The 144,179-nt window shown below is 42.9% G+C and overlaps 2 protein-coding genes across 11 annotated transcripts; one reads left to right on the top strand and one right to left on the bottom strand.

The window, feature by feature from the left end:
• Nucleotides 1–10,668: 10,668 nt before the first annotated feature.
• GID8 (GID complex subunit 8 homolog) lies at nt 10,669–30,723 on the bottom strand. 6 transcript variants are annotated; one of them, XM_088442821.1, is made up of 6 exons: nt 30,623–30,695; nt 26,992–27,037; nt 25,781–25,903; nt 14,934–15,130; nt 13,213–13,410; nt 10,669–12,597 (listed from the first exon to the last, which is right to left on the bottom strand). In XM_088442821.1, the coding sequence occupies exons 3-6, from the start codon at nt 25,896–25,898 to the stop codon at nt 12,424–12,426; spliced, it is 687 nt and encodes a 228-aa protein (XP_088298947.1). In that variant the 5' UTR covers nt 25,899–25,903; nt 26,992–27,037; nt 30,623–30,695; the 3' UTR covers nt 10,669–12,423. The 6 variants fall into 6 exon arrangements, with proteins under 6 accessions (XP_088298947.1, XP_088298944.1, XP_088298946.1 ...); XM_088442818.1 differs by having other exon boundaries at nt 26,996–27,037; XM_088442820.1 differs by lacking the exon at nt 30,623–30,695 and adding an exon at nt 30,525–30,616.
• Nucleotides 30,724–48,899: 18,176 nt separating this feature from the next.
• On the top strand, nt 48,900–122,797 carry DIDO1 (death inducer-obliterator 1). Of its 5 annotated transcripts, none has more exons than XM_088442811.1 (17): nt 48,900–49,000; nt 76,214–76,247; nt 76,678–76,792; nt 84,243–85,005; nt 85,299–85,614; nt 88,597–88,881; nt 89,517–89,739; nt 110,644–111,124; nt 111,481–111,640; nt 112,109–112,225; nt 112,795–112,896; nt 113,189–113,327; nt 113,467–113,953; nt 115,376–115,529; nt 115,826–115,915; nt 116,576–116,771; nt 118,473–122,797. In XM_088442811.1, exons 3-17 carry the CDS (start codon nt 76,711–76,713, stop codon nt 121,724–121,726), a joined length of 6,849 nt encoding a protein of 2,282 aa, XP_088298937.1. In that variant the 5' UTR covers nt 48,900–49,000; nt 76,214–76,247; nt 76,678–76,710; the 3' UTR covers nt 121,727–122,797. The 5 variants fall into 5 exon arrangements, with proteins under 5 accessions (XP_088298937.1, XP_088298936.1, XP_088298941.1 ...); XM_088442810.1 differs by having other exon boundaries at nt 76,069–76,247; XM_088442815.1 differs by lacking the exon at nt 76,678–76,792.
• The last annotated feature ends 21,382 nt before the right edge of the window (nt 122,798–144,179 follow it).

The raw sequence follows: 144,179 nt of genomic DNA, 5'->3' as shown, positions 1-144,179 counted from the left end.
GTTGGTAGGAAAAGAAAACAAAAGAAAAAGGTACACATTAAAACACATTTGCAAAAAGTGTTTTGTTAAAAAAAAAAGTAAATATTCCTACCTAAAAAAACGTGAAACAACATAATCGCGTCTGCCCCCCCCCCGACAGCATCACAACACCTTCCTCCAGGGGGCCATCCTCTGGCAAGGCCTTCTCTGGCTGCATGGGTACTCGACTCCTTATTGCAATGTTGTGTACAATCCCACACAGGACCACAATGCGAGAAACCATATCCGGCGAGTACATGAGTGCACCACCAGAGTGATGGAGACACCGGAACTGGCCCTTTAAAAGTCCGATACAGTGCTCCACCACCTGCCTGGTGGCAGTAAACGCGGCATTATAGTGAGTTTGGAGCCCTGGTGTGGGAGTCAAATAAGGAGTCAGCAGCCAGGGCGTGCAAGGTTATCCACTGTCACCTGATGGGCACAATTAATATTTTATTTGTGCTGAAAGGCAAATTACAAATAAAAAAAGAAATATTTACAACAAAAATGTCTATCTTTAACTATATCAATGTATACAAGGTTTAAAAAGTGTGGTATCTGAAAAGGCTGCTACGCAAAATACAATGCTAGATGTTTTCAAAACTGTTTTCCCAAAAATATGTTTAAAAAGCACAAATCAACATTTGTGTGACGAATTCCCTAATGCACACGCAAGTGAAATCAGTTACAAGGTAATTAGCAGTGTTAATAGTTACAATGCAGCAATCTTAGCTGCTTGGTTTGTGTGGTTCAAAATAGAAACATCGCAGGTAACATCAGATTAACGATTGTACTGTTGTGGCTTACGGACGCTTCTTGCCTACCTTAGCCTGGACGATCATCCTGTTCGTAGAGGGAATTTGTCATGCATCCGCAATTCTTGGTCGTACGAAGCAGGTAATTTATGCACTCCCCTAAAACGCCTGGAAACGCTGAAGAACGCCTCCGTTTGCAGACCACCACCCCCGTATACTCCCACAAACGGTCTTACCTGTCAATCAACTTTAGCAATCCACTTCCGTGTCGGTAGAGCTCGTACGCACACTGCTAGCCGTGTGCAGGCGCAGAAAGAAAAACATCGTATGCGTAGGACCGTGCGGCCGCAACGACCGACTCTGAATGAGGTCCCAAATGCTTTCCTCTCTTACCCCCTGTGCCTGTTCCATGTCCGCAGTCAGCGCTGACAGTCTGGCTTCTCCTCCCGTCCCCCGGCTGGCAGTGGAGCTCTGCGGCAGATCAGCATCCTCCTTCCAGGTTTTAAACTTTGTGCCGGCTGTAAACCAATCACGGCAAGGACCAGCAGCCAATCAGATGCAGCCGTGTGGCTGCTTCCGATTGTCTAGCAGCCAGCACCAAGTTAAAATGACCACCGCGATGATTCTCGAGTCCTTAATTGATTGGTTCACGACCAGCGACGTATTTGTAGTACTGTGGCCGCATCTTTCATGGTGCTGGGATCCTCATTTCATAACTCATATGCATATCAATGCCTCGCCAGGGTCAATAAAAAAATTCATAGGCTCAGTGATGTTGGTGTACTTACTGCTACATCATTGCTGGGGAGGCCAGAGCAGCAGGAAGAAATCTGTTCTGCCCATGTGGATTTCCACAATCAACAAAAACCCATGTGGCTGCAGTCCATACTTGCCTACCTTTTGCTTCTCCTCCCCGGGAGAAGCAGGTGGGCTGTGATGGGGGCGGGGCATGATTAGTCACGTCACTAAGCCCCGCCCAATTCATGGCAAATTGCCGCATTTGGCTTAAATTTAAATAGTGGCGGGACTAAATGACAATTCATGGAGAATCACGTCATTAAGCCCCTCCCCCTCTACGGGGACCCGCGATCGCCACAGAAATTCTCCCCGTTCCGCCCAATTCACTAGGAAGTGGGCAGAATGCAGGAGAAATGCCTACCCTTCCGGGGGTGCGGTGGGTTACCCAAAAACCGGGAGGGTAGGCATGTATGCAGTGCAGTTGCATTCCATGGAAACGTGCCAGGTAAGTGGTTAAACGCATGGGAGTCATGACTAACCCAATCAAAGCAGTTCTAACTGATCGAATAGCAATTGCTGTAATAGTTGCTGAAAATAGAAAAGTCCTCTTGTAGTCTTATTAAAAAATAATTGAATGTAACCCTGGCACAGTATTATACATGCAATTACCATTCGAGTAATGCATTGCATCCAACTACGGGCCTGCGTCCCATAGTAACAGAATGCTGGGGCTAGCTGACCATTCCATTAGCCATGAGGAGAAGAGACCACTGACATGGCGGTACAGGATACTCCAGGACTATTATAAAAGACTTCAAAAAGATTATTGAGCGTTAGAGCAATGGAGCAGCAACACTTATGGGCCCCATCCATCCGCGATGGATTGCCACGATACCGCAATGCTACAACCCAGCATCGCAGAAATCCAACATGTTGGATTTTGCCGATTTGACGATCGCAATCAAAAAATTATCGCGATCGTCAAATCGCCGACATTTAACATGACAAGTGTCTGCGATCCAGCGACTGATCGCAGAATATCGATGGTGGGAGGTCGACTTTTCCACCCGGAAACGCCAGCATTTCCCATCACATCGCATCAAACAGTCGCAGATGTATGGCCACCTTAAAGGCCAAATTCAATTGGGGTGAAAACAACTTTACACCCGTGTAAGTGCTTTTAATGGGTGTATTTTGACCCCCGTTATTTTTTCGGGCACTTCCTTTTTCACTGTTAAAATGTGATTCAACTTTTCATGGGTTTCATTTTCAGGTGTTAAATTTTCTCTATAAGGAAAATATGACTTTTTGCAATAAAGCTAATCAAATAGATACGTCCATTAAGTTAACGTGGATATGGGTTGGTTTTAATGCATTTTTTTTTTCCGTGTCCTGAGTGAACCGAAATCAAAATAGAAGATGTAGAATCTGGTATATGAATGGTTTTTTTGGATTCTACATGTAATTTATTTATTTTATTTTTTTTAATTGTATTGCTTTTTTTTTTTTAAGCTGAATTGGTTTATGCTAATGACGCACTTCCTGCTGCTTGCAAGATATTGTCATTCCTGTCTGGGGACTTCAAGGACCATCAGGTTTTGTAGAGTCAGCTGCTATATAACGTGATTTTCATCACTATTTATGTTTTCATGTTTTCATAAACAAAGTGTTTACATTGATTTGAAAAAAAAATGCAATTAAAAAATTAAAACTGTATAAAGGAAATGCATCTTACAGAGCCTGTTAGTGATTTACTGAACTGTAACTGAACCTTAAATATGCAGACCGCTCTAGATTTGTGAATATATAACAGGGCAGGCAGGCTATATGTGGTAAACTAGAATCAGGAGCAATAATACTGTGGTAAGTAGAGCACTACCCTGCTTAACTGCATACACCTCTGTGAAACATCCAGGTAGTTTGTTTTGTTAGGTTTTATGTAAAAGGCTCAGGAGCATATTACATGGATACTTTTCATATATATTCATGTGACTAGAAATGTAATTTATTAAAAAATAATGTAAATTTAAATTGTTTTCGATCTGGCAGATTGAGCATTTTCACAAAGGGAATAATTACTAGAGAGCCTCAGGCAAGGTGACCGAAGAGAAAGAATTCAGAATCTGTGTCCCTGTTATCCACTGACACACTCAACTAATGCTGTGTACTTGTTATAGCAATCTATTCTAGCTTAGGTTTATTGTATAAATATGCAAAAATAAACTTACAGAATGTTAATGACCTTGGATTGGGCAGTATTTATTTTGAAACCACAGGGTTTTAAGGCATTAAAGAATGAATGTTATAATACAAGTCATAGCAACATTTGTACAACTAATTATAGCCTTATGTTTAGGGAGTACTGAATAATAATAAAAACATAATACAGGTAGTTCAGAAAGTCTCTCCGCAGTGACAGTGTGCTAAGTGTGACAGTCCAAAATTCAAACAGGTGAGCCACACCAACTGCCAGTGATGTTTGGCAGCGTTTGGGGTGGCAGTTGGTGTGGCTCCTCTATTAATTTTGGACTGTGCTGCAGCCCCAACAATGGAGCCACCACTGTCTGTCACACACTTAGCACACAATCACTGCAGAGGGACCTTCCAAACTCCCTGTATATTCACAGTTGTTCATACAGTGCCTGATTTAGAGTTGCAAGCAAGTTAGTTTTGTCAGTGGATCTTGCAACTTTCAAGCTGCGCATACATTCGTGCCAAGCATACGCAACTATAAGTGAGGTAGACAAGTTGCCCATAGCAACCAATCAGCTATAAGGTAGCATTTAACAAGCACATAAAATAGGTAGAAGCTGATTACTATGGACAACTTCTGTACCTATCGACTCTTTATAAGGATTGACACATCTCCCCCCTTAGAGCCGTATTCATTTTGAGCAGACCCGCAATATTTTTTCGCCTCCCGGACTGTGCCTACATCGCGTGTTTTGCAGGCGGAAAGTATCACGCACGTGCCAGCGTATCGCCGTATTCAATTTGAAAGTAGGCGAAAACGGGACCCAGCGAAACTTAAACAAGCGGAAAGTACTGTCAGATTTGGGGAAATCAGCCTGACACCCCCCAAAAGATGCTCTGATATGGGGGTTCTCTATGATACCCCCCGATTTGGCTTGCTGAAGGTATTTGGTGTTTTTAAATGGGCTTAATAGCTGCTAAATAGCGTTTTTGTATAAGTGGTGCAGAATAGTATTCTGGAGGGTTTTTTTGCAGAAAATAACTTATCCCAGCAAAATTGGGGTACTTGAAAATGGGGGCCAGCATATTTTAGTTGCTAAAGTTAAGTTTAAAAAAAGTGTGAAAAATCCACCTGCCGTAAGCCCCTGCAATGAAAAAAAAAAAAGGGCGGAATACTTGGGGACACCCCCCAGAGTCAAGTTCGCTAGTTTTCAACTTTGTCCCGCAACATTTTTTTTCACCCCCAAATTCAAAGTGATTTTTTGGGGTGTCCTTAAGTGTTTACATTTTTTTGACAGTTTACCTTTGGGGGACTGTCTGCAGGCTGCACGGGGGGTTCCCGCAACATTGCACCGCAATTCTGCACTTTTTTCCGCCTGCTATTCATAGGCGAAACTTTTTCACCTATTACATTGCATTGACTTTCCGCCTAAGCGGAAAGTCTTTCAAATTGAATACGGCGATACTTACCCGCCTGGCGAAATGACGTAATCGGCGAAAAGTTTCCGTCAAAATCACGTGAAAATGGCTTTTCGCCTCAAATTGAATACGGGCCTAAGTCTCATCTGCATCCCCACTTGCATCTGAATGGATGTAACTGGATATTCTGAAGACATTTTATGGGTGTGTAGATGGAACTGCGAGCTATGCAGCACGTACGCAGCGATCTGTCTGATCTCTTTCATCAGGAGTAGAGCTGATCGTTATTATGGTTACTTTCCCGAGTGGATGGATGGGGACGATGCCACCAACTGTGAATATGGGAGAAAATACACATTTATTTCCACGTACACAATGCGACCACAATTGTTGTAGCCAAGAGCGTAACTCTGCATTAGGCATTTTGACAATTCACTCATTACTCCTTCCTCTTACTTAGTACAGTACAGCCAGGGCTTACTCCTTCCACATTGCACACAGGGAGCTTCTAACAAGTATAATCACCATCGCTACCTCCAGCCCAGTCCCCCAAGCAATGGATGTCACAAGCAACTATAGCTCCTGCACACTATAGATTTATGACAGCTTTTCGCTTATAATGAATAAACTTTACAATGAAAAATGTGAAATTATACCAAAACATAATTTAATGAAATGGAAAAAACAAAAAAAACTTATATTATACAGGATAATGCAATCCAGTTTTACAAAAGTATAGTAAAATTCACTAAGGAACCTGTTCCACATGCTATTTTGTGTGGTCACATAACTCTGCAGTAACCTCCAATATCTTTGAACATGGGAGAGATCCCCATTTACTATGCTACACAAAGGATTATCCTCTTACTTCATATGGCCTGCATAGCGAAAATTAGACAATTATGCTACATCAGTGGTGTCAAACTCGGGCCCTTCAGCTTTTGTGGGACTACATATCCCAGAATGCGCTGCCACACTTTTAGCATGTCCTAATAGCAAAACTGTGGCACTGCATGCTGGGATGTGTAGTTCCACTGCAGCAGGAGGGCCAGAGTTTGACACCACTATGCTACATTATCATTACCTGGAGTTATATCGCGATGCACAGCCAGCTATTTTATGCTGAAGTGATGCAGTATAATGTCCCCAGTACTATGAGCTGCAGTGAGAGCTGGCTTCCAGCTTTGGGTAAGAAGGTTCCTGGGCTCTACTTACTATACTGAAGGTGATATGATAAATTATACCTTACATCCAAGACCATCAATTCATTCAAAGCATAGATCAACAGGCAAGAGTGCCAGTCCCTATAATGAGAAGCAATAACACAATCAAATTGTTGGCCTAGTATATACCAAAAGCCTGCTGCATCCCTGGAATACATTATAAAAAAACATCTACATAAACAGTCTACCACAACAGGGCTGATAATGCATCATGACCTTAAATAACAATACTTTATACACTAGATCCTGGTCTTGTTTATGTTTTACTGATTTTAGTAAGTAGACTATCTGGACCCAGGCAGTTGGGAGATACTCATGGCTGTATGTACAGGAAGAGCCTATAAGCTTTGGTAGTGAAAATGGTCCAAAATAATCACTGTGTACCAGACATACCGATGTCCCATTACCCAACACTCACAGCTCCATTATTTTTATCTCTGGAAAAATGATTGGCTGGTAAAGAGAAAGTCGCAATAAAGAATTGTATAAATAAAATTAAGTCCATTTCTGTGCTGTCTCCTAAATTGTTGAATTTGTTATATGGTATGTACAGTGCTGGAGATACTCATCACTATTCTTCAGGCTTCAGGAGATGTTAGAATCTGAGCGTGGACAGACTGCTGGAGAAAAACGGATTTAATGGTCCACTCTGGCGAGATGAGTATTCAACAAAGTGGCAGTGACTCAAGAAGATGGAACTCCATTGCCATTTAATCTGTGACCGACTCACTCATTCTAAATGTCGCCTGTGATAATGGAGCAAATGTATTGAGCAGTGATAACCACTTTTTCTACCCAAAAAAGGGGTTTTAGCATTTCTCCAAAATGTATTAAAAGGCAGTCTGGAAAATTTTTATTTCTCCAGTGGCAACGCAGCAGCCATAGCTGGCTATGGCAGTGAAGCATGATGTCACTAAGGCCAAAAAGCTGAGCATTTAATTGTTTGGCCAATTACTCATAGTGCTATGAATGGCGCTATGGTTACTTACATGTGCTGTTGTTGCATGCGGATGTCTTTGCACATGCGCTGTTTGCTCAGATTAAGAACTTGTGGTTTATCAAGATCTCTCAAATGTGTAATGTTGGCAGCCCAAATCGCATCAGCCAAGGTGCTGATACAGATGGGACAGAGGGCCTGATGCTGAGCGCTCGCAAGCGGGTCGATGTTGGCCCAGTGCGCATGAGGGAGCCCGCTCCATTGCGCACATGCGCGAGACCCGGATAGCGACGGCCAAGCCGTCGCTCCGGGTCTCGCTACAAAGGGGGCGAGCTGTCGATGGTGAGTGACAGCACGCCCCCTTTGGTGGGCGTGGCTGCCCAGACGGAGGCGTTCCCATGGGAACGCCTACCTTCTGGCGCCGGCCCCACTGACATCGCACGTGATGTCAGTGGGAGTGCTCTCGGCTCTGATAGAGCCAAAAGCACTCCAGGGCTTGAGGCAGAAGAGACCCTACCACATGGGTCTTGTCGCAAGCCCGATGGTCGCGATGGTCTTGACCATCGCGACCATCTTTTTGGCCGCTCGCTATAGCTGTGGGTGGTCACCCACAGCTATGCGAGCGGCCAGGAGGCCGCTCTAAAATTCAGAGGGACGGCCCTGATTCAGAGCGAGCGCTCTGTCAGAGCGTCCGGCTATGAATCAGGGCCAGAGACCGGAGGAGTTACTAGAACATCTCTCCAGTGACTTGCTTTTTAATACATTGGTGCGCTATGACATCTTGCATTGCTGTGATAAATGGCGATGCAGGAGGTCTCTTAGTGCAGAGTTCCCTCATGTGCTTCTCTTTACATTTTCTTCGACTCTTTACTCCCCATAAGGGCACCTAACACGTGACTGCCAACATCCTGCTGCTTATTGTGAGTGTTTAATCGCTATTGCAGCAATGTATATAAATCGTGTCCTTGTCCTGCACTGTAATGTACTGTAAGTTACTTGTTTCTTGTTCACTTATTAGTTCTATGTACTATGTAAGGCGCTGCGGAACACTTGTGGCGCCATATAAATAAAGGATAATAATAATAATAATAATAATAAAGTAACATTAAAACATCTCTCCTATGTAATCTAGAAAGCAGATGCATGGTGGCAAGCCTGGGAGTAACGAGAAGAAATACTCCCCAACAATGGAGCTCATCTTTGGAATACAGGGCATGATGTGCTTTTATTTTTTCCAATTTAGGACACAGCCCAATACACAAACTCACATTTCCATGGAAGTATTTTGAGTAGATAGGATGGGAATAAATATGACAGCTCTGGTTTTATGCCTTGAGAAATTTTAATTGCAAAACATTTGACTAACCTCTCCCAAGTATAATGCACAGTACACACACATATCAATGTATTCAACCTGCAAGAATGTAAAACTATATACAAAGGCATACTGCTATGTACAATGTAATTCACATATCCAGCACAAAGGCACGCCACCCTACATTCTCTAACTGATCAATGCAAGACACTGGATGTGGTAATGAGGGACCAGACTGGCATAACCTGTCCCATAAAAGCCATGTATGGAGAGATTTATTGACCTGTGCAAGTAGATGTCTAACTAACTAACCCTAATCAAACAGAATGCAAAGGTTTAGGAGGCGATTTTCACACAGGATTTGGAAATTAGACCACAAATTTATTTGATAACCAACAGTCATGAGTATATCAAGAGAGCAAAAATGTGATCCTGTAATGAATATTTGTGTTGGTGGTGCACCCCAGAGTTACAAGATTAGTTTGATGTAGAGTAAAAAAAAAAAAGAATGCTTTATAGGGGCACTCATTACATTTGAAAATGTATATTTAAAACACAACTTTCAATTATATAAGTTTAGAATAAAATACATTAATAAACATATTGAGTTAAAAAAAATATATAATTCACATTAAATTATCTTCCACTTTAGAGATTGATAGGAGCGACAATAAGCATCAACAAGTGATTTATAAGGTAAGTTCCTATTCAGGAATAGTTGTGAATAGGAACTTACCTTATAAATCGCTAGTTGATGCGGATTGTCGCTGCTATAAATCTCTTAACTGTCTGAAGTGGAAGATAAAAAAAAAATATAAATCACATTAAATTATCTTCCACTTTAGACAGTTTAGAGATTGATAGGAGCAACAATCCGCATCAACTAGCAATTAGGTAATTAGTTCCTATTCACAACTATTCCTGAATAGGAACTTACCTTATAAATCACTGGTTGATGCTTATTGTCGCTCCTATCAATCTCTAAACCAGGGATGGAGAACCTCAGGCCCTGGAGCTGTAATAAGGCCCCCGGAATAGTTTGGTTAGTTTGGTCTGGCCCTCTGAGCTTTTTTTCTGCTAGCCTCATCTGGCTATCAGGGTGCCTAGAATGGCACTCGGCAGCCAGAATCTATGCAGCAGTGCCACCTGGGGTGTCCTTAGGACGCTTCAGACGGTCACACCGCTGCCCTTACAGCTCCCCGAAGCATCCTCAGGATGCTCCAGGCATTGCTGTTATCACTGGCGATTGTGGCCCCACCCCTATGTGACATCACACGGACGGGGCGTGGCCTGCATCCGGCCCGCAAATAATGTTCTATAGATCAAATTGGCCCTCAGCAGAAAAAAGGTTCCCCAGCCCTGCTCTAAACGGTCTAAAGTGGAAGATAAATATATAATTCACATTAAATTAACTCAAGAATATATCTATTAATTGTTTTGTTTTACCTATGCTGCTATTTATTCTAAAACGATATTAAAAGTTATGTTTTAAATATAAGTTTGTAATAAGAGTGGCCCCATAAAGGAGTCTTCTTTTATCTCTGTAGCGAACCTTTTATTTCATGTCAAACAGAATGCAATAACTAATTTTTTTATTTATTTTTTTAAATAGTGTGTACCTCAAAACAAGCTATATAGGAAACAGTTGTTATTGAGAGTAATCACATAACCGGTGCCGCCTGGCCAAACTACACCTGTCCCCTACATATAGTGTAGGCCATTTTAAGGGCTAATCTAATATATTCACAAGACTGACTTTCACTGGGAATCAATGACTTCACCAATGTACTTCATGTGCACACAGTGGAAAAAACTATTTTGTAAACTGCTTCAATATCCAATATTATCAATTCACTAGGAATTAGTGACATCACTGAGGCACTGTGTCTTAGAGGCACCACTACTCAAATAAATAGGCTGCAAACTAATAAATATTGGCTCAACCCACAGAGTGGCAGTCTTGTAATTACATCACTGATGACAGGACAGTAAAAAGACCCAACACTCGTTAGTAACCTGAACATGTGATAGGAGGAGGCAAACTGAGTAACACAGAAAAAATTAGCCACATAATTTAATCAAAATTTTATATCCAACTAATTATATATTCTATTAATTGCCTTACTCACTACACCCTGAATATCAGTGTTCATCAAACAGGTTGGCAAGTCCAAGGTGTGGAAGGCTGCAATTCATTATGAAGGATTGGCACCCCCTCCCCCCTAAATAATAATAAAACAAAACATGAAAATGACAATCCCAAGTATATCATTTTGAATACGTAGACTAGTATGTTCTAGAGCTGGTATCACTAGTAAACAAATTCCCATGTCTACCTAGCATTTATCACAATCATTTCTACCACTAAAGTAAGGCTTTACCTAAATCAGTTTCTATGCTGAGAACCTGTCACTTCCTGTTGGTAATACAACTACATCCAGCACAATAGGTCCAATCACTTAATTGGGTGTGCCTATGTGCCATATGTGATGCAATACTTAACACCTTCAGGGATAAACTGCCAGGCCATGATGATAGATGCATGGTATACTATGTAATGTTTTATTACAGTCTTCTTATAGAAAGCTGAACTTTGCTTCATGTCTAGATTGAATATAGGGGCTTCAGTTAAAAAAAAAAAAAAAAAAACATTGATGTTTATAAGTCTTATACAGCCAGAGAAGGTGGTTTTGTTTGTGGCATATTCAATAACAGTTACATGACACTGTTGTGTATACATACAGCAAGTTTGCAGAATATTAGCCATCTATGGAACAGGAAAAAAACAAAAAAACAGATAATCTGAAGAGGTTTCATACGAGCTAAAAAGGAGCATGCCTAGAAAGATGGGGAGGGTTAGTTCTAAAAGTAGAATCAACAAATGAGATTTCTATATGCTCTTCCATCGGTACACACCTGCACTGACATTTCATAGCAAACAAATATTCACGGAAGTGCAGCCTTTCACTTGGAACTAGTGACACAGAAGAGGCAGCCCTTTTGTGAGGTGTAACAATAATTGATTGCAGCCTATTGATTCAATGGAAACCACAGCAGCTGAACGAATAATCGACTGCAGGAGATCAATTGGCTAAAACCTAGTGACATTACAGAAGCACACAATTTTGTGAGCTAAACAAATATCCAAATACAGCTCAATCAATTCCCTTCACCCACAAAATGGCTGACTAACCTGTGTTTAGAACGAACATTAACTTGCGTTGTCACTAGAACAAAGAAATGACATGGGAGATATTTCTGTATAACATTAGATAGCTCAACCATAAATATAATTTTGGGACTTATGAAATAAATTATAGTCAATAACTGTGGTGCACAGAAAATATTACCAATAATTATTGTTTGTATGACAATTATAACTACTAATAATAATTATGCATCATCCTATTCAAAAGACACCGGTGGTAAAAATGGGGATTAATAAATATATATTTAGCAGATTACTATAATAGCTATTCTGTGGATTTTTTACTTTAGTGTAGTCATTTTTGGTGAATTCCCCTACTTCTGTGGTATAATGCAGAGACTACTTTATCCCTATTTCCCCTCTGTGATTGGTGGGACCTGCATCCAAAGTATTGACTGTGGTCCAGGTCAGAGAACGGTCCATGAGGATACCAGACCTAAAATACTTTAATTTATCCTTTCAGCTTTGCTTCTTTGTTGGGCTATTGTTCCTGTAAACGGAGAGCCCTAAAAGGGAATTGTCTAAAGGAAGTGTCCAAGATGCGTGCTGGTAGAAAATGCTGCAGTCACAGACTGATAATGGAGGAGGTCGCGCGCATTCTGAGACCCATCTTTCTGTTACTTGGGCTCCTCTACTGTCCCTTTGCTGAGGTCAGCCATCTTGGGGTATTTGACCTTTTTCTGATCTAGCTCATTCTGAGCCCACAGGAGCAGTTTCAGGAGCTTTGCCAGTTTGGGTGTGGACTCGCGGTTCTCATAGTCTAAGACGGCTTGGTTGACTTCACTCCAAACCTGTAAACACATAAATCAATTAAAGCATTTGTATAGCGACTGTGGAACCAACCTTTGTTACATACAATCAGTGATCAGATGATATTGGATGTATGCCCAATTGTTAACAGAAATACAAGACACAGCTATAGTCTGTACATCAAACAGGTGTCATCACACATTAATAGATAAGGAAAAAAAAAAGGAGGCTAGCAAGCACTCGTAAGTATATGATCAACACAAGTATGTCTTTAGAATGTGCTGCCCTCTGCTGTATTTTATTTCTCTTTCCAAAGGTGACGGTCATGTAGACTTGATTTCCCAGACTATTATTTCCCCTCTCCTTTGTGTAGCATCACCAGAGGGATTCACAAGTGCAGTGTCTTGTAGTGATTGGGCTGCATTCTCAGTAATAGTAATTCAATAAGAACATGTCTGCCTGCACTGCATGTCTGCGAGGTACACTTATAGTAAAAAACCCCGCTACCTTGATGTAAGGATGTTTCTTATGTTCCACGTGATTACTTTTCGCTAGAGAAAACCATCTACCACTAATCACACTTTATGGTTAACATTCACCATGTAATGTCTACTCCAAATCTCTTGCACTACCTGGGGTTGGTTGCGGAAACATACCTTCTGCCGTTGCATCATGTTAAGCAAGTCACCAAACGGAGATTCCTCTGGGTTGTCAAAGGCCAGTAGTGCCAGTGTCCGCTCCATCTCTGTTAGGCACTCCCTGCTCTCCTCCCCCTGCTCAGCCAGCTGGGTCTGAGCAAACTCCAGGGCAGCTTCAGTCTCCCGCTGTCTGATCAGCTCTATGAGATGTTGTTGCTGAATATACATAAAAGATAATGTGTCACTACATACAACTCCTTTCCTAATACCTAGGATACTTTGTGACAATCACTTTACAAACAAATCAATGGAAAGCTTTTAGCCACTTTAACATTATCTTGTTACAACCCAGCCCATCTACATACACTACCTGTCAAATGTTTTAAAACAGGCCCATTTTTCAGTTTTTTTTAATCAAAATTTATGCTGTTTCATATCTCAATGTACTTTAAAATTAAAGTATAGAACAAATAAACAAAGGGAGATTAAAATAAATCAAACAAATAATTCTACCAACATTTTACCTAATTTATTGACTCCTTAAAGCAGCCACCTTTTGCAGATATAACCACCGAACACACTTGTGGCATTATTTGTACAATGGAAATCAAATATTGTTTGGGATGTTCTACCCAGCACCTTTGCAAAAAGTTCCCACAAAAGTATTGCACTTGTAAGTTGCTTTATTTTCACCCTTCTACCTAGTTCATGTCAAACCAGCTAGAAGAGTTTTAAGTCTGGAGACTGTGCTGATCATTCCATGATTTCAGGCCTACAGTCTTGTTTTTTTCATCGAATGTAGCTTTGGAGGTATGTTTTGGGTCATTATGTTGCTGTAAAATGAACCAATGACCAACTAGAGGGTATTGCATGGTGCTGGAAAATGATAGCCCTTTTGGTTCTGGATGCCAGTCATTCTGTGCAAGTCGTAAACTTGGGATTCAGCAAAAGAGCACCAGACCAACACGCTTCCTCCTTCAAGTTTGAAAGATGGTGTCACATGGGTTTACTTATTTCCTGGCATGTTTAAGACTGAAATGTAAAAGGACAATGCTTTTAAAAGCAAAATATGGCATATTTTTTGCTATTAAAAGTACAGGTATTGCCCTTTTAAATTTTAGGATTAAACAGGCCGGGAAGTGTAGTTTAAAAACAAAACCCCACACTAATGCTGGGCATACACTATACAATTATCTGTCAGAAATCTGTCCAATCTGGATGGTTGCAATGAAAACCTAGTAATGTATGGGAGCAAATGACAATCATCCATTTGCTCACAAACACTGGAAAACATTCAAAAATTGTCAAATTGGTTAAATCAAAATAATTTAACCAATTTTAACAATCATTTTTCTCCATTTTCTAGTGTTTAAGACCACATGGTCGATTGTTGTTGGCTCCCATACATTACCAGATTTTCATTCCAACCAGCCAGATTGGACAGATTTCTGACAGATAATTGTAGAGTGTATGCCCAGCATAAGGAACATCCTTTCTCCAACTCAGAGTATATAACACCTGGGTGATGAACTAAAGATTTAAAAATTTGATTCATCAGTCCTGTCCTCAGTAGTCCACTGGCGGTGTTTCATGGCCCAGGGAAGCCTTTTATAATGCTTTTTACATTATTTATCAGTTTTAGCTAACAACCTTTTTTGTTTTAACCTCTAGCAATTTATAGTAACCTCCAGGTGTGACATAAAATCAAATAAATATCAAAGTCCAGCCACAAGCCCGACCTGCAGGTGGAAATAAAGGTAGCGGTGAGTATCCAGCAACTCTGGGTGGAGGGAGTTTATCAGGGCAATGGCCTCCTGGATCTGTCCTTTAAGGATCATCTCCCGAATTTTTATCCTTTCATCTAGGCTTTCCAAGTCTACGCTGGGCTCGATACCAGATTCCATCCGAAACTTCTCAGCAGCCTCCTTGAATCCCTCTAAGGCGATAGGGGAGAAATTTAAGCAAACCCTATATTTCAAAAACTAAAATGATAATCTAAAATCACATAGAACACTATGGGCTTTCTTTACACTTGTGATATGAGAATAACTTGGCAAGTCATAAAAAAAAAAAATAAATAAAGGACGACTTGACCAACATAAAGCTCATGTCACATAGCATTCCCTCCACACCAAAAATTAGGAAGTTGGGTTCCATTCCATGAACCCCTCCCACATCATCTCTGCTGCAGGGGATAAAATCAACAACATTTCCACAAGAGTTTAGTGGCAGTGGATTTTCCCAACAAATGCATTCACAGCAGTTCCCATTGTGGAGTAGAAGGAGGACATGCTCCAGTTAGCAGGCAATAAGGATTTTTCCAGCCTTGCCAGAGGACAAATGAATAGAAAATACAAAGCACTATTTAAGAGTTGTCAAATTAATATTTAAAGTACCACCTTAGTGGAATTCAACAGGTTATGATAAAACACTAAGGGGGGCATTCAATTTGGAGCGAAAAGTCCACATCAGAGGTTTGGACGGGGATAAAGTATCGGGCACGTGCCTGCTTATCCCCGTATTCAATTTAAAACGTGCGGAATCGGGACCCGGCAAAAAAGTCTCTGGCGAAAAGTCCTGTCTATTTTCGGGATTTAATCCTGGCACACCCCAAAATATGTCCTGACATGGGGGAATCACTATGGGTACCCCCGTTTTGACCTTCTGCATATTGCCGGGGGTTTTAAATAGCCGCGGAAGGTGCATAAATGCGTCTATGAAGAAGTGGTGAAGAATAGCACTTTGCTTTTTTGGGGGGGAAAAAATAACTATTCCCACCAAATTTGGGGTACATGAAAATGGGTGCAAGCATGTTTTTAAGTCCCTAAAGTAATTTTTAAGAATTCCGCAAAAATGTACCTGCCGCTACCAGCCGCAATGAAGAAAACACTTATTTGGAAAACCCTCGGGAACAAACTTCTAAAGTAGCTAAATTGATTCCAAATTTTTTTTTTTTACCCCCAAAATGAAAGTACATTTTTTGGGGTGTCCCGATTTTTTTTTTTTTTTTTTAAACTTTTTTTTAAAACAGTTTATTTTTAGATGACACTTCCAGGGGTGCAGGTTATTTTTGTTTTAAGTCAGCACCACTAAACCCCAATTCTGTAAATTTTTTCGCCATGTAAAACATGGTGAAAACTTATCCCTGTTTTTTTACAAAGACTTTTCGCACTGGCAAAAAGTCTTTGTAATTGAATACGGGGATAATTGACACATGCGAAAATGACGTCATCACCGAGTTTCGCAGTAATATTGAATACTACCCCAAGTTACCTGGGATGAGACATACCCATGATCTGAAGGTGCCCCTCTTAAGTCTACAGTAGAACAGCACTGACCTCATGTGCGCTACGATGGGGGCTGGCTTTAAATGTACAGTAGCACCCTTTTACACCTAATGCCGGATGTACACTAAACAATATGTTGTCCGATCTGGTCGGCAGGTCAGACAGGCAACATCGTTAGCAAGGCCATGCTGCTGAATGCAGCATGGACCCTGCTGCCGGCATCGGTAAGTGTGTACACACTTGCCGAAACCTGTCGCTAACTAGGTCGGTACACACTAGACATCGCTTTGTGTGTACCAGCCTTATGTCCCGGGTCTAAACAGGGATTTGGAACACGGCTCCAAACTGGGTCAAACCCGGAAGCAACCCCTTCCACACTGTGGCACCAGCCCAAGTTATTCCTGGGGGGCGCCGTTCACACTGCACCCGTGTGCAGTGGAACTCTTCTGCTGGTGTTTGGAGATGACATATCCAAGGGCCGGGAAGTCCGGATCTCCCCATGTTGTAAACAAGTCCCGGGTTACAAGTTTACACTGCAGGGTTCCACGGGTCATTCTTGTGTTAAACTCTGCAAGCTACCCGGGTTGGATTGCCGGGGTCGATCTTTCCAGTAATCCAACCCAGGCCCCTTTTACACTGGGAAGCAACCCATATTAACCTGGCAAAAAAAAAAGGAGAGTTATGTAAAACTTATATAAAACTTACCCTTGTTAACTATTTCTTTGAAGTCCACAGAGAGACAATGGGGTGTAGGTGGGACTTGGAAGACTGAACACCAACAGCAAAGCTTTTCAATCCCAGGATGCTCCGGTCCTTCCCCATATACCCCGCCCAAATCCTGAGTGAAACTCATTTTGTTAACAAGCCCAAGGCAGGAGCAGGATAGGAGAGAAGGAAGACTGGTACAGTGAAGAATCATACACTCACACAGAGAAGGAAACAATTGTCCAAGGGAATAAACCCATAGAAGCCAGGTGCGTCAGGGTGGGTGCCCTGTGGACCCTATGAACTACGAAGAAAGAGTTAGCAAGGTTAAGTTTTACCATAACTCCTTTTCTTCTTCAGGGTCCATAGGGCTCCACAGGGAGGCAATGGGGATGTCCCAAAGCAGTTGTTCAAGGGTGGGGATGCTCCTGAGCTGACAGGAGAACCTGGCGCTTGAAAGAAGCATTGTGAGGAGCGAATGTATCAAAAGGCATAGAACCTAAGTAAGTTGTGGACAGAGGACCACGTAGCTGCCTTGCATAGTTGTTCAGCAGAGGCACATCGGGCTGCCCACGAGGGACCCACAGAGAGAGTAGAATGAGCAGATACTGAAGCCGGCACAGGAAGGCCAGTCTACGTGTAAGCCTGTGAGATAGTCATGCAAATCCATCTGGCCAGAGTCTGTTTGTTAGCTGCCCATCCCTTCTTATAGAATCCATAAATCTGATACCCTACGGGTAGATGCTATAGCCAGAAGAAAGTCTTTGCAGTGAGCCACTTGACATCTACCAATTCCAGGGGTTTTCGAATGGAGGTTCCTGAAGTGCGTGGAGAACCACTGACAAGTGCCGCGGAGCCACAGGAGGGACAAAGGGGGGGGTTGTATACGGAGAACACCTTGCAGGAAGGTGTGAACATCCGGTAGAGGAGCAATTCTGTGCTGGAACCAGATGGAGAGAGCAGAGACGTGCACTTTCAGAGATGCTTGGCGGAGCTAGAAAATCCCGTAGCCCAATAGGAGGGATGTCTCAAGAGCCAAGACGTTAAAAGACAGACGGGCCAGGTCCGGATGTAGACAGGGACCGAGAAAACAGGTCTAGTCTTAGAGGAAGTTGAAGAGGAACGTCTATGGAGAGACTTTGAAGGTCGGAGTACCAATGGGCCAAGCCGGAGTTAACAACAGGACTGTGCCCCCTTCCTGTTTGACTTCCAAAGAACCTGAAGAAGAAGGGATATTGGACTTTTTCCAGTTGATCAGCCAACCGTGCGTTTGCAGAAAGGCAATGGTTACATGTACATGGCGGTGAAGAATTTCTGGGGAGCTGGCCAACAGCAAGAGATCATCCAAGTGTGAGAGCAGTCTGATCCCTTGATGACGAAGATAAGCCACCATAACTGCCATTATCTTGGTAAAGACCCGAGGAGCCGTTAAAAGGCCAAAAGGCAGAGCCTGAAATTGGTAATGTTGCTGTAGTATAGCAAACCGGAGATATTGTTGACGAGAAGGCGCTATAAGTACATGTAGGTAAGCGTCCTGAATGTTCAGACACACCATAAAGTCCCCAGGCTCCATAGCCAGAATAATAGAGCGGAGGGTTTCCATACAAAACCTGGGCACCCTGATAAACTTGTTCAGAGACTTGAGGTCAAGGATAGGCCGATGAGAACAGTTGGGCTTCTGAACTAAGAAAAGGGTAGAATAATAGCCCGTCCCTCACTGTGAGGAGGGGACCGGAATAATTACTCATGAGAGCAGTAAGGACTGAATAGCCTTTTGGAGCAGCAGTGCCTTGCTTGGGTCTGATGGAGGTCCTGTGCAAAAGAGCTGCTGGGGGGGGGGGGGGTTGCTTCAGGAAGGAGAGGGCATATCCGTGGGAGACCACTTCTCTTACCCAGGTGTCTGATGTGGTCCGACGCCAGAACTGGGCGAATTGAAGAAGTCGGACTCCCACTCTGGAAGCCCCCAGGTAGAGGCTTGTCCTGTCAGGCTGAAGGCTTGTCCTCAGATTTGGTAGGTGGACGTCTAGTCACGCAGGTCTGTTTGGTCCTAGGCTTGGAGGCCTTAGTCGATACCTGATGCCTTGGAAAGGATTGACCTTTAGCTTTTCCTTGAGGACGAAAGGATGACATACGAGGCTTCACATTATATGCAGAGGGAAGGAACACCATCTTGGAAGCTGACAATGTAGTCACAATTTTGTCTAATTCTGGGTCAAACAGGATATCCCCAGAACAAGGCAGAGACTCCAATGCCTTTTTAGAGTCCGAATCTACCTTCCATGAGCGGAGCCAAACAATACAGTGGGCTACCAGAGAAGTGGCAGATGCTTTGGAAGCTAGGAGAGCTGTATCCAGAGCTGCTTCATCCATATAGGAGGCTGTATATCTAATGTGAGATATGTAGGACAGCTGTTCCCTCGAAGCATCAGAGGGAAATGTCTCTTCTAGGGCCTCTGCCCAACTCTCAATGGCTTTTGCCACCCAAGCCGTAGCCCTGGCAGGACGAGTACTAGCTCCTGGAAGAGAGTATATAGATTTCAGACAAGCTTCAATCCTATCTGTAGTCTCCTTTAAAGAGGTTGCAGTATGAACAGGTAGGGTAGCATTCTTAACCAGACGTGTCACGTGGGAATCCACTGCTGGGGGAACTTCCCATTTAGTGCAATCAGTAGCGGGAAGAGGGTAAAAAGAACCTAAAATGTTTAGGCAGCTGAAATCTTTTACTGGGAATATTCCATGCCTCACTCATACAGGGTTCACAAAATATGCACTATAGCGCGTTTTTATGCGCTACAGCTACCTGGGTAACCAGTTTTAAAAACTGATCGGGTCCCGCAGGACACACTGGCACTGTGTGCGTTGCGGTAGCTAATCTATGTGCGGTGCCATCTCGCCTGCCAATCCCTGCATGGCGGCGTCTCCTCAGCCAATCACTGCGCAGAATAATGGTGTCCCACACCAGCACGGAGGACTAAGCTGTTCCTTCCAGGAAGACGGGACTAGTCTGCCGCCAGACACCACGCCATACCGCTGCACCCAGACAGACATTGTGGATACAGAAGGTACTGCCCGAGAGCCGCTATACGGAGCATGGACTTAAGGTACCACCCCTACTAACAAACTATATATAGGATCGGACACTGACCTAGGAGAGATCTGTCCTATCCATAGACCATCAGTATACTTTACGTTTACACCACGGGGCAGTAGGAGGGTGCAGTCGGAGGACTGACAACTACATCAATTATCAATTGTACCCCCTGTGCTGTCAATCCTTACCCCCTCCCTACCCTCAGTACTGCCCCAGCTGCAATGCTAAGCCCCTCCCTAACCCAAGTACTGCCCCCAGTATTGCCTGCTCCTAACCTAACTCCCTCCTTGCCCCCCTAGTATTGCCCTAGTTATCTACCCTTAGCCCACCCTACCCCCAGTATTGCCTGCCCCTAACCTCTTCCTTGCCCCCAGTACTGCCCTAGCTGCTAACAACTTTCCCCCCTCTACCTCCCATTCTGCCCAAGCTGCTATCTACACTTGTCCCCTCTACACCCCCAGTGCTGCCCCAGCTGCTATCCTGACCAAGCACTTACCCTAACCCCCTCCTTGGCACCCCAGTACTGCCCTAGCTGCTATCTACCCTTGCCCCTCCCTACACCCAGCACTGCCTGTCCCTAACCTCCTCCTTGCTTGCAATACTGCCCCAGCTGCTAGCTACCTTTGTCGCCTCCCTATCCCAAGTACTGCTGCCCCAGCCCCACCGTGCCCCCCCTCCCCCAACCAAGTACTGCGCCAGCTGCTATCTACCATTGCCCCTCCCTACCCCAGCACTGCCTGCCTCTAGCCCCCTCCTTGCCCCCCAGCACTGTCAAAACAACTGTCTGCATTTATCCCTCCCTGCCCCCAGCCCTATCTGCCCTTACTCCCCTCTAGTTGCAGGTCTACCCCAACTTCTCCCTGCCTTTACCCCCAACTTTACCCCAACCACCTCTACCCCAACTGCTACATACACCCCAGCACTGTCCCAACTGCTGCCTGCCCTCAACCCCCATAATATGTGATGGGACCCAGAAAAAGTGGTATAGGACCCCAATTTTTTTCCCTGGGACCCACAATTTTTTTGTCTCAGCGCGATCACTGCTCATATGATCAGATAGCTGATCAGAGTGAGGAAACTGGTAAAACAACCTTTTGTCATTTAAAGAGGGGCTCCTTTGTCTTAGGAGCGGGTTCTGTCTCTTCTATTTGGAGAATAGATATTACAGTTCTCACAAGTGCAGGTATATTCAATTTAGAGGGGGGGGGGTTCCTCATCACCCGAGGTGTAGTCAGAGTGAGAGAGGTCTGCGTCTTCTGCCTCCCCAGATGATAACTCAGAATATGATTGCTGGGTGGACTGGGAAGATAACACAGCCCGCTTAGTAGGTTTACTAGGTAAGGGTCTCTCCTTTGCTTAAAGGCTGTAGCGGTAACCAACAAACTCTGCAGAGATAGAAAGTATGTCTACCCATAGGGGAGGCAAAGAATTTGAAGGGAGTACCTGCTGTGGCCATCTCATAGGGGGAGCCAACACAGGGACCGCTAGGTGGTCCGCAATTTTTGCCAGCACCTGTGAAAAAAGTAACCCAGGGTGGGTCCTTAGGAAAGGACACTGGGGCTGATGGGCTGGGGCAGTATAATGTATAAAGATGCACAAAGACCATCCTGAAAAAGGTCCTCTGAAGTTAAGCCTGCTGAGCAGGACTTACAAGACACCAGAATGGGAGGAGCAGACTGCTAGTCAGTCTTACCTCTGCCAGACATAGCTGCAAGAATAACGGAACACACAATCTGACAGTGCAGTGAGCAACCCAGCTGTATGTGTAATATGACACAGTGTAGTGCACAACTGCGATAAAGAGTATGTGATAGCCCTCACAAATATAGGGAGGTGTGAGGTACATTGAAACCCCTATACCTTAGTATGCCAGAGTTATAGTAGAATAAAAGGGAAAGGAATAAGCTGACAGTAATAGAAAAACAGACAGCAGCGCTAGCACAAGACACATACAAATGCAGAATTATACAATATAACTGCAGTGGATACTAAAATAAACTACCCAGACCGCAGTGGCTGGTAGGATATAGCACTGTATAAACCTGGCCCTTGGGAGAGGTATACAAGGAGACTGGACCCAGCGTTCCCGGAGACCTGAATGCAGAAAATGGCTGCCCGAGAGTCTGAGGGGGTGGAGGGTGAGGGAGGAACAGCAAGACCGCAGTGGAATGGGGAGGGGCCGCAGGAAGAGCGCCTTCTCCCTTATTCTGACTTTAACCACCGGGTCCCCTGGCTTTAATCGTTGCCCTGCGCCAGTGCTTGTAGTGCCCTGGTGGTCCAGTGGATTCCCGGACGCACCGCTGTCCACATCAGCACCTCCGGTCTGTCTCCTGAAACCAGAGGCAAGACTGCGCATAGACGCGGGGATCCGCCTTACCTGTCCCCCCTTGAGCCCCGGCTGCAGTCTTGGGGCCGAGAAGCCCTGCTAGCTAGGTCCACCTTGGAGCCCCGTCAGGAGTACCTAGCCGAGGCTGGTGTCATGGCGCCGGGGAGGGGTGATGGAGCAGCAGTGCAGACATCCAAAGGACTGTCTCGTGCTACTGCTCAGTTAGAATAAATGAAAATATAAATAAGTAATAAAAAATAAACTTGGGCTGCTTAATATCAGCCCCCTGCTAAAACTGTGACCCAGCTCCTGCTGGACACCAACGAAACTGAGTTGCCCTCAGGCTGTTTGGCGGGGTATAGGGGGGGGGAGAAGTACCGAAGCATCCTAGGATTGAAAAGCTTTGCTGTTGGCGTCCGGTCCTCCAAGTCCCACCTACACCCCCAATGTCTCCCTGTGGAGCCCTACACCCTGAAGAAGAAACCAGTGTTCTATTTGCGGTGTAAAAGTATTAGTGAACTCAACCAACAACCACAGTTTTGAGTTACTCTTTAAGTAAGGACAGCACATGGCCTGCATAGAGCTCAATTTTCAAGGGTGTTCAAGTTGCGAAAGCAAGGAAATATTTAGGATGCCAGCGAATGATACTCTATTATTATAACAGTAATTATGTTTGGTAACATTAGCACACGGGCACTCTGATTGGTTAATAAAGAATATAGAGTTGAAAAGCAAATGAGCTGTAATGGTAAAATGTCACAGCATACTTTTCACTTAAGGTTAGTACATAATGGGTGTTAGCTATCTTAAGCAGGAAAGTATTTGATCAGTCTAGCTGTAACACCCAATCAGACAAACAGCATGTACAGTATGTGCGATCACAGGCCAACCAATCTGCAAAATGACTTTTATAATCCAGTTCGTTGGATTTATCGTTTATTGGGGGAGATGAAAGAAGCTCAGAAGCTGTATCAGCGCACGTTATGTGCACTGATACCGCTTCTACCTGATGTATGATCGGGGGTTTGGCTGTAAATGACAGGGGCATTATGCGCCCCTGTCATTATCGGCGCTGCTATCTACAAGATAGCAGCGCCGATAGCCTGGGCCATTAATGTACGGTCAGATCGCCTGACCGTTCTTGGCCCGCTGTAGCTGTCGCTATCGACAGCTACAGCCTGGCACTGCCCTATCCCGACAGCAGGGACAGCGTTGTCCCTGCTGCAGGGGCTGCCGGCTCCAGTCTACACACGGGGATCTCGCGATACTTGCGAGATCCCGCACATGCAGTGTGGAGGCGGCCGGGACTGAGACACAGCGCATCAGCACTAGGCTGATGCGCTGCGGTCTCTAGCGGGTCGTGCCGGAAGGGGGAGTTTTCGCTCCCCCGCTCCGACTGATGGGAGGTTTATACATCTCATCGGTAGTGCTTCCTGCTTCACCTCGGTAAAGAGGCGAAGCAGGAGGCGATATAGTGGCACGTTAAGTGCCGCTATCATACATCTACCCCAATGAGATCTATGTAACTGGCTCAGCATGTTTGTAACTTACCTAGCCACAGATATGGCACTCAGATTGAACACAATTGTACCCATATTGGTTAATGGGGCTCCCACAGTTTTTTTCTTTCCTTTTTTTTTTGTCTATATATTAAGGGTTGAATGTATAACGATATTCTAATATACTTTACCCAGTTTTATAACAATGCTAATAAGGCTGCTTGCAGAGGTCACCATCTAGTACAGTAATGAGCGAGTCAGTACTTTTTCTTCCCCAGAATCATTTTGACTCATCTCAGAACCTTTCTGGCAATCTAACTGGTGTAATAATCCGGTCATAAATAATACACTGGTTCTGGTGATGGTCCAGTGTCCATTGGCAAAAGAAACAGGACATCATTGGAGTTGTAGTTAATTTGAGAAAGGACTAAATAGATGGGAGGGGAAGCAATCGGGAAGCCGACAGCCTAAATACCGGCAGCCGGCTTCCCGACTGTCTTATCCCAGCAAGGGTGAAATGCCGAGGAATAGATGTAGACGCCCGCATTTCCCCGACGCCGCGAGACCGGCATCACGAGGGGGGGGGAATTAGGGTGAGGTTTAGGGCTCCCGGGGAGGGCTTAGGGTTAGGCACCCCCCCGGGAGGGTTAGGGGGAGGGAGGGCTATAGGGTTAGGCACCAACGGGGGGGACTTAGGGTTAGACAGCGCTGGAAATCCCGATCGTGGATAGGTAAGTATCCACTAACCTAACCTAGCTGGAAATCCCGATATTTCATACCCATTCCGATGACAGAGTAGGTATAGCTAGGAAACATCCCAATTTAGGTCATGCAGCTTGGAATAAAGAACATAACATTATCTCTAACAAATGTACAAGGGTAATTCAGAGAGTGAGAGTGAAGTCCATTTATCTGTAAAAAAATCATTTATAAACAGAGTTAGTGTACCTTTGTCCATTTCTCCACATAATCACCTTTTTCATTTAAGCATTTATCATATCTGTCCACAAGCTTTAGCATCCCTTGTTGTATTTGGCTGCCCCCAATCCATTGAACCATTTCTTGACTGCAAGTTTCAACTCATCATCACCTCCAAAACATTTTCCAAAGGAACTCTTTGAGGTTAGGGGAAAGGTGAAAATCGCTTGGAGCAAGCTCCGGACTAATGGGTGGATGATTAAAAACCTCCCATCCAAATCTGTGACAAGTTATAGGCGTCCCGGTCGATCTTCGTTATGCACATTTGTTCACCCATATTGAACACTTTCTTGAATCACCATACACCTGCTTTAAATGACCATAAAAGTTTGTCAGGTCTCACTTTCTACGCAGGCAAGAATTGAATAACACTCCACACATCATAGTCAGAGGGATATTGTATTGTAGGGTTAATTTTAACAACATCGCCAAAAACAACCATAACAGCATGCCACTCACAGAGCACTTAGAACACAGGTTAGGGAGCAGCTCGACCATGAATTGTGGAGGGTAAATGACCATTGCTGCGCAAAATGCACAAACAATCCTTACTTTCTGGATTTCCCTCGTAAAATTCTTCTATATTACACACAAATAAGCAAATTAAATGAGTGAGGTCCATGTCCCTGAGATGTTGCTATAGCAAGTCTCATGGCACACAGATGACAAGAGGTATGTTACACACACAATTAGCACTGACCTGTTACCAAGTAGTTCATGATAAGACGATTCATGTCCGCCCTCTGGATGTGCAAGTTGTTTAACTTTTCCATCCATTCGTCCTTGGTGATCTCCTCAGGTTTCTCAGCATAACTCATGGTTACTGTGAATAGAAAAATACAAATGATTAACATCACTAAACCATACAACAAAACATTACACTAACTCACAAAAAAGTCGGCAAAGTTTATACTCAATGAAAACTTTTAAAGGATAAGCAGACTTGTTTACACGTAGCAGAAAGACAATTTTGTAAATGACATTCCCTACCTATCCACCAAAGTGTACCTCATTTTACCTCACTCCGGAAAGCAAACTTGAAAACCAATGACATCCACGCATGAAAAGGAAGAGGCGACCTCATACGGAGCACAAATGAGCTTGTCCTCTAAAGAGACATTCTTTACATGGCTGGAAATGTATGGTACACGCTTCAACAAGTGTATAACAAATGAAACAATGTAGGTAGGGGGTATAGTTTATAATAGAGGAAGTATTAAATATTAAAGAAAATTGACTTAATAAAAACAGTGACGAGTGAAACAGTCCTATGAAACATAATGAAACGTATTGGACGTCAGCAAATGGATTGAACAAACAAAACAAGTACCATACACAGACTTTAGCATACATTAAAAGTTCAACAGTGGGTTTACTTGCTATTTAAAGAGCGCCTGCTTCTGGTTCAATATAGGATTCAAAAAGGGGGAGATTCATTTTTTTTTTTTTATTGCTGCACTTTCCTAATGGGCGCCCAACAGGGCAATTCAATTGTTGCTCAATTTGGGTGTGAATTCCCATTTCTGCTTGCACTCTCCTGAGGTGGCAAGCAGAAATGTGAGATAAGCCCTGGTTTTGGGTGTGCTAACCAGTACTTTAGACTGGTTTGGCCGTTTTGCACAGCTAAACCCGGTCTAATTGAGCGATCAAGTGAGATAATTAATGGGCTCCCATAGCAAATTAATTGCTACATTTGGTACTCGTTAATTAGCGTGCCTAAAAAACAAACAAACAATTGAATAACCCCCAAAATGTGAAATCACATTAAATCATATTTAGTGGGGAAACTATTTATCCTGCAGTAATGCCTCAGTGAAAAATAATGCTATCCTAGAAAAAGAATCAAAAAACAACAGCATCCCCTCTCTCCAAGAAATAGATGATTGAAAAGAAATAGCAGAAATGTTATACTTGCTTTAACTGCTTCTCTCTGGATCCACTGGGGAAACACTGGACTCTGGGGATACAGAGCCTCTGTTAGGACTTTGGTGCTTTAAATAAATTCATACTACAGATGTGTTCTCATACATTGTTGCTGCAGTCACGCCAAACAGTCACGCATGCCAGTTTCCATTCGACTGCTTGCACAGAGCGTCTTGCTTGCATCTTTTTCGCCCAAAAATGCATCTTAGTGCAATGCAATGTGACCAGGTCGCACCAGGAGACTGGTCTGATTAATCTAACATGCAACACTTGTATATCTGTTTGCGACTAAGTCTGAATCTGTATGCAAAGTGTTACTATGCAGCGGCCGCAGCTTTTTTCCACGCCAAACTCCATGGGGCTTCATTTACAGACTAAATCACACGCACACAGGTACACAAGTGACATATCACATTATACAGTGCAGTCTCCTGGTGTATCGCACTGCATTTTCCGGAGAAGACGACGCTAGGTGCAAGCAGAGTTGTATGGGACCTGGCAGCTCACTTACACCAGGTGTCTCGTGGGTAGATCTATGGGGACACATCTGTACTTAAACTCCTCCCTCCTCTGTATCCCCATCGTATTAGGCACCTAGTTATTCATCGTACCATGCCCCACAGGTCAGAAACAAAGACAATGACCAAGGGACTAAAAAAACAACACAACCCACGGAACCAGCATTTAACTTTGTTAAAATGATTAACTGAAAGTTTATAGTGCGCAATGGATGTGTGCTTTATGTGAGAAACTCCACATCCACTGTATCAAGTTGTTCAAATTGAGATTGTTGTAACAACAAAAACATCAAATTACAGTCCCTAGGCACTAAAGAGGACTAAAAAGAAGGTTGAAAATGCATCATCCCCTGCCAAAAAAGTCTGTACCTTGGTAGTGCTAGTCTCTTCTGGAAAAATAAAGAGCAAAAATCTGAGTGATCATAAAATTATGATACACCCGGCTATCCAAACTGTAGGAAACTGGAGCCAATGGGCTATCTGAAAGAAGTTGGTAACATTCTCTTTTTGAACAAAGAAATCTACGTCTTCGAGACCTTACGACAATACCTAATTTACCCTGCATTTTAGCTCTGATCTTGGCCTCTGTAACACAATCAGGGAAGCACTTTTCCTTAATAATCATAGTTTCAACTACCATACTGTTAAAGTCAGTCATCCTAAGCCCTGACCGTAAATTGTTCCCTTAAGGGGCCTATCCACTAGGCGACCTGAAAGACTGAACGTCTAGCGTTCAGACCTTCAGGTCGCCGAGGTGCAGTGCCCGCACTGAACGGCGTTCACTGAACGTCATTCAGTGCAGGAGCCCAACCTCCTATCTCTGAACATCTATCTCTGAACACGAGCGCTATCAGGTTGACGGGCATGTTCAGTAGATAGTCACTAGCGCACGCAGGGTGGGGTTTCTGAGTACCCAGAAACCCCCCCGGCCCAAACAAATTGTATTTTTTACAGACGGAGACAGACCCGGCAGCTGCTGCAATGTGTATTTGCCGGGCGCCCGCTATGATGTATATCAGCGGCGCACCCGGCTTAGTCCTGATTGCTGGGAAGGTTGTTTAAAGATCCCCTTTCCGTAGGTACATCTACGGAAGGGGATCTATCCACAACCCTTCTGTGAGCTCCGCCTCCCCCAGCTCTCGCTTGCGCACTGGCTTTAAGTCTCTCCAGTGACTTAACTCCTCTCCCACAGTGCTGACGAGGGATGGAGGAGCAGTTGGGCGCGGCGCGGGAAGGCAGCACGGCACTGAGTGGCTCAAACGCTGAAGAATCAGGTCAGGTCACTCTTGTTAGTGTTGGCCAGGGTAGGTGGTATGTGTGTTGTATTTGTTTGTGTGTGTGATGTATGTATGTGCGATATTGTAGTCCCGGGGAGGAAGGAGGGGAGGGTGTTTGGGATGTATGTGTGTGAGATATAGGAGTCCCAAGGAAAGGGGAGGATCATCACGGCCACCCAAGCAGCAGCAACCTGTATGTATATTTGTGTGTGTATGTTGTGTGTGTGTGTGTGTGTATGTTTTGTGTGCGTATGTATGTTGTGTATGTCTAATATATGAAACGGAAACCGCCCCCCTAAAAATCCTACGTTTGCCACTGATAGTCGGGGTCGGCAAAGATCCAGCGTGCACGCACATCGCTGGTCCTTGCGGCTATCCATTACCCGACTTTGTGAACAATGCAACTTTGTTCACAAAGTCGGGTAATGGACAGGCCCATTAGATAACAGATCTTTAGTGGAATAAGCCACAACAGATCTACCTAGATTTTAAAAAGGTCTATGTACCATAGCTATCTTGGCCATTCTGGTGCGATCAACAGCACCAAGACCCATTTTCTCTTTACAGTTTTTAGAATGCACATAAGAAACACCACTGGTGGAAACTGAAACATCAGATGGAACCAATAAGTCTTCTAGGAGGCCTTTGGAACCCTGACCAGAAATGCTCCACACTTTGGATCAACTGAGATGCCATCATTTGGCTATCCAATGACTCCATGTCTCACAATCTGTTGGAGCATGTCTGGTGGAAGAGACACCCAATGAACTTACTGAGTAGTCAGAGTTTTCCAAAGCTGGAATGAGTGCAGGATCATACAGAGTGCATGTTCATACTGCTTTCTTTTATTGCAAGATAGCTTTTTGTGCCTCCTTAATGGTAGATGCATACCACGTCTTAGTAAGACCGAACCCTTGAAAGGTCTTCACCACAACAAAAGGTGTCCCTGAACATTTAGGTACCACCCTTAATTTCAGGATGTTGAAGTACAACAGCCACCCTGAAGACTGGTGCTGATTGTCCAATTCCATACTGCAAATGGACAGTCCCTGTTGAGATTGCCATCCTTCAACCAAAGTGTTCTTAGGGGGCAATTCAATTGAGCGCAATGTGAAAGGCGCCGGGAAGGAGTTCCCAGAGCTATTCAATTGTTTCCTCCCCATGCAGCACTTAGTTGGGAGATGATGGTTAGCGCACCTTAAGCCAAGTGTTTAGGCATTTTCCGACGCAAGTGCCGCTGCGATGTTGTTAGCGCCATGCTAATCTGAAATACAGCATCGCGGCCGGCCCTTTCGTTGCATTTTTGCTCAAACCCTCAGGAGGGTTTGAGAAGAAGTCCTTTAGTCGAGCTAACAGCGCGGTCAATTGAATAGCTTCAGGAACCCCTTCAGGCAGCTGGGACCACCAGAAGAAAGAGCTTGACAGGTGGCTGGATTAACTGGGACAGAGGGTACGACAGGCTGCTGGGACCACCGGAAGAAAGAGTATGACATGCAGGACAGGTGGCTGGGACCACCGGGACAGAGAGTACCAACAGACAGGGCAGATAGTATGACAGGCGGCTGGGACCACCGGGACAGAGCGTATAACAGGTGGCTGAGACCACCGGAAGAAATAGCATGTATGACAGGCAGGACAGGGTATGAAGGTGGCTGGGACCACAGAACAGTATAGAGAGATGAAAACAAGAGACGCGACAGCTTAATTTATGCCAATGACGATGTACCTGTGCCTCGCTCCCATACAATGGCCGGTGATGGACCCACGGAAGAAGTGGCAGTGTAAGAGAACCGGACCGCAATCACTCCGGTAACAAACACTTACCGAACTTCCGGCGCATACGTCACCGCCGCACCGAGATCTCCGCGCAAGTCACGTGACGGAGGCTCGCGAGCGTTGACCACATGACCAGCTCGGGAGGCCGCGAAGCCGTAATCGTCTTTTTCGCGCATGCGCATTTCGCAGATGTTGTATACGCGCTTTGTTTAGCACTGCAGTTGCTGTCAGTGACGTCACGTGTAGATCATCATAGTAACTAGTACTTCGCATTCCCAGGCCATTGTAACATGTACACATATGGCTAGTTTAGAGCTAGAATTCATACAGATTTGTAATTCACGACCAGCTGGCACATTATTACCCACTTCTACTTTGTAGCATAGCTGGCAACTGTCTTTCTTAATCCACATTGTCCCCCCATGCCGGTGTCTGATTTGTAGCTGCCAACTGTCCCTAGTTTCCAGGAAAATATTTGGTTATGGAAATATATATTCTGTTCACTTTATGGGGTCGATGTAGTTGGGAAATGTAAATACCCATATTTCCAGGCGCATCTTGTGCTCTAAAGCTGGCCACACACTAGAACAACTTACATCCAACCAGCCAACTTGTTGATTGGTTGGATTGAAAATCTGGTAAGGAATGGGAGTAAATGATGATCAGAAATTTACTCCTAAATGCCAGAAAACAGATGAAAATGGTCGTCAGACAAGTTTGTTAAATGTTTGATTTAAACTATTTGTTTATACAACAGTTTTGGTCCATTTTTCAGCGTCTGGGAGCAAGTTGCTGATTGTATTCCTTACCAGATTTTCATTCCAACCAATCTACTAGTTGGCTGGTTGGACAGATAATCTTTAGATGTGTGGCCAGCTTTAGTATATGTTGGCGAAATGCACGCGGTATTCAATTGTTCACACAAATTTACCATTCTGCTCTTACCAGGAGATGGGCACTGTTAAGAGCCTGTGTCGGTGAAGAGCTGGAACCAGTGTGATAGCTTTACGCTATCACACTGATCCTGGTTGGGGTCCTCGGTGCACACCGTGTCACCAGCTACCGTACTAGGCTGCTATAGTCTAATGCCATCTGCAGATTAGCTATCGGGCTAGGTTCCAAACTGGAGGGACCGCGCAAGATATCAGAGATATCCGCTGCGATCCCTCCGTGGTTCATCTGGAGGATGCTTAATATTTGCAGGTACCCCCTGAATCCTGCAAATATTGAATGATAAATAGCCTCCTTATAGAGGTATTGAGTACTCGGTGCATTTGATGGTTTTAAACACCAACATTATATACTGTATTAATAGCTATATGTGCATGTTTTTTTATTTATAATGAAGGTGTATTTAAACAATAACAGATTATTCATTATATTTTATTGATTTATATGCAATTTTTCATTTGAACTTTGGTGCTGTGTTTTCTTGTTTGTTTTTGTGTGCAAAATTCTTATGTTGCAAAGGCCTGGTAATAATTTCATGAAGATGGTTCTTGCCATGCTCTTCCCTGAAGGAAATCCAATAACGAGTAAAGCGTCCATTAAAAATAATTTATTTTCATTTTTTATGGGTGATTACATCTAGGCATTGAGATGTAGTCATAATGTTGACATTTACAATATTGACATTCATAATGTCGACACCACAATTGTTGATATGTTGACATGGAACATATCGGCATCTGCAAAATGTCGACATGTTCTCACTGTCGTTATCATTCTGCACAGACTGACAGTGGAGGGTTAGGGCCAGACCACTGGAAGTCATCATCACCTGACCGCCTGACCTGGATAACACCGCAGGAGCTGTCAGACCTGATGTAACAGGCTAGTCACTACTAGACCACCAGAGACGTTTTGTCAACATTCTAATCATGTCAGCTTTTCATCATGTCAACGTGGTCAATGTCGACATTATGGCCATGTCGGCATTAATATACCACACCCCAGGCATCTAACTCTCCTTTTTTTAAACTACAATCTTCTGCTTGCCCGGAATTCTGTCCTGTGGATCTGTAGATTCATCAGAATCAATGTGTAATAACAGGACACCGTAGCAGTGGATAAACATAACTTTACTGCATGTTTATCATGACTAATATGGGATCTGACCCATTAACCTGAGGTAACCTGCTAACCACAATACATACACATCTACAGCCCCCCTTTTCAACATGGTTACATAACAGGTGTATAACTGCAGAACAGTGTAACAATGGTTAATGTAGGGACAGTGGTGCTGATTCTGAGTTGGCAGCAAAGCAAAATATTTAAAAAAAGCAAGTAACTTTGCACCTGGACATCCCATGTTGCAATACAAGGGGTGTAAATACATATTTTGTATGCAGGGTAAATACTGTGTCATTTTACATGTAGCCCACAAATGCTGGACAGCTTATTTTTACACTGCAATTTAAATTTGAGTTGGGACATATCCCTCTCAAGTCTAACTCTCTGCACATTTTGGAACTGAGGTGAACACAGACACGACCGTGGCTGTATCTATTGGTGGTCGCTCATCTGTGACTTTATGCAAGTGCTGCTACAAAACCCTTCCCTGGTGTACATCCATGCGTCCAAATGTGCAAGGACTGAGACGCCCACTGCCATCACCTGTAGGCATTGAAATACAGATTGGTGCGTGTTTAGGAGCACTATCGGTTGCACCATTGAAACTTGCACAAGACCAAAACAGAGCATCATTGGCCCTACGCTTTGTACTGTAACTTTGCACACTGAGTCATTGATATGCTTGATTGGCATGGAAACCCTGGAAGGCATACAGAATGATGTACTGCTGGCCCCTCATGAGGATACCGTCAGGCAAGGTGAGTTCATCATGCATGGGGAAAAAAGTCATTGCATAACTCCCGGGAGGAGAAAGACCAACAATCAAGGACAACCTGAGAAAACAGGCGCATAGGTAATAATTCAAAGTTGCCTCACAAAGCTTCTCCAAAAATCTGGAGGACAAGACATCCAATCCCATTACATTAGGATCATCGCCATCCAATTAAGGCAATAATGCACGAGAAAGAACATCAGAAACATGGAGTTCACAACTACGTTTGTACACCACATCCAGGTGGTAGCATTGTATTATCCTCGCACAAGCAGTGTGTAAAGGTGCGTATTTACTAGACGATTAAAATGAGCGATTGAACAATTACGACATCGTTATCGTTCAATCGCTCATTAATTGTTCATAGATTGTGCATTAAAATGTTGAAAACGACCAGCGATGTGTGCTCCCGCTGGTCAATCATCGCCTGAACATGCAGACCAACCTGGCGATAACAACAGGCTGCGCATGTTCAGGGATGAGGGAGGGTGCCTGCACTGAACGACATATCCACTGCACAGGATCGAGAACGATTGCACGATTACAATGTTGTAATCGTACAGTTGTTCCACTCGTGTACTGGATATGCACCTTAAGAGCTTGCAAAGTAAGTAATCAGGGGCTGATGATCAGTCTCGAATGACAGGACGAACATATATGAAGATGTGGATTTTCTTGCAGACATACACCAATGCTCACAATTTCAAAAACAAACCACCAATTTATACAGTAGATGTTTATTATGCATGTAATATAAACAAAATACTGCCTTGTATAATATTACAGAGATATTAATCAGGCCAAATAGTTTTCTTCACATAGGCCCTCATTCAGAGCCGCTCATAAGCAGCAGTACGCTCGTAGCGTTCCGATGTTGTGAAACCACGCATGCGCCGGTGTTACACTGCACATGTGCGTACGGCTGATTGCGAGCTTTTTTTAAGTCGTTCGTCGAATAGCGAACAGGAAGTGACATGTCAAATGTGATTGACAGAACAGGCCGTTTTTGGGCGGTGACGAGGGTGGAGATGGGAAAACGCAGGCGTGTCGAGGCATTTTGTGGGCGTCCCTAAATTATCTCATGCGAACGGCAAATGTGATCGGAACGAGTCATACGTCACTGTCTGATCCACTTTCCGTTCAAACTGCTCGCACAGCTTGTGGTCTGGTATACTCTACCACAATGTCGATGGTCTCGTCCTCCTTCCCGTGCCTCTGTGATGTTTCATCGATTTATCATTTCTTGCCCGAAAAGCAATCAACTTAGAATTGAAAACTTGCTTGTAATGTGTTTAGCAACTTTTTTTTTGTTTGTAGCACAAAACCGTACGCAGGTGAAATACTCAGCTGCTAATTTCTGGATTAGACAATTAGCGTACCCTTTTTTTTGGGGGGGGGGGTTAATTTTGGTTTTGTGTTATTGCAACAATATTGTCATCGTGTTTGTGTTTTAGCAGCATTTTTAATGGTCCCGGAAATTTCTTATCCATTTTGTTTGGGCAAAGTGTTCCTTTAAACTCCTAAATGGTTTTTAACCCTTTGGAATCTGAATTAAAATTAATGTGTTTTTTTTTGTTGTTTTTTGGGGCCGGGATTACCTAAAATCCATTTTTAGAATAATGTCACAATACAATGGAGCAGATTTTGATTTGTTTTTATTTTTTACACACATTTTTATATTTTCATGTGCATTTGCCAGTTTGCAGTTCTGGCTAACGTCAAAAATTGAGCCAAAAAAAAAAAAAAAGCAACAATAGTGGCATTTGGCAAAAATAAAATAACACACATTAAAAACAATTCACAAGAAAGGAGAGGGAAGTTTTGGCCCTTAAGGAATATGGGGCAAGCACAGAAGGATTGTGGGAAAATTAGCTGTCATCGCTTTTTGCCCCGTTTGGCTGGGGTAGGGTGGGAGCCTAACCAGGTCCGGGATGTCCTTTGGCTGGCCTCTCCAGAGGCAGATGTTGGGGCCTCTGGACTAGGCAGAGGGCTAGGCACATTTGGAGGGATGGCTGTTGTTGTGCCAGAGGTGGAGGATCCTGATGTTCCGGCAGGAAGGGAGGGCGGCTCCACCATGTGCTGGCGAATGAGCTGCTCCAGGGCATTTGCAATTCGGATGTTGGCCCTGGTATTTTCCGCCAGGGCCTGACCAATGGTCACGTTGGCCGCAGCATTTTGCTCCATGGCCTCCGCCACCCGTAGCAGACTGGCGTCCATCCTCAGCAGAATCTCCGTGTGGTGATCCGATTTAAAATTGAGATCCGTGAGGAGGGCCACTGCCTGCGAGGGGGATTGCCCTGGACTGGCTTCTGCAGGGTCCCCAGCCGGATCTACTGCTTCCTCCCCTGCACAGCCAGCAGAAATTCTGCGGCCAAGGCTCCCCTCTGGAGCAGACTCATCCGCCTGTGTCTCTGTGAGAAAAATGAGAAAAGAGGAACATTAGAATCTACATATTGTCACAAACACATTTCAGAGTTGGCAACATAACAACATTTACCTGGGACAACACGAGGAGCCGCAAAGTCTGGCATGTCCGTATCCATGTTGGACACGCCAAACACCTCCTCATACTGCACACACCCCTGTGCCAGCTGTTCCAAGTCATTCAGCTCCAATGACACAGGGGTGGGACCCCCACCTGTCCCCCTTGCATGCCTAGCCCTCTCTGCCAGTTTTTGTTTCAGACGATATTTATAATCGGTCCATCTGTGGGTGAAAAAGTTTGCATTATTCCGGCAGTATTTGGCCCTGTAACCACTTTTTTTAAAAATGTAGTTTTTACGTACCGGCGTTTGACATCCTGGGGTAGACGTTCAAACTCACCCACCCTATTGACAGCACTGGCTATCTCCGCCCACATTTTCCACTTCTGGCTTGCACCCATATTCCGATCTGCGTGTGGCAGGGTGTCAACACACATTTGTACCAAAACCTCCATCTCCTTTCTTGTGAATTGTGGTGGCCTTTTTTTTTGGATTATTTTGTTGGCCTACTCGGCCCAGCAGCCTCTTCCATGGCATCCTCAACACCTTTTTTCAAAAACATTGTTTAAATTTAGATGTCCAACTTTCTCTAAATTCGGGTTCTAAATAATCCTTTAATCCAAAAGAGTCAAATACTACTTACCGGGCGCCTCTTGCCCATTGTTTTGCTGGTCTGTAGCCATTTTGAGCACAACAACTTGAACTACAGCAGACCGTTTTTGATTTTCCGTGACGTTTTTATACATGCGTCCGTATTATTCGTCCGCATCATTGATTGTGCGCTCCTATGATCCGTCCTTAATTTGAGCGGGAAAATAAAGACTATTTATGGCATTTGGCGACTCGAGTCGAGGTGGCGGGTGATGATTGTTGGAGGTTTCGTGTGTAGTAGTGGATTGTTGGCGGGATTAGTGGATTGAGCCGGATTGTTGGAGTAGAAGTTGGTTCTTGTTTTTTGTTTCTGTTTTTCCGTTCGCTTTTTTTTTTGCGGTTATTTTCTTTGTAGGTTATTTTTTGAGTAAGTATTTTTTACAACTCCTTTAAAAAATAAGGGATCTACAAACCAAATGTTTTTTTATTTTTTTTTACATTTTTTACAGTTATTTTGGCTGGGCCCCATTGAAGTTTTTGGACTGTGACTTATTAGTCGAATTTCGGTAAGTTTTTCTTTTTTTTTTTTCCTGTTTTTCCAAATTTGATGTGTTGATCGCATATATTTTGTCCATTACTGTTTTATTTCTAATTTTATCAATCATGTATTAACACTAAATATAGCGTAATGTTTCGCCAAATATATTTCCTGTTTTTCCCTTAAAAATGCGAACTATTTAGCGCACTAATGTATCCTTATTCCCCATGTAAAAATGCTAACTATTTAGCACACTAATGTTTCCTTATTCCTCATGTAAAAATGCGAACTATTTAGCACACTAATGTATCCTTATTCCCCATGTAAAAATGCGAACTATTTAGCGCACTAATGTATCCTTATTCCCCATGTAAAAATGCAAACTATTTAGCGCACTAATGTATCCTTATTCCCCATGTAAAAATGCGAACTATTTAGCACACTAATGTTTCCTTATTCCCCATGTAAAAATGCGAACTATTTAGCGCACTAATGTATCCTTATTCCCCATGTAAAAATGCGAACTATTTAGCGCACTAATGTTTCCTTATTCCCCATGTAAAAATGCGAACTATTTAGCGCAAGAATGTTTTTTATATTATAAATTTGGGCATTCTTGTTTGTCCACTCAATGTAGGGTGCATTTTCAAAATAATGTGTGCTCCCCCCTATCTTTTAACGCATTTGGCAAAATTTTAACAATTCAAATCTGTCCCCCCAAAATTCTAAACAGAATTTCTCATTTTGAAATGTAGGTTGTTGCACTCATGACAATACCCCGGCATGTAAGCATCTTTGGATTTTGCGGCAAAGATAAGTATATTTTTGAATTTACATTTTCCACAAACATTAACTACCTGGCTTACCATTTCAGGTTGATGTTGGTCGTCTTATTTTGGCCATGCTTCCGGAACCTGACCAACCTCAACCTCGTCCCAGGCGTAGGCATCGTAGGCGTGCAAGGCCCCAGATATATAGAACACGTGTCACCCTTTTTGGAATGCCCGATGATGAGATTTTAAGATGATACAGTCTTCCTCCACAAATCATCATAGACACTCTCTCATTAATAGAGTGATCTGGAGCGGCAAATTGACAGTCCTACAGCAATACCACCACTTACACAATTAATGGCGGTGTTACATTTCTGTGCCTCAGGATCCTTTCAAACCACGGTGGGAATAGTGGCCGGAATCTCCCAATCCTCCTTTTAAAGGATCCTGATGGCAGTGATGGAGGCCCTTTTCAAGCACCTCCATCATTTTATTAAAATGCCATTGGATATGGGTTCCCTTAGTGTGGCGAAGGCCAATTTTTACCAAATAGCTGGCTTCCCACACATCATAGGGGTTGTGGATGGTACTCACATACCACTTCAGCCTCCAGCACGGCTGGAGGCAATTTTTAGGAACCGCAAGCACTATCACTCACTGAATGTAATGGTGGTATGTGATGCCTCCCTCCAGATCCTGTCCCTGAATGCAAAATTACCCGGGAGTGCACATGACTCATTCATCATCCGGCAATTAGGGATTTGGCATAAATTAGACAACCTACAAGCTGGTGATGCGTGGCTTCTGGGTAAGTGGAGACCTTTAGTTGAAACCAATGCAAAGCTTGATACACAGTGATCCTGATTGTTGTATTTGTTTTTTCACAGGAGACAGTGGCTACCCTTGCACGCCCTGGCTGCTCACTCCTTATTTGGCTCCCACACCAGGGCCACAAAGTGTGTATAATTCCGCACTTACAGCCACCAGGCAGGTAGTGGAGCGCTGTATCGGCCTTTTAAAAGGCCGATTCAGATGCCTCCACCGCTCTGGTGGCAAACTCATGTATTTGCCGGCTATGGTTTCGAAAATTGTGGTCCTGTGTGGGATCTTTCACTACATCGCCATAAGGAGTGGTGTCCCAATGCAGCCAGAGGATGCCTTGCCTGACGATGGCCCCCCCGAGGTTGGTCGGAGGTCAGTATGTGGGGGGGCCATACGCGATGATGTGGTGGCCCGATTTTTCAGGTAATTATTGTCAAACATTTACTTAATTGACACAATGTCGACATGTACCATTGTAATGTTCCTTTTTGAAATTATTAATTTATTTTTAACTTTTCTTGTCTTCCTTTACACACCTCGACAAAACGATGCCTACTACCTGCTCCACTAAATTGTGTACATGTGGTCACTTTGGAATCAATTATTTCATCGCCTCATTTGTGGCTTTATGTTGGCCTGCAACTTATTTCATCAGTTCTTGATTTTTTCTTTTGTGGTTTGCTTTTGGTGTTGGTTTTTTTTGGGAGTGTCTTTTCACTGTGTGAATTGCTTGTCACAATTCACTTTCTGTATGTGTTTGGTGTGTATTAAATTTTTGTTTGACGTTAAAAAGACTGTTTTTTACTAAATTCTAATCACGTGTAACCTGGCACAAAAAAGGCCAACTTTCGTAATGCCTAATCCTGTAATGTGTGAAATGTTTACGTCTTTGAACATGCTTTGTGGCTTAACAAAAACATCAAAGGTATTATGTTGAATCAGTAGGTTTCACAAACTAGGCCTAAGCTGTTTTTTTTAAATAATTACATTACCCACCCAAAGAAAAACAAGAAAATGTTTGATTTTGTAATAACCTATTGGTATGGTGAGGTGTTTAATGTGGCAGCTTACATACTTCCTAGCGCTTTGTACAATATAATTTACCTTACTTTAAAGAACATGATCAAATAGTGGACTTATGGAAGGTTAAACAATTTAATTGTTTCAGACAATGAATGAGACTCGTTAAAATACAACGAAATGTTATTTTCAAAACAATAATTTGCCAAAAAAAAACCTGGTAAAAATAAATTCATCGCCGAAGGGCCGCCACCATGTGGTCAAGGACCACTAACATGGCAATCATGTGGCCACGCAAGGCGGCCAAACCTTCCTGCATACAATGCAGATGCCTCTGGTCCTCTGTTGGAACAAACAAAGAGAAAAAAAAAAAACTTTACATTAGAAGTTTAAAAAACAAATTCATCCAAAAAAAATTGTGTAAACAAAGATCCAGTTGTGATGAAAAAAACAAAGTACTGGCAAATGCAAAGATGGCAGAAATACTAAATTAAAAATGAACACACAAAAAGGCAACCACAAAAAATACCCTTGTTAAGGTAAACAATAACTACCCAAGTATGAGTGTTTGGACATGTGTGATATGTATCATTGGTAAAAATCCAATACATTGTCTATCCAAATAAAAATGTCTACAAGACAAATTTTCAAATTTATAACAGGGAAACCTACCGGTCATCGGGAATTGGGGGTTTGTAGGCCCTACATCCTCCTCCTCCTCGGAGGTGGTACAGTGCTGTAGGCTTCACGGAGGCGGGATCTGTGAGCTGCTTGATGGCGATGAAGAGCGCCGGGGGGGGGGGGGGGAGGGTGAAGAAAAGAGAAGGGGGGTGGAGTGGAGGCTGAAATTTGTGGGGGGCTCAAAATTCCAGAGGGAGGGGCCTCAGGTAGTGGCCGGTCAGGGGTGGAGGGGGAATTGGGGGAAAGTTGGGGAGTGGCTGCTGTGCTTGGCGTAGGTCTGAGTGGCCGAGCCCGGCGTCTGTGCCTGCGGCGATGGCGGATTCTGCGTTCAGCCCCTAAATGAGTAGAGAAAAATGTTTTATTTTTTTTGGGGGGTGGGGGGGTTGGGCCACAAATTAACAACTACACAAATGTTCTAACATTTTAAAAATTGAAAACATGCACACGCAGGCCTGTCCAAAAAATAACAACAGGGCTATAGTGAAAACATGCACACGCAGGCCTGTCCAAAAAATAACAACAGGGCTATAGTGAAAACATGCACACGCAGGCCTGTCCAAAAAATAACAACAGGGCTATAGTGAAAACATGCACACGCAGGCCTGTCCAAAAAATAACAACAGGGCTAGACTGAAAACATGCACACGCAGATAAGGCCGCAAAAAAAGAAAGGAAAATAAACAAACAAATACTTACTTTCAGCTATCCGCTGCCGAAAACAGGCCAGCAAGCGTGGCGTGCGGCGGGGGCGCAGATCCGACCACCTGCGCTCGAGCTGCCCGATCTGTCGGCGTGAGCCGAAGGAGCGCAGGCGGCGACGAACCTCCGCATAGGCGGATCGCTTCTGGCGGTTGCTGATGGGGGGAGGCTGGCTGGTGATCCGCCGGTCCATCACCTCCGTTTGGACCAAAAGCTCCCGCCTGTAAACGCGGGGGCTCTCATGATGGCAATGGTTTTTTAGAAAACAAACAGTTTTAATAAAGGCCAGAGAAAAAATTTGATTGGCTAATGTAGTTGGTAAATTAACAGGAACCATTCTATTGGTTATTGTATGAGTCATGTGTCCTCCAGCCTAAAAAATATAATGTGAATTATGATAGGCTTGATGCAGTGACATTCGTAACGTAATTTAAATAAAGAAATTAAAAAACTAAAATATGCCTATCACAAACACATGAAAACAATAGGATCATTGGTTCAAACATGTATTTTTTAAAAAGTTAAACATTGTTGAAACCGTACGTATTCTGTGGGAAAAATGACACACGGACAAGATTAAAGTTTATTGAAAATGAAAACAAAAACGGATTGCAAACATGTGAATAGCAATTAAGCTAATTAATATATTGATTGGCATGAAACGATTAAAGTATGTATGCAGATTGAACGAGCAGGTAATCGAAATCTGACAGGCCCACTTCCGGTTTGGACTTGTGCGAGCGTTCTCTGCAACCAAATTGGGAGATGGACGGTAGCAATTTTGCTCGTTCGTTAGCTAGTGGAGGGGTTGGGAGACTTTGGGGCGGAAGATTAGCTACGAGCGAGTGCTGGAATTTACATTTTCTCGCTCGTTCGTCGAACGAGCGTACTGCCGCTTACGAGCGGCTCTGAATCAGGCCCATAGCCTCCAAACCAGCTCCCACTGAAAACGCCAGTCCGGGTACAGCAAAATCCTCAATCCTGACAAGATGCATATTTACTATCTGAGTATAGTGTTACAAGTCACAGTCACGACTTGTCTCCCTCCGGAAGTTTACCTGTGCATGACGCGGTTGTTCCGGTCTCCTCAGGTGCTAGACGCTCGGCACGCCTCAGGATGTCACGTACTGTTTATAGCACAATCTGATTGGATGATCCTCCTATTTGTACATGCCGGACCTTTGCCGCCTCACCAACTACAGCGTTCCTGTGGGTTCTCTTTGCTCAGTGGCACGAGCAGTATCCTGTCGAATCTGCTGGAAGGATCTCCGTCTCCTCTGTTTGTCTCCCAGCTGCTTCCGACTCTTGTGGCCCCTCCTACGGCTCACTAGCCACACCATCAACTCCCATGCTGTGCTCCAGCTTTCTTATCGCACCTACGGCTTCCTAGCTGCACTGGCAGTGACGACCCTACAACCCGAATCAGCATTCTCGGCAGGCCATTTTCCCGACGCCGGGAGACAGCCGCGAGCGGACAGCCGTTTTAGGTTTAGGGCACCCGGGGGGGAATTAGGGTTAGGCACCCTCGGGGGGACTTAGGGTTAGGCACCCCCCCCGGGGGACTTAGGTTTAGGGGGGGTTAGGCACTTAGAGGGGGGTTAGGGGGGTTGGTTAGGTTAGTTTATACTTACCTTAGGGACGATCGGGATTTCCAGCGCTGTCAGGGCTCTGCTGTTTTGTCGGGCTGCCGCAGCCGGGATCCCATACCAAATGCAACCTGTACACAAACTTGTACTCAAACCTATGTAATGTCTGTCAAGACTGTGGATGCTAATTTATACACAAACTTGTACACTAACTTGTACTCAAACTTACGTACTGTCTATCAGGACTTTGGACGCCAATTTGTACACTTGTACTCTAATCTAGGTACTATTTATCAGGACATTGGCCCTCATTCAGAGGCGGTCGCCCTGAATCAGGGCGGCCGCTTGCATCCTGAACGGCCGTCTCCTTGTCGATCGTTAAGCTGTGGGTTACCACCATTAGTGAGGGTGTATCCTCTAAAAAGCTGCACAAGAGTTTTAACTGCAGATATAAAGGTAGCAATATTGAGAAACAATATTTAGAATATGCTAACTTTCAAATGTCATATAGTAAAGCAATCTCCTTCCCCAAAAAAATATTGATTAGTCAGCAAGCAACCTATGCCAATTGTCACTTTCTTATTCATATACGTATATCCCTAGTAAAGAAAACAATGCTCCAGTTTCTTGAAAAAAAAAAACATTGTGGCAGCTCTCCATCAGTAGACACTGAGGGTCTCATTCAGACCCGCTCGCGAGCGCTGTACGCTCGCAAGCGGGTCGATGGTGCCCAAGTGCGCATGCGCATGACGGAGGGAGCTCCGTCATGCGCATGCGCGAGACCCGGCGAGCGACGGGGAAACCGTCGCTCGGGGTCTCGCACCAAAGGGGTCGTGCTGTCGATGGTGAGTGGCTGCCCAGACGGAGGCGTTCCCATGGGAATGCCTTCCGTCTGGGTCCGGCCCCACTGACATCACTAGTGATGTCAGTGGGAGTGATTTTGGCTCTGATAGAGCCAAAATCACTCCAGGGCTTGCGGCAACGAGACCCTACTGCAAGGGTCTCGTCACAAGCCCGATGGTCGCGATGGTCTTGATCATCGCGACCATCATCATGGACGCTCGCATAAACTGTGGCTGGTAACCCACAGCTATGCGAGCGTCCAAGAGGCTGCTCCAATGTTAGGTAGGAGGGCCCTGATGGGCTCCCTCCATCGTGCGCATGTGCACTAGGGCACCATCGACCCGCTTGCGAGCGCTCAGCGCTCATGAGCGGGTCAGAATCAGGCCCTGTGTACGTCCACACAGTCTCTGGGCTGGCCACTCCCGGAAAAAGGAGCGGACCCGCCCCGTTTCTGGGAACGCCAGCCACCCCTGCCACCGCACTGCCCCTTAAATGCCTCTGCCTGTCAATCAGGCAGAGGCATTCAAGGGCTAGTGTGCGTGTTAGCAGGACCCATTCTGCACACTCGCAGAATGGGTCCTGCGCATTTGCAGATTCCCGATAATCGGGAATCTGCGATCAGCAGTGAGCGCTGAGTTAGCCCCTGAGTTTGTAGCAAAATGCCCTGCGTGATAACATATTCAAGTTTCATTTTAAGATGTATATAAACGATTGCAAATAGTTTTCTTTCAGTTTCCTAAAACAGCAACATGAAACTGGTAATATTGATACATTCAGGCTAAAATGTGACAGTAATTCTGTGTGGGTTTTAAGTAGTAAATACGTTAGTTTTGGACTAGGTGACATTCCCTGTTAATAGTGTATACTTCATGAGTCATCACATCTGACATTCGTGAGAAGCGAGGACAGAGTAATAATAATTCCCCTAAAACGCCAGTATTAAAAGAATGGTGACAGCATTATAAAACCAGGATAATATTTTTGCCTAGGATTGAACTTTGTCAGGGCCACAGGCTCTTTTCACACACAACGGTTTTGTTCGGACAGAAAAAAAAACATCAGTTTTTTCCTGTGGATCAGTCCCTTTCACACACAACGGTTTTGTGCTGTGTGTAATGTTATTGCTGTGTGTTTGAATCTCTTTTCAATCTTTAAAACAGAAACCGTGGACGGCAGCCATCCTAGTCAGTTGTTATCACGGCTGTAACACAGCGAATGTATGTATTTGTAACTTCCACTGAAGCTAAACAACAGTAAAAACCGTCTGGTTTTTTTTGCCGGATGGACAAAACCGTTGTGTGTGAAATAGCCTGCACACTGTCATACAATCGTTAAAAATGGGGACACTCCTAAATTATACAGGTTCCAGGGCTGGCCCCAGTGAAAATTGTCAGTCTGCCAATCACCTGTGAGAAAGCCTCTGTGTTTGCATGCAAGGGTGTAATCAGGGGCATAGAGAGGAAAAGAAAAAACGTTTTGCTGTGTACTGGGGCGCTGTGAGACCCTCAGTCCGGCACAAATCGAGGGGGGGCTCCAACAAGCCTGGACCCAGGTAATTGCTCCCCCCCTCTCGGCGCCCATGGGCGTAACTAGAACTGTGTGGGACACACAGCAAGATCTTAAAAAGGCCCTCTCTCCCCCCCCCCCCGAAGTAAAAAAAATTAGTCTGGCGCCGGCCGCGAGCCAATCACGAGCCACCACTGCTGATTGGCTGCTGGTCCGCAAGCTCTGAATGCCTCGCAACCGCTGGCGCTGTCTCTCCATGACTGCCTGCCAGTGTGTCAGTTGTAATCGGTTGGCGGGCCGGCACCCTACAATGTCCCTGCCTGGACCGTCCCACCTTGTGTGCGTGACTGGGTGCAGGGGGAGTGGGGGGCCACAGAAGCAGCTCGGCCACCATATCAGCTGCATTCCTTGCACCCACGGCAGTTACGCCACTCAAGGGAATCAGTATGATTTACCGCCAGCCACATGGCCGGCGGTTCAAATCCCGACAGCGAGATCCCAACAGGTGAGTATTTTTTCTATTTACTAACCTAATCTCCCCCCCCCCTAACCTACCCTTAGGGGTGCCTAACCCTAATCCCCCTCTAAGTGCCTAAACTTAACCCCCCCCTTCCCCGCAGCCTAATCCTAAATCCCCCGGGGGGGTGCCTAACCTTAACCTCCCCCCCGGGTGTGCCTAACCCTAACCCCCCCTTCCCCTAGCCTCCCGGGTGGGTGCCCAACCCTAAGTCCCCCCCAGAAGCCCCTAACCTAATCCTCTCCCTCCGTGCGGCTGTCCGCCCCGGCGCCCCGCTTACCTTCGGTCGGTAAGCCGGGTGTCATTCTCCCGGCATAGATCTAATGACAGGCATCGGGATTTCAACGCTGGTCATTAGACACTTGCCAGGATTAGACAGTCGGGATGCCGATGGTCGGCATTTAGACCGTCTGCATCCCGACTGCATCCCGTTTGCAAGCATGTTAGTTAACAGTTGGGTCCTTTTCAGGATCAATGGAATGGGGATTTAGGCGAGGACAATGTAAACAATAAAGGCTGCAGCTGTACTTCTGGGTCCAGTCTTCAACCCGGGAAACGCTGGGTATCCCAGTTAGTTTAAAATAATGGAGTAACTGAGGAGTCAGTGTGTGACTGAATGTCCAAGTGGACCTGGGTCTGGAGTCCAGGCTGGTCCACTTGGACAGTCAGTCACACACTCCCCTTTGAGTGAAGAATGCGGCACAACAGACTCGTGACTCATGTCACCTAGCCCAAAACTAACTTTTATCTACTACTTAAAACCCTTGCAGGAATAGGGTCATTGAGACACTGAGTCTGAAAATTGACAACGGCACGAGAGTCTCAACGGTGATGGCTGCGGTGTGCCTCAAGTCAGTGATTTAAGCTGGCTGGTGTGGGCCGTCGGCACTCTCGGCATGGAGGTAAGAGCGGAGTGGAGGGCAGATACTGAGATACTGTAGTAACCTACACCCTGCCCAAAGCCAGTGGGTAAACTGCTAATACCCTCCATATGCTGTCACTATACTATATAATATATCCCATCCACATGCTTACATTATACTATATAGTATACCCTCCACATGCTTGCATATATATATTAATAGCAGAAGGATGACTTTTATGAGTGACATATTTTATGATGCCGTTGTCTGAGCAGGGCACATCATATATCAAATTAAAGATCTTATGCTGGGTACACACAACACGATATCCGGCTGGATCGGACGACATGTCAGCAACATAGGCCCGTATTCAATTTGGAGCGAAAAGACGGAATCGGCTAAAAAGTTTCGCCGATGACGTCATTTCGCCAGGCGGAAAAGTATCGCCGTATTCAATTTGAAAGACTTTCCGCCTAGGCGGAAAGTCAATGCAATGTAATAGGCAAAAAAGTTTTGCCTATGAATAGCAGGCGGAAAAAAGTGCAGAATTGGGGTTTTGGGGTGCAACGTTGCGGGAACCCCCGTGCAGCCTTCAGACAGTCCCCCAAAGGTAAACTGCATCAAAAAAAAAAAAAAACACTTAAGAACACCCCCAAAAAAGTCTCTTCCATTTTGAGGGTGAAAAAAAAATAAGTTGGGGGACAAAGTTAAAAACTAGCGAACTACACTCTAGGGGTGTCCCCAAGTATGCCCCATGTGGTTTTTTTCATTGCAGGTACATGCGGCAGGTGGATTTTTCACGATTTTTTTAACTTTTGCAACTTTAAAATATGCTGGCCCCCATTTTCAAGTACCCCAAATTTACTGGGATAAGTTATTTTCTGCAAAAAAACCACCAGAATACTATTCTTCACCACTTGTACAAAAACGCTATTTAACAGCTATTGAGCCCGTTTAAAAACACCAAATACCTTCAGCAAGCCAAATCGGGGGTAACCATAGCTAACCCCCATGTCAGAGCATCTTTTGGGGGGTGTCAGGCTGATTTCCCCAAATCTGACATGACTATCCACTTGTTTACGTTTCGCCGGGTCCCGTTTTCGCGTACTTTCAAATTGAATACGGGGATACGTGGGCGATACTTTTCCGCTTGCAAAACAGGCGAAAAGTCCGGGCGGTGGAAATGTATTGAGGGTCCGCTCAAATTGAATACGGCTCATAGTCTAGTGTGTTCCCTCAATGTCATTGACAATGCGCTCTTCCACACAATGTCAGCAACATCGCCCATTGGACCTGCATGCAGGTCAGACGGGCGACATCATTAGCATGGCCCCCGCTCTCGCTCATAACTAATGGGGCTCATCCATCAGCGATGGATTGCCGCGATCCTACAACCCGGCATCGCGGGATTGCAGAAATCCAACACGTTGGATTTTCCCAATTTGACGATCGCGAAAATCGGTGACATTTAACATGTAATATTTCAGCGATCCTGCAACGGATCGCTGACCATCGATGTTGGCCGGCCGGCGTTTCCACCCGGCAGATTGGCATTTCCAATCACGTCGCAGGATCGCGGAAATACCGGTCAGATGTATGGGCACCTTAACGTGGTTACTGTCGGGATTCCCTACTTATACTAAATACCCACCACCTGCTGGCCTGTTTTGGTAGTGGGGGTGGGGCACCAAAGGACATTTTCGCCCAGAGATCCACATGGTCTAGAACCGAGTCCGACCCTGCTCGTTTTAACTGCAGCAGCCATATACCTTTTAACTTGGGTGTAAATCAGGCGCTTGTTGATCATTTATTTAATTCTGTAGTAGATAAATGACAGTGTATGCTTTCCTGGGCAAACAAACCTGTGTTCTGCAATATGTTGGTGCTAAATAAAGAAAAGATCACTTATACTGTAAAATGATACAACACTACTTAAGCCTTGAAGAACTACATTGTGCAAAAAAAAGGAATTAAAATAACCTTCCTATGTTGATGGTTGCTGCGAATCTGATCAAAACTGGACTGTGTGTAGTTAAATATATAAAAAAAAAAAGACAAATGCATAGTAATCCCAATAAATCCGCTCCTGTTACTACCACACCTTTTACTTCAGTTCCGTCATGTCGTCTGATTTATCTGGACACACCCTATTTATACTGACTATATAATGCTCGCATGCTGTACATACAGGAGCTTCCATCATTTATGATTATGAAATGTCCACTGACGGTAACACAACAACGTTGTCCTCGCTGAGATTAGATTAACAGCCAGGTTGCCAAGTCAGCCATTTTCTATGGTGAAGCGGATGCAAGCAAATCACTTCATATATGCGTACCAATATTAGTGTATTATAATACAGCGTGTATATGGAGAGCTAATTCCTATGTAGCCTGCGCGCTTTTTGAACATAAAATATCATTAATCATGATTTAGGAGTAGTAACATAATGTCCGCCATTAGCGCTTTGCAGTTATTACTGTAGTGTATTACGTCACTAGTGTACAGACGTGTCTGCGCATGCGTACTGACAGTTTCCAGTAGCGGCCGGGCGCCTCCCTCGTGTATCCCGTGCTGTGTGCAGCCGCAGAGAGAGACCCCGTAGATGAGCAGCTAATGGCGGCGGTTGTCGTTTGAGAGAGGCTCGGCGAGTGAGGTGAGCGGTCGGGAGAGAGGGACGGGCTCCCGGGGAGACACTAGTTGCGGCCAGTACCAGGGGGTGTATGGGACGGTGCCTGTACCGGACACCGCGCCCTTATCCTGTAACCGAACATACAGGGGCCGTACCCGACGTTATAGATGACACCGTGTGTTACATACAAAATGGAGGCTCATTGTTTGTGGTGTAGACGACGCACGGGAGAGGGCTGGAAAGGTTCATACTAAACAGGTAAATGTGGCCGCGTATTTTATGGGCGGGGGAGTTATACCACTTTGATGGCGTTGTGAAATTGTTCGCGGTGCACCGGAGAGCACGCGGGGGGAGTCGGTCGCTATGTGCTGAAGGTCACGCGGGGGGAGTTTGTTCGTGTACCGAAGGTCAGGCGGAGGGAATCGTTCGTCGTGTACCGGAGGTCAGGCCGATGTGTGGGGAGGGAGGGATCAGGGTGCATTAGAGTCATGCGGAAGTGGATAGTATTTGGTGTGAGCTGGAAGGCCCTAGAGGGGGGTGTTATTTGGGTGTATTGGGAGGCATGCAGGATTGAGAAGGGTATTTAGGCTGCATTAGAGAGCACATGGAAGAGTGTATAAATGGGATGTATTTGAGGACACGCCAGAGAGGGAGGTTATTTGTTGTGTATACAGTAAGCAGAGGTTAAGGGTCCCATACATCTGTGACAGAACGTCGCGAAGTAGCGATCCTGCAACCCGGCATCGCAGAATTGCTGAAATCCGACATGTTGGTTTTCACCAATACGCAGATCGCAATAAAAAAAAATGATCATGATTGGCAGATTGGTGAAATTTAACATGTTGAATTTCACTGATCCTGCTACGCATTGCGGAACTTCGTTGGCCGCCGTTCAGCGTTTATCCGATCCCATCGCCACGTTACAACGATCCGTCGCAGATGTATGGGAACCTTTACCCATGGTGGTTGGAGGACATGTAGTACTGGGAGGTTGATTAAGGTGTGTTGTAGGACTTGCATGTCGGTACGGTTACCATACCCCTTGTACACCGATATGAAAATCCCGGGTTGTTGCACGTGAATGCGCCATGGCCAACCTGGGATTTTTGTCAGTGTAAACAAATCCAACTCTGGTAGCTTTGAGGGTTGGCCATGGGTCATTCCCGTGTCACCCTGCAGTGTAAATGGCGCAATCTGGGTTATGATGAGTCAGGTCGTGCAGCATGTTACCCGACTCTCCGGCTTCAGTGGCGTTTGGAGATTACATCATCTCACTATGTCACTGTAGACATAGTGAGATGATATATATATATATATATATATATATATATATGTCACTGTAGATCTGACTCCGGTGTGAATGGTGCCGTCCTGGGTATACCCCGGGTTGGCGCCGCAGTGTAAAAAGGGTCTGATCTGGGTTGGAAGCGTGTTCCAAATCCCGGTGTAAAAGGGTTATCAGAATATGTTGGGGATTCTAAATGATTGGAAGGTTACTAGGGTTGGTATTTAGAGGATACGAAGTGTGTTTTGGAGAATTTGCAGGATGGGGAGCTTGCTTGCGGTTTGTAGTTTGACATGTGGGATGGGGAGCTTACTCGTGGTACGGTGGAGAAAACAGGAGGGGGAGCTTACTCGGGTACTTTGGAGGTTCTGAGGGATGAGTAGCTTACTCATGGTTAATCAAAGTAACTGAAGGTTGGGGAGCTTACTCAGTGCATGGGAAGACCCGGAAAATGGACTTTTACTTGACGTTTATAGATGGACACATGGGTTGAGTTTACCCCGTGGCCTTTGGAGGATATATAGGCCAAGTCAGGGTGAATCAGTTGGAATGCATTGGATGGTACCCGATATGGAGTGCATGTGAGGACACCATAGGATGTGGAGCTTACTTGGGGTACACTGAGTACACAATGTGATTGAGGGTTTATTCTCTGTATTTTGGAGGACAGATGGGAGATCATTTGGTGTGAATCGAAGGTCATGCTAGTGGTGGTGGAGTATTTGCGTTTTAATTGTATAACACTGATTATTTTCTTTAGTATGGTTTAGAGGACATAAAATGAAAGTACTTTTTTGGTGCTATAGTACATGTCACTGGTAAATGGGCTTTCTTATGTCATCAGTGCAGAAATTACAAATCTTCCCCTTACGTAAGCATTGGTCATGTTTAGATCGCTGTATGCCATGTGTGCTCTCACTACTGAAATACTAAAACTATAAGAGGGGTTGGGGGCAAATATTTTCTAATGTCAAGCACTTTTTTTTAATTTTGATATTATTCCGCTTATTTTGGTAATTCTCAAGCCGTAGGAATTCTTGCTTATGTAATTGATTAGCTGGATATCCTTATAAATCCATGCTATTTGTGATGATGTCCAGTAAGTGTAGGGTTTGTATGTTATTTTTTTCCCAGCTTGTTAGATCTCCATACTGTAAAGCAAGATGTGAAAAACTAGCCATTATATCCCTCTGTTCGCGCCCGACAGGAGCAGCAGTTGAATAGCTCCATTGGGTTCAAAGGGGGGGACAGCTGCCAGCGCCAACAATTAAATACCGCCTTTGGTGTTAATCTTAAATTAAAAGTTAATCTGCAAAAAAACAATTGAATTCCCCCCATACAGTTTCTTGACTGCTTGTGTAATTTAATTTTCATCATGGGTAGTGGTCCTTCAGGTAGATTATAAAACATAATGAAATCATTACCTTGTTTTGTTGTACTTTTAGACACAAACCTTATGAGGGCGATTCATTTATTTTACCTAATGGGTGACCGATGGAACAATTCAGTTGTTGCTCCGTTTGGGCTTGCATTGCCGCTGGTAGACGCATTTCTACCCACAGCATCCTGTGGTGGCGAGCAGAAATGTTCGAGAAGTAGGCACTTTCTGTTTGACTGCCCATAGCAGTACTCTAGATGGGTTTAACCGCTTCGCACGGCTAAACCCAGTGCTGTCTGGCACGCACACGTGGTGTGGGCGCCCAAACTGAGCAGCAGTTAAGTTGCTTCGTCAGGACGCCCATTATTTAAAGCGACTGATAAAAGAATTGAATCGCCCCAATTTGTTTTGTATTTTAGAAGCTTTCTTGATATAGATATACAGATGTGTCTTCTATACTATTGCTGCAGTCGCACCAAACAGCCATTCTCAGCATCCGAGGACCTGTGTGCTTGCATTAATCGTCTTTTTTTGAGATTACAGGACGATATTCCATTGATTCAGATTGTCGCACCCAAACAGGTCGGGTTTAGCCGAGTAAAACGGCTAAACCCAACCTAAGTGCTGGCTAAACCCAACCTATTTGGGCGCGTCCGGCGCTATAATCTGAATCAATTGAATATCGCCCCACGACCTCCCCTCACTTTAGACGGGAGAACGGACGCTATAAAACAATTGAATACCACCCATTGAATAGCTTGGTCTGGAGCAAAGGAGTGACGGCTGCCGTCACCAGCAATTGAATACTGCCCAAAAAAACTACACCACTTGGCATGGCACACCTTTACCACTTGGTGTATTGACACCTGGTGGGCATCCAGTTAGGTACGAGTTGGCTTGTGCAAGCAATTCTCATGACGAAATTGCAGTGCAAACTGCAGATGCAATCCAATTCCAAATTTATTTATTTTTTTTCAAATCACCCCAAAATCAACTTTTTAATTAGTTTAGGTACCCCAAATTTGAAGTATTTTTAATTGAAAAATAATTGAGTTTGTCTCTTAAAATGGCCACAATATAACCTTTTCTTCTACTTTTTTGTTTTTAGCATTATTTGTTTATTTTATGTGATTAATTGAAAAAAGTTTGCTTTTCTAGAATGTTTGCTTTTTTTTTTTTAAATCAGCCATTTGACACCGTTTAAAAACATCTAGTACCTTCCTTATGCCCACTAACAGCCTTCTATATGATTCTTCTAACGAAGATCACTTTTTGGGGTCCAGGATGGTTGTTTTTCAAGCCCTTCTCCCAAGTCATATGTTATACAAAATGTGCACCCCCCCCGCTGCAAGTACCACGAATAGACATTTCTAATTGGATCTTGCATTTCTTAAGATTGCGCATTCGTGCAGTGTTGGGAGTTTCATAAAACAAACAAATTTTTGCAAATTCACACCTAATTGGATTGACCTTCTAGTATATGAGGACACATCTGCATATTTCATAAATTAATCACAATTAAAATGTAGATTTTTTTTTTTTCTGTATTTGTAATTTGCTCTCAAAATAAAACACCACACAAACAAATTAAGTTAGTGCTAGGACCAATTTATCTGTAATGCCAGAGTTGAGTCTGCTAAAGTCTTCCACTGTAGAATCTACAACTGGGTTAGGCAGCATGTGGCACTCCAGCTGCTGTGGAACTGCACATTCCAGTATGTCCTGCCAGTTTTGCTGTTAGGGCAGAGGTACCCTAACTTTCCAGGGTTTAAGGATAACCATGCTTTGGCACTGGTGACTCTATTAGTACATCAGTCTTTTGATTTAAACATCTGTGCTCAGTCATGATAAAAGTTGGACTGTTATGGTGCATACACACGGTCAGATTTGATGAACTAATTCATCAACGATGAACAATCTTTGACAGTATTAAAATGAATGAAATCGTCAAAATCTGACTGCAAACACAGTCAATGTGCAGCGTTCGTTGATGCATGCCCTACATGTCAAAGATATGAACAATTGAACGATATTTACTATCATTATTGTTCATGTCTGATAAGAAATCTGACCGTGTGTTTGCACTAGGGATGTGCAGGCTCGGATAGGTTCGAGTTTGCACGTGGAGTTCGGATTTTTCCCTCCAAAAAAACGGAACTCAGAAAGAGGCAAAACGTCATCTTGCACGGACGAGCATCATCATTCCTGGACTTTTGTCCAGGAATGATGATGTTCGCCCATGCAAGATGACGCTCCTCTGACAATGGGCTTGATTCAATTCAGCTGCCGGAGCGATTCAATTCACTGCGCTGTTTGGTACAACAAAAGGATTCTCGCACCCCCCTGAGGGTGCGAGGAGAAACACGTCAAAAGTGCCGGCTGTGTGTCTGTTCTCCTGCTTAGCGCGGTGCGCTAACAGCCTTGAGGCTGGCACTTTAGTTAAAGAATGCCGGTTCTTGCGACTAAACACCCTTAATTTGCTGAAAAACACTTGCCTACCATTTCTAAAATGAAATTGTAAAAAATCAACAATTTGACACCTTTTTAAGAGCAACCAATACTGTGCTTAAGGCCACTAGTGCCTTCTAATACTGTACTGCTATGTTGTGATAAATGAAATGAATTAAACAGTGCTATAAATTAACATATAAAAATACATATATAAGATGGAATGCATTGAATAATAAAAATTTAATAGTAAAATGATTGTCATGCAATCATATAGCCATATATATCATTGAAGAAAAAATGGCTTCATAGTTCATACACAATTTAAAAACAAAATCTCAATTGACAAGCATCTGGGATAATATGCATATATTGTGAGAAACACCTGTTCCTATTAAAAGCCTCTTAGAGTGCTGGAATTTGTTGGCTGGTGTATTATGCAGCAGTGATATTAGTCTCATATAATTACCACTATGATCCAGAAATGAAGGGTCTTTAGCAGAAATTATCCTGCACGCTGGTAGTCCCTTGGAAGAGATGGACCTTTGTGGATAGAGTTGCTGAGTTCGTTATTTGTGACAAAAACTGCCGTATTGAATCCAGATGATAACAAGGAATCAGGGGCTTGGTTCAGGCGTTCCAAAATGAAGTGCAAAACAAAGTCCAGTACAAATGCTCCTGACGTGTTTCCCTGTGTTCCACAGCTTTTTCAAAGGGAAAGCCCCGTATTCCTTGTTCCCATCTGGATTCAATACGGCGGTTTTTGTCACAAATAACACACTCAGCAACTCTATCCACAAAGGTCCATCTATTCCAAGGGACTACCAGTGTGCAGGATAATTTCTGCTAAAGACCCCTTCATTTCTGGATTATAGTGGTAATTATATGAGACTGTCTGTCTGATATCACTGCTATATAATATCTGACACCAGCACTCTTAAGTGCGGTATTCAATTGTTATAGCGCACCCGATCTCCCGTCTAAAGTGACGGGAGATCGCAGGGTGCTATTCAATTGTTGCTGTTTTTCCCGCTGATTGTGCCCAAAGTGGTCGGGTTTAGCCGCGTAAAACAGCTAACCCCGACCAAAGTGCTGGGCGCGGTCGCGAAAAGTGATGTTTGGGCACTCTAGCTACGGCGGCAGGCAGGGCGCCGGAGCTAGAGAGGGCACTTCCCGGGGGCGCTCCCTAGAAGGGGGCATGTCTAGAAGATGCGTCCCCTTTTGTCACTCTTGGGGGCGTTGCCGGGCGTTTAATTTATAGCACTGTTTAATTCATTTAATTTATCATACCTAACTGAGGTTGACTAGCCTCAATAATTCCAGCAGCTTTAGAAACACTACCCTATGCAGCGCCAGAATTAGAACCATTCGTTATTTTTCTTGTGCTGCTATGCTGTTGGCACTTTTGGGGGATTCAGGGTGATTTTCCCACTATTTCATACACTACTCCCTATTCCCACTTTGTAGAATTAACACACAATATTGCCTCAATTCTCACAAATAGCCATTTACAAGTGAATTGCGAGAAGGGCGCTTCATGAAAATTAGTTGCAATGTGTGTGTGATAAAGTCGCAAACCTGCGCTCCCTACCTCCTGCTGAATTGATTTCCCCACTATGGGCTGTATTCAATTAGCGGCGAAAACGCCCTTTTTTTCGCTATTTGCAAAAACTTCAGTTTTTCATCAAAAAAAGACGAAATTTTCGCCAAAAAACAGGCAAACACGGCAACAGGCGGGAAAAAAACTGGAGAAATTACTGGGGAAAAAATCGTAAGTTGCATACTTTGGGGAAAAAAACCAACCGCGCAAATTTTGGTCAGAAAAAATAAATTGTTGAAAAAAGATAGAAAGCAAGTTTTTTTTCCAGAAAATTACTATTCTACGTAAATTGGGGGTACGTTAAAATGGGTGCAAGTATATTTTCGTGTCGTAAAATAAGCAATTTTAAAAACTTAAAAAAAAAAGCATGCGACCGCGTGCGATGTTTAAAACACTTGACGCATCCATATCACCCCCAGAAAAATCAGACCCAATAAGTTAAAACCATTTTCAATTATTTTTTTCCCACCTAAAATTTTCGCCAAAGTACGCAATTTACAATATTTTTTTTTTCTAAGTGATTTATCATAAAGGGGTGTGTCCAAAGGTTTTTGAAAGAAATCCCCACATTTTTAGCCAAAAATAGGGATTTTGCATTTTTTTTTCTCCTGGTCTGAGATGGAGAAACTTTTCTCCAGTTTTTTTTTCGCCTGGTGCCGTTTTTGCCAGTTTTTATTAGGAAAAATGTTGCATTTCTTTTTTTTTTTCTTTTTTGCGAAATGGCTGTTTTCGCTGCTAATTGAATACGGCCTTAAGTGCTAAACTTGATAGGGTAGAAAAGAAGACCATCCTGTATATCCTCCAAACAGGTATGGTGAAGGGGATTTTTTTTAAATTGCCAGTTTGGATGAAAATCAAGTCTGAAATGTCTGTTTTAGGATGTACCTATAACTCACTTTTCCAACTGTGCTCCAAAATATAATATAAATAATTTCTTGGGCATCTAGTGGAGTATTGGTTAGATGGAGTGAGGGTCTTTGTTAATCTGGTTGTAAAAAAAATCACTAAACCCAATAATGTAAACTTCCAGACACGACCATGAAGGAAAAATAAGTTGTTCATTGTTAAATTGCTGATACACAGCTTCTTTGTTTAACAGTAAATTATTACCTTAATGTACCACTGCATTGCAGAGATCTGCTCTTCTTCTTTAAGGCCATGAACTAACTGGATCTGATACAGATCAAAAAGCTGAGATATCACTGTCCCTGTGTATGAACCAAACAATCCACCTGAATTTTCTGCAAAGCAAGTTGTCACTGTGATGATTTAGTTAGAGAAGTACTGTACCTCCCTCCTAATATGGCAATCTGCTGCAGAGGGGTTAGAATATGGCGGTCATGTAAAGTTGCAGTTAGCTATGGGAGTGCTGCTTGATTGACGTTCTAAAATGACAGCTGCAAACCAATATAAATGGAAGAACCAGCAAGTCCCTGATACTCTTCTGAAAATTGGTTTCGACATGGAGTTCCTAGGGCTCCACTAAAGAGTTGAAACATAACTGGGTACTTTTATATTTTTTGAGGCAAGACCAATTTGAGTATTTTTGCTGTGCTAGTTAACTAAAATAACTTTTTGTTCTGGTATACAGATGATTGTTTTTTGGTTTTTTTTTTTAATTGTTTTTTTATTTAATTTATATTCGGAAAAACAAAATTAATAAAATATACACTTTTCCATAATTCTATTGTATGCAGTTGCAGTACCATCAAAAATGTACAATAAACTATCTCTTCAACAATATGTATTTTCATAGGTAATGGAAATTTATACAGCACTGGCGCCCGAACGGAGTAACAATTTAATTGCTATGTCGGGCGCCCATTGCACAATGCGCACCCAAAAAACATTGGATCGTCTCTATAGTCTCTCAAGACCGCTCTTCAATATTCCAAGCTGTTCTTTTTGGTTAATCTTTTACAGCAGTGCTCATATAATTTTCCTTGTTCAATTATGCCTACACTCCTTGCCTTCTGCTTCATCCTAATGTATTATTCTGTTCTATTTACAATGGAGATTGCTATTTTGCTTATTTAAAATGTTTTACATATCTGAAAATACTTTAATGCAAAATATTGATAATCTCAATTATTTATTTCCCTATATTTAGAAACTAATTGGTCTATCGCCGTCATTTCTATACAGGTTATTATGGCCTCTGTTAAAAATAAAAAACCCCAAAAAATGCACTACTTGTTCCTATATGAATGCATGTTAGGTATTTTTTGTTATTGAATTGTCACAACAAAAATACAAGACAAGGCAGGTACAGAAAAAGAAATAGGGAAGGAAAGGGTATGGCCCACAGGCCAGGTTTCATTAACAACAAAAAAAAGCTCATAGAAAAAGCATAGTTAAACATATTTAAAAGACACAAATCAACATATTAATGAGAACTACAAATCAAGCTATCCATACAAGAACAAAATATACTGTTATTGTTTTGAAATCGCATAGTATCGTCTCTTAAGTAGCAGAATTGGATATGAGGACAATCCACATCAACAGTCAACTACTTCTCTGCCCAATTCTCACTCCACCCAAACCATCTCTTCAGTGGCTTGATGGCCGACGAAGAATAGGAGCATCCTACAATTCCAAAATCAGTGAGCTTGTACCTTAAACTCAGTTCTATTGATTGTACCACTGCAGAACGCCAATGATGGGCAATCGGGGCTTTAGTCACTATTAATAGATGTCCCATCACATACCTATCGTTAAAGGATATATTCACTTGTTATTCATAAACAGTGCCAAAAGGGGGTACAGAGCAGCTCCTATCACAGTAACTCTGGCAAGCAATGCAAACACATTGTTCACAGTGGGACTAGGACTGGATATGCCCAGAACACATGAAAAACATCAACAAAATGACCACAATTGCGCCAACATTGGTTAGAACGAGAGGGACAAATTTTATGACCCTTCTCAGAGGTCAAGTGTAATCTATGTAATAGTTTGCTTGTGTTTTCTACTTCAGGGTCCATAGGGTATCCACAGGATACCTTGGGGTATAGGTGTGACGTCAGTCGCAGGGCACCAAAGAGTTAAGCTTTCAGCCTCCCAGGATGCACTAGGTCCCCCTCCTATACCCCGCCCCCGGGCCAAGGCACCTCAGTTTAGTTTGGTGCCCGGCCGGAGTCGGGTGCACCTGTTGGAGTGGGGGCTAGAAGAGCCCCTGAAGCTTTTTCTTCATGCAGCTGTGGCTGCACATCTGGATGAACAGCATGGACAGTCAGTCCTGACGTCCATGCTGTCTTCCCTACACCCCGCCGGTACCAGAACGCCGGTACTGATCCGGGGATGCTGGTGGGCGTCTGGGGTCACAGCTAGCGGTGACCCCAGATGCTCCGGACCATGGCCGGATTCAAGGGGGACAGAGGTAAGCAGCGGGGTCCCGCGGTGGGTCCCCGCTGATCACATGGTCCTAAGTCCCCAGGCAGGGGGCTCCCTGGGGACTGGCTGCAGCGTGGAGCCAGGCGACCAACCTGCGCTTCCACTACCCCCTGGGACAGCGGACCGCAGCAGAGCGGTAGCGCTGCGGCGTCCCAGGGGTTAAATGCATGCCAGGGGAGCGCGCCTTCCCTGTCTCACAGCCGGCGCCTCCCCCGCTGCACACAGCCCTCTCTGCACTGTGCTGACTGGTCCTGTGTCAGCGCTCCTCCCCCAGGCCAGCTTCTCTCTGCTCCTCGGCGGCCATCTTCTCTGCAACGCATGGTGAACGCTGCTGGAAGTCTGGAAGGAAGCATCGTGGTCTGGGTCCCCCCGCATACCTCTCCTCCGCTGTGGCTCAGGTCTGTGTATGCAGTGCTGTGTCCTACCAGGCCCTGTGTCTGTGTAGTTGAGTGATCAGCGCTGTTAGTGCAGGAATTGTTATTTCTCTGCATTGTATGTGACTGTGCTAGCGCTGCCTGTAACTTTTCTTCTCTAAACTGTCAGCTTTATTACTGTCCCTGTTCTTTCTGCTAAAGCCCTTGCGGTGCGGTGCTGCAGGGTGGTCTCTCGCCTATTTAATACTTAATTGGTGAGAGAGGTCACATACGTGGTGCCATCATGTCTGAAAGTGATTTTCCCCTCCGGCTACAGTGTACCACGTGCAAAGTACCGTTAGCGGAGGGGGAGGGTAGCGCGGAGGGCCTTTGCCGGCAGTGTTTGTCCATGGCGCGGCCTATTACGGTTACAGCACCGGTACAGGAGCCGCCCTGGGCTTGTTTCGCTCAGGCGTTAACAGCTTTAGTGGGCCAGTTAGCTCCGCAGCCCGCGTTTACTCCGATGGGTTTGTCCCAGCAGTCTGTGGTGTCGTCACCCATGCAGGGGTTCCCACGACAATTGGTGGTACCCCACAGTCTCCCTATTTCCCCGCTCCCGGGTTCTCAGGAGCCAGCGTGGGTTAACTCCCTGACGAGTTCTGTACAGCACTTGTCGGATGTGTTGCAAGGGGAGTCTGTGATGCGGCCTCATAAAAGGCCGGTGGCGTCTCTGTCCGCTCCTTATGAGGATGACGAAGGGACGTCTGATGATGGGGAGATTCTGGATCCTTACGATCAGGAACCTTTCCATACTAAGGACGCTGATGCTAAGTCCAAAGTATATATTCCTGGACTTATTCGGGCGGTCCGCACAGCCTTGGTGATTGAGGACGAAGTTCCCCCAGCGGCTAAATCTAAGTATGCCTTTTTCAAAGATGTGAAGGGCGATGCCACAGTCTTTCCTCTTTCGGGTCAGTTGGTGGACCATTTAGAGGAGGCGTGGAAACAACCTGGCAAAAGATACCAGCCGCAGAGACGCCTGGCGGTGGCTTATCCGTTCGCGGATAATTATTTTGCTAAGTGTGAATCCCCTCCACAGGTGGATTCTCACGTGACCCGTCTTGTCCGTAGTGCCACATTGCCGATGCCATCCATGTCCTCCCTTAAGGATGCTACGGACCGCAAGGTAGAAATCTGCCTGAAGTCCGCTTATTCCCTTGCAGGGGGGGCAGCACGGCCGGCTATGGCCATTTGCTGGGTTGACGGAGCGATGGAGCGCTGGGCGGATTCATTAGAGGCTTCTTTTGAATCCGACTGTCCGGCCGAACAGGCGGAGTTGATTGGCAATCTCCGTGATTCGGCCACCTACATCAACGAGGCGGCTCTAGACATTAGTACTCTGGTGTCTAGAATTTCTTCAGCAGCGGTAGCTGCTCGTCGCACCTTGTGGCTGCGATCCTGGAAGGCGGACGCAGATCCAAGAAAGGTCTGGAAGCGTTGCCGTTTACCGGAGAAGTTCTCTTCGGTCCGGATCTGGATAAGATTGTGGCCACGCTGGCGGCAGCCAAATCTGCTTGTCTCCCGTCGGCCGCTGTTCCTTCTGGTTCTGGACCATCGTCCTTTCGGTCATCTAGGGCCCAGGGCAGGCCCAAACCACAGTCGTTTCCTCGACAGGCTGGCCCTAAGAAATCGGTCAAGCCCCGGAAACAGGCATGGAGTACCAGACGTCCGGCCCCCAAGCCAGATGACAAGCCTGCGGTCTGACGGTCCGGGTCTCCCCTTGGGGGATCCCAGGGTGGGAGGCCGCCTGCTGCAGTTCTCCCGGTGTTGGTCGTTCACTACGACAGACACTTGGGTTCTGGAGGTGGTCTCTCACGGGTACGCCCTCTCCTTCCGGCACAGACCCCCGGCTCGATTCTTCACCACGGGTCTACCATCAGACCGGAACAAGGCTACGGAGCTGCGGAAGGTATTGCACACTATGCTCCAGGCTGGAGTTATAGTGCCTGTTCCATTCTCCCAGAGGGGCCAGGGTTTCTATTCAAATCTATTTTTGGTACAGAAACCCAATGGGTCATATCGTCCGATTCTCAACCTCAAAGCACTCAACAAGTCTTTGCGGGTCCCGAAGTTTCGGATGGAGACCCTACGGTCCATCATTCTGGCGCTGGAACCTGGGGACTACATGGTGTCATTGGACATACAGGACGCTATGGCGGTCATGGCGGCTTCTCTGCGGCTGCAAGGAGTCCGCATGTTGCCGTACTTGGACGACCTGTTATTGGTGGCAGGATCTCCAGAGCTCCTGTTACACCACTTGGACCTGACCATTGCACTGCTGCAACGGCACGGCTGGCTAATCAACTGGCAGAAGTCCACTCTAATCCCGTCTCGGAGGATTCTGCATCTTGGAGCCTTATTGGACTCGGGACAGCAAAGGATCTTCGTGACGGAGGACAAGATCTCTGCTTTACAGTCAAGGGTGCGCAGTTGTCTGCACAGCCGCCGGGTGTCCTTACACTCGGCGATGAGGTTACTGGGCTCCATGGTGTCGGTGTTCGACATGGTGGAATACGCCCAGTTTCACTCCAGACCTCTGCAGCACCTGATCCTGTCCAAGTGGAACGGGCTGCCTCAGTCTCTGAAGTCCCAGACGATTGTGCTCACCCCGGAGGTTCGCCTGTCCCTTGCGTGGTGGTTAAAGACGACCCACCTCAACAAGGGACGTCCGTTCTGGGTTCCAAATTGGGTCCTGTTGACAACGGACGCCAGTCTTCGGGGCTGGGGAGCAGTTTCGGGTCCACACTTGTTCCAAGGCAGGTGGACACCGACAGAAGCGGAGCTTCCAATAAATATCTTGGAACTCCGTGTGGTCTTCAATGCTCTCCTGCAGGCTCAGCGGTTTCTCCAGGGTCACCCGGTGCAGGTCCAGTCGGACAATGCTACCACCGTGGCCTACATAAACAGGCAAGGAGGAACTCGCAGTCGGGCGGCTCTCGTAGAGGTCTCTCGGATCCTGGTTTGGGCGGAGCGCAATCTTCCGGCCATATCAGCGGTCTTCATCCCGGGAGTGCTAAATTGGGAGGCGGACTTTCTAAGTCGCCAGGACCTTCATCCAGGGGAATGGTCCCTGCACCCGGACGTTTTTCAACTACTGGTGGACAGGTGGGGTCTTCCAGAAATCGACCTCATGGCGTCCCAGCACAACAACAAGTTGCCGGTGTACGGGTCTCGCACAAGAGACGAAGGGGCGTCTCTGGTGGATGCTCTGTCCGTCCGGTGGACGTTCAGGTTCGCATACCTGTTCCCTCCGGTCTCCCTTCTTCCACGGGTAATCCGGAAATTCAAACAGGAAGGAGGGACGCTCCTGTTGATAGCTCCCGCGTGGCCCAGACGGCACTGGTTCTCAGACCTTCAGGGTCTGTCCGTGGACAGTCCTCTGCGGTTGCCGCTACGACCGGACCTTCTGTCTCAGGGTCCTTGTCTTCACCCGGGCCTGACTCGGCTGTCTTTGGCGGCGTGGCTGTTGAGACGGCCATGCTGAGGTCCTGGGGGTTTTCCAGCTCTGTGGTGCGTACCATGTTACGAGCTCGGAAACCGTCTTCCGCGAGGATATACCATCGCGTGTGGCATACGTTCTTCCAGTGGTGTCGACCGAGAGGTTATGCACCGCGGGAGTTTCGTCTGTCTCGGATTCTCGCCTTCCTGCAAGCGGGACTAGATCATGGGCTTCGCCTTGCTTCTTTGAAGGTACAGGTTTCGGCCCTATCTGTCTGGTTTCACCGTAGGATTGCTACAATCCCGGATGTGCGCACCTTTATGCAAGGTGTTCTCCGTATTCAGCCGCCCTTTGTTCCACCTGTGGCGCCTTGGGATTTGGCTGTGGTCCTGAGGGCTCTCCAAGGACCGCCGTTTGAACCACTGGGCTCAGTGGATATTAAATGGCTGACAGCTAAGACTGTTTTCCTTCTGGCCGTTGCTTCAGCCAGACGTGTTTCTGAGTTAGGGGCTCTTTCTTGTAGACCCCCTTTCTTGGTTTTTCATGGGAACAGGGCAGTGCTCCGCACTCGGCCCGAGTTTCTTCCCAAAGTTGTTTCCCAGTTTCATGTTAACGAGGAAATAGTTGTTCCGGCCTTTAACTCACCGGGTCTTTCCGTGGGTGAGGCCTCTTTGGATGTTGTGCGGGCCTTAAGGACTTATGTTGACCGCACTTCTTTGTTTAGGAAGTCGGACGCTTTGTTGTCCTCTATGGCTTCTGTAAAAAGGGTTGGCCTGCTTCAAAGCAAACTTTGGCAGCCTGGTTCCGTATGGCTATTTCTGAAGCTTATCTTCATGAAGGCCTACCGGTCCCTCCTTCTCTGAAGGCTCATTCCACTAGGTCTGTGGGTCCTTCGTGGGCAGCTCGACGTGGTGCCTCGGCAGTTCAGATCTGCAAGGCTGCTACGTGGTCTTCTGTCCATACCTTCGTGAGGTATTACAGGTTTGACACCTTCGCCTCTCAGGATGCTTCCTTCGGGCGGCGGATTCTCCTTTCTGCACAGGAGCGTCCCCACCCTTAAAGGATACTGCTTTGGGACATCCCCAAGGTATCCTGTGGATACCCTATGGACCCTGAAGTAGAAAATATGAGATATGGTAAGAACTTACCCTTGTTATCTCTATTTCTACGAAGTCCATAGGGTTCCACAGGACTCCCGCCCTGTCGCACCTGTGCTGCAGATGGGCTTTGCTCTGGTCACCGGTTTTCCGTCTCCCTCTGGTGAGAATGTGATTCTTGTATGTGTCCAGATCTTTGTTCTCTCTCTTCCTTCTCCTCCTCCGGCCTATGGCTTGGTAACTAACTGAGGTGCCTTGGCCCGGGGGCGGGGTATAGGAGGGGGACCTAGTGCATCCTGGGAGGCTGAAAGCTTAACTCTTTGGTGCCCTGCGACTGACGTCACACCTATACCCCAAGGTATCCTGTGGAACCCTATGGACTTCGTAGAAATAGAGATAACAAGGGTAAGTTCTTACCATATCTCATATTTTTATCTTGTGTTAATGTGCAAGAGCAGTGCAGTTTTCATATAGTGGTCATAGGGATCAATAATTCCAAAGGAATTATGTTTTTTTTTTCGTTTCTATGCTGTCACGTGATTGAGATTCACTATGTATTAGATTATACTATGAAACTGATCTCCACTTTAGATTAGACAAGGTAAGTCTGTAACATAAGATATACTATTATCTAATGTTGTCTTAGTGTGTACATGTTTGTAGTATTCGAGTGGCCATTATAAAGGTTGCTGCCTGCCAGTTTATATAATTAAAGCTTTGGCAAAAAGGTGCATACACACAGTACGAACTGTACCACCAACGACTTGAAAGATTTCTTTCATAGATCTCTCAAAGATATCTTTCAGTGAGTCATCCTGCCACATCTCTGAACAGGCAGAGTTGACGATATCGTCCAGATTGGCCTGCATGTACGGACGATCGTAGATATCGTTATCGTTCATGCAGGAACGCGCATCGTTGGTCGTTCACTAAAAAAAAAAATTAGATATGAACGATATATCGTTGAACGTTATCGTTCATATCGTAACGATATATCTGTCCGTGTGTACGCACCTGTACGGATGTGCGATTCAATGCAGTGCGATTTGAATATTGCTGGGAAGGAGTTCCCGAAACTATTCAATTGACTGCACTTAGTCAAGAGATGACAATTACTATGCCTTTAGGCGGGTGTTAACCAGCATTCATCGAAATAAGTGCCGGCAGCGATGCTGTTAGCGCAGGCACTATCCTGGAAAGCAGCATCACGGCCCTAGTTTAGTCAGATTTCTGATCGCACCTCAGGAGGGTGCGAACAGAAATCCTCCAGTCTGCAGTTTACCGCACAGTCAATTGAACAGCAACGGGAACTGTTTCCCGCAGCTATTCAGCATCGCACTGAATTGAATTTAATCCTTTATTTGAATGTCTTTAGTAGTGTTCACGCTAACAGTCAGGGGCAGGGCATCTAGAAAAAAAGGGACAATTCTGGCGCTGAAAACGGTAGTCCAATATAGTAAAGACTGCTGCAGATATCAAACTCTGTGCAAGTTTGAAGAAAAGATCGAAAGAAAAAAAGGGGGGAGAATCTGCGCTGTCTATAATATGTACTGGTACTTAAATAAGTGATATCACAAGCAGATAATAAATAAGAGCATAAAATAACATTAAATTTAATACATATTTAAAATACACAACAATGACAATAAGTATATAAATGAATAAATAAAAATACATATATCACACAAAATTGTGTGAATATTATCACCAATCTCAAACGCTATTATTAAGAAACTGATTGCCAGTGACCGTGGTTAAGCACCTTTGCAATCTATCCAAGGTGAATGGAAGTAATAACTGCTGGAATCTGATACTATAAAAGTCTTATTGTATCTAGTGACAATGTTTCCACTGGAAATTGATAAAAATTGTCAGTATTACTTGTAACATATAAAAGATCACCGTTGTAGTTAGTCTCCAATAGACACAACTGATGTGACATGATCTTCATATACTGATTTACAATTCCTGCAGCAGTTAAAAGGTAGATCCCGTTTAAACTGTGGAGCATATATAGTATTCCGACCTTAATAGTAGCTCTGCTGGGGGATTAATGTCATATAAATCCAAGATGACCCCAACGTTTTTCAAGGGAGCTAAATCTTGTTATATTAAAGGCACATGAGTGAACGCTTGGCTGTTAATATATGTTGATCTTCATCCCGAACATCTGTACTGCACAATTAGAGCGCTGCTCTGAGTACTAACGGACCAGTAGATCAAATGGTGTGGGGGCCCCCCTGATTTCCAGTACCGTCCGTAGTGCCCAGTGGCCAAGGTAAAAGCTGCCAGTGCCGTAAGTAGCGATGCTGCGGCGTACCTCCGTGTGTTAATCCAGCCATGCGCTCAGTCCAGCCGAGTCCTGCTTGTACACTGACCGGCTCCCAGACAGAGACTACCAGGTGTCGGAGTAATGTCAGCTGGCAATGGTAGGTCAAATCGTGAATAGGTCCCGCCTAACGCGTTTCGTCACAGATCATGTGACTTTTTCAAAGGTAGTAATGTGGAACACTACAGACCTAAATCTACCTGATACCACAGGTGTTTTTTATATAAGGTGAATCAAAAGGAATCAATCAGTGTTTGATTAAGTATCCACTTAATACATGTAAGTGCCATCTAATTTACACAGGAAATGTCTATACTAGTCATTCAAAAAATCAGCTCAAATAATATGAAAAAATATAAATAAAAAAATATATATAAAAAAATTAAACAAATAATTCTAGTACAAATAATTAATATAAAAACACCATAATACATGTGTTAATGATCATAAAAAATCTACAGATCTGCTCACCAGTTACAGTACCGAATTAAAAAATAATATATAAATGATTATATTAAGACACAAAATATTATATTAAACATATTAACCCATATCGCCATAGACCGAAATGATTAACAATAGAAACACGGTCAGGCGATTAATTAGTCACCATAGTCGTGATAAATAGATATAAATAGAATCTGTCCATATTAAGGCTATATTCAATATATAATAACATGCAAAAGAAAGAACAAAGTAAGATAAAATAAAAAATTTTTTTAATAAGAAATATATATATATATATATATATATATAATTAATACAAATACACAGAAGGAAAGAACCTATAAACAGACAGAATAAATATGTAAACAATTTATAATGCATAGAAATGGAAGTAGACCTCAGATCCCTCTGGACCAGGGGTCCCCGACGTCAAAACCCACCCCATCCCATATAGAAGCACAACAAATAATGATATATAATTTATTTTACAAATCAATTTCAATCTTCTCGTTGAGGCCATCAGGGGATAATGTACCCATTTTATGTATCCAAAAGTTCTCACGTAGGCATAATTTAGAATACCTGTCTCCTCCCCTAGCTGTCTGTGGGATATGTTCGATGCCTACAATCTTGATGTCCTTAGGGTTAGACCTGGTCTTGAGACTCGCCCACTTTTGCACTCGCGGAGATGCTGGGCTGCCCCCAAGCTCTCACTGCAGTGTGAATAAATGCTGTGCGCTTGTGCATGGAATCTATTCACTTGCTGGTTATTGCTTCACTGGAACTTGAATCCCGTGGGACACTGCAGCCCGTGGCTGGGAACGGCTGTTTCAGCAGGGTGTCGCCATAAGGGCAAGGTGCATTCAGTGCTTTCAAATCGGGTATGATGCGGTGCCCTGCTAAAACAGTCTCGCAGGAACACTATTTAATATGTAATCCATTGGAGGAGGGAAACTGTCATAGTAATGAGTATGCTTGTTTCAGTGTAGATGTATCTGGCACATTTCCATAATGTTCAAAGGTTTCTAAAGCCTCTGTTAATGCAGAGGACATCAATCCCAGCAAGACAGATGTCAACCTAAAGTTCTAGGAGGAAATATTGCTTCCTAACACTGGTGCAATGGACCAATCTATTAAACAATGTTTTCTGTTTATAGCTACTATTACACTTTTCAAATGCTGCAAGCCTTACACCATCAGATTATATGGGTTGGTAAATGCATTAGTTCGGCCAATGTGAATGCGCTGATATCAGAACTTGGCAGGTATTTCAGTTTGCCCGCCCAGTTGATATAAAAGACACCAAAGGGTCCCTGCAGCAAGTTTACAGGTGGTCAGCAGGTTGTCCGTATACACAGCCAGACTTGCAGATATATCTAGTAGATATATCTGCATCAGTTGTGCTGCAGGGCTGATGTGATATGTCGGTGAATGATAACGTTCAGACATATCATCTGTACACACCCGCCAATGCACTACTGATATATCGCCTGTTCAATGGAACGGGCAATATATCTGTCAGTGTGTACCCAGCATACAAAAGGGAACCAATTGTCGGTGTTTGAGATTAAGGTCTAAACAGCTTTTGTAATTATTTTTCAAAGACCGGAAAACAGAAAATCAAGAAATTAAGTGTTTGCGGTTAAAACAACCTGTTGAACATCAACGTATTAAAATCTTAGCAGCAAGTCAACTGGCAATTTGCCAGCTAATAGTGTTTAGTACGGTTACTATGGACCAAATGTAATAGCCTTCAATTTAAATTTGCAGGAGCTGGTGAGATCCCTAGATTTAAAGCGGCATTTAGTGTAAAGGCAAAAACAAGCTGGTTTAGCCTTAATCTAATTGCTGTTTAAATCTAGTGATTATCTTTGCTTACTCCCTTAAATCGTGGGCTATTAAATTTTACCCTATGGGGGCAATTTAATTGTTAACACCGGAGGCTGTCAGAGACAGGTGCCCTACTAGCTATTCAATTGCTCTGTTTGGATGCCAACAGCCGCTGTCACCAGCATTTCTGCTCGCCCACTCCTGTGGCGGTGAGCAGAATGTGCAAATAGTCCATGGTTTGGACACCCAATCCAGAACTTTAGACGGGTGAAGCCACTAAACGCGGCTAAACCCTGTCTAATTGGGTGTGACAAGCGCAATACTAAGTAGGCACCCAAATGAAATTTAATTGCTACATTGGGTGCCTATTAATTATCACGATGCCCAAAACAATTGAATCGCCCCCTAGGAAGGTATAAATATGGCCTAACATGTCAGACATGCTGAGAAGGTTTGTTGGGATTCTCTCCAGTAGTGATGGCACTGGTTGGAAGGGTCCAAGTTCAGACCAACTGTCAGTAACTCTAATTATTATTATCGTTTATGTATATGGCGCCACAAGTGTTCCGCAGCGCCTTACAAAGTACATAAACAAATAGGTTGATTTACAGTACAGTACAATACAGGACATGGATAATATACATTGCTACATTCGCGACCATAACACCCAGATAAGCAACAATGCAAAGCAACCAAGTGTTAGGTGCCCTGGTAGAGAGTAAGAAGTAGATGAAGGTGTAGCACAAGAGGGTAGAGGGCCCTGCGCGTTGGAGCTTACAGTCTAAAGAGGAGGGACAGACAAACGGGTGACACAGACTGGGTAGGCAGGCAGGGAGGAAGGAGTATGTAGGAGCAAGTTAAGATGAGAGCTGGAAGCCTTTGATGAAATAGTGTGTCCTGAGAGCCCGTTTGAAGGATTTGAAGAGAGGTGGAGAGTCTGATGGGAAGCGGGAGAGAGTTCCAAAGGTGAGGAGCAGCGCGGGCAAAATCTTGGAGGCGGGATTGGGAGGAAGTAATCAATTGGCATGAGAGGCAGCGTGCATTTGTTGAACGAAGAGGGCGGACAGAGTGAAGGGAGAGATGAGATCAGATCTAATGTAGCTATTGCTAATGCTGGGCATACACTATGCAATTATCTGTCAGATATCTGTCCAATCTGGCTGATAGGAATGAAAATCTGGTAATGTATGGGAGCAAATGACAATAGAAATTTGCTCGCAAACACTAGAAAACGGACCAGATTTTCCTTCCTACCAGACAGATTGGACAGATATCTGACAGATAATTGTAGAGTGTATGCCCAGCATTAGTAACAGTGTTTTTTTGTTACGCCTATAATTGGCACCAACCTACAGAGACAATGGTAAGATGGGAAACATCCAAGAGTCATTTTTTGTAGAATGTTTTCTGAAACCGTATGGCGACCTTACAGCCTTCATAACAACTGGACGGAAAGTGATTGCTGTGATCACTCATTAAATCTCACTCAACTGAAGTATATTTATATCAACACTCTGGGCCCGCTTGGCTAGGCCACTCATCCACCTTTTCCACTAACTTATCCAATTAACTGCCCACAAACAACTTTTTGGACACTTTTATTTATTTTTCTTCCCCCAGCCAGTGAAACCTGCATATCTGCATCGCAAACATTTCCACGATGACGTGCAATGTTGGTTAGTCAATCATTTAAATTTTTCATACATTTTTTTTTCCACGACCAGCGAATGACTTCTCCAAAATATTATTACAGAAATAATGTGCAACAGCAGTGCATGTCGGGTTACAACATTCTGATAGGGGTTATATCATTATTTTTTTTCCCATCATTTTTGAAAATTACTAATATTTACAATATTTCATACAAAAAGACTTTAATTTTCTCCTATGATAGATATTCTTTAAGAACAATCTGACTATGCCGTAAGAATGCATTTTATAACATCCAGTTTCTACACATGGGGCTCAATCTAATGAACTCGCGTGAGAGGGAGATGAGTTGCCGTTGCAATGGCATGTAAACGCTGGCAATGGCATCAGAGCTCTGCCCTATCTTGTCCCAGATATTAATTTTAAAGTCTGCAGTGTTCGCAAATACATGCTATAGCGCGTATTTTACCTGCAAATGAGGACCAAGGACTCACTTTTGCATATCGGATGAGTTCCCTGGGACATGCTCGGCCGCGGCCAATCCCCTGGCTTCTGATTACATGATTGATGTCTCCCCTAGCCTGGCTGCAGGGAGGTCTGTAAAAAGGAGGTGGAGCAAGTTCTTTGGCGCCTTTCCTTGATGCAACGGCCCCCGGTGTGCAGACTACCCTTGTACCTGTCTCCTGCAGACTACCCTGTCTCTGTGTCCTGGCCCCCGGCATGAAGACAGCCCCGGCCCCCGTGCGTGAGCATGCCTCCCCCCGGCATGAAGAAAGCCCCGGTCTCTGCGCGCGAGCATGCCTTCCCCTGGCATGAAGACAGCCCTGGTCCCCGTGCATAAGTCCGGCCCCCGGCATGAAGACAGCCCTGGTCCCCGCGCGTGAGTTTGGCCCCTGGTATGATGACAGCGCTGCAAACACCCCCCCCCCCCCGGTATACCAGTCGCGGTCCCCTTGCCCCCCCAGTATGATGAAAGTGCCAACCCTCCCCCAAAAGGTCTGAAGGCAGCGCCGCCCCCCACGGTCTGAAGGCAGCAAAGCCCCCTATACCAGTCTGAAGGCAGCGCCACTACAACCCCCACCCAGTCACCTACAACCAGTATTTGTTCTGACCTGTTTATGTGAAAGTGGCCACTGCTTTTGCTGCAGGAGTGGCATCCAGCTATGCAGTATTATCAATAGAACCAAATAATGCCAATATGTTCAGGTCTGCTGAATAGAATGCGGGGTCTATTCATGAAGCAGAGAAGAGACCTGTTTAGATGAAATCAGGGCTCTTCCCTGCTTCGTGCAATTCATGGAGGAAGTTACCGTGGAAAAGTTTATTACTCAGTGATCACACAGAACAAAAAATTTTTTGAGAGTCCTGGGAACCCCTCGCTTTAAAAAATTGGGCTCATACTCCACTGTTTCTGGGTCCCATTACATATTATGGGGGGTGAGGGCAGGCAGCAGTTGGGACAGTGCTGGGGGCAGGTTGGAGTAGAGCTTGGGGGCAAAGGCAGGGAGAAGCTGTGGTAAAGGGTAAGGGTGAATAGCAGCTGGGGCAGTACTAGGGGCATGGAGAGGTTAGGGCAGGCAATCTTGAGAGTAGCGAGGGGGCAAGGGTAGATGACAGCTGGGGCAGTACTGGAGGGCAAGGAGGTGGATAGGGACAGGCAGTGCTGGGAGTAGAGAGGTGGTAAGGGTGAATAGCAGCTGGGGCAGTACTAGGGGTAAGGAGAGGTTAGGGGCAAGCAATGCTGGGGGTAGGAAGTGGGCAAGGGTAGATTGAAGAGATGCTTAAAGTGTAGTAGTAGCAGCTCTCCTCCCCCACCCATATTATTTGTGATCACTGCTGTTCTATATTAGATGCTATAGCTACACTGTTATTACATGTAAATACACATTTTTTATTATTACTTTGGTGTCTTGAGGCCGATATCTAGCTGGAATATAAACCCTGAGCACTATTAATTTTTTGTGCATTTAATAAAGGCACCAGGTGGCATGAACTCTAATTAATTTGGTGTCACCCGCCCTGGCTTTACACTCCCACCACTTTTAACTTAGCATCAGCACTGCAGCGCCAGCAGCCGCATGAAGTTATCCTGTGCCCACCCGCCACAGCACCTGTCATGTATGTGTCGAGGCCGTCCTCTCGCCAAGTGCCGAAGCTCATCCTGCCGCTGGGTGTCCAGGCCATTCTGCCATTATGGACATCCTGCTGCGGGGTGCCGGGGCCCATCCTGCCACCGGGGAAGCAGCCGCGTGTCTCTGTAGTTCCGGGTGCTGCAGCATCAAAGGAAAGGTGCTGTGGCTGAACTTGGGCTGGCTGGCTCCACCTCAACTTTTAATAGTGCTCCCTGGCCGGGCCAGGGAAACATCAATCATTTCATTGGGAGCCAATGCAAAGCATGGTCAACATGCTGACTAACATTCTGTTAATGTCAATGTTGTGAATATCAACATTTGACATGTTGACGTTCTGGAGGGAATTCAATTGTTTTTTGGGGCGTTTTAAGTAGTGAGCGTCTTATCAGAGCAATTCAATTGTTTGTCTAATAGACGCCCATTAGCTGCGGCAGACACATTTTTCTCTCGCAGCCTCCTGAAGTGTGAAAAACAAATGTGTGCTAAGTCTGTAGCTTGGGTGCCCAATCCAGGCGTTTAGTCGGATTTAGCTGTTTTGAGTGTCTAACCCTGATGCTTCTGGGCGTTTTAAACACTTAATGGGTGTCTATTGGAGAAACAATTGAATTGCTCCTATAGATGCCCACTAGATAAGACTCCCAAAAAAACAATTGAATTCCCCCCTTCAACGCTGACATTTTGTATTATACGTATTTTGTGGGCTATGCTAATATTTGAGGAAACAGCTGATCTGTTCACAAAGAACTGGTGACAAAACTGAGGGATGAGGCATTTTGTCCTTCACACCTCAGTGTAATCACTTGTGTATTGATTGCATTTTGAGACCAGCCACAACATGGCTGCTTATACATTGTATAGATCAGGCATGTCAAAATCCCAACCCAGCCGAATATGCAAGGTCTAAGAGTGCGTGGGTCGCAAGAAAAAAAAAAAGGGGGGCTTATATGCAATTTTGATCCAGGGCGCAATAAGATATAACAAGATAAAGTTTCACTTGCAGATATTGCCTCTCACCATTCCCCAGATTCCCCAGCCGTGTCTTCATTCCCCTACCCCCCCCCACCCCCCACCCCCCCCCCCCCTTCATCACACTAGCCAGGCAGACAGATTTATTAATATAAATACTGACTGTCACACTGTGACACAGTCGGAATTGGTGGGCAGGCGCTGGCTCCTGTTTGTGTGTACTGAACTGTCACACAGGGCTGCAGGCTGCTGCTGTGTGTGCACTTGCCGGGGAGGTGGGACAGTCAGTGGTGACAGACGGCTCCGCAAAGGCTTATGGGAGGAGCTGCTGCGGGTGGGCATGCACAGCAGCTCCCCCATTGTCCGTGTTTTTTTAAATATAGTAACACTGACCGATCAGGGCGGGACTCCGATTGTGGCAGCGGTGAAGGAAGGGCGGCCCAGTCAGTGGCACTGACTGGGCCGCATAATATATGTAATTGGGCCGCATAAATTGTTTGTTTGGGCTGCATGTTTGGCATGCCTGTTATAGACAATGGACACACTTCTATTCTCAATGTTCTTCCTAGAATATTTTGCCACCTGGGTGGCATTAAGAAGTGAACAATTGGGGGGCAGTGTAGTATTTTTGAAATAATTAAAAAATATTGAAATCTTATATTGATGTGAGCTTGTGATTTAACAATTTTAAATAATTTTAAATTAATTTATTTTTTTTATTAATTTGGAAAGATTCTTGAAAATATTGCCCCCTTGCAGTCTGGATACAGATATAATATAACTGTCTAAGCGCGCAGGAGTGCACGTTTAGACAGTTGCACTCTCCATCTACCCTATCTGTAATGTTCCCACCGTCCAAACCGGGCCCTGCTCATAGGGGGAGATTCAAATGTTTTAGTTGCCCACTACTCAGTAATGGAGCAAATCAGTTGTTGCTTTGATTGGGTGCTGGTGCCGACTTTTCTGCTCGCAGCCTCCTGGGATCGTAAGCAGTAATGTGTGAAAAGTCTGTGTTTTTGGCACGACACTGCGTGACATGCATGATAATGGGCGCCCAAAACAATTGAATTTCTCCTTCGGGAGCCCAATAATTATTTAGCCCCTTAAAGTCGTGGGAGGATCTTTGTTACTGTGCTTGTCACAGTAACGCAGAGCAACTCTGGTTTTGGCACAGACCCCTGGAGTAGAATAGTGCTGAGTGGTATGTAGAAAAAGCCAACGGGTATTCAATATGGGAGCGAAAAGTCCAAATTGAATACCCCTGCAAGTGGCGAGTCCGTGAAATTGGTCCTGGAGAGAATTCTACAAGTATTCTACATGACCTTCAAACTTTTCCATTCAAGCAAGGCAATTGTGTGAATGGTACAACAGCATTGCTACATGGGACAAGAATTCCTTTCAAGCCCTCTCCCTCTCCAGCATCACATACTTCGCTTTTCTTGTGACTAGGTAAAATTTGATATGTTAGTAGGAAAGTGCAGTTTTGCAAATGCTACATTGAATGGCTTTAGTCTTGTTGTGCTACATGTAGATATAGGTTTTGGTATGAATTCCAGTGTTAAGGTTCTGTAATTTATTTTGATAGGTTCTGCACTTCATATTTGACGTAAATCCTAGGTGGTATTGCCATCTGAGCAGCAGTCTGTTTTAGTATAGGCTACTGACTTTTTGTAAAATAATGTATCGTAGTGAAATGGTAACATTAGCACTCTATATCGCTATCTGCACACAAGTTGTTTTTTTACTAATTGTAAACGTGTAGTTATTTACTGATTTTTTATTTATTTTTTTTATTTATTTTTTTTTAAATGTGCTTGTCTACATTCATTGCACAACCTCATAATTATGGATAGAGATATATTTTTTTTCTTATTAAAGTAAATTCTTAACCATTAAGTGCACTATCATGTTAAGTAACAGGTCGTACACCCCTATACAATATAGTAACTGTACACAGTCTTTGATTGAAAATAAATAACCGACTGTGGGCGGAATTCAATTGATTTCGCGGCCCGCATCTCCCGTCTAAAGTGACAGGAGATCGCGGCCCGCTATTCAATTGTGCCAGAATTTCACGCTTATCGCGCCCATAGAGGTCAGGTTTAGCCGCGTAAAGCAGCTAAACCCGACCAAAGTGCTGGGTGCAATCGCGAAAAGTGATGTTTAGGCGCCCAAACATGTCACTTTTCGCACATTTCAGCTCTCATCCCCCAGGGGCTGCGAGCTGAAATGTAGCGCTTGGCAGCTGATCGCGTCCGACAGGAGCAAGAATAGAATAGCTCCGTCGGGCGCGATAGGGGCTGGAGAGAATTGAATTCTGCCCTATGAAGGCATATTGCAGTCATTTTCTGCATTCAGATAAACTAACTGGTGTAAATATTGTCTCTTTACTGTACTTGCATAAATGTCCCCTATAATGTCCATATAGCATAAGGATCAATGCTTTGTGAACAGAACATTTATATTGTCAACATTTAATAATTACTGCCTTATTTTACTTGCACCTAAGGTTGAGCAATTAGCTGATGTGAAGCTTTAACAAGAGTTTTTTTTTTTTTTTTGTAGTTTTTTTATAATCTGATTTTGAAAGTTCCTGTTTTTATCCATTATAAATATACATCTCCTTTTTCTGTATGGTCATTCATGCACTGCAGATAAGTTGAGCTTTTGTCTTTCTTTTAGGGTCACACCCTTAGGGGGTGGAGCTAACTTTGAGTAGAACTGTTTGCTGAAGGCATGTGCATTTCCTTAGTTGCCCTCCACATCTGCATGTGAGTGTTGAGCCAAGAACCTGCCCTCCAGTGTTATCTTTCATTTATATCTGCAGGATGGATCAAGACTAACATCTCCCTGAAACCTAGGTAAAGCACATTTCTCTCTCTCTATCCATCTATGGCTAATAGTGTCTGTTACATGAGCTTTTTTTGTGTTGGCTTAATATCTGTTATGGGTAGGGGTAAAAGCAAGTTTTCAGATTGATAGATTTGAGCTATGCATTTTGTGCCTGACTGTATGTAACTCCTCCATCAAAAATAATTTAGTTGTCTGTGTTCTTTAAGGACCAGTCATGAAATGGATATGGCAAATCTAAAGACCATCTTAAATTTTAGAAATATGTTGCTATAAATAAATGCACTTTGTAGACAATGTTGAGCATGGTTTCTATGGCCTGATTGTCCCTGATGATACAGTCAGACACACTTTGTACCCAGTGCTGCAGCTATTGGCCTGACGCTTGCTCTGTAAGATTTGGCTCCTGCTACTCTTACAAACCTGCATATTTATTTTCAGAATTGCAGTGTGGGGTCAAAAGCATCACCTGCAATGGAGGAAGTGACAAGTTCTCAGTCTTCTGTGGCATTTGAAACTGAAATCAACCTTGAAATCTTGGAGAGCAGTTCTCCTGGTATGCTGTAGTTTCTGTACCTTATGTAGGATCAGTAAGAACACTAAATATGTGAATCAGTATTTAACTATTTTTAGTAACTTTAAGCATTGCTGGGGTATGTACTCACAGGTGATTGTACAATCACATGTTCCCTTCATTTTTCTGTACCACACCTTAAAACCAAGACCTTGTTACCGCTGAGGAATGCATTGGCTGTGTTTGATGCATGTTGAAAAGTCTAAAGATAAATTAAGCTACATTCAGAGTCTGTACAACAGGCATTGAGTATAGCTCAGGGGTCTTCTGCCTTTGGCCCTCCAGCGGCTGTGGAACTGCAGATCCCAGGATGCCCTGCCACAGTTTTAGCATGCTGTTATATCAAAACGGTGGCAGAGCATGCTTGGATGTGTAGTTCAACAGCAGCTGGAGGGCTAAAGGTTGAAGACCCCTGGTATAGCTAAAGCTTTCAACATAGTGATCAGTAGATTACATTCATTTTAAACAGTTTACACTGCATCAGTGAAGGCAGAGCAGCAAACTGCAGAAGTATATATGTTAAACCTTCCTTGAGTAGAAGCATTAGATGTTAGTCAGAAGTATCAATAGTCTAGTATGCAGTATTGTTTGTGGCAGCCTAAACAAAGAGGAAGATTGTAACGCGATACAATAGTGTTTGGGTGTAACTAGGGAAGAGTTTCAGGTGGTGCATGTTGGTGTCCTCAAAAATTTACATAAAATACTCCCTGCTGAACATTAGTCACTGACTTTCTGTTGGTGTAAATACCTAGATAGCAGGGTTTTTTGTTTTTGATTTAACCACTGCCTTCATTCATCATAAATGTTTTTTGTTTTCTAATTAGTGTGATTATTTATTTTAAACCTTTTTTTTTAAAGCTGCTACTATTACTTCACATACCGGAATAGTTCCTTTCATTTCCCTGTGAACTTGTGTTGTCATGGAGCGATTCAGTTACTGGCTCGGTTATGATGTACCGTACAATGCTACCAGTGACAGCTAATTTTTCCCACACCCCATAGAAGGGCACAGGAAAGTTAGCAATATTGAATCTAACTAAAAATGCACATTGCTGCTGATTGAATTGACTCATAAAGTGATGTCACAAGTTTCTACTGAAATTAATAGGCAAAATACTGGTTGAGCACAAACAATGGTAGCTTCCACTGCATGTGTATTATAGTTCCACACGAAGTCTAGGTACACACCTAAACAACCAGCAATCGTGCCGATGTTTAGGGTGATTTGATTTCACCCTGAACATCTCATGATTGCCGGTACTCACTTAAAAGATTAATGAACAACGGAACAATCACTGTTCCGTCCTTCATTAATATGTACAGCCTCACATGCGACATTGTGTGATTGACTGCAGCATGGCCAATCACACGATATTTCATGCGACCGCATACAAACTGCACGATATCCGCGAGTTGATCTGATTTAGCCAAAAGGGGCAGATTATCGTTCTGGTGTGTACCCAGCCTAAAGGCCTGATTCAGAGATGCATGCTATGCACACAACAGCTGCGTCTTTGGAAGCAGCTGCTGTATACCAATATGCTAATACTGTAAGAAGCGTCTGAAAACTAGACGCTTCCTGCTGGCATCGCATGTGCGATTGCAGTGTCCAAAGACAGTTGCAACGTCCGCCATCTGAGTAAGCCTACTCAGAATGGTCATCTCATCTGCGCTGCCAAGGCCAGTAAATCTGAGTCTGAAGATGCAGACACTAGCCTCTGTACTCCCAGAAAATTGGGATGACATTCCCCCGTTTTCATGAACGCTGCCCGGAACACCCCCACCTCTCTTCCAAACAGCTGCAGACTGTCAATAAGGCTGTGGCTTATAGGGCACTGCATGTGATGACGCTGAACCCGTTCTGCACATATGCAGAATGGATACTGAGCATGCACAGTCCACCCACCATTGGACTTGTGCGCACAACATCAAGTTTGTATACAAGTCTGAATCAGGCCCTAAAAGTGTTTACTGCCCCTGTCTGGTCGCAAACGAGAGCGCAGTGGGCGTTCAATCACGTGTGCTTTGGTATGCTTGTGTTGACTTAGACTTAGCAATTTGTGGAGTACATTTACAGGAGTCTGCCACTTTTTGTCTAGATTATTACAACATTTTTTTGTGGTAAACTTCTCAACCAAGGTAATGCCACTTTCTGCTTAATACTTTTGGAAAGTGTCCCGCGATAAATGAAATGTCCTTAAAAAACCCATCTCATTTGGTATGTGAATTTAGTTACCTACAGAGACATGTCTCTGCAACACATTGCTATATGAAATAGTTCATTCATGTAACTTGATCTTAAGGTTTTCTCTTGACATTTCAAGGTTTTATATAAAGTATAAATGCAGTTACATTAGAGGTTACCTGTCTCAAATAGAATATACACTGAGGGGAATTCAATTGCAGGTGAAGGGTGCGAATTGGCGTTGCCACGGCGTCTGAACGCCGGCAACGGCAGCCCTTTTTGCACCCTTCGCACAGTCAGCCGATTGGCTGATTCGCTCAAAAGTGCTCGTTACCCTATGGGGTAGCGAACACTTTTGAGCGAAATCCGGCTGCCATAAAGTGCGACAGCTGCCGGGCGAATGTATTCGCTCCTAATTGAAATCCCCTCATTGTTTTATCTCCTAATCATTACTGTAGTTAAGTTAATTCTGGTATGTTCTTGGTTTTTCCCAATAGTGAGGGGAATTCAATTAGGAGTGAATACATTCGCCCGGTTGAATCTGCGCGGCAGCCGCCGCACCTTATTTCAGCGGGATTTCGCTGAAGAGGGTTTGCTACCCCATAGGGTAACGAGCACTTTTGAGTGAATAAGGCTTTCGGCTGACCGTGCGAAGGGTGCAAGAAGGGCTGTCGTCGCCGGCATTTAAACGCAGTGGCAACGGCAATTCGCACCCTTCGCCTGCAATTGACGTATCACAACTAACCATGGTAGTTCTTGAAAATTATGTATAGAGCTATTTTCTTAAAAAATGATTGCTACTAAATTCCTCAGAATTTGTTTAATTACATTAGCTCCCTTACAGAATGACTGGCATAATATATATACCTAATTACAGTAACTGGGACAACTCTGTATACCTCTGGTGCAATTTTTGTAAGGGCAAAGTTAACCGTGCATTGTGTTGTACACGAATGTTGTAGCCAGATGTACATAAACAATATTCATTTGTTTAATATACACCTTATACACACTGCCTGAAGGTAATTTTATACAATATTTTTTATAATTTTGTGCCTTAAACAAAGTTTGTGTACATTGAGCCATCAAAAAAGCAAACGTGTCACTATCTCAGTCATGCAAAACAAAAATTCTGTATTTCGGATTATTTGGAGATGGGAGACTCAACCTTAAATGTTTATAAATATTAAAGTAATTGTGATTACAGTTCTTGTTAAGCTTAACTGGCATTTGCTCAGTTGTAAAGTTTTTAACGAACAATTTTACCTTTATAGTTAATTTGTAGTTAATATTCCCAAATACCAGAACTATTGGGGTTTCTTGCCAAAAACTTCCTCTGATGGTAAAAAAAAAAATACCCCCAGTTTTGCAGTGTTCTTTCTGTCCTGGCAAAGGAGTTTCAAAAAAGATTTTTTTTTTCTACAGACAGGCAGAGGGGTAGGAGGGCCCTGCTTGAAAAAAATACAATCTATAGCAAAATTTAAGTTTGATATGAGAATAAATGCAACAAATTGCATAGTGGTCCAGCAAGTTTGCAAGAGTAAAAGGTTTATATATATATTTATTTGCTCTCCTTGCATTGCAACATAGTTTATCCGGGTACACAGTTACTTGCTCTTTTTTACATTACTCACAACTTTGAATCAGGTCTTATGTGTAAGTTTTGTGTAAACTGTGTAGAGGGGAGGTATTTTGGGTGAATAGTGTATGTTGGTGATTTTAGGTATTTGATAAGTTACCTTTTAAAAGGTTAATTTTCCGAGAATACTTAAGGGTTAGAGCATTATGTGAGTGGGAGCATTCCACAGAATGGGGACAGCATGAAATAAGTATTTTTATTGTGAAGGGGAGCAGGTAATGTGTGGTTGAGTAATCCAAATTCATAACCTGAAGTCTTGGAGCACTGTGCATTTAAAAAAGTGAAATGCAAGTGAGCTCTAACTCTTTGTGCTTTCTGTTGTTGTTTTAATGTATCATCGTATCATTTTATATTTTTTTCAGAATAATATGACTCCAATTTTTCAATTGTGTTAATGGCTGGTATTTTCTTTACATTTGCTGATCATTTAATGTGGCAGAAATTTCCAAATATTCAAATACTGACTTCAGTTTATTACTGTCTAGTTTTATGTATACAGATTTTCATTTACTATAGCATACAGTGATATTTTTAAATGGGAGAGCCCGTTTATTGTAATATACCCATATGAAAAGTATTTAAGCAGTGTCTAGTGCAAATGAAATTACACGCTTCAATTGCTTTTAAAAATTGGAGCTACATATTTTGTAATCCAGTTAGTGTTCCACATTTTAATGGGTGGTATTCTACATATTAGCATGTGGTTCGCAGCCCAAAGGACCAGTATATTATACACCATCTAGTGTTCCTGGAAAGGGAGGGCAGGGAGCAGACTTGCAAGGGGGGGAAAGGGGGAATGTCTGGTGCACGTGCTTTCGAAAAGGTGTGGCCCCCCCCCCCCAATTCTTCACACTTGGGGGCGTGCCCAGCGCTTACGGAGGTGCTGGGCTTCCCCCAAGCTCTCCCCTTACGGTGAATAAATGCCATGCGCACAGCGTCTTTTCACCCGGCGGTGATTGGCCACCGCAATTTTCCTTCCCGCTGGACACTGAAGGCTCAGGGCACGCTGTCTTAGATGTTTAGTCACGAGAACCGCCATTTTCTGGCTAAAATGCCGGCTATTAGCACTGCACTAAGCTGGAAACCAGCCTCGTGGCTGGCACTTCAGTCTAAATTATCCTCGCAACCTCAGGAGGGTGCGAGGAAAACCACTTTAGTAATCTCTAACAGCGTGCTGAATTGAATAGCTCCGGGAGCTCCATCCCGGCACCATCAATAGCACACTTAATTTAATCGGCCCCTATGACCAACATATAACCTGCCACACATGTCTACACCAGCTTGTGCCCACATTATTATTACACCCAGCCAGTTATTATGCACAGCTGCAAGACAGGATCCATACAGTACTATATATAATGAGAAGTTTGCTTTGCTTGCTAGACAGTTTTGTTATCAATCGTAGAGAACACATTTAACTGATCTACAGGCATTACTGGATCTATGTGCAACACCTGGCATCCCTCCAAACTCTCATGCATTGGCAGAGGCAAAATTAAAGTGCGCTCTTTGTCATGTTGCTGTAGAAGCCTCTCTAGCTCATCTGTTGCAATATATATTGGTGGTGGTTTGCCCCTTAAAAGGAATGCAGCGCTCCTAATGTGAGCCAGCTCTTGTTCCCCATCTTGCCTCTTGCGGCACATCATAGTATTGAGTCCAGCTTGGTTTTCCTATCTAGTCCACCAATCTCTAGCTTTATGGTATTTGCTGTTGGGGAGAAGAGGTCACAGTTTACGTCTCCCTCGTTAAGGCAATGTACTGACAAGCCACTTATTACACACCAAGAATGTACGAATGATAGTCTGAGCACATAAAAGGAGTCTTAACTACGAAGAAAGGCCTTTTTTTTTTTTTTAATAATTAATGGGAATGTTAAGTGATGAATGTATGTACATATTCTTGTTTACATTTCTTTATCTGTTAATATTTCTAATAAAGCTGCGTGCACAGTGCACCATTTAGTTCAGTTGCTATTCTCCTCTGTTACCTGAATGTGACTTATTGGCAATGTATACTAAAATTTAGAGCAGGTCTTGTGCCCTAGTTGTTTTGCTATGAGAGGATTGTCACATATGAGCTGATTCTATCAGGTTAAGGGGATCATGGAAGATAGGCAAAATTCTGTTTCTGTTTACATACCTGTGCTTTATCACCCTTTGCAGTTTGAGCTTACTGATCTACACGCACAGGGCCCAATTCAGAATTTACCTAAATTTAATATTAACGTAAATCTCTGATGTTTGCAGATATGCCCAAGAGCCACATTGTGATGTCTGTCACAGTACCCCAAAGCCACAGCATTTTTTACATACTTTTGGTGTTTGGTGGTGGCAACAGGGAGTGTTCCACAAAAAGGTAACTTGTCTGCCCCATTTAATGGCCGTGCCGAAGCCAGTGGCTGTGTCCTTGAATGCAGCTTCACTGACCCCGACAGCGTGATTTTGCTGGACATCCTTAGTAACTGGGTGTTAATCAGATATCTGATGGTCACGCAGTTGATCCGATGATGTGTCTTTGGACGCAGTAGCGGTTCAGAGAAGCCAGCAGTGGGTGTCTTTTTACTTAAGTTGCCTCCTGCGACTTTTGCAAATATTAGCGCCACTCTGTAGAAAGGTGCTGCAGCTGTGCTATAGCGTCCATCTCTGAATCAGGCCCACAGTACAAAGAAAATGCTCTGAGAGAGGAGTAATTACCTCATGCTGATATGTGCTGCTGCAAACCCTCCCAATAGCTGCTTTGTGTGTGTGCAGGATTGATGTGCTGGCATGTACTGAATGCTCAAGCGATTAATGGAGGGTACACATGGTCATACTGCTCGACGGTCAGATAACGATTGTTTTCTGTTCGTCCTGCATGTGCTGGATCGAACATCCAGCACATGCAGCAACCCCCCAACTACTATAACGACCGGGTCCCTATAAGTTAACAGGCTAACCTGGTTGATATCGACCATTCGTGCCCGCGCATCGACCATCGTTTGGTCGTTTGAGGGGGCCATAAACTTGACGATTTGAACGATAACGATGTGATCGTTATTTAAATTGTCAAGTTTATCCGACCGTGTGTATGCACCATAACACTCATGGTAACTTTTGCATGTTGCCTTATTAACCCTGTATAGAGAAACTAGGTAAAGTCCTTCAGATTTGTTTTTATGGGGTTTTTCTTTTTTCATAGTTTCTCATTTAACATAATTTGACAAATAAAAATGAAAAATATAAAATGGTTAATGTGCTACTAAGATTCCAAATAGAGTACTTGAAATGTCTTTCCTCTATACTTTTTAACATTGATGTTTTCTGGTTTTGTAGAAATTAGTTTTTCAGTAGTGAAAACAAATCTTTTTAAATTTGATGGGGTTTGAAAAAGATATTTTACATCCATACATTTAAGTAACATTTTCAAAAAGATTTTCCTATATGCCCTCTTCAGTTGTACCCATAGATTACCTTCAACAGGGCTTGAGTAATGTGCCAAAAGAATAATTATTGTATCCTATATATTAGGAATGCATGACTGTTAGATTATTCTTTGGGGAGAACAGAAATTGCAATATAGTTGCACTTTTAAGTTTAATCCTTTTATCTGTTTTACATTTTATATGTTAGCCTCTTGTTCAGATGACAAAGATCACATCAGTGAGGATATCCTGAGAACTCTTAAGCCTACAAGCAAGGAGTTCAAGAAAACCTGGGGATTTCGCAAAACTACTATTGCCAAACGTGAGGTAGTAAGTGACGCGGACATGGAGGCTGCTGAATCTGCTCAGCAACCAGTTCCCTCACTACGTCGCAGTGGGCGACAGCCGAAGCGCACAGAGAGGGTGGAAGAGTTTCTTACTACAGTCAGACGGAACAGGGGACGGAAGAGCAACAATGTGGAAGACTCTAGTGATAGGTCATGTCCAGTAACTGATGCAGAAACTGCATCAGAAGGTAGCGTAGAAAGCATACCAGATATAAAGTCTGAATCAAACGTCAATTGTGTCTCATCTAAAGTTGAAGTTAAGAAAGAAGAGGATGACAGTTCTGACAGTGATGGAATGACTCTGAAAGAGCTTCAAGACAGACTGAGAAGCAGGCGCTCTGATATTCCTACATCTGAAATGGTTCAAATGCAAACTACCAGCACAACAAATGCTGAGCATCCGAATATGCTAGAGGGTGCTGTCCGCACTAGGAGTGCTAATCGAGCTGCTCTACTTCAGCAGCATGTACAAAGTACTCCGGTAAAGCAGGAAGCTTGCAGTGCTGAACATACAGAACACCAGAAACCAGAGGAAATAAAGGTGTCCCCAAAAATCAGACCCGAAGCAGAGAAATATGACCCAAATGCTCTGTATTGCATCTGCCGCCAACCTCACAATAACAGGTAAGATGTCAGTTGATGTCCCTCATTTAGTATTGAATAGAAGAATAAATAATGTCACCTTTGCATTATTTGAGCCTCGGGTACCCTGATAGATATCAAATTTCATTGGGATATTTTATGATGTAGTGTATTCATTTTGTTCTTAATATGTGGTTTTGTATTGAACATGACATACCTTTTCCTAGTATGTGCATAGTGCATTTTCAGAGAGATGGTAGTCTCATCTCACATATACAGACTTCTTTTATACTTTTTTTTTTTCTTAATTCTCCTGTGTTCTGTCTGGATTGTAGGTTTATGATTTGCTGTGACAGATGTGAAGAGTGGTTTCATGGGGACTGCGTCGGGATTTCAGAAGTGCGTGGACGACTACTGGAGAAGGATGGAGAAGATTACATTTGTCCCAACTGCACTATATTGCAAGGGCATGGAGAAAGTGGCACAGATAGTGACCAAAGACAGCAGCCTGTGGGCGAACTAGCTTCCAGTAATTCTGAAGTCACCAGTATTTTCTCTTTGGAACAGTGTGCTCATGATCAGGGTATCAAGGGCAGAATTGAGAAGGCTGCACATCCCACTGGCAAAAAGAAACTGAAGATATTTCATCCTGTAAGTATCTGTGACTACAAGCAAATCTTGATATATCCCTAAACAGAGCATAACACATAATATATTGCTTAATCAAACTCTTGTCCCAAGGGTATCTTGCCCTTAGTCAGCAGACATGGTGTATTCACATTATGCAGAGCACCAACCGCATGGTAACATCCCACGTGTAACTGCTATTCCTTTTATATTGGCAATAAATTGCTTCTGTTTTGGTCAGTTCAGTTTATTTTTACAAATTATTATAAATCCTAATAAAAAAACTGGAACAGAGCGCCTAGCGTGCCAGTATACCTTTAAAAATAATAATGAAAAAAAAAAATATATATATATATATATGTGTTCCCTCTAGCTCCGGCGACAGGCAGGGCGCGCGCCCGAGAAGGGGCGTGGTCATCGGAAAAGGGGGCGTGTCTATAAGACGCGTCCCCTTTTCGTCACTCTTGGGGGCGTGCCCGGCACTTACAGACACGCCGGGCAGCCCCCAAGCCCTGCAGACAGGGAGAATAGATGCCGGGCGCATGCGCCCGGCGTTTATTCTCCGGCGGTGACCGGGTCACTGCATGTTTCTCCACCCGCGGGACACTGCGTCCCGCGGGTGAGAACGGCTCCCGCAGGCTGTTAGGGCAGGGCGCTTTTTGCCCTCCTCCTGGAGGGCAGGGTGCTTTTTGCCCTCGCTAAAACAGCCTAGCGGGAACGCTATATATATAAATATGACAAAGTGCTTAGTGATAAATGGAAAGTGCAATCGTGCTCAATATAACCTCACTTAATATGTACAATATTGATATGTATTTGTCAAACTTAATAAATAATTGATAAAATATTTTTATCAAATATTTCATAAAATATTTAAAACAAAATTCATATAATTCTGTGTAATAATCAGTGCAATGATAAAATAGAGTTGAAATAAAATATATTTATTTAGAACAACAAAACTATCCTCAAACCCAAACAAACATGTAGAAAAAGGAGTAAAAAATTTAAAAATATATAGGTGTAGCTTATCTGATCACAACAGCAGTAAGTTCATGAAAGGAGAAGATGTAGGAGGCTCCTACATCTTCTCCTTTCATGAACTTACTGCTGTTGTGATCAGATAAGCTACTCCTATATATTTTTAAATTTTTTACTCCTTTTTCTACATGTTTGTTTTTTATATACTGTCCTGATGAGTTTGAGGATAATTTTGTTGTTCTAAATAAATATATATATTTTATTTCAACTCTATTTTATCATTGCACTGATTATTACACAGAATTATATGAATTTTATTTTAAATATTTTATGAAATATGCACACAACCTAAAGATGATGTTATACAATATCTTTAATAATTTTGGGGCCCATTTATCAAAGGGAATTTGAGGTAAATTCCCTGAAAACACCTGTATCCCCTGGATGTTTGAAGGAGGGACTGCATTAGGTATCCCCGATACCTGCTGCGATACCTCCATTGCCACTGGCAGCCGCCTCCACCATAGGTTTCTATGGGGGATGCGATGTTGTCAAATGTATCAATATCGGGAATGCTTTAACGCCATCTGAAGATAGCGTTAGCCTATGGGGACTTACAACATGTCAGCCGGGGGAGGGATCACCCAGATCCCTCCGCCGGCAATGGGCGCCGCTCATGTGCAGTCCGCGGGACTGCGAATGCGCAGCAGCCTCCGGCCACATCGCAGGAACAGGCTCCTTTTGGAGCCAGTCAACCTGCATGTTGCGGATCATACATTCGGCCGCTATGATTGCATTTTGCAATGTGATCATGGGCGGTACTGCATGTCCTGATCGAATTGCAAAATGTGATCATTAATAAATGGGCCCCTTTGTGCTTTAAACAAAGTTTGTTTACACTGAACCATCAAAGTGCGTTGACAAGCTGTATTCTATATAATATTAATGTCATATATTAAAGCAAGACAGAAAGACAATTGTCGGCATGTCTTCATGCATTCATTTGCTAGGTACGCACAAATTTGCATTGCTATTGGCAAGCGCCAATAACAGTTGTCTTTCTGTTTTGTATTTATATTCGGAATTTAAAATGACCATGTAGCTGGTACAATGTATTATGCAGGTAAAACCGAGCACTGATACACTGATATATTTTTCTATTTTTGTTTGAAAATCATTGCTTATTGTTTTGGCTGCTGCTAAGGCTATACAAGGCCTTTCTGAGGGTGTCTCAAAAGCTAGCCCTTTTCTAGAGGTTAGCCTTTGTATCTGGGAGGTAATTACATTTTATTTGAAATTTAATGGTGTTTGAAGCATAAATGGTAGTGCAGGAAACCTTGGTGCTGGGCTGCAAGCTTAAATGTTTTGATTGACATGAACAGATTCCTCATGCTTTGATTTGCCAGATAATCAAAGTTGTATTGGTGGCAACAAGTGCCAACCAATTATCTTTTCTGTTTTGCATTCTTATGGATGCCTCTGAACGCTACTGATATCGGGGGGGGGGGGATCCTATTACATGGCCTTTTGTTTTTCCAATCCACAAAAAAGTTTAAATATTGTATTAGCAGAATAATAAACTGTTAGGAATAGGTTTCGGTGCAGGTAATTGTATCAACTGGGGAGAATAGTGTTCACTCTAGGACTCTAGGACCGGGCCATCTATTCAAACACCCCCCCCCCCCCCCCCCCCTCCCCATGGCAGACTGTTTTAGCGGGAACGATAAATTATTGTGGTTAAACTGTTGAGCGCCAGATACAAAATATTTTCTGTTTGCAATCCTTAGAGTAAAGGCTTCACTGAATTCTAAAGTTTGGGAACTATTTGTCACATGCTTTTGTGCAGTAAATGGCTTTAAACTAAACTAGAGATTATCTAATGCCTCTGCCTTGCTGACCAAACCCAGTTATGTGGCGCTGAGCAGAGAATTAAAAACATATTTATTGAACCAATATGAGCTGCAGTTCATAGAATGTTTGTTTTCTTCTGTAGGTATATTAGTTCATTTGTATCCTGTTTTCTAGGTTGAGGTTCCTGAGACTACTAAAGGGTCACATGAAATTTCTGAAACTACTGAGGTTTCCCATGAGGAGTCTGTGTGTCCCAACTCATCGCAGTCTCTAGATGTAGCAGGGTGCATTGGACCAGGCTGTTCAAACCTTGCCCTCCCTGACTCTGTGTATTGCGGTCATGACTGCATACTCAAACATGCTGCAGCCGCAATGAAATCTCTTAATGCAGGCAAAGAAACCAAACCCAAGGAAAAGGTCAAGGTAAAACCTGAGAAGAGGTCCCCACCCAAGCCACAGGTAAGAGACCTGTTTTTTGGACCACGTTCATTTTGGTTATATGTAACCATTGGTTGCTCTCCACTGAGTGTAATATAGTAATATATCTCCTTTAAATACTATAAGTTTATCTTATTAAGATATCGATGAAATAAGTTTTAAAAAAACTGCATAAAGATGTGTAATTGTCCCACTGTGTAGTCCTGGCAGCCCCAGTATATATTGCACTTAGTGGGAATCAATAACCCACAGATCATTAAATCAAATGTTCATGAGACTACAATTCTATGTCTTCATCCCATCATCACTATCTTCATTCATTGAGATGGATATCACAGAAGGTTTTCCTGACTTGTGTACAGTGGTGGTGTTATAATGACTAAAATACATTCTATTATGAAAATGTGTTCAAGTCCTTAACTTATAAACTGTAATACAATATACCATTATCTCCTATTACAGATACAAAATAGTTTTTTTTTTTTTTTTAATCCTCTTTTATTGTCCTGACTATGCTGAGAAGCGTTTCCGATCAATATAACTGGCATTAATGGACTTTAATAAATTTGTCTAATTACACTGGATTGGTATGTTAATTATGAAAACGAAGGTTAGATTTTTTCCAGGTGCTAATTCTTTAATGTGTATTGTGACAGGCACCTGCAAAACCACCAGTTGTACATAAAGCTGCGGTTGCAGAGAAGCCTGAAACTGTAATGAAGACGGTCCTGGTGATGATTCCTCGGATGGAGGCGGAAGTGAGCAGTAAAGCAAAGGTGGAAAGCAGCAGCGGTGCGCCTTCATGGGAGAGTGACCATAATTACATTGCAGTAAAGCCAGAAAAGACTCCTGCCATTTCATCTACACTATTTTACAAATGTATGTATCTCGTAGGAACTTTCCCCTAGCACACTATTCACATCTATTTCCCACACTTTTTCGTGAACATTAACTTAATAACACAAGTAAATTACACAATTAGCACAAGACACAAACCCAATATTTCAGGTCTGAGGTTTTTTTTTATTTTATTTTTTATTTCCTCTTTTAAGGAAGTTTACTTAGGTATGTAGGTTTACTACAGTAAGGTAAGTATAGTGCACCACTAGGTAGGGCAGTAAAGCTGTCCTTTTAAACAAGGCTAAAGCTGGCCACACACTAGACCAACTTACATCCAACCAGCCAACTTGTTGGTTGGAATGAAAATCTGGTAAGGAATGAAAGCAAATGACAATTCGCAATTTGCTCCCAAATGCCGGAAAATGAACAAAAACTGTTGTTTGAACAAATTGTTTAGATCAAACATTTAACAAACTTGTCTGACGACCATTTTCATCTGTTTTCTGGCATTTAGGAGCAAATTGCTGATCATCATTTACTCCCATTCCTTACCAGATTTTCATTCCAACCAGTCAACAAGTTGGCTGGTTGGATGTAAGTTGGTCTAGTGTGTGGCCAGCATTAGGCCACCTGTGGTACTGACAGCATTTCCACAGCAGCTTGGGATCCACAGGTTGCCCAACCCTAGTGCAGGTGTCAGGTTTGCTCTGTCCGTACTGCATCCAATCAGACCAAGGTTATCAGTAACTATTTTAACAAATAGACATGTGCGACCTTGTCTGGGCTGAAATGTAGCAAGTTACCCACTTGTGAACTATTTATTACCAGGCAGTGGTCTAAGGTTAACTTCTCTCTGGTTTTCTTTGTTCTGCTATTTTCTGCAGTGTTTAATGGCTGCAAAGTTTTAGCACCTGACCGCTGGCCACTAGCTGGATTTATTTTAAGAATATTCATTATAGACTTAGTCGTTAGTGGCTGGAATGTTTTGTTGCACCATAAACATTTAAGATCTGCCTATTTTGCTTCCATGGCCAAACCAGCCGCTTTGGTAATAACACCTCTCTGTTACCATCAGATTACATAAGTCAGCAATCCATTAGCAGTTCTCCGTCCTACTTGTAAAGGAATATACTATTTAGTATCTGAGGTTTGAGATGTATTGAACCCAGCTACTGACTTCAAACCAAAAATCACAGGTTTGCAGAGCTCTGTTTTATTTAATGTTACGTTATCAAATTTTTAAGTACAACGTAATATCTGAATGAAGAGCTTTCCTTTTATCCAGCGTGGACTGCAGCTCAGGTAAGTGATGGATCTACAGTAATGTCATTGTTTATGAAACAAAATTAAAACAAAATGTATCGCACCTTCATGTGAAGTCTTGTTTGTATGCACACTGTTCTAGTCCATGTTGTTCTGTATTTCTTTTTTTTAATCTCATTGTGTCGGGCAAGACTTCAGCTGACCGTTGTATCTGGGATCGCCATGACCAGCTCGCTTTGTCTATTAGTCTGGACCCCTTCTATCGACAATTTCATCATTGTGCATCCCAACTGCTTGACCAGCTCGTTGTATTGATTTTCTCCAGCCTGGTCTACAAATGCCACGTAACCCTGTGAATATTTTATATGACATAATTTAGTCAGATCACGGGTACCTTAAGTTTATATATATATATATATATAATGGATTTCTGAATTGTATCCCAGTTATGTCACCTATAGTGTAAGAATACATGCAGACATTCCCTGCTAGATAAGAAGCAGAGTGATTACCAGCTATTTTCAAGCAAGCATGGTTTTCGCTAGCATTGGCCTGTGCAGTTTGAATTTAGTATATCTATCTGTTCTCGCCCATGATTACAAACGACATTGTATTTCATGCCTTAGTTTCAGTAGTTACACATTCTATTCCACATACATAATGGTATGCAATATAATCTTACAATTATCTCATCAGTCACCTTTAACTTATAATTTATTACTTATGTTTGTTCTGGCACAGGGATTTTGCAATTCAGGTAGCTACCAATAGCCGTTTATTTGATACTTTTCATTTAGATCTGTAAACTTCATACCCTATATATTTATTTAGAAATTTGGAACATTTGTGTTCATGGTTGTAAATTATTGTAGAACCCCATTTTAAGTGACCAGAGTGTTTGTGCACAGCTTCTAGACCCAAAATTATGCAATCCATTTTGGGTGGGAAATTTTAAATATCTGAATTAGTAGACGTTACAGATAGGACACTCTTCCTTCTCCTTCTGTTATTTCTGATGAAAAGAATGAGAGTTGATACAGCTCTCTCATGACAACTACTCCTTCCAAGCCAAGCAGGAAAACCTGAAGATATGAGGGATGCTCCCCTCCTCTAGCATGAATATTTACAATACATATACTGGCCTGAACGGATAAGTCAGAAGACATTAAAAGGTAAAGGTTTGTTACACACCAGTTTTCAAATCGGGTGATATTTTTGTATAATGATTGGCTAGGAAAGTAGAGAATTGTTATAATGTGCATTTTACTATTAGAAACCATTCTATATAAAAGATTCATATACAGTTTGAAGTTGTACACACAGATGCCAGGAAACAGCCACACATTACCGCACCATTTTCATTTCATAGAGATGGAAGCCTTGATTTCAGCTTTATATATACCACATGACTTCCAAAGTTATGAAAGGTCATTTGTATGTAATGCGAGCACCCTTCTGCAGGCTTCTGAAGTGTCTGTACCACCTTATAAATATAAAGGATTGGAATTAGCAGAATCGCTTTCTCCAGGAGTTAATGAATGGTACAGAGCTGTGTACTAAAACTTCACTCACCATCCAGCAATGTTGGTGCAACTAGATTACAGAAAGTATTTATCATCAAGATGGGTGCAGTGTTGCATCACTTAAACCAAGTGCTTATCCTGTGATTTACTGCCTAATTTCCATGTTAAACCTTGCAGTGTTCTCCCCAGAATTTCCACAAAGCCGGATGGCACCATGAGGCAACTAGGCAACCCTCAACCCCTCCCACCCACTGCAAGGCGGCCTAGGGCAGGAGAGGGGGCTGCTGCAAGTCCGCAATGTTGCAGCGGCGGCACCATGAGGCAGCCCGGAAAAGGAGGGAGGGGGGTATCGCGCACCCTCATCCCATCCTGACAGGCCGCCTCCAGACAAGAGAGGGGACGGCTGCGAGTCCGCAATGCCTGCATCGTTCCTTCGGTGCAGGGTGGGCCCTGCTCATTGAGCATCTACGATGCCCTCTGCTGGCGCCAGTGCATCCTGGGAGCTGGGCAGTGTTCAAAAAGGTCCTGGGGAAAACACTGTCTTGACTAAGCAATGGTAAGACCTTTTGTCTAGCCTAGCCATGGCTCTCTCGCAGTTTAGCATTGCCTATGCTTTACTTGTTTTTGAGAGTCACAACATATACCTTCCGTTATCAGGGGTGTCAGATGCTGGCAGTGATATCACCTGGTAGGCTACGAAGCCTAATGAGCACCCTACTCACCAACTTTTCTCCAATACATCCCTTTTACAGATTATACTACAGTTTTGTTTAGTGAAATACAAAGTCTTTGTAATTGTGTTACCACAAGATACTGGAGACTCAAAGCTCGTTGACTATGTATTTCTGGGTAAACAAGTAATTTATAGTACATGTTACAGAAAAAGTTGTGTGTGTAATAGTTTTAGCTAGAAAAAAAAATGAAGATGCTTGAGGGTATCTTTATGTACAAGTCATGGGAATGGATTACATTGTTTATAGTGGCCTTAGCTAACAGTGTAATTATTTATATTGCATAATTATCTTCCCATTAAGTTACATCTACATGATCTTCAGAGTTTTTGGGAGGGGAAGCTTACAGATACTGTAACAGGTATTTTTTTTCTTTCTTCCCCCTGGCACATCAATAGACCTTTAGGATAACCTACACCGATCAGCCACAACATTAAAACCACCTGCCTAATATTGTGTAGGTCCCCCTCATGCCGCCAATATGGTTCTGACCCGTCGAGGCATGGACTCCACAAGACCTCTGACTGAGTCCTATGGTATCTGCTACCAAGATGTTAGCAGCAGATCCTTTTAAGTCTTGTAAGTTGTGAGGTGGGGGCCTCCATGCCTCCAACTTATTTTTCCAGCACTTTCCACATATGCTTGATTGGATTGAAATCTGGGAAATTTGAGGGCCAAGTCAACACATTGAACTCGGTCATGTTTCTCAAAACCATTCCCGGACAATTTTTGCAGTGTGGCAGGTCCCATTATCTTGTTGAAAGAGGCCACTGCCATTAGGGAATACCGATGCCATGAAGGGGTATAATTTCAACAATGTTTAGGTAGGTGGTGTGTGTCAAAGTAACATCAACATGAGTGCCTGGACCCAAGGTTTCCCAACAGAACATTGCTCAGTGCATTCTGGTGCCATCGCTTCCCCGGGTAAACTACACACTCCTGGCTGTCCACATGATGTGAAAGAAAACATGATTCTTCAGACCAGGCCACCTTCTTCCATTTCTCCAGTAGTGATGCTCACGTGCTCATTGAAGGCGCTTTCGGTGGTAGACATTGTCACTCTGCCTGGTCTGCGACAAACACAGCCCCATATGCAGCAGGCTGCGATGCTGTGTGTTCGGACACCTTTATATCATAGCCAGCATTAATGTTTTCCGTAATTTGTGCTGCAGTTGCTTTTCTGTGTGATATGACCAGATGGGAAAGCTCTCTTTGTCACTTGTCTTTTAGTAGGTACTAACCACTGAATACCCCACAAGACATGCTGTTCTGGAAATGCACTGACCCAGTCATCTACCCTTCACAATTTGGCCTTTGTTACAGACGTGAGGGGCTGGTGATACGTTCCCTGTGAAGTCTAACGATAGACCCAGAATGCAGCCAGTAAGAGCAGGAGCTTTCAACAGGGCCTCTCAAAAGGTTAATTTTATTGTGAAGTGGTTCCGGCGCTTTCTGTGATCTAATGAGTCTCCTTTTTTTTGGGGGGGGGGGGGGGGTATTTTTCTCCAAAAAATATATGTAAAAGAAAAAAATATTGTGTAGAACCGTAACAATGTTTTATACATCGCGAGAGATCGATATACACTCACCCTTTGGAAGCTAGTTATAAACTTTGGACCCAAATTTCACCATGGTCCTAAGGTGGGTGCAGAATGCAGCGCTGGTCTTTAAAGTGAGGTCTTCAATTCCTTGAGTGGGATCTATTATACGCCTTGGACATTAATTTTCTCATCCCGATGTCTGCCAGTATATTACTATGGGTCCTTGTACCCAGTCCAAAAAAAAAATATATGTATATAATATGTATCCAAGTACGGCACCCAGCGGACTTAAAAAAAAAAACAACTCCACACCACCTTGGTAGCAACGTTTCGGGCTTTATTGCCCTTCGTCAGGCTGCACAAATATTCGATATTTGTGCAGCCTGACGAAGGGCAATAAAGCCCGAAACGTTGCTACCGAGGTGGTGTGGAGTTGTTTTTTTTTTTAAGTCCGCTGGGTGCCGTACTTGGATACATCTATGCTTTAATGTAACGGGCACCTACAACATAATGGATAGAGTGTGCCGTACCTATCGAGAGAGATATGTGTGTGTGTGTGTGTAATATTTTTTTTTTTCTCTTGCATATATTTTTTGATGAAAAGACTTTAATTAGATCACAGGAAGCCTGGAACCACTTCACAATACAATTATCCTTTGTTAAAGTTGTTTAGATACTCGCACTTTTTTTTTTTTCCTAATTCCAACACATCAGCTTCAAGAACTGAGTGTTCACTTGCTGTATAATATATCCCCTTGACAGGTGCCATTATAATGAGATAATTCCCACTCTCCATTGTAATATCATTATTTAATACACGGTTATAGGACATGTGAATAAGGGATTTCTTTTTCAGAAATATTTTTTATATAATAATAATAAAAAAAAATTCCAAAGTCTCAAGCATACCCAAGACGCCTCATACTATTTAATTTTAAGCTGAGTTAAGTGTTTTGGTTGTATATGCAAATGCTGTTTGGAAGACATTTGCAGGGGGAGGTCCAGTTCCTAACTCCACACTTCTCTTATCCTACATATATCCACGAATGTAGCTTTTCCTTGTGCACAGTAGCAGACTGTGACATGACCTCTTTAGTGAGGCTGTAATTTCAGGTCTGCGCAGACAGTTTGCTGGAAAATTGTAAGTGGGGTTTTGTTATATCAGAATACCTTTTAAAGAAAATTTTACATTTTTGGAAACTCTAAATGTTACAACCTTAAGTAAAAAACAAGTTTTAGGACTGCCAGTTTCTATAAAGAACACCTGCCAGGAGCAGCCAACACTCAACCTGTAATATACACTTGCAGCTGTGTCTCTAGGTGGATACAGGCATTTAGCAATATTTGTACATAGTTGCTATGTAATTGCAGATAGTTCTACAAACCGTGAAAATTCAAATCTTGAATCAAACTTTATTTTGTTGTGGAAAATGGTCATCCGAAAACCTGCCCTGGCGTTTTCCAAGAGCAAGTATGGTGAAGATTTACCTGTATCCAAGAACGATCCTGGACCCTTGCAAGCTGACCGCTTACAAACCTGTAGCCAGACCCTGTGACTGTATGCAGACTGCTTGTGGCAAAACAGAATCACTGCTCTGACATCCTATTGTATGACTTCATTATGCTTAATGACAGCAAGGGTATATAGAGCGAAATAAATAGGTATTTCTAGTTAAGCGCTTTCAAAGGCATGGCTGTAATTATCCATAAAACACATGGGCTTGCATTTCTATTTTGCCATTGTAGAATTTCGATGTCCATGCGACAGTGAAAGTTTTTGGTGCATTTTATCCATACAATGCATTTTGAACAATTTATAAGCCCATTACATAAGTTAAATATAATTATGTCAATGTGCACGTTATATGCCAATGCCATTTTATTTTGCACTCCTAGTCACATACCTATTAGGCCTATAAAGTGAATGCAGCCCTTAACATAGTTTACTTCTATATTAATAATTTTCATTATTTTGCCCTTTCAAGACTTCAGTGTGTGGCAAAGTAAATTTAAGGATAGAAGATATGTGACTTTGCCAAGAGTTCTGGCTTCATAGTGATAGGATATGTTTAATTACAGTACATCTATCTGGGCATTAATAAATAATCACATTTAAAAAGGCCATTAAAACCAGATATAAATACAAAATAAAAGTACTGCTCTTAAATTAGAATTAGTACAAATATGGCTTCACCTTTATAAGATCGAATGGACATGTGCATTCTTGCTCCAGAGTGATTGCAGACATCCGTGTAATAATGCGAATAGACTGCAGCAGCCAAACTACTGATATTAATAGTATTGGTGTGAGAGATTCAGATGTACTCTGCAAACTGGAAGTGACCACTGATGATCATTATTTTGTCTTGAGCACTTGCAAATGATCTACCCTCATACAGATGCATGTGCACCTTGTGGATCAGCATGAAATGCATTCATGTGAATACACCCTTGCTGTACTTTACCCATGCCCCCTCCAACCTCTGTTCTGCCTCAAGAAGTGCACAGGCCTAAGCACAAAATGCATCCCAGTTGAAATAGGAATATATGTAAGCATTTTAGATGCGCAGTGGAAAAAATGCAGTTGGCAGGGGGGTAAAAAGCACAAATTGTGCTTTAAACCTTAAATTAGCTCCTAATTCTGTTCCTCCTGTAGTATATATAGCTTCAGAGCAGACCGTTATGATTTTGTCAATGTGCAGATTGGGAATGGGCATGATGACTAGGAGTTTTTAAATGTGTTCTAGAGCGTAAGGGCAGTGACACTGGTGGCGGATTCTCATTGTCTAAAAGTCCTGTAGTTGTAATTTACCCTCTGATGAAAGGGCTCAATTGAAATATAATTTAAGTTAAAATTGGTAAATTTACAGTTAAGTACAAGACGGCATATTTGAAAATACAACTTGTAGTTGAGGGGGTCTGACAGCCGACGATTCAACCCAAGTTTTGCAACTTGATGCAAAACAAGTATTTAGCTAAGGAACACCAACACTGGAGGTCTGAAAAAGCCTTCTCTGAATATCCGTTCCTGCGGTTTCATGCACATGAGAGGATCACCATCTTGAAAACCTGCAGGGTCATGGAGTGTTTTCTCATGCTTGATGCCTTTACATTAGAGCAACATCTGAACATTGTTTTTGTTAAAGTACATTTATGGGAGCATGATGCTCATCTACAAAATCTCCTTTAGGTAATTCCTCAAAGCTTTTCAGTGAACGCCTCCACCAGATTGCAATCCAATAAACCCATTTGTGGAATGAGATGGCCTAACCTATTGCGATTAAAGCTCATTCACAAAATGATAAGGCAACATCTTTAGGTCATTCTGGAATTGATATGATCTCTGTCCCCCAGGGTATATGGTCTTGTTAAGACCGTATACCTTTATGGTCCTTAGATTTAAGTTGAGCGGTTCAGTTTTATCTCAGATATTCCTGCCAAATTCTGTTCTGAGAAAGGCACAAAATATCTTTCACGGACATCTGTGCTGAAATGTACGTAAATTGACATTTTGTTTTGTGTATTCCAAACTTAGCGGGAAGATCCAAGCCAAACCCGAACCGCTTATCTCTAGGTTTAAGTACTACATTTAAATACGCCCACAGGGTTGTATTTCTTCAGGGTCCACAGGGATACCATGATATGGTTGGAGAGATCCAGGCACCAAACAGTTAAAGCTACACTAGGATGCCTTGGATCCTCTTCCATATATACCTCGTCCCTAGCGATAGGCCTTCAGTTCATTTGGTGCTGCAGGATCAAGATGCACATTTGTAACTAGACTGTTCATGCAGTCCTAAGCTTTTATTTTATGTTTCTGGGTTGCCAGTGCTAATTGTCTGAATTAAGACTCATACTGCGACTCCATCTACCTCCGCCTGGCGGCAACACCAGTAACAGCTGTTGATTTTGTCAGTTCGCAGCTGAACTTGCTAGCAGCAATGCTGCAACCGGATGCACTTAGATGGTAGGTAAGGCGATTCCTCACTTGCGGGGAATCACGTGCAGCAGTCCTTCTGGTATCAGATGCACCAGAAGCCGCTGCAGTCAGGGCCGAGGATTGTTCGCGTCTACACAACCGGGGCCTTACTGTCTGACGCCGGGGATCGTTAGCAGATTCTTCTGCCACGAGGCTAGCGTGCCTGGCTTGTTAACGCAGCTTAAGGGAGGTAGGCGCTCCCCCGGCAGCTCCGACCCAAACACAGTACCTACGAAGGGTTTGGCGCGTCTTCAGTTGCTCCGCCTACCCTCCATGTGTATACAAGACTCTTAAGTGCGCTGCTGTAGCTGTTGGTCTCGAGGGTTATGGTCAGTCTCCGTGTATACCTCTCCCGTGGTTAAGGTATACAGGGCTCTATCCTACCATTGCTGGTGTTTGTGTAGTTGATTTAAAGTCCATTGTAATTATATCACATATGTTGTAAAGGTTTTGCTTTGATTTCAGCCAAACGTGGTTTCTCACAGCCATGGCCAAAAGTTTTGAGAATAGGTTTTCACAAAGTTTGCTGCTTCTGTCTTTATCGACCTTTTTGTCAGACGTTACTATGGTATACTGAAGTAAAATTACAAGCATTTCAGAAGTGTCAAAGGCTTTTATTGACAATTACATTCAATTTATGCAGAATCTCAATATTTGCAGTGTTGACCCTTTTTCAAGACCCCTGCAATTCGCCCTGGCATGCTGTCAGTCAATTTCTAGGCCATATACTGACTGATGGCCGCGCATTCTTATCTAAACAATGCTTGAAGTTTGTCAGAATTGACCACAAATTCTCAATGGGATTAAGATCTGGGGAGTTTCCTGGCCATGGACCCAAAATTTCAATGTTTTGTTCCCCGAGCCACTTGGTTATCACTTTTGCCATAAGGCAAAAGTGATAACTATCATGCTGGAAAAGGCATTGTTAGTCACCAAACTGTTCTTGGATGGTTGGGAGAAGATGCTCTTGGAGGATGTTTTGGTACCATTCTTTATTCATGGCTGTGTTCTTAGGCAAATTTGTGAGTGATCTCACTCCCTTAGCTGAGAAGCAACCCCACACATGAATGGTCTCAGGATGTTTTACAGTTGGCATGACACAGAACTGATGGTAGCACTCACCTTTCCTTCTCCGGACAAGCGTTTTTTCAGATGCCTCAAACAATCTGAAAGGGGATTCATCAGAGAAAATAACTTTACCCCAGTCTTCAGCAGTCCAATCCCTGTACCATTTGAAGAAAATCAGTCTGTCCCTGATGTTTCTCCTGGAGAGAAGTGGCTTCTTTGCTGCTCTTGTCACCAGGCCTTCCTCTAAACATCTTCGTCCTGCCAACAGTAAAGCATCCTGAGGCCATTCATGTGTGGGATTGCTTCTCAGTCAACACAGCCATGAATAAAGAATGGGAGAAGTTGTTCTTGGAGGATGTTTTGTACCAAACATCCAAGAACAGTTTGGTGACTAATCCTTTTCCAGCATGATAGTTATCACTTTTGCCTTCATGGCAAGGTGCTCCAAATGGCTCAGGGAACAAAACCTTGAAATTTAGTCCATAGCCAGGAAACTCCCCAGTCCTTAATCCCATTGAGAACTTGTGGTCAATCCTAAAGAGGTGGATGGACAAACAAAAACCCACAAATTCTGACAAGCTCCAAGCATTGATTAGATAAGAATGGGTGGCCATCAGTCAGTATGTGGCCCCAGAAGTTGACTGACAGCATGCCAGGGCGAATTGCAGAGGTCTTGAAAAAGAAGGGTCAACACTGCAAATTATGACTCTTTGCATAAACGTTAATGTAATTGTCAATAAAAGCCTTTGACACTTATGAAATGCTTGTATTTTTACTTCAATATACCATAGTACCATCTGACAAAAAGGTCAAAAAAGACAGAAGCAGCAAACTTTGTGAAAATCAATACTTGTGTCATTCTCAACTTTTGGCCTTGGCTGTACAGACAGAAACTTGAGAGAGGTGCTGGAGAAATGTTGCAATATATGCAGCTTGGAGGAGATGGCAAGAAGACCGTACTTTTATTTCTTAAAACAACCGCTGACCTGGCTGGCTATTTCTCTGCTTCCTGTGTAGAAAGTGGTGGTGAGAAAGCAGCACTGGGCCTGATTCAGCAGAGGACGCAGATCTTTGATCTCATGCAGATTCCAGATTATCAGGAATCTGAACACGTGCATGACCCATTCTGTGCATGTGCAGAACAGGTCCTGCAAGAATGCACTCAGGCTCTGATCATAAACAGGCCCCGATATGCCTCTGCTTGATTGTGTTTCTGGAGCACACTATCCTATTTCCGGGAGTGGCGAAGCCAGGGTCTGCGTCCATGGATGCAGGCTGCCAGGACCCACAGACTGCTAAAAGGAGCAACCATTGGCTACAATGGTGATCCCAGGCTGCAACCTTTTTCACAGTGCTTGGATCGCGGATGCATCAAGTTGTCGGATACCACCTGAATTTTCATTTTAGCAGGACGGAATTGCAAAGCCACTTGTGTGCGGCTTTGCAGCTTAGTCCTCTGCTAAATCAGGCCCTCTCCCATCAAATGAACTACTGAGCTGTGATCCTGTGGAATCATCATTTAGTTGCCCTCCAGGCAGATACTGAAAAGAGAATAGTTTGTAGCGGTATAAGAGGAATTACTATTAGATGCATTCTTAAACAGTACTGATGTTTATCTTGTATTCTCAGTTGGAATACAGGGTTAGTTGCAGGCTGCTAAATATCAAGATCATGTCTTTTAACATTAGATGTATGTTTTTAAGCTAGTCATAATTATTTTTTGTGATAAGTTGTACTTCAAATTTTGGGATTTGTAGATATTGGTTTGATTTTATTGCAATATTAGGCTTGCCTCTTCAGTGCTACAAAAAGTGTGATTTAATTGTAATTATCTGACTATGGACTAGATCAACTAAGGGATTTGGCAAGGAACCAGATGTGAAGTGGCATCGAGCGGCAAATGCTAACTTGGCACGTTAAGTGCTTAAGTTATCGCTTCCCTGTATGTAATGCAGGGAAGGGAGCAGAATGACAAGGACGCTATGTGTCCCTGTCATTGTCGGCGCTCCTACCTTGAAGACGGCGCCGATGTGCAGGCAAATGTATGACTGGTGAGTGGCACTGACAGCTGCAGCTGTTATCAGCCACGGGTGACGCTGGGAGTTTGACTAGCGAATGCACAGACTCACTGCAAGCGCCGGCCTGAAGCCGAAAGTGGGAGAGTACAAATAGCCAGCCAGGTGGTTTAGCACTCCCTATTATACATACATGCAGGCAGTGTCTGGACCTGCTTCACCACGTAAAATAGGCGAAGCGGGTCCAGGCATTTAACAGCCATTCGCTCCCGGATTATACATCTCCCGGGTACTGTCATCCATGGATCTCCACCAGTATGTATGTGTATAATATATATTATATATGTGTGTGTGTGTGCATTTATGTATATGTACTATTGTACAGTACTAATGTATAAGCGCTTTACAATAGTTACGATTGCATTAGATAGACTGATACAAAAATAGGGGAACTCGCAAATGTTTTACTATTACATCGAAAAAGACTTTTTCTGTGTAAAGTTTTGCTATATAGACCCATATTCAATGCGAGCGGACCTGCAATACTTTTCCGCCTACATCGCGTGTTTTGTAGGCGGAAAAGTATAGTGCGTGCCTGCGTATACCCGTATTCAATTTGAAAGTACGCGAAAACGGGACCCGGCGAAACTTGAACAGGCGGAAAGTACTGTCAGGTTTGGGGAAATCAGCCTGACACCCCCCAAAAGATGCTCTGACATGGGGGTTAGCTATGGTTACCCCCGATTTGGCGTGCTGAAGGTATTTTGTGTTTTTAAACGGCCTCAATAGCTGCTAAATAGCATTTTTGCATAGTATTCAGGAGTATTTTTATAGAAAATAACAACCCAGCAAATTTGCGGTACTTAAAAATGGGGGCCAGCATATTTTAAAGTTGCTAAAGTTAAGTTGAAAAAATCGTGAGAAATCCACCTGCCGCAAGCCCTTGCAATGAAAAAAAAAACACATGCAGCATACGTGGGGACCCCCCAGAATCAAGTTTGCTAGATTTTATCTTTGTCCCCCAACATTTTTTTTTTTTTGCCCCCAAATTCAAAGTGATTTTTTTGGGGGGTGTTAAGTGTGTTTTTTTTTTTCTAAACATTTTTGACAGTGTTTACCCTTGGGGAACAGTCTGAAGGCTGCACGGTTCACGCAACGTTGCACCCCAAAATCACAATTCTGCACTTTTTTCCGCCTGCTATTCATAGGCGAAACTTTTCCGTTTATTACATTGCATTGACTTTCCGCCTAGCCGGAAAGTCTTTCAAATTGAATACGGCGATACTTTTCCGCCTGGCGAAATTACGTCATCGGCGAAACTTTTCCGCGGATTCTGGCTTTTCGCTTTAAATTGAATACGGGCCTTAATGTTAAATGTATGTGTTGTAGAAGACTGCACATTTATAGTGTAATACCTTTAATAGTAATTGTCCATCAGTGTGCACATTGAGAAGGCAGTGTAATGTTTAAGCGACTCAAATGATGGCAGTGTCTTCATTTATAACCCCTTTTCCACCAAAATGTTGGGTCCCATTCACACTGCACTTAGGATTCGTGTTATTCCTGTTCACACCCTGTGTCTGCCCTGCAAAACTTATGTATGTCTTTAGAAGTGGACATATTTTGGAGTTTGGAGATGACATAATCTCTGAGCGCACATTCTAGCTCCTAAAAGCAGCTTTTAGTGTGACCCGGGTTGGATAACACTGGTTTCACCATTCACACGGCATTGATATCCGGGACCGTGCTGGGTTCGACCCTGGTAGCTACCGGGGTCGGATTCCTGGGTAGCTTTTTTCAAACTCTTTCACACCAAACCTCAACCCAGAATGCCCTTACAATAACCCAGGTTAAAAGTTTGGTGAAAACTTGGTGTATAAAAGCATGCAGACATGCTGAACTTGTTCAGACTAAATGACATAATAGGTGACGAACGTGATTTTGACTGTGGAATGATGATGCTAGACGGTGTGGCTTGAGAATCTTAGAAGCTGCTGATCTGGGATTTTCACACTTGACATGGAACAGTGTGCAAAACAAAAAAACATCCAGTGTGCGACAGTTCTGTGGGCAAAAACACCTTGTAAACGAGAGCAGTCAGATGAATGGCCAGACAGAAAGCAACAGCAACTCATATAACCATGTTGTTACTACAGTGCACAGGTTCTCAAACTCTGTCCTCAGGACCCCAAACAGCGCATGTTTTCCAGGTCTCACAGAATCATAAGATAAATAATTAGCTCCACCAGTGCAACTTTTAAAATGTCAGTGAGTAATAAATACACCTACCTGCGCACCTGCTAGGTGACCTGGAAAATGTGAAGTGGGGTCCTGAGGACTGACTTCGAGAACCTCTGCAAGAAGGGTATCCAAAAGAGCTTCAGTGAATGCAAGGCACGTAGAAGTATGAAATGGATAAGCTACAGCAGCAGAAGGCCACACCAGGTTTCGTTCCTGCCAAGTAAGAGCAGGAATCTAAGGCTGCAGTAGGTGTAAGCTCTCCAAAACAGGGCAGTTGAAGTTGGGGAAAAAGGTAACTGATGAATCTATTTCTGCTGTGACATTTCAGTTGGTATGGTCAGATATAGGCATAAAAAAAATGAAGCCTTATCAATCGTTCATGCTGATGTTTGGTTTAATCACTTACCTGGCTAATCTTTTCCAAAAAAAAAAAAAAAAAGCTCAGGAATTATTTATTTTTTTATGATTGAATTAGGTAAACAATTTCTATTTAGAACTTATCCAACACGATTGGATAGAATTTTTTTTTGTTTATATTTTATAAACACAATATTGGTTTTATTATCAATCAATAGCATATATGGGACCATCAATGAATAGAACATCGCAGCTTTGCATTTCCCCGGTGGCTTCTCCTCTGAGCAGCCTTCGGGTATACAGGTACACTGGGGGAACTGAGGGCTGCTTCATTTACATGCTCTATGCAGCCGCGGGGATTGGGGGTGGTGCCAGGCTGCCTAATCAGCTGCAAGGTAGACACCGGGAGAGGGTGCAGGGATGCAGAGGGGCCAAGAGGTCCCTCTGCTCTTGGCGGCTGCTGGTGATGATCTTCCGGCAGCTGCCCACTGCGTTTTTCACTGGTCGCATCGTTTGCAACTGTCAGGCAAAAGAGAGCCTGACATCTCAATCGATGCGACCATGCCAGGCAAGTGATTATGTGGAGAGTGTTTTTCTGGCACACATTAATCCTCTTAATACTGATTGAACATTGTTAAGATGCCATAACCTGAGTACTGCTGCTTACCATGTCCATTCCTTTATGGCCACAGTGTACCCATCTTCTTATGGCTACAACTAGCAGGACAATGTGCCGTGTAACAAGACACGTGTCCTCAAGCTGGATCCATGAACATGTGTTTTTCAATGGTCTCCCACAGGCACCAGATCTGGATCCAATAGAGCACGTTTAGAAATGTTGTGGAACAGGATATTTGCAGCATAAATAATATGCAGCCACTGAGTACTACTCTTATGTCAATATGGACCTGATTCTCTTAAGTAATGTATCCAGTACTGAGACTAAGGCTGGGTACAAACGTAAAGATTTTCTGTCCAACCACCCAACTACTTGAATCTGGTAAGGTATGAAAGCAAATGACAATCGGCAATTTGCTCCCAAACGCCGGAAAATGGACAAAAACTGTTTTGAACAAATTGTTTAGATCAAACATTTAACAAACTTGTCTGAACGACCATTTTCATATGTTTTCTGGCATTTAGGAGCAAATTGCTGATCATCAGTTACCAGATTTTCATTTCAACCAATCGACTAGTTGGATGGTTTGACAGAAAATCTTTACGTGTGTACCCAGCCTTTTATATCGTGGCAGCAACTCAATGCATAAAAGGAACCGGGCATGGTTAATGTTGTAATTGTTGTCGTCAGGCTTGGTTTGAGCATCTCTTTGGCTTTTGATGCACAACAGATAACTTTGTGGAGTATGATGCACAAAAAAAAAAAGCACTCCGTTTGTGAGAGGTAAGAGAATGGCCAGAACGGTTCCAGCTGACATGCAACAGTAAATGAAGTAACCATGCTTTACAACCGTGATAGGCAAAATAACATCTCTGAACGTGCAGTACACCTAACCTTCATGTGGGCTACGGACGACTGTGCCAGGAACTCCGTTAAGAACAGGAAGCTGAGACTACAGTGGGCACAAGCTCGTCAACACCAGACATTTGAAAAGTGGATGAACATTGCCTGATCTAGTGAATCTCAATTATTGCAGCAGATTGCAGAATTTAGTGTAAACAACATTATTGGATCCATATTCAGGCTAGTGGTGTAATGGTGTGAATTTTTTTCTTAGAACACATTAGGCCCCTTGATACCAGTTGAACATTATTTACATACCACAACCTACCTGAGTACTATTGCTAACCAGGTGCATCCCTTTATGGCCTAATGGCTACTTCCAGCAGGATAATGTTCCACCTGATAAAGCACACTTTGTATGAAGCTGCTTCCTTGAATGTGACAATTTTGTACTCCAATGGGCTTCACTGTCACCAGTTTTCATTCTAGTAGAGATCTTTGGGATGTAGTGGAATAGGAGATGGGCAGCATGAATGTACAGATTTCAAATCTGCAGCAATTGCATGATGATGCTGTGAGCATGGAACAGAATATCTTCAATGTTTCCAGCACATTGCCAGAATTCTTTGTGGCATGGATTCATCAAAGAAGGCTCCTACCAGTCCTAGCAAGGCCACTGAGTGTGCACTTAGTATTAGATTACTTTTAGTTAGCATTTGAGGTATGCAAAACCTACAGTTCATCTTAGAATTTTTCCAAATATATTGGGAGGTTTATGTCCACAAACTAATAAACTTTACTAAATATCTGCAAAATAATTACACATTGAACACAATACATATTTCCAAAACTTCTGTTAATGGGGATGTATTGTGTCAGAAGAGTAAAGTTGCTGTGAAGTTTTCTTAAGTGCAAATGTTTGTTTTTAGACAAACTGACCAACTTTTGAGCTGGGTACACATTTGTCCCATTCTTATCCATTCAATCTCTGACCTACAGATGTGTCCTCGTACATCTAACTGGCGTGAGTGAGTCCCTAGGTCCCGTGAGACTTTACTAGTGGCGGGCGTCTTTTTTGCGTCATCTTTCATTGAAAATGCATCTGTTGCAATGTAATGCGACTAGGACGCACCAGACTCTGTTGATTATTTTTATATGTGACACTTGTATATCTGTGTGCACCTGAGTCTGTATATGAACCACATTGGAACTTGGAATGAAAAAAACTGGCCGCTACATTGTAGCACTTCATATACAGTTAAAGAGACTGTTGAACACAGATATACAAGTGTTGCGTCAGTCATATTGCATTGCAACATAGACGACGCAAAAAAGACGCCTGGCACTAGCGGAGTCTCATGGGACCTAGGGGCTCACTCATGCCAGGCAAGTCTTGCTGTGTTGTGTGTTGGCTCTAGATGTATGAGGACACATTGAGACTTAAACACGTTTTCGGCCAAAATAGACTCCCTGCGCTAGTAGTCTCACAGAACCTGGATAAGATGCATAAGGACACCTGTACTAGTTGGTCAGAAATTGGTAGAGTGTATGCTTACACATCCTCTGGTTTCTTCCAAGTCTGGGCTTGTCAAAACATTTTTAAACCTGTGGAAAAATCAAGAGACCAGATCGCCAATGACCAGACCAATTTTAGAAATGTGTACCCGGCTGAGACTGGTTTGTACAATTCTTATCCCAATTCATCCTTGTGAGTGGCAGCCAGTCTGCCAAAGATTGGAAGAGTGTGTACGGTGACCCAATCCTTTTGTCAGATAGTTTCAGCAGATGGAGATCTGCAGTATAATTGGACAGATGTGTACGCATAGAATAGGTGTTGTATGAGCGACCAAGGTCTCCAGTAGGATTGTGTCAACTGTCTAATTGGAAGTTGGGTCCCTGGAGGATTGGATCAGTGTGTACCCAGCTGTAGACCTAGTGAATTGACAGCATTTTGTAATGTTAATAATTTGGTTGGTAAATTCAGTAAAATCCTGAATATTGGCTGGAGCAAAAGAAGATGCCTACAGAAAAGCTAGATTGTTTTGGGAGCAAACCCATATTTGACTTGTCCCCCTATCTTGAACACCTTGCAATCCTTTGTAGGAGATGATGAGCTTTGCCAGTAAAAGATGATAGAGGGGGAATTCAATTAGATGCGAAAACTTAACGTCTGAAGTTTTTGCACAATTTGCGTGTTTTGGTGCGATATTTTTGCATCTTGTCAATGCGCGCTCCCTTTTTTGTCAAGATGTCATTATTAGGGGGAATTTTTTTGCCTAATTAGTCATTAGGGGAGTGTTCAAAGGGTTCTGAACCAAGCCCAACATTTTTAGACAAAAATAGGGATTTTGCACAACTTTTCACTTTGCCGATTTTCGTCTGGAGTTTTTGCACAAGCGGTAACTTTGGCATTAGGATTGCACGATAGACATTTTTGTGCAAACAGTTCACACCTGCAAAATGGGCGCCCATCCTGCTAGCCATGGGGGGGCAGAGTTAGGTTTATGGCAGCTAGGTTGGGGAGGGTTAGATCACTTACCAGCCGCTGTCAAGATTTCCTGCTGTTGGGATCACGCCACCGGCATTTCAATCCCATTTCGTCCAACGTCACACTAAACTCAGAGGTTTGGCTTTTTCTATTTTTATAGACAATGCTACATAAATTAATTGGCCAGGATATATATATAAGGACATTTGCAAAGAATCCTTGCTTGGAAGTCTGATTTAGCAAATCTATAAGTGGATAAATTAGTGATGGCACTGCATACGCCTTCTATGGGAGTGCATCAGCCACTGGACAGAAATAAATGACCTTCAGGATTGAGCCTGTCTAAGATGCACTATTGCCAATACCATTTTTACACTAAATTCCCGGGTCTGACCTGGTATTTGGAACACTTCCAAACCAGGGTTATGCAGTGGAACCGGTCTGCCGGCACTTGACATCTCCAAGCACCGGAAATCACCGTGTAAACGGGATCTGGGTTGGACAACCCGGGTACCTGTTTACACTGTAGGGTTACAGGGGTCGATCCCGTGTTAAACCATGCAAAATACCCGGGTTGGAATGCCGGGTCACTCGACCCGGGAATCCAACCCCCTGGTCCCTTTTACATCTAGCAACAACCCGGGTTAATCCAGTAATAATCGGGTTTTTAACTGTGGTGTAAAAGGGGTATAACTTAAACTGATCCTGTTTATATTCAAGAAGTGGAAACAGAATGTTTATGGATTAGAATCTCTCTAGCAGCCACAAAAATAAAAGAACCAATGTTCTATATACGCTTAATCAAAGAGTTTAAAATCTATTTATTTTGTTTTTTTGGATGTAATAGTTACCTGGGTAAGTTACTAGTACTAAATAACTTCTAAAAATACAAGTGAACTAATTTGAGACCTCTTGACATTTACACACGTCCATCCATTCATCGGTCATTGAAAGACCCCAGTTTACAATATACTCACGAATTCATAATTTGGCAATCACTTTTGAGCAAATTGAAGCACAGTTTAACCATATAGCAGGTGTACATTTTGAGAAACTAGCATTTTCTCTCCGTTGTATCTGAGATTTTTGTTCCAATAAGCTACCACAATTTGCATAGTTATATTACCGGTTTTCACTATACTAGCTGTTTAATAAACTATTTTGGTATTTTGTCTATCCGTTGCAAACGACAATTTACTGATTAGCAAATGTTGTTTGGTCACAGAGCAGAAGAGGCATATTGCTGTTGCTTGCATTCTGTTTTGTAAATCATTGTGAAATTGCAACACTAGACTTCTCAAAAGCAAGTAATAAATGTAATAAGAGGAGCGTTAAAGATTGATATTCCCTGTGTAAATAATAATCTTCAAGAAATGGAATGAAAAAAATTAGCTTTCTTGATATATTTTGTAGATCAAAAAGAATGACAACATGAGAACACATTTATTTGAAAGCATCTTAAACATTTAGGCATATCGTATGATGTACAGTTAGAACTTGGCGGCCCAACGCCATATTAAGTGACTGCATTTTATATTTTAGGTCTTAACTGGCCACACTTCAGTGATTTTGCATATCCCCACCACTAGGTTATACACCAAGATATTGTATTATAAGCATGTTTTTGTATTTTAATTGACAGACTTTTTAGGGAGGAAATGTCATATGACCAAAATATATAAAATCTTAATTACTGACTAGTTATACTAGATAGACCAGATATAGGCAATTTAAAAAAAAGTAGAGTTAGTGTCCCTTCGTGGATTATCAGGTATTGTATTGTCAGTGTCTGTGAAATAATGATTTGTTTCACATAATTTTATCTACGTTTATGCACAGTGCTATGGTTGTTACTATTTCACAGTTTAAGAAGTAGGTGTACCATATGTGTGACTGCCCCTACCTACTAGTTAATGCAAGCAGGATCTACTTTCTCACTTCTTGGTGCAGAAGCTCTTAAGTCCATCTATTTTTGTACAACTGTCAACAAATCTAAAACCTGTCTATAGATGATCTCATTAAAAGAGCTAATCAAATAGGGTGTAACCAGTGATCATGTATTTGTTTTATTTTGCCTCAGACCTCTATCAAGTATTATGATTTTTTGCATTATATTGAAATGTCAATTCCTTACAGCTTACACTAGCTTCCTCTATCCATGAAAACAGGCAATATGCTGCACAAGAAAAACATTATACACAAACTGCATGTTGTAGGTATTGAATCTTATCTCATATATATATATATATATATATTTATTTATTTATTTTTTCAGCTGAGAAAATAGAAGAGCCTGAAAAGAAACCAGAGGCACCCTCTCCTCCTGTAAAAAAGTCAGCCCCTTCTCCTATGTCCTTAGCAATGAAACCAATATCTGCTCTACCTCGGATCCCAATGCTAAAGAGGACTTTGCCACCCTCCACTACCACGAAGCAGCCATCAAAACCATATGCCGGCAGCAACAAAAACATTTTGCCTATCAAACCCCACCACCACCCTTCTACTTCTCCTATTAGTAAACTTCCTCCCATTCCAAAAAAGACTCCACTCTCTACCTCTTCTGGATCTGGTATGAAGAAGGCAACCCCCTCCAACTCATTACACAGGACCCCAAATACAGCTTCTCCTTCTCACAGTGCTTCCACATCGGTAGCCAATGCATCACCAAAGCCGGTGTCCAATGCCTCACAGCCAGGACCTAATATTCAAATTCGGCAGAATATTCGGCGGTCTCTGAAGGAGATTCTCTTCAAAAGGTGTGGGGAAGTTAGGTTTGTCCATTGTCTGTTATCAGCTTGATAAGTCTGCAGTATAAATGGCATGTGCTTGTTTGTTTGTTTTTTTCATTGTTATTGTATAGAAGCAGCTCTACACATTGACATAGTGCATTGTGCTTTATTAACTGCAGCAGTTTAATACATCAAATATTAAATAAAGGAAAATATTCTGGTTAGAGCTGTGCTTACATGTAATTTTAAATATGTTGGTGTGAAAATACTTGTTGGTAGGGATTTCACATTGCCTGCAAAACTGTTAGAAGCTTTTAAAACATTTAAATATACAGTATATATCATTACAGATTGACTAAAACATTACATCCCCTATCCGACAGGGTGAATGATAGTGATGATCTGGTGATGGCTGAAAATGAGGTTGCTAGGATTGCTGTCAACATTGAAAAAGAAATGTTCAGCCTTTTTAAAGACACAGATAACCGGTACAAGAGCAAGTATCGAAACCTCATGTTTAACCTGAAGGATCCAAAAAACCAGGTAACTCAGAATTTAAATGTGCATTTTGCATGAATGTGTTTAAAGTTGTTGGTTTTTTTGTTTGTTAATGGCTATGCTTTCATTTCTCATCATGCGTAATTTACATAATTGCACTGAATGAAATACTAACAGGGTTGGGTACAGGATCCTGGCGGTCGGGATGCCGGTGGTCAGAATTTTGACAGCAACATCCCGACAGTCAGAACCCTAACCCACCTTTCCTGCATCCTAACCCTCCCCCTGCAGTCTAACCCTCCCCCTAACCCTAATACTTACCGTCGGGATGCCGGCATTCCGAGCGTCGGAATGGTAACTAAATCACTAATCAGCTTTTCTTTTGTAAAGACCCTGTTAGAGGAAGTGAAGAAATGGACTTCTAGAAACATAATTTGTGAAACAGCTGCAAAGTACTGATCATTGATGATCTGTTTGTTTTCATGATTTTAAGGGGAACGTTTTTGTTTTCAGGGACTTTTCCATAGAGTTCTGCGTGAAGAAATCTCCCTGGCAAAACTAGTACGTCTGAAACCTGAAGACCTTGTGTCAAAAAAGATTTCTTCCTGGAGAGAAACTGTATCAAAATCGGTGTGTTGGATTATGTTTGTGAATTGTACTTTGTGGACTAATTGGACTTGGTCTTGCTACTGTTTAGGGATAAATGAACTTAATTAAGAGCTTGACCATACAAAATAGGATACATCTGCATTAAAGTAATGGCATTTAAGCTTTGTGGTGGGCTAAACATAGGTTTTTTTTTTTAACACCAAAAACCCAACATTTTGTAACTCAAGAACCCAACAAGCATAAAATTATGATGTTAGATATTGACCCCTCCTTTTAAATTCTGGAGTGCAGGAAGAGGTGCAGTCTCCTGTTAAACCTATTACATTCTGCGTTAAAACAGCTATTTTGTGTTTCACATGTTAATGATTAATTGATTAAGCTGTGTGCTTACAGGCGTATTTTATGAATATTAATGTTCGGTGTCTGTTCTATTTTAAAATCCCCTTCTGTAATTTGTTTTAAAAATGAAGCAGAACGAAATGTATTTTAATGATGAGGTGAAGCAAGCAGAACCCAAATTTGAGCTTATTTTATGTATGTTTAGTTATTTTATGTTGAATGGGAACTTTTTTTTTTTCACTGCAATATAGAGTACAGTTCTGAAATCCAAGTCTCTGATGGAAAATAAAACACCTTCAAGACCTACAGTTGTAGATATGGAAGAATCTCCTCCCTATTCTGACACTGACACAGTGAGTTTGCTGAAATGTTCAAGAGTTTATACCTCTCTGCACATTTTTCAACTCTAGTACATACAGCAAGCCATTTTTAAAGCATGGATATCTGAACTCTTCCATGTAATCTCTTGCATCACTTTGCTATACAATTTGTGCAGACTGTTACTGTGTCTGTACATTGTCTTCAAATACTAATTTCTTGTAGAACTGTGAACACCCTTCATTGATTAGAAATCAGCAGTGCAGCCCTTTTCTTACATTTTTCCTGTGTAAAATTTGGTTTTAACTGAAGTTGTCTTTGCTTTAGGAACAGCAAGAAGTTGCACGAATTCCACCACCAGAAAAGAGCAGCTCTGTCCTCCCAGATATATTTAGCAGTATGTTAAATGACACCACAAGCCAGCACCGTGCCCATCTCTTTGATCTCAATTGCAAGATCTGTACAGGTAAACAAACTTTCCAAACCATCTTTTGTCTAGGGTCATAAACTAATGAGGTTTTGGTGCCATGTTGACTGTGGAGCATTAATATTTTGTGACTTTACTTTAAATAAAGATGGTAAATTTTTTGGATATCACATTGCAGGTCAGATGACTGCTGATGATGAGCCGCCAACTAAACGCCAGAAAACAATGCCTCCACCTGTAAAGAAGGTAGAAACAAAAACAAAGCCAGAGATAGTGGATCAACCACCACCTCCACCAGAAGATGAATGCGAGACACCTAAAACAATTAGTGAAAGCAATGAAACTGTCCTTGAAGTTACCCCTGAGAAAACACAATTACCCAGTGCTTCCCCCACACAGCCTGAGACACTCTTATCTAGTCAGGGACCTACCCTCCCTCCCTCCAACCCTGTTACCACAGTTACGGTGTCCGGGAGAGACCCCAGAAGAGCTGTAAACCGGCCTCTAGCTTCATCCACTGCCTCAGACAGCAGTCCTAGAACAGCACAAGATAATGAGGAAGTTCCAGCACCACCGCAACCTCCTCCAGTCTTCACTGCTCCCAAGTCAATCCTGATGAAGCCAACGACTGACATCAGATATTTAACGTCTTCACCAAGTGTCAAGTGCGTAGTCTTAGAATTCTTATGGAACACTTGTGCATGTTGCCCATCGCAAAATTTAATTCATCTGTTATTTTTTTTAGTTTTTTTTTTTTTAAGTAACTATGGATGTAGAGTATGTATTTACAGCATATTGAGTGTACATATACACAGAATAACAGTCACTGTTTACACATCAGGCTGCTGGATTAGTTATCTGCTGAATATAGACCACTTTAAATCTGCTCTCTAGTTTATATAAGCACAGAATAAAAGGTAAATCTAGGGTTGTTTTTACAGTCTAAAATTCCACTTCTAGTGCATAGTTGGTCTGTATTATAAACACAGTGAGGCAGCCATTTTGTGGGTCTGAATTTGTATGTGTGATACTGCAGAAAACATAAGCTACACAGTGATGTCTTTATAAACAAGTAAATCTATGTGTTTATTGGCTGCCTCAGGTGAAGGTGACAAGTAAATTGCTCATGTATAAAGGAAACTAGTTATATTGGAAAACAGGGACAGTGTCAAAAACCACCTGACGATCCTTCCTTGACATCCAAGAAAGGTTGAGTATTGGTCAAAAACATAACATTTCCTCAGTCATCGGACGATAAGAAGGATCAATTGGATAGCTTTTTATACAGTGACAACATATTTTACATTGGCGCTCAGTAACAAACAAATGTTACATAAAATTGGAAAGGATCCTGTTTATTTGTCCTAAAGAACAGGCACATGTATACCTGTTCTTTAGGAAAAATACCTGTGGAGCAGCCATGTATGTACATTTTCACAAGGATAAATGCAATAATGCTTTATTAATTTCTCAACTACCTAGTTCCTATGCTACTGCAAATAAAGTGCAAGTTTATCTAGCATTACTCATTCACATTAGCCACCAAATATGAGTAATTTTAACATGTATCCTTAATGTTGTAAATTTATGTCTGCGATCTTCTAGTTTGGACGTAAGCTTTACATATACCATATCTATTTCGAATCAAAGAGAACACTTTGTCTATTGTATAGCACAGAGGTTCCCAAACGCAGTCCTAAAGGCTCCCGAACAGTCCAGGTTTTAGAGATGTCCATGGTTTAGAACAGGTGGTTTAAGTAGTATCTCAGTCAATTTAATTTAACCATGGATATCTCCAAAACCTGAACTGTTGGGGAGCCTTGATGACCGCATTTGGGAACCTCTGGTATAGTATCTCCTTTAATTCCCAATTAATGAAGTGCAGTTAAAATGACTAGTCAACTGGTTCTCACACTTTGCAATATCAAAATCCATCACGTTTGTTTTTTCGTTCATTTTCAGTCTGAATATAGATAAGGTTTAAACAGTTGATCTCAAGATGTAGGAAAGTTTGCTTCTTCACTTGTATATCAACTTATAGGAAGAGCACAGTTTTGTGACGCCTTTTTATGATTCCAATTTTGCAGCATGCCGGATATCAGAGCACCACAGGATGGAGATACATCCCTTTTCCTCTCTCGTCTGAATCCAATCTGGAAAGGATTTATAAACATGCAAAACGTAGCCAAGTTTGTCACCAAGGCCTACCCCGTGTCTGGGTCTGTCGAGTATCTAAATGAGGTTTGTCTTACATTGAAAAAAAACATTCCCTTCCAATGATTTCTAACTAGGTAAACATCAAATGTGTAGTAAGCAGCAATGCCTGTTTGGATCAACTTTGATCTACTGTTTTAGCTCTTTGTCTTTAATCTATTGGGAGAATCATATAATATTTATTTATTCATAATTCATCCTTTTACATGTCACCAATTTACATGTTCCAATTACCAACAAATTGTCTTTTATGAGCCCATCTAGCTGCCTGAAATCTAAACCTTGAATAGAAGGTATTTAATGCCAAAATATTTCCCATTTAGGACTTGCCGGACACAATACACATCGGTGGAAGAATCTCTCCAAAGACTGTATGGGATTATGTGGGCAAACTAAAATCCTCTTTGTCAAAGGTAGGTTATAAATTGCATCTGAAGGATTATCTCTTCTGGAGATCTCTCAGTTCACATTTTTTAATTAGCAATATATAAATTGGAAGATTAAAAAAGGTACATAGGGCCTGATCTAGCAGCGTACGGAATTGCGATCGCAGCTGCAATTTTGTATGCAACGCAGCTGCGAGAATATACTAATACCTGCCGCAGCTAAGCCAGCATAAAGACGCCCACTGCTGCTTTCTCACATCCCTCTAATGTCTGTCTTCTGAATAAACCTTGGTACCATCGACACATATTGCACAGGTATGTAGCATTTACAACAAGTCTAACCAGACACTGCATGTCTCCTCGCACGCAGAGAGCTCTCATGCTGTGTATGCAATCACAGTGGCTAATTTATGCATGCCCATGAAACGAACAGACACGCCTGCATTTTTCCAACCACCCCCAAACGCTGTCACTCACTTTGCAATGATTTCCTTTGTGCGTTCTTAATTGCAAAGCAATTGCGCACGCGTAGTGCAGCTTGTATGCATGCGCAATGGCAAACAATCTCAACTGCTTCCATATTCGCTATTGCGTACGCTTCTGAATCAGGCCCATAGTCAGTAAATACTGGCATTTCTTGGTTATTGGTGTGCTTTAGATTACCACTATTGTGTATTTCGTTTGTAGGAGTTGTCCTTGATCCGTTTTCACCCTGCTACGGAGGAGGAAGAGGTGGCGTACATTTCACTTTACTCATATTTCAGCAGCCGTGGACGTTTTGGGGTAGTTGCCAATAATAACAGACACGTCAAGGACCTTTATCTTATCCCATTGAGTGCAAAGGATCCAATTCCATCTAAACTATTGCCCTTTGAGGGACCAGGTAAGCAGCTTGTAATTAAGAAAAAAAAAAAAAAAAATGAGCAATTGTAGTTTTATTTTAGAGAAAATGGTAAGTATTTAAAATTCTGCCTCGGAGAAGAAAATAATTGGCTGCATTACTTCTGTCTCATTTCTTTGAGAATAATAAAGAATTTTTGAAAAAATGCTCATTGTCTGTTTACCTTCTGAGTGTCATTTCATTGATTTGTCTACACAAGAGTTTTTGTTTAGTGACATTTTACATAATCATTAGGTATGTTATAACCAATATTTCTGTAAAGAACATCCCAGCAACTTTATTTAAATTTTTTTTTTAAAAAAATTGGTTAATTCTACACACACAACTTTCTAAACATATAGCTCTCTGATCAGCTCTGTCCTCTCCTGTGCTACCCAGATCTGTTTTGTTTGCAATTAATCTATGTTCCGAACACTATTTTCAAAAGATGAGAAACCAATGCCTGCTTCCATTCACATAAACTACAGATTTAATGAAAACAATAATTTACCCCAGCATATTCTCACCTGTTAATTGTGTGTTACTACTGCCTTATATTTCAAGTTGGAATGGAGAATATTGACTCGATAACCTGAAAAAAAGAGGATTCCGGTTCGTTATATTGAACACAATGTGATATAACTGTGAAATAACTGGAACTATCTGTTCAACATGAGCTGGCTGATGAATTGGTGAAAGTATTCCTGCAACTACCTGCAAATCACACATAGTTACCCCAATTATCTACTCCTACATAGAATGCTTCTCAAACACCTTATATAAAAGCAATTGAAAGGACAATCACCACATATTAAAGCAAAAGTATTCTTCAATAGGGTACAACAGTACAAATATATGGTATGTAGTATGGTGAATGCAGCTTGAATGTGTCTAAACATAGATCAATGATGTATGTGAGACGTGTGATCCACACACACTGACAAGTGTTCTGTGAACCTGAAGGTGGCTTGCAATAAATTTGGCTGGACCAAATGTGTGTACAATGAAGATCAGAGCCAAAGCATGGCACTCAAACAGCTAAACCAGTCAAACCCATTTAGATGTCATGCTATATATCTCATCACACAATTTTCAAACTCTGGCTGTCACAATTCTATATTCCAAGTCATAATCTGTAACAGAGGACCAGTGCTTCCATGGAATCAAAAGAAGTGTCTGAATATATAATAAAATGGGCTACTTTGTAGAAACTTTGCCAGACTGCATTTGTTAATTAGTTCATATCCCGAATGGCAGGTGGAAAAATACAGTATGCTTATATGTGTAAATTCTAGTCACATTTGAAATAATATTGACATTTTCCTTGCTCCTAAAGCTTGAAAGAAAGAAGATAAACACTGCACCCTGTATGGATTTGCAAGGCTTCAATGGGTTGTTCTGCTTTTTTAACTGTATCAGAGGTTACCAAACGCTGTCCTGAAAGCAGTCCATGTTGTAAAGATAGAGTACAGGTGATTAGTAACCACTGATATCCATAAACCCTGGGCTGTTCGGGTGCCTTGAGGACAGTTTCGGAACCTCTGCACTTTACTATATATTAGGGAGCTGTGACATAAGGCAATGCTAAGACTATGTATAGGACAGAATGCATGCCAACTCTTTAAAGCTCAATATGTATTTTCTCACGGTCAGAAGTATCACCAATATGAGATTCTTTAACCCTTTTTGTCTTTGCCTTGCTAGGACTTGAATCAACACGTCCAAACATGATCCTGGGATTGGTAATTTGTCAGAGAAACAAACGTCCAGCTCCTAGTGAGCTAGAAAAAAATGAAGAAAAGCGATTGAAAGCCCCAAGTCAGGAAGAGATGGACATCTTAAATTTTACAAAACCACCCCTCACCACTCATGCAGAGAAGAAGCCTCAGAAACATCCATTATATCCAAGTGAGCCAATTAAAAGTACAACACCTCCAGGGTCACCACAACCAATCGTGGAACCAGTTTTCAAAGTAACCCCTTCTGTGCTTACATTTCCATCAGTTATCTCTTCAACTAGCATGCCAACCAGTTCTTCCCCACCACCAGCTGAGCGTTTGGGATCAGCAGCAAAGTCTGCAACCCCACTGGACCACATTCTGAAGACACTCTTTGGAAAAACTTCTGATAGTAAAAATGAGAATGCAAGCTCTGCTGCTGTTACTAGTAATACCACTGTAGAGACTGTAGTAGAGAGAGGTTTTGTGGACCCTATTGTGCAGCAGTTTGGCCAGATGTCTAAGGATAAAGCTTTAGAGGAGGAGGATGATAGACCATATGACCCAGAAGAAGAATATGATCCAGAAAAAGTTTTTGATACTTCAGTAGTTGTTGACAATAATGAAACGCCATATGAACCAGAACAGCCCTGTGAAAGTTTAGATGATGAAGAGGCCTACGATCCAGAGGATGAAACTATTTTAGAGGAGGCAAAAGTTCCAGTTGAAGATTTGCCCAATAAGATATCTGCTGCAAGTAAAATGAAACCAGCAGAAGCCGCTACAGAACTGGTACCTAGTTTTCCTGGTTCTCCATCCCTCCAAGAACAGCAAAAAATGTTGGATGAACTAAACAAGCAAATAGAAGAACAAAAGAGACAACTGGAGGAACAAGAAGAAGCCCTCAGACAACAAAGAGCAGCTGTAGGTGTCTCTATGGCACATTTCTCCGTGTCCGATGCTTTGATGTCCCCTCCCCCCAAATCTTCTCTTACAAAAAGTGATTTGTTTCAAAGAGAGCCTAGTACCACAAATGCTATCACAAGTGCAAATGTAGAGCAATTCCTAACTCTAAACCGTGATCCAAGGCAAGCAAGAGATCCTCGACATGCAGCAGCAAAAATAGTTCAGTTAGATGTTGAAGATGTTCCCATGCAGTTACAAAGTGAAAAACAGACATTTTCAGATGAAACTATTGAGACTATTCCAGAAGTAAAGAAATTTGACAGCATACAGGATGAGATAAAGCCTGTAGTTAGTATGGAAATGAGCAAACTAATTGATCAAAAGGAAAGCACGCTGGAAAAGCAGGAAGATATATGGCATAACTCCAAAGATGCTGTTGCATCTGAATCTATATCAAAACCATCACGAAAAGTACTATTGCCAACACCTGTGTCTAATGCTCCACTACTTCAAACTGCTGTACCCACTGGTAGTGAAAAAAATTATTTTCCTTCACATGAACCAGCTTGGGCTTCTGAAACTCAAAACTTTGACTGTCAAAAGACAAAAGCTAATCTTTCTGGTCAGATAGTTACACCCCTAGACAATCGTTCTGATCACTTTGAACCTGAAAAAGAAGTAATGTTTGGACTTAATAAAGAGCAATTTAATAGTCAGACAGCTCCTTTCATAGAGCATACAGTTCCAGTAATTTCTCATGAAGATAATAGGCATGCACCACATTTTCCAATTAGTTCCATTTTAGGTCCACCACAACTTGAAATTTCACCAAACTTTGGTGAGCAAAGGCCACTCTCTATGCCTAATCCAGGACTAAGGACATCCCCTATCTATCCTGAAGAAAATTGTCCAACTAACTTAGATGCATACAGTGGTCTGCAGTCTGAAACTGTGGAGCAAAAGGGGCCTGGATCTTTACCTGCACAATTAGGTATGCCACCTCATTTATTTGGAGATAGAGGACTACTACATTCTTCCTTTACGCAAAAAGGACAGTCACCTCCTAGCTTTGACCGACAAAATAGTCCACATGTAGAATTTCAGGATCCTCCTTTTGGCATCCTAAGTGATGGCCAACTTAGGTTTGATGGCCCAAGGGGACCCATACCAGCTTCATTTATGGTACGAGGACAACCATTTAGTTTTGATGGCCCTCACAGACCCCCTCTATCTCAGTTTAAACCCCCTATAGGCACTCCAATTCAGCCACCATTTGGTGGTCCTAGAGGACCTACACATTTTAGTGGGCCTAGAGGCCCATATCCAAATGAATTTGATGTTTTACGAGGCTCAGTTTCAAGTCATTATAGTGGACCAAGGGGCCCCTCACCACCTCAACTTGAGGATCTAAAAAACTCGTCACCATTATTTCCTAATCAACGAGGCCCTGTTCCTATAATGTATGGTGGGCAACGTGGGCCCTTACCTTCTAGGTTTTCTGAAGATTCCCAACAAATTCCGAGATCTCAGCCGCGTCCATTGCTTGACCTCCCAACTATTCCTCCAACACCGAGGAGTGAAGGTTGGAATAAACCACCAGATTCGCTTAAAAATTTTGGAGACCATAGACCAGATCCTGAGCAACATTGGGAACCTAGCAATGTCAGACAAAATAAGGACCACAGAGGTCAAGGATTTCAGGGTAGATCCCGAAACTACGAGGGTCGCAATGAGCCAGAAGCATCTGAGCATATGCCAAATCAAGGATTTGAAGACCGACGTAGGGAGAGAGAACATGATGCACAGTGGGATAGAGAGAGGGGCAGGAACTGGAACAGAGAAAGAAATAGAGATCATGAGAGGCCGAGAACTAGAGAACCAAATCGAGACTGGGAGAAAAATAGAGATGGGGATAAAGATATGGAAAAGCGAGAATTGGATAGAAATAGAGACCGAGATAGGGAAAGAAACAGGGACAGAGACAGGGGAAGGGAGAGAGACCGAGAAAGGGATAGAGAACGAGAGAGAGACCGTGATAGAGAGAGGACTCGAGACCGTGACAGAGATTCATATAAACGTAGAGAGAGATCCAGGAGCAGGGACCGGGATAGAGACCGATCTAGAAGCAGGGAGAGGGAAAGAGATAGAGACAAAGGCCGTGAGAGAGAGAGAGACCGTGACAGAACAAGAGACCGAGAAAGGGATAGAGAACGAGGAAAAGATTGCACGGTTCGCAGCAAAAGCACAGAAAGCAACAAAGACTCTAAATCTGGACGATCAAAAGACACTTCCGAGAGCACGTCAACAGAGCCTGCTAATTTGAGTCATACGTGATGGACTTTTCAAGGGATTAAAACCTGTATTATGAACTGTAATAATATGTATATAAATATTCTAATTTTATTTTATATAACTATCCCTTTAAAAGGGCAAGTTTTCCTTTCAAATGTGTTTTACCAAACATACTGGTATACAAATACTGTAAGAACAGCATCATGTTGGTGTCTCTCTTTACACAAAAAATATTGTTTTTACGTGCTCCCACTTAATACACTAACTCTGTATCCATTTGTAATCTGGTAATTACTGAGAGTCTGTTGCTTTTTAAAGAGAATTTGTAGTTCTGTTTTCCAGTAACTTGATAACATAGTGTACATTTTTAAGAGGGTTTCAGCTCCAGTGGGTAGAGCCATGCACTGTAAATATTAGTGTAACTGCAAGTATTATAGCATTTAACAAGAATTTTGTCACTGTGGGTTGCTGTTATACAATGGAATATCCTGTATAAGATTGGTTTAAAAAAAATCTGATGTAATGTAGAAATGTAACCAAGAGATGCGCTCTATAAAATTTATTAAGGCTGTTTAATTTTTACTTGATGCCGTTAACCAAAGAATCCTCAAAATTATATAGTTCACCAATAAAATGAACTGCAAAGACAAAACCTGATGGTCATGCAGTTCAGACCTTTGTATTTTATTTTTATTATCGCCTTATAAAACACGTCCTATTTGTTCTTTAAAAATAATTGGCCAGCATTTGTTCAACCAACTAGTAGTGATTTGGAAAGAGGATGTTGGACTTGATAGTGCATTAATTTGCTTACTTGAATTTGATCATTTGTTTCACCCAAACCCTCCTTAAATGTCCTTGTTAATTCAGAAAGTGCATTTACCTCTTAGGTAAGTCATTGCAAAAGAAACACTGTATACATATGACGTGTTATCTGTCATAGAAATATACCCTGGGATATGGACCCACAGTAACCTTGATACTCGCTAGATGACCTAGAAATATTCTGAAGTAAAGATCTACATTCAAGAATTTAAAAAGAGTGCTTGTTTCTATAAATTTGCATTTTTATGACAAAACATCAATGTACATTAAAGTTGTAAAAAATTTTGTAAGTAGAATAAATATCTACAATGGTTACTTTTGATTACTCTCTTATTCATAAATTGTTACTTTAGCATTAACATATTTTGTGCAACTGCTATGTACAAAGCTATACATTTTATAATAAAATCTTTAATTTTTATATTTTCTACAAATGAAAACTAGAAGGTGTCACTATTGTGTTTTGAAGAAGTGTAGTCAACTAAGGATAGCATTTTAAAACACTCTGGGAGAAATGTAGCAGCCTGCGACTTGCAGGTAGGTATTGGTGCATCTTCCCCATGTATTAAAGTGCCAATCATCTAAAAGGCAAAACCACTTTAACACATTGGGTAGACTTGCCAATAACCCCCCCCCCCCATCATGTTCTTTGTAATCTGTCAACTTTTTCAATCTTATTTCTTTCAATGCTAATCAAATAACTCCTATAATTGACCACTTCTGTTTTTAATTTCTCCAGCTAATCCTTTAAGTTCTGGTTTTGTAATGTCATTCAACTAGAATGAATGTTCACAATATCACCTGATTTTTGAGGTTAGCACCCACCTTCTCAATTAGTAAAAGTAACAGGTCAAAGGAGCATTTATTTAATACCCCACGCCATCTACAGAATACCGGATTATTCCCACCAATGGCATATATTTTGACCTGACACCCCAAAGTTTCTGTTTATTTCGATAACAATGGGACAAAAATTGACCATGTAGTAGGTCTACTTCTCTTTTTTTCAATATAGTGAATCAGTGAGAGTTATTTGGTTGAATTCAGCATTGTGTAGCTGTTCAATGTTAAGTAAAGTATCCACAGGACTCACAGAACACCTTGTAATACCATAATATATTTGCCACTAATCCAGATATTGCACAATCTTAAAAGTAAAAAAAAGAAAAAGAAAATATACACTGTTGTATATATCAAGATAATACAAGCACCCTCTGTACTCATGCGTACAGGACAAAAGCTCATCAAATCGATCCTAAAAACCGGATGAAACCGATATAAAAGCCGGTCCACAGTCACATCACTAGTCATAGCCCACTTGAGTACAGCAGAATAAGAATTGGGACAAGGGGGTACGGTTTGTGCCTTGGCAAAAGTCCTACAATAGGACTGAAAATTCTGAGTTTGTTCCTATTATCCCTCAATAAAAGTTTTAAGATTTACTTACAAACCTGGTGAGTGCACCACTCATTTTTTTTCTATACTGTGACCGGATGCCTTTCGCCTAGGCCGGCCCTGGTCACGGGTTACCGCTTTTGGACTCCCACTCACCGTCAGTGACTGCCTGTCACCGACTCCGCCAACTGTGCCGTGGGCGTGTAACTATGCCACCACCAAACTCTACCACCGGTGTTTGGAACCGCTTTTTACGTTACCCTCAGGCTCCTCCCTCGCCACCTGGAACCGCTTCTGCTGCGCATGCGTTTGACTAGATGCGGCCACACCCCCTGATTGGTGTCGGCTGATTTCCTCCTGATCACTCGCAATGGACCAGGTCTGCACGGTAGCTGGCAGAGGGCTTGGAGACACGGAGCACTTACCCAGTATATATAGTCAGAAAACACACTACAGCATGGTGAAATCCACCCACAGTTGGTCTTGTAACCCAATCAGACCATCTATCCCAAATGTAATTACAACTCACATTCCATAGGAACTGGTAATGTACTGTCATCCTTTGATATATTTATCACACAGTGACAAAATATCTATGTAGTAGAATAACTAGCCATAGTATTCGCTTTGGTCTTCCTGCAATAATCATGGAAAAACAAACATTTTTCCTCGGAAGTGCACACACAGGAGAGAGAGTCTCAGGCCATTTCACAGGAATATATGGCCGTTTGCCTGTCTTCACACCTTCATACAGAAAGCTTCCAGCCAGAGGTCTTAATTCAGAGCCGCTCGTTCGTTCTGAGCGGTGTTCGCACATCTGCGCATGCGTACGGGTTGTAATACGCATGCGCGAACCAGTCAGTGCGGCCGAAAATCGTGTGCTCGCAAAATGGCGAATGGCTGCTAATTTGAGTGACAGGATGAGGCGTTTGTGGGTGGTAACAGGGGAAGGTGCTTGAAAACGTGGAGTGGAGATCCGAACGCAGGTGTGCCAAAAGGTCAAAACAGGCGTTTTATGGGTGTGCATAATTAGCAAAGCAGCGTCATCGACCACGTCAGTTGGGTGTTTTTTAGCCAGAACTGCTCGCATGATTGCGGTAGGAAAATCCAACCACAAGAATAGCGAGCAGTTCAGACGCCGTTCGATGTACTCGATTAATCTAATAAATAGCGGAGATGACGTAGGATGCGAGCGGCCAGGGGGCGTTTTTTACCAAAAAATGTCTGCATGTTTTGTTCGCTCTTTCAGACATAGAGGCGTCAACAGACCGCAAAGAGTGAACGGTCAATTTACATAGCCTGCCCCTTTTTCTGGACGAGCGAGCGCAAATGGCGTGTGGCTCTGAATCAGACCCAGAGTTCACTGACCATAACAGGTCTTTCTTTTCATCAGACCTCCTGCTAAGGGAATGACAGTTAGCATCTAGTTTCCTGCACCACAGAGGCTGCTAATGTCGTATACAAAAAGTGCATTTAAAACCAGTTTACAGTTAAAATCATACATTTCAAATACATGTCCTGGCTCAGTGCTGCACATACCATCTTGAATACTTTTTATGTTTAAATACTCGGCGCCTAGCACCAGTAATACATTTAAACATGGCGCCAAGCGCCCTTTGTCTCTTTAAATATGACGCCGCAGGACGGGGTTAACCCTTTCAGCGCCGTGGCAAACATTTTAAACACGTGTGGTCAGCCTCCGGCCACATATACCTTGGACCATTACCTCAGTTCTGATTGGGCTATGGTCAGTGCTGGTATATACATACATAAGATGTAAAGATGCACAGCACCCTAAAAGTTTAGGAAGACCCATGTATTTATTAATCTTACAGCATATTAGAGAAACAAAGCTGCTTTGCTAGACTAATATGCTGTAAATCTAATAAACATGGTATTTTCTGAACTTTTAAAGTGCCGTACATCTTTGTCTACCATGACTGAGGCCTTCCGTTACTTGCATGCAAAGTGGAATGACCAACTTCCTGCTATGTTTATTTACAAATTGAAGGGCCAAAACTCATGGGATAGCAGTATGTAAAAGTAATGGTAGATGGCGTCATTGTACTGTGACGTCTCTGAAATGACCAGACCTACATCGGTTGTAGTCTAACATCTCGTGAGTCAGTTTGAACGGTGGTAGGTTGGTCGTGGCAATGCCACATTAATTATTGGAGTTCAGAGCATGATAGTGGGTGTCCGACAGATGGGACGATTCCATTTCCGTAGTATAGAAATAAAAATCTTCGGTTTGCAGTGTTGTTTGGACTGGGAATACCTCATGGAAGGTATTACCACTCACCGTGGACAGCGCAGTGGCTGACCATGGGTGGTCACCAGAAGCATCTGGCCAGATTTGTCCGTGGTAATAGACAAGTGACACTGGCTCAAATCACATCCACATTCAATGCAGCAGGTAGCAGATGCATATAAAGCAGGTGAGTGCATTTTTTAGCTTCCTTGGGAAGACCCACCAGAGTGCCCCTGTTAACACTAGGTAGGACACAGTGCCTCCTGGGCTTGTGATGTCACTAATTGGACCCTGGAGGACTGGCAACGTGGCGTGGTCCGATGAGTCATGATTCCAGTTGTTTTGGGCTGATGGTAGGGTTCAGGTGTGGTGCAGATTCCATGAAGCCAGTTGTCAACAAGGCCGTGCAGGCTTGTGGTTTCATAATGTTGGGTGTGTTCACACGGCATGGGTTGGGTCCGCTATTCTACCTGAACATGTCATTGACCTGTAACAGCTATGGTGCATTGCTTGATGACCATTTGCAGCCCTTCATGGACTTCATGTACCCCCACAACAGTGGAATATCCCAGCAGGATAATGCACCCTGTCATCGGTCCCAAGTTCTCCAGAATTTGTTCGAGGAGCATTCTGGAGAGTTAAGACGAATGGAGTGGCCGCCACGTTCGCTTGACATGAACCCAATCGAGCATTTATGGGATGTGGTGGAGAGGTCCATTCGTACCCAAGATCCTGCACCTACAAATATCAGGGAGCTGTGGGAAGTTCTCCAGACAGCATGGGTCAGGTCTTCCGTCCACTTGTGGAATCAATGCCACTTCAAGTTGCTGCACCTTGCCAGACTAGAAAGGGTCCTACACGATACTAGGCATCTATCCCATGACTTTTGCCACTTTAGTGTTCGTGTATACAGTATGTATGTGTATATATATATATATATATATATTTTTTTTTATATTCATTCCATAGACAAAAAACCCTATGGTTCCACATGTCCCATTAAGGGTTCTTAGACATGATCTGAAATTTCACAAAACCTATTGAATTTCTGCAACTCAAACTTAAAAAAGCAATGAAATTACGATCATTAAGGCTGACGCCTTAATGGACGTGTTCCTTGCGTAATACAGATATGGTATGCCACAACACCATATGGTTAACTGCAGATTCATAACTCTCACAGAGTGAGATTGCTGTCACTCACAAAATGGTGGAGCTGCTAATTCACAAAATTGTGTGCTTATTGGAATACACACATGCAGTCTGTGCAACTGAGGTCTGAGCAGTTATGTGGCACACATCTCATTCAGTGCCCACAATCTTCCCACTCAATCACCACAATAATCCCACTGGGTTCTAACATCATTCTCACTCAATTCATACATCTCATTCATTATATACATTCAGCTCCCTAATTGCTAAAACTATCATACACTGTCTATGCATGTACACTATCTTCGCCTCCATGCTGCTATAACTTTTTCAATCTCTGCAGCTGTGTGTTCTCCCAACTGTGCTAGTCTGCATGCCCTCATCCACAGCAATGTCTTTCCCCTTGAGCACCGCCCTGTCTTCCTGCATCCGTGTCACTGTGTTTCCTTCCATGTGCACGACTGCCTTGCCCCCGGCGATGTCACTCTGTCTTCCCCTCATCTCTGCCACTCTTTCTTCCTCCATCTGCACCACTCTGCCCCCCCAACCATGCCAGATGCTCACTGGCGCTGGGCATGCATCTGAGAAAATAAGACCGATGCATGGATGAATCAGCGAGATCCATCTATGCATCTGTGTTAAAAAATTTAATTTGTGTAAAATAAAATAAAAAAAGGTACATCCCCCCCCCCCTCCCAAACACAACCAGCCCCGGGCTTTTCACCGCCGGTCCTGGTTGTGAAAATACGGAGGACAAATGACGTAGGGGTCCCCCGTATTAAGCCCAACCAGCACCAGGCAAATCAGAACCAGTCCTGGTTGCCAAAATACAGGGGGCAAATTACGTAGGGGTCCCCTGTACTCAGCGGAACCAGCACTGGTCTCTGAACCGGTCCTGGTTTTGGAAATACAGGGGAAAAAAATTAGTAGGGTTCCCCTGTATTTTCCAGAACACGTGGGGGGTTGATGCCACAGTCAGGGGAGCCCTTTCACTGGGCCCTCCAGCTGAAGCATCAACCCTGACCGCTAGTCAGCCCAGGTCAGGGATCCCTGGGGAGCTGTAGACCCCCCCAAATTAAGGATTCCCCCTCTCCAGGGCACTCCAGGCCTAGGCTGATAGCTCGGGGATATCCCCAGCACCCCTGGGCAGTGGGTGCCGGGTTGATAGTGTAATGTGTATAAAAAGTATTATATGTATATAATATTATATGTCTTTTGCGGGTCCCAGCAAGCCTCCCCCCGCATGCTGGTACTTGGAGAACCACAAGTACCAGCAAGCGGGGCATAGTACCCCTGTAAAAGAAATATATATAAAAAAAAAAAAGACACCGATTGTCTTACTATTTTAATTTTCTGCACTTTCACTTGGGGCCGGCAGCCTTTAAGCTCTTTTTCATGGTTGCCACCTGCCCCAGGACTTCCACGGCAACTTCACCTGGAGGGTGCCGCCCATTCAGGACTTCCCCGGCATCTTCTGCCTTCGGCAGCTCTTCATTGCTGCCACCCGGCCGACGGACTGGCCGGATGGCACGTTGCGCTGGCTTTATATAAGCCAGTCGAGGGGACAGGACAATGACGTCATGGGCCGTGATTGGCTCACAGCGGCCATCTTTGAATTTCAAAAATGGTGCTTAGGCGCCATTTTTTAAACGGCCAAGCGCTTCTCACCATTGAAGTCAATGGTGAGAACCGTTCATTGGCAGAGAGGAGAAAGCCACGCCTCTCTCAGCCAATGAGCACTTAGCGGCGGCGTTACCATAGTGAAATCCTGCCGCTAAGCTCTCATTTGTGTAGCACTGTCCTTGTAGGATAGTACTAATGTCCGTGCTGTTCTTTTTTGTTTTGCCAAGAGAGGGAATTGCTTACTTTGGACCGATCCATTTTTTTTCAGGTAGCCTATGGATAATCTACATGGAGAAGGGGACCGATGGTTACAGGGATACATAGGTGAGTATGTGTACATGTGTGAGTGCATGTATCATTAATAAACTTTTACTTTGTACGGTGTGTATGTCCTGTCTTTATTTCAATATTTATTTTGCTGTAGAACTACAGGTACCAGCGGGCCCGTAATGCCCCGCATGCTGGTACTTGTGGTTCTAAAAGTACCAGCATGCGGGGGAGGGGAGGCTTGCTGGGAACTGTAGTTTCACAGTAAAAGACAATTTAACTTCTATTTTTTACACCACATTACACTATCAACCCGGCACCCACCGCCCAGGGGTTCCGGGGATAGCCCCTGGCTATCAACCTAGGCCTGGGGTGCCCTGGAGAGAGGGGCCAATTTATTGGGGGGGTCCCCAGGGATCCCCAGCCTGGGCTGACTAGCGGTCAGGGCTGATGCTTCGGCTGGGGGGGCCCAGTGAAAGGGCTCCCCTGGCTGTGGCATCAGCCCCCCGCTAGAAAAAGTCCGGTGCTGTTTCTGGAAAATACAGGGGGACTATAATAATTTTTCCCCTGTATTTCCAGGACTGGATCAGAGCCCAGTGCTGGTTGCGCTGAATATGGGGGACCCTATGTCATTTGTCCCCATATTCTGGCAAAAAGGAATGGTTGCGATTAGCCTGGTGCTGGTTGTGCTTAATACGAGGGACCCCTACGTTGTTTGTCCTCCCGTATTTTGCACAATCAGCACTGGGTCACTAAAAGCCCATTTCTGGTTGCTCTTTTTTTTGGGGGGGGGGCAACGTGGTTTTTTTTTTTACACATAAATTTTTTTGCACACAGTTGTAAGATTCACGAGCCTGCATCTGCAGCTGGCTACCTCCCCCAGGTCCTACTGCCCGCTGTTCGCCCCGCCTAGGCCACACCACCACCTGCTTTCTCCCCTGGGTCTCAGCCGCCACTAACGCCCGCTACCCCCCCCGGGTCCCAGCCACAGCAAACGCCAGCTTCCTTTCCCCTGGTCCTGCCGTCTTGCTGCACCCTGGTCCTGCCGTCTTGCTGCACCCAAGTGAAGCCACGGTGAGTACACCTGCTGGAGGCTCCTACTGAGGCTGCGCAAGGAATTTAATCTTCCTATCTCTATAATGGCGAAATTGTGAGGTAACTTTCTCAATTACCTGAACCCCAAAAGGCCCTACCCTGGAACAATAGCTACCTAATAAAACAAACCCCAAGTCTAAATTCTCCCCCTCCCCTGAGTTATGCCTTCCCAAAAATCCCCCATAGAGAACATCAGAAAAGTGGTCCTAACTGTGAGTGTCAAAAAAAACTGACAGTTGGAACTTTAGACTACACCCAAATTCTAATTTTTTTTTTAATTTTTTGCCCTGAAATTTGGCATGTAGCACCGAGCGATAGTTCTGCCTGCCCATGCCAAATTTCAGCTCAGTACCTCCTACAGCTTTTGAGGTGTAGCCCCTTAAACACCATGCCCCCCCACCTCCCCTTCTATGGAGATTTCCACTTTTTTCAATCCAGCCTTAATATAAGGGCACGACTGTGCCCTTATAATATAACACACACACACACAACGATCAGCCATAATATTAAAACCACCTGCTTAATATTGTGTAGGGTCCTCTTGTGTTACTAAAAAAGCTCTGACCCATCAAGGCATGGACTCCACAAGACCTCTGCAGTAGCAGATCCTTTAAGTCCTGTAAGTGAATGGCTCAGACTTGTTTTTCCAGCACATCCCACAGTTGCTCAATCAGATTAAGATCTGGGGAATTTGGAGGCCAAGTAAACCCCTAGAACTCTTTGAGCCGTATTCAATTTAGAGCGAAAAGCCGTTCTTGGCAAAACTTTTTTGCCAATGACGTAATTTTCGCCGATTTCACTTATCCCCGTATTCAATTTTAGCGTCTTTTCGCCGGTGCAAAAATTTAATGCAATGTAATAGTTTTTTCACCTATGAATACCTGGCTGAAAAAAATGCAGAATTGGTGTTTTGGGGTGCAGAGGTGCGGAAACCACTCTGTACCTTTTATACACCCCCCTTGATGCAAAACTGCATCAAAAACGCTTAAAAAAAACACTTTGAAAATGTGGGTGAAAAGATTCAAAGTGGGGGTACAAATTCAAAAACTAGTGAAATAGCCCTGGGGGTGGGGGGTCTGCAAGTATGGGGGAGATGTTTTTTTTTATTGCAGGTGCTTGCTGAAGGTGCATTTTTGCCGCTTTTTAATGCTTGTTTCTAGCAATTTATAAATATGCCTGCATCCATTTTCATGTACCCCAAATTTGATGGGACTACTCATTTTCACCAAAAAATACTGCTTAATGCCATTCTTCATCACTTGTCAAAAGACGCTAATAAGAAGCTATTGAAACAACTTAAGTACCCAAACAGCTTTATTAGGGATATTCGGACACATCTACATTATTGCATTTTTGGGGGGGTTTCAGGCTGATTTCCCCAATTCTGACAGCACTTTTCGCCTGTTCTGACTTTGCCACTTGCCGTTTTCGCATGGTTTGTAATTGAATATGGTGAATAGCGGGGACGTGCACTATAAGTTTTCACATCCACAACACGCTATGTCGGCGAAAAGTCGGACAGGTGAAACTCTTCCGCGGATAAGGAAATAATACAATACCGCCCATAGTTTCAGCCAGAAGGGCAAATTAATGTGTACACCACATATTTGCTCATCCATGTTTAAAACCCAAATATAGGTGTTTAATAATGTCACCTGGAAGCACACATCCAAGATATTTGTGACAGCTCAAACATCTACCACTCAAAAAATTAGTTGGTTTTGGTTTGTCAAACCCATTATGTCTGTGTGAACTACCCAGCTCCTAATATTTCTGCCCTTGGAATAACACAACTATATAGTCACCTACTGCCTGATTTGCACACTAGATATACAGTGCATCCGAAAAGTATTCACAGCGCTTCAGTCAAAGCAGCAGATATTTTTCTGTACCCTTCCCCAGATTTGTGCCTCGAGACAATCCTATCTTGGAGGTCTATAGACAATTCCTTGGACTTCATGCTTGGTTTGTGCGCTGACATGCAGTCAAGTGTGGGACCTTAAATAGACAGGTGTATGCAGGGCCGGCACTACCACTAGGCAGCTTTCTAGAGCGCTGGCCACCAGGGGGCGGCTCAGAGTCCCCTCAGCAACAAAAAAAAAGTTTATCTTACATATTAATGTTCACAGCGGCCGCGAGTCTTCAGCCGCACACGCCACTAGCCCTACCCCACTGCCGGGCTGTAAAAGTGCTGACGATCGCTGTGAAAACAGCTCGGGCGCCTCTCCTTCTAACTGCACTGGTCACTTACTGCCAGTGCGAGGTCCTCTGCTCCCCGCCAGGATGCTGCTTCCCCGCACCCAGCCTGTCAGCGTGCGGTGACATGCGCTGTATAGGAGGTGCCGGCCAATCTCTACCCTTCGTCCAGGTTAACACCATTGCCCTACAGTAGCTCATCCACTTCCTTTGGAGAGGAGGGCAAGGAACAGGCTGCCAGGTAGGTATCAAAATCTCACACTGTGTATATGTGTATATATATACTCGAACCTATATATATATATATTATATATGTGCTGTGCAGGATACAATATGTAAGTCCAGCATTCATTCATGAATTGTGGGGAAAAAAAAAACAGTCACGGTTTACATATGTAAAAGCAGCAGTCATCAGGGTTCCTTGATTTTATTAGGAGCATTCATTTGTCAATGTAATAAAAATGTATGTCCTAACTAGCTACAATCAAGAGGGTCCCTTTAGATTGCTGCCTGACGGTGGCAGTTGTGGTCACATTATGCGTGCGGTGACCTGGGGCCAAATGTAATAGGGTGAGAGTTTTGAAAATGTGAGAGTTAGCCGTAAAAACTCATACTTTTTAAACTCGGCCAATGTAATAGAGTCCAAGAACATGAAAACTCTCATGTTTTTCAGACTCAAAAAACTCTTAACGATTTAAACTCTCATCTAGATGTTTTCCCATTTTGAATATAAAACTCAACCAATATGAGAGTTTACTGCTAAACTCTCAACCTATTACATTTGGCCCCTGAAGTTTTATTTTAAGCCAAACCAGCTCTGCCTGTACTGCCTGCAGCCTGAGGGAGATACTGCTCAGCCGGGCAGTATACCAGCTGCAGTGACATGTTAGCGACAGACCCTTTAACTCCTGGAGCGTCTATGGCTTGACTTGTTTTTCCAGAACAACACACAGATGATCGATCGGATTGAGATCTCCTCTAATAACAAGGTGGGCCAGGAATGAATGTACTGCATAAAACCATTAAGAACACTAGAGGGCAATGACATAATGGGGCACTGTGGGGGAATTGGCTTATAGGGGCACTACTGACTGTGGGAGCATTGGCATATAGGAGCACTGTGGAGTTAATGACAGGCCAATGGGGGCAGTTTTTAATTAAATACTATTAAATATTTTTACAGTTAATAAACATTAATTATAAACAGGGGCGGATTGGGATCAAAAACCAGCCCGGGAAATTTTTTAAAGCAGCCCTGATGGGGGCGGGGTCTGCTGATGGATGGGATACTCCCTCATGATTCTAAGTTGGATGCAGTCGCTGCTACTACTAACCCCTTGCATGGTGCATAGCCATGCGTCCGGATGTGCCTTTAGAAATTACCATCAGATGCAGAATCTGCTAGATTATAAATCTAAGTGTGGCCTCCAATGTGAGTGATTCAGCATATCTGCACGCACCCACTTTCACCCATCATCGCAAATATATATATATATATATATATATATATACACATATAATATATATGCACATACACACAGTATATATGCATATACACACACACTGTGTATATATATCTATATATAAATACATACACACATTGTGTGTGTACGTATGTATATATATATGCCATCTCACCACCAGGTGAAGTATTGTGTATATAATTAGCATAATTAAAACACCCCCATACCATATGAGTTCCGACATAATGGTGATCAACATCCATGAGATACATGCAATGGTAGTAATGTAGTGCAATCGTATGTGCCTTAAGGTGACAGGTGTCTATTATATGGGTGCAGTCCACACAATATAAACTGCTTTTTTGTTATTAAGAGAAGCTCCTAGTGTCTGCTGCTCTTTTGTGCCCATGAAAAATGAGAATAGGAATAGAAGGGGACATGAATGTGGTATATTGATGTTTGGGCTGTATGGTCACCTGATTAAGGCTGTCACTTGAACTTCCCCGAAAAAAACGTTTATTATGTGTTAAAGTACCTGCCACTATAAGGATCTGTGTCAGGATGTGCTTTGGGATGTCTTCTCCATTCATGGTGGCTGGACTGGTCTGAACATGAGGGAGAGACCAGCCACTAGAAAGCAGAGCACACGACACGTGACGTGAGGGAGTCATATGAACGTCAACAACACTAGATTGAGAGGCTTTTAGGCACCGCTCTTGCCGCGCTCTCTCTGTATGTTTGTATTGCTTCTGTGCCCTAGCAACTTCTCTCATATAGCAGCAGCACTTGATCGCGCAGTACATGGACACCCCGCACTCGCTCGCCTCCCCCGCTCCCTCCTTCTTTGCTAGCTACTACGTCGAAGTTTAGAAAAAAAAGTAGTATTACACATCACCATGGCCGTGGTGTACAGGCGGTAGCAAGTCCGGGGCACGGAGCAGGGGCTTCGGGCACTTATTCCTAAGGATCAGCATCAGTGGAAGCTGGGACAATGTAGTTCCGCCCCTGCCCGTCGGACTTTTTTTGTTCAGGTTCAGAAAACTGCCCGATCGGAGGTCAGCTCCGATCGCGGCAGAGAGCTGGGCCAGCAGAGGGGTGGTGGTTGAGGGAAGGGCGGCTGCCGGCAATGCCAGAAGCTGCAATGCTACCCGATCGGAGCTGAGCTCCGATCGCGGCAGCTGGGCCGGCAGTGGGGTGGGTGAGGGAAGGGCAGCTGCTGGCCCTAAAAGGCAATAAATAGGCCGGCCCAGCGGGAAACGGCACGGTGTCCCGGCGGCCCAATCCGCCCCTGATTATAAACATAGTTGGATAAAGAGGAAGCAGTGCCAGATTAATGTCCACATGGGCCTGGAGCTGAAATTTATGATGGGCCTATTGTGTGCCACTGCAGGGGGTGTGACAAGTGCCGCAGTAATGTGACTGGTGATGTGGGGTCGGGACCAGTGCGGTGTAGGTGTGGTTTACATAGGTGTGTGGCCTGTGCTGTTGGTGTGTTTAGTTCCATGGAGGGCATAGCTGGCACCTACCTTCAACCTTGTTAAAGGATGTAAGCTGTATTGACTGCCTTTCCTTGTGTGCCAGAATAGTGTAGAAAAAAAATCCAAAATTACTGGAATGTTATCAACATTTCAGAACTTGAATTAATCCTTTTGGTAATCCTGATGAAAAAATGTATACAAGTTTTGAAACGTTGATAACAAACGGATTTTAGTGTGTTTTATACAAGCTGTACAGAGTGCCGCTGGCCATTCGACTGCTATAAATATATATATATACAGTCGTGCCCTTATATTAAGGCTGCATCTAAACGGAAATCTCCATAGAGAATTCCGGAGGGGGGGACAAGGGGCTACACCTCAAAAGCTGTTGGTGGTACCGAGCTAAAATTTGGCACGGCCGGGTAGAACTGTCGCTCGGTGCTGCATGCCAAATTTCAGGGCATAAACATAAAAAATTAGGATTTGGGAGTAATCTAAAGCTCCAACTATCACTTTTTTGTTGCATTCTCAATTAGGACCACTTTTCTGCTGTTCTCTAAGGGGGATTTTTGGGAAGGCATAACTCAGGGTAGGGGACGAATTTAGACTTGGGGTTTCTATATATAAATGTATGACTGCCGCGCTGATTGTATTAAAGCAGCTCAATAAATTAATTTGGACTTATTTGCGTAAATGAGCGCTATTATATCATAAATATATTAATAATGTGGCACCTGTGGAAAAAATATGGTGAAAAGAAGCATATGTTTATAGCTCTTTTTTGAACAATGATTTTTGGATTCCAAATAGAGACACTGTCACTCTGTCCTATCGCTGAGGATCCTAACTTTACCTACCTTTCCAGACTCCGTCTTCTTGATGGCACAGTCCGGGCTGGCGGGGAAAGTGTCGGCGCTGCAAGAGCTGTCCTCAGCTGTGCTTCCATGTGTGTTCGCATGCCGCCGACTGCAGCCGCAGGTGATGACGTCACCAGGGGGGTAGAGAGCCACGCGGGGCCCCGGTAAAGAGGGGGCGTGGCCTAATTTCAGGAGGCGTGGCCACGCCCCCTTGACAAAAAAAAGACTTTTGCAGCGCCGCGAAGCAGAGGGACTGCTGCAGAGGGAGGGAGGAAGTGAGGGGGGGTGGCGCCAGACCCGGGCCCCCACCGGAAGCCCGGGCCCGGGTAAACTGTACCCGCTCCCCCCCCTCTCGGTGCCCCTGGACGTCACACGGGTAGTAGCGGGCAGGGTGAACGGCCGTGGAGCCGGGATGTCCAGTGTTCAATTGGGTTACAGCCACCTACGCGTTTCATGCCTCCAGGCACTTTGTCAAGGATGGCCTTAGGTCCACTTAAAGAGGGTTTAAATACCCTAAAACTTTATTCAATTAAGTTAAAAACGGAAGTTAATAACAGGAAGTAGTACTAAAAAAGCGGTATACATGTGTTTGGCTTCCATTTTCTTCAATGGAAGATTTATTAGTAATAATATATTCTTTCTTTAAAAATAAAGGTGACACATATTTCTAAAATGTAAATATTTATAAAGGAAATTGTGTTTTTGTGTGAAAAAAGTGATAGATTATTTAAATAAAGAAATGTTATAAAACAGTGTTTAACTCAATGTCTATATTGAGACCATGAGGTTGTAAGGTTCCTAATTGGTATATACATTTGGATTCAACCATCTTTAGGTTCTTTACTATGTCCCCACCTCTCCAGTTTCGATGGACTTTTTGAATAGCTGTGAAGTTCAAGCCTTCTGAGTTTTTATTATGGACTTCTAGGAAGTGATTTGAAACACTATGTATTGATAGGCCTCTTTTTATATTAGAAATATGTTCGGCCAGTCTGGTTTTAAACTTCCTTTTTGTTTGGCCTACATACTGCAGCCCGCAGGGGCATTCCAATAGGTATATTCCCTCTTCGCTTTCACATGATAGGAATTCTCTAATGGGGAATGTTTTTCCACTATGGTTTGATTTGAACTCCTGTGTCAGTTCTGTGGTTTTCTTGTTTAATTTTCTGCAGGCTACACATCTTAAACAGTGGTGGTATCCTTTATTCGAAGAGCAGGTTTTTTCTTCTAAGGGAATGAAGCTTTTCACCAATTCCTGTTTCATATTCTTTGCCTTGCGGTAGATAATGCAGGGATTTTTTGGAAGTATGGAATTTAGTTCTGTGTCCAATTTCAGGATGTACCAGTGTCTTCTCATCAAACTTTCTATAGCATTAGTGCTGCTATTGAACTGTGGCCGTGATTCAGAGCCGGATGCTCTGACAGAGCACTCGCTCTGAATCAGGGCCGTCCTTCTCTTTTTTTAGAGCGGCCTCCTGGCCGCTCGCATAGCTGTGGGTGACCACCCACAGCTATAGCGAGTGGCCAAAAAGATGGTTGCGATGGTCAAGACCATCGCGACCATCGGACTTGCGATGAGACCCTTGTGGTAGGGTTTCATTGCCGCAAGCCCTGGAGTGCTTTCGGCTCTATCAGAGCCGAAGGCACTCCCACTGACATCACTTGTGATGTCAGTGGGGCTGGCCCCAGACGGTAGGCATTCCCATAGGAATGCCTCCATCTGGGTAGGCTTGCCCCCGGCACACCCACCAAAGGGGGCGTGCTGTCACTCACCATCGACAGCACGCCCCCTTTGGTACGAGACCCATAGCTCAGCGCTCGTGAGCGGGTCTGAATTAGGCCCTGTGTTATAAATGGGAGATCCATTTTCCTATCCTCTTTTTTTTCTTTTATATGTGATTAGTTTCTTTTCTTTCTATTTGTTCCACTTTTCTCATTTGAGTTTCCAAGATACTTGGTTTACATCCCTTGTTGATAAAATTTGTTTTCAACTTCTTGCTTTGTATATGATACATTAAGTCCTGTACAATTTCGTTTGACTCGTCTAAACTGGCCTCCTGGTATATTGTTAACCAAGTTTCTGTGATGGTTACTTGATATTGGCAATACGTTGTTCCCATTAACTTCTTTTATATGTATTTTAGACTCAAGTTTATGGTTTTAGATGTAAATTTCCAAGTCCAAAAATACCACATTTTCTGTGCTAGTTGTTGTAGTGAATTCCAAATTAATTTTGTTCTCGTTGATGTACTTGGTGAATTCTTTTAGATCTTCATTGGTACCTTCCCACACAAAAAAGACATTGTCAATATATCAATTCCAGCAAATTATGTTCTTCATACATTTATTGTTGTTCCATATACAGTCATCTTCCCATTTCGCAATGAATAAGTTCGCATAACTAGGTGCGAAGGAGGTCCCCATTGCAGTTCCTTGCTTTTGGAGATAAAACCTTCCTTCATACCAGAAATAATTCCTTGTCAAAATAAATTCAATATTTTCTATAATGAAATTTATTTGTTGGTTCTTGATGTCTGTCATTGTTGAAAGAAAATGTCTGATGCTTTCACATCCTTTCTCATGTGCGATGCAGGTGTACAAAGACTTCACATCACATGTCCCTAGAATATAGTTTTGTTTCCAGGTTATACTCTCCAGTATTTGTAATATGTTTATGGTATCTTTAAGACAGCTCTTTTGTTGGGAAACTAAACTTTGTAAAAAGAAGTTGATGTATTTTGACAAGTTAGTCGTAATCGAATTCAAGCCCGATATTATCGGGCGTTCAGGCGGGTTATGTTGGTCCTTATGAATTTTGGGTAGGAAGTAAAATGTTGGTATTTTTGGATTGTCTTCCCAAATAAATTCATATTCTTTATTATTAATAATTCCAAGTTGTAGGCCTTCGCTTAGTGTCGCTTCCAATTCTTTTGCAAATTTCAAGGTTGGATCGTTTTGTAATAATTCATAAGTATTTTCATCAGCCAATAATCTTTCTGCCTCTTGCTTGTATTTGACCTTGTCCATAATTACAGTCCCCCCTTGTCAGCTGGATTGATGATAATCGAAGTGTCTTTTTTTTTTAGTTCTTTTAGGCTTCTTTTCTCTGCCTCTGATAGATTGTTCTTAATTTTTTGTTTGTCTGGAAGGTCAGAGATATCCTTTTCTATTAATTTCTGAAAAGTCTCAATGTGTGGGCCTTTGCAGAATGTCGGATTAAAACTTGAAGGGGGTTTGAAATCTGTATGCTTGAAGGTGTCATCTCTCATCTCAATTGGCTGTTTCGCTGATGTCCTAGAGAAAAAATATTTGATGCATAGTTTTCTTAGGAATTTGTGCACATCAATAAAAAGGTCAAATTTGTTGATAAAGGATTGAGGGGCAAATTTAAGCCCTTTTTCTAATAATGTTGTTTCTGATTGTGTTAATCTCTTAAGTTAGGATCCTCAGCGATAGGACAGAGTGACAGTGTCTCTATTTGGAATCCAATAATCATTGTTCAAAAAAGAGCTATGAATATATGCTTCTTTTAACCATATTTTTCCACAGGTGCCACATTATTAATATATTTATGATATAATAGCGCTCATGTACCCAAATAAGTCCAATATTAATTTATTGTGCTGCTTAAATACAATCAGCGCGGCAGTCATACATTTATCTATATCTACCCTTTAAGACACCGATGCAGATACATAATGTCTCAATATATGTCTATACATGTTACACACCAAAACTTGAGAAACCAGTTAGATGATGTCTTTAATAACCAACTAAAAGATAAGGAATTAAATATAGAACAAGATTCAGGGGATGAAATATTTTGCAGCCAGTTTCTCAAATTAGTGAAGTGAAACAATGGTGGGAAATCACCACTCTTAATAAATATATTGAAAATAAAATGATCCCCAAAGGCTTACGTATTTACAAAACAGCCACATTTCAACCGATCCAAACCAATTTTTATGAAAAATGGAACACCATTTTAGATTCTTGTTCAACTCAACTGATGACGCTAATAATTGAAGATAGAAAATTAATGTTGGAAAAAACAAATGAAAACAATGAAATATATGAAAAAAGGTTTTAGGGTCTAACTACAATGGAGGACTTCAAAAACCTCATAAACATGACTAATGAAAAAATTAAAAAATTAGAAGAATCCATTATTTTTTTTTATTTTTTAATTTCAATAATTTTTATTTATTTTCAAGAAAAAACATAAACACAACAAAAAAATAATAATAGATATCCGTTTACATCACATTAAACAGTTCATGTGTGGTCATTTACATAGAATATATCCAATATTATGAGTCCAACAGGACATATTGCAATGGAATTTCACATTTTCATTTAGGACACATATCTCGGGCACATATTGTATAACAACATTAAAACAATTACACAGTTTCCTTACGCAGATACATATCCCATTTCATATGCATGTCACCTCAGTTGCATCATATTGGGTATGGGGAAATTAAGTACTACACACAGCTATGTCCCATTAATTATCTGCATCTGATCAAGTCTAGTCTCACCCAATCTCCGTACATACATCGAATCCAGCCATCTACTCCAAACAAGATGGAATTTCTTCTCAGCCTTCCTAGCTAAATACACAAATTTCTCATGCTCCAAGGTCTCATTTACCAGTGCTATCCACTGACCTATCGTTGGACCTTCAGAAGCCAACCATGTTCTGGCTATACAAACCTTGGCTAGCATACATAAATAACATATTGTGCAAAATGTTTATCTAATGTATCTTTTTCAATAACAGCTAGAGTACACACCATTGGGGTTAACACATCCCGGGGAACACCAGTGGACACCAACGTAGCAGTAACCTCTTCCCAAAAGGAACTGACAGTAGAGCATGACCATAATAAGTGCCAGAAATTACCATTAAGGGAATTACACTTTGGACATTTTGAATCAGATCTACCACCGAATTCAAACAAGCGAACTGGTGTTAAATATATTCTATGCAGAAGAAACAACTGAATTTGTTGAAACCGAATTGTTGTTGTAGCCATTTTTGGACTACTCAGGGCCTCTTTCCACACATCATCTGGCAATATTCCAAGGTCAACTTCCCATTTTTGCCTAATAGATGGTAAATCTGTAACATGATGTTCTCGCATTAAAGCTGCATACATAACAGATATCAAGTGCCTTGGTCAAGCAGCTTGTAATAAAAAGCTTGTAATAAAATTTTAACCGGGGAATCTCGGAGCATTGGAGGAGCATCCACAAATTGTGCGTCTATGGCATGACGAAGCTGAAGATATCTATAAAAGTAATGTTTTGGGATATTAAACTCACATTGCAGTTGTTCAAATGTCTTAAACACCCCAGACGTATATAATTGTCCAAACGCGTTCACCTCCCATTTCCCCCAGGCCTTATTAATTTGCAGTAAAGCCAGTTCCTCAAGCCCCCTGGTATTGTGTAGGGGAGTATCAGGATCCCATCCCTGGCCCTGAAAAATCCATGTGTCCTGCCGCCAAATCAAAACCGCTTGTCTAACCAATGGAGCTCTAACACCCCTCAAATTGCTGCTGAGTAGTATTTGAAGTGGAGTATGTCCCCGGGATTCCTGTCCCACCAGAATAGTAGATAATTCATCTACCTCCAAAACCTGTGTCCATGTCCTCAATTGCGCCAATTGTGATGCATAATAAAACTTAAAATGGGGTAGCGCCAATCCCCCAGCCTCCCGTGACCTAGTAAGTGTATTCACCTGAATATGGGCTCTACGTTTAACCCAAATCAAAGAGGATAAACATCCATCTATTTGTCTGAACACACTCTGAGGGAGATAGATTGGGGAATGTTGCATCACATAAAGAAGTTTGGGTTGTAAAACCATTTTAACAAGGTTTACTCTGCCAGTGAGCGTTAAGGGCAATTTCCCCCAAGTATCCAACCGGGATCTTAAATATTCTATTTGCGGCTTAATATTTAAGGACACATAATCATGAGGGTTATTAGTTATCCATACACCTAAGTATTTGAACGAGTCTACCCACTTTAATGGGAGGGGTATAAGCGGAACAACTGGACACGCTCCTCTAATGGGAAGTATACATGATTTGTCCCAGTTTATTTTCAGACCCGAATATTTCCCAAAAGAATTAATAATTGCAAGGGCATTAGGCATGGAAATGTCATATTCTGAGACAAAAAGCAGAATATCATCATCATATAATACTATTTTATCTGATCTAGTTCTCATGGTAAATCCCTGAACAGCAGGACTAGCCCTAATCAAGCAGGCCAATGGCTCAATGGCCATGGCAAATAAAATAGGCGACAAGGGGCAGCCCTGCCGCGTACCCCTCGAAAGAGGGAAGGAGGATGAGATAAGAAGAATCCATTATTACACAAAAATAACAGAAATTCAGAAGGGACATGGAAGAATTAGCGACATATCAACAAAAGAGGAATGAAAAATGAACATCAATAAAAACATCACAACCAACAAAGACTTACCCATATCAACAGAAACATCAGTTTACGAATAAACAGACAAGGATAACGCATATTTCAACCTAATACAAAGCCATACCCCTTTGCAAGAACACACGATGAGAAAAATTGGAGAAGGAAAAAAGAACCTTTGATTAAAACAACACCAAAAATGAGGAATAGAAGACAAGATTATCAACCATATGACAGAAAAAATTTTACTTATGAGAAAAACCCCTACAAGCGAATAAAAGACTCGTATAAAGCAGGACGTGAAACCGCCATAAGGGAAGAACGGACTAACTTCAATTCCCTGTTACATAACATATCCAAGAAAGACTAGGAAGAAAATTTAACGTACAGATCAAGAAAACTCTCAACAAAAAGGAACCTCTATGAAGAAACAGATGAGGATTATGAAGAGGAGGATGATGATTTTTTAGACATAACCCATGGACTGAAGAAACCACCGGAATATGTCTCGACGCAACAAAACAAAAGAGTAAGGAGAAACTCCATATCAGAAAAAAAGGTACAAGAGGAGGAAAGAGTAAGAGACAAAAGAAGAACTTATTAATCTAAGTAATAAGACATTAACACAATTGGAAACAACATTATTAGAAAAAGGGCTTAAATTTGCCCCTCAATCCTTTATCAACAAATTTGACCTTTTTATTAATGTGCATAAATTCATAAGAAAACTATGCATCAAAAAAATTTTCTCTAGGACATCAGCGAACCAACCAATTGAGATGAGAGATGACACCTTCAAGCATACAGATTTCAAACCCCCTTCAAGTTTTATACCGACATTCTGCAAAGGCCCACACATTGAGACTTTTCAGAAATTAATAGAAAAGGATATCTCCGCCCTTCCAGACACACAAAAAATTAAGAACAATCTGTCAGAGGAAGAGAAAAAAAGCCTAAAAGAATTAAAAAAGGACACTTCGATTATCATCAATCCAGCTGACAAAGGGGGGGGGGGGATTGTAATTATGGACAAGGTCAAATACAAGCAAGAGGCAGAAAGATTATTGGCTGATGAAAATACATATGAATTATTACAAAACGACCCAACCTCGAAATTTGCAAAAGAATTGGAAGCGACACTAAGCGAAGGCCTACAACTTGGAATTATTAATAATAAAGAATATGAATTTATTTGGGAAGACAATCCAAAAATACCAACATTTTACTTCCTACCCAAAATTCATAAGGACCAACATAACTCCCCTGTACTCCCGATAATATCGGGCTTGAATTCGATTACGACTAACTGGTCAAAATACATCGACTCCTTTTTACAAAGTTTAGTTTCCCAACAAAAGAACTATCATAAAGATAACATAAACATGTTACAAATACTGGAGAATATAACCAGGAAACAAAACTATATTCTAGGGACATGTGACG

The sequence above is a fragment of the Taudactylus pleione genome, unplaced genomic scaffold (assembly GCF_031769625.1).
Source record: "Taudactylus pleione unplaced genomic scaffold, aTauple2 ptg000018l, whole genome shotgun sequence".
Lineage (NCBI taxonomy): Eukaryota > Metazoa > Chordata > Amphibia > Anura > Myobatrachidae > Taudactylus > Taudactylus pleione.
This window is presented reverse-complemented; position numbering and strand designations above follow the sequence as displayed.

What these genes read in the sequence shown, in the direction of transcription:
- GID8 (XM_088442816.1), bottom strand. An exon ending in CATGAACTACTTGGTAACAG is followed by an intron (nt 15,131 to 25,780) that starts GTCAGTGCTAAT and finishes CTATCGCCTTAG; the next exon opens with AGGGATTCAAGGAGGCTGCT. An exon ending in ACCTTTATTTCCACCTGCAG is followed by an intron (nt 13,411 to 14,933) that starts GTCGGGCTTGTG and finishes ATGTATATTCAG; the next exon opens with CAACAACATCTCATAGAGCT.
- DIDO1 (XM_088442811.1), top strand. Translation starts at nt 76,711, where the DNA reads ATGGAGGAAGTGACAAGTTCTCAGTCTTCTGTGGCATTTGAAACTGAA. An exon ending in ATCTACACTATTTTACAAAT is followed by an intron (nt 89,740 to 110,643) that starts GTATGTATCTCG and finishes TTATTTTTTCAG; the next exon opens with CTGAGAAAATAGAAGAGCCT. An exon ending in ACGTCTTCACCAAGTGTCAA is followed by an intron (nt 113,954 to 115,375) that starts GTGCGTAGTCTT and finishes CCAATTTTGCAG; the next exon opens with CATGCCGGATATCAGAGCAC.